Source organism: Marmota flaviventris, chromosome 9 (genome assembly GCF_047511675.1).
Source record: "Marmota flaviventris isolate mMarFla1 chromosome 9, mMarFla1.hap1, whole genome shotgun sequence".
NCBI classification, from domain to species: domain Eukaryota; kingdom Metazoa; phylum Chordata; class Mammalia; order Rodentia; family Sciuridae; genus Marmota; species Marmota flaviventris.
Window position 1 is genome coordinate 128,090,324 of NC_092506.1, and position 144,179 is coordinate 128,234,502.

Sequence of the window (144,179 nt, forward strand, 5' to 3'; positions counted from 1 at the left end):
TTGTAACTATTGAAAAATAGAGTGGGGTGTGGTGGTCTGTACAGATGCTGATACTCAGAAATAATAAAGTTTCCAATGTAGATTAAGCAAGAAATCACAGAATGCATATCATTATGATTTCATAAATGATAATCAATTAAACACTAAAGCCTTTTAATATTTGATTCATTAGTCCTGAAAAGAAAGAAGTGGCCCCATAAGCTAAATTGGTTTTCCTCCCTCTCTCATTGCTATTGGAAAAAAATAATGGGAACACCTAATACATTGTGAAGGGTCTTCTATGTATATATTTCAAGATTATGGTCAATATCAGACAACTAGTAGTATGTATGGCTAAATTTATTGCCTTTTAGAACTTTACATAGTTGCAGATAGAGTGGAGGATGCTGATTTGGTTCTAAATTTTGGAAAATACTGTTTTATATGGTACTGGGGATTGAAACCAGGGGTGCTTTATCATTCATATATATTCACAATTCTTCAATATTTTATTTTGAGAACTGGTCTCTCTTAGTAACCAAGGCTGGTCTTGAAGTTGTGATCCTTCAAGGCCTCAGCCTCTATGATTTTTGAGATTACAGGTATGTACCACCACATCAGGCCTGGACACTACCTATTAATTTTTACATGCATCTAATAATCAAAACTATTTTAAATATTCCTGCCTTTTCTTTTATATAATATATTCAACACTAACTTTCTGACATTGCTGGAGAGCATCTGCCCCTTCCCTCACTCCCACTGTGCTTGGGGCACACACAGAAAGAAACCAGAAAAACTGGTTTCAAAATATACTAAAATCCACTCTACAGCCATTCGTATCTAAACAGAAACAAACAAACAATTATACTGAAGCCAGAGACAGTGGCACAGGCCTGTCATCACCAACAGCTCTGGAGGCTGAGGCAGGAGGACTGCAAATTGGAGGCCAGCCTCAGAAACTCAGCGAGACTCTGTCTCTAAATAAAATATAAAAAAGGCTGGGGATGGGGCTCAGGAGTTAAATGTCCCTGGGTTCCATTCCTGGTACCAAAAAATAAAAATTAAAAAAAAAAATGCAGACTTCTTGTGCTCATGCTGGACATACCTGGAAATGGATGATTACAGCAAAGACAAAGATGGAGGCAATGAGGTTTATGAGGTAGAGGAGACTCTGGCAGGAGAAAACCTCTCTAAGGGCTCTGACTTTGTCTGTGCACGTGGCCCAGAGATGGAACAGTGCAAGATGGCACCCTCCAATTCCATGCCTGTTGGCAGAGGAGGACACAAACGTGAAGGGAAGAACAAAGGGCTGGACTCCGCTGGGTCTTGGGCCTCCTCCTGGCCAAAGCAGAGTCAGGAGAACAGAATCAGCCAGGAGACTCAGCCAGGAGACTCACGGCACCAACAGGAACCCAGGGGCCCTCAGCCACTGGGCCCCACTCCCAGCCTATTTGTATTTCATTCACAGTCAGCATCTCACTGAGTTGCTGAGGCCTTGCTGTTGCTGAGGCTGGCCTCCAAGTTGATATCCTCCTACCTCAGCCTCAACAACAGGCAGAAAGGGGCCTGGCCTGAGGAAAAGGCAACAGACCAGCCAGGGACACTGCAGCACAGGGCACCAAGGTCTGAGCACTTCAGAAATAGCATGAGACTGACTTTAGAACAAGAACACAGTGGGAAAGGCTGTCACCATGGCCCCTGCTGCCCAGGTCGGTGCTTCACTAGACGTGGCATCTGTGGGCAGAGTGGCTAATAGCTGGGGACTCAGATGTCCCAGTCTCTCCCTGGGACTGCATTTTCCTGTCACCCCAGAGTTGGCACAGCAGGACTCGTGTCACCTTCTGGATGGCCACTCAGATGGGCCATCTGTCCTGTAGACCACATGGACAGGATATCTGTGACAGAAACACTGTCCTAGCTTTCCCTGGCCCCCTGGCATCCCCATGGTGGTCTTCTGACAGCCCCTCTCCCTGCCGCCTCTGGCTGTGTAGGACAACCGCTGATGTCCCTGTGGTCAAGAATCTGGAGACATGAAACCTTGAGGATTTTGTAAAGGAGGAAGTTCAGCAATCCCAGGGGGAGAGAGTAGGGACTTGTCCTGGCTCCTCTTGCCACCAATGACCTCTCTGAACTCCCCGCACTTGCTCCGCTGAGCCACAAGTGGACCCTCAAACACACCACTCATCTCTGCCCCAGGGCCTTTGCACCCGCCAGGTTCTCTAGATGGACCTGTAACACTCTTCCCCAGTCACCCCATCTTCCTTCTCTGCTCTATTCTGACCCGGGGCCCTGGGATGACACTGACGCTCACACACCTTACGTTCTATCCCTTTGTATTCTTAGCACCCACAGAAGCGCCTAGTGCTTAACAGCACCTTACTGACAAATGTCTGGAATGAAAGGTGGGTGACATCAATGGCAGGATGAGGGCCTTAGAAGCTTTCTGAATGTTTAACATGGTCATTTCTTGCAAATCACTACCCTCTGATCTCTAGGAACTGGGTTGTTTCATGCACTAGTGTCACAGGGGGCAAGAGCCATGTGACATCTGTACTGTCCACCTCCCTCCCAGCCTGGACTGTCCCCCACCTCAGGGAAGAAGGACCAACTTCACTCTCCACCCTAGGGGCCCTTCCACACCCCACTTTCCAGGTCACAAGCTGAGCCATGGTGGCACTCCTGGTAACAGGAAAGCCTTCCAGCTGAAAGCTACCTGTGCCTGCTCGACCCTCCTCTTGCCCGTCCTGGGGGTGTCCCTGTGGCTCCACCATTTTGGCTCCTTACAGCACCACTCAAAGCCCCCCAGGTAAGATCTCTGCCCCAACCAGGTCCCAGAAGTGGCCAAGGGCAGCCACCTCCATGTCTCAGTTGTCCGTGGCCTTCATCTCTCCCTAAGTCCTAAGGCCCTCACTCTGATGTCACACTGGCTGGCTCAGGCTGGATGGCTGTGCCACCTTGCCAGCCATTTTCTCAGCCTGTCTCCCAGGGACAGCAAATCATTCCTTCAAAAACTGTCCCCTCACTCACCATCCTGCTCCAGAGCAAAGTGATCCTCTGGCTGGCTGCCACAGCCCAAGCCTTCGCTGACTGGTCCCCTGTGTCCACCACTGCTCCCACTCTTTTTGAAGGCAGCCCCCAAAGCCAGGAGGTCTTGGCAGACTCCTTAACTCCTACCCAGATTTCACCCCCACATCCACAGCTAGGGTCCAGCTGCTTTGCACCCCCAGATCCTCAATTCACCTTAGATTTTCTGAAATTCTAGGAAGAGTCTGGTGTCACCTTTGCCTACTCTTCTGTAAGTGTCACCGACCCTCCTTCCTGAGGTCCAGTCTTTCCCATGGGATCTCTCAGGCACCCAGCAGGGACTCATCTGCAGTTTCCTCAATTTGATGACGTGGCACTGGAAGCCAAGAACCAGCTCCACAGTCAATTCCAAGAAAACACGAAAATGCACACAAATATTTTCCATGAGAGACTTCCCAGCAAAAAACCGATTCAGGGATCAGAGGCCAAAAGAAAAAGAAAAGAAAAAAAGTCAATTTCCCTCTCCTAAGAATTTTCACATGTTTTTCAATTTTTATTTTATTAAGATTTGTAAGCCAGGTGTCATGGTGCATGCCTGTAATTCCAGTGGCTCTGAAGGCTAAGGCAGGAGGATTGCAAATTGGAGGCTAACCTCAGCCAAATTGGGGCTCTAAGCATCTCAGCGAGACCCTGTCTCTGAGTAAAATGCAAAAGAGGGTTGGGGACGGGGCTCAGGGGTTAACTGTCCCTGAGTTCAATCCCCAGTGCCTTCCTCCCCAAATTGGCAATACTGCAGGTTGAACCCAGCAACAGTCATTCTACCCATAACTGTTTTGAGACAGGGTCTCACTTATTTGCCAAGGCTGTCCTTGAACTTGTAATCATCGAACTAACTGCTCCTTGACTGAACAAGTGGTTTGGTGTAGAAATGTCATTTTTAGAATCTTATTCGCTAAGAACAACTGCTAAAATATGTGCAGATGATTGCCCAAGGATATTCACTTCGATGCTAACTGTGACTGAGAAAGGACTGAAATGTCCACCAGAAGACAATTGGCTAAAATCAACACTTCTTTATCCTTGCAGTGCAGGTTCCTGCTAAGAAATTTGAGGCAGAATTACTCTGTGGCATGTTAACTGTCCTTGAAATATTCTTATAAGATATGAAAGTTTAGATATCATTTTGATTGTAAGTGTTGTTGTTATTGTTGTTGTTGTTATTATTATTATTATTATTATTATTATTATTATTATTATTATTATTATTATTTGGTACTAGGGATTTACCTCAGGATCACTTAACCTCTGAGCCGTGTCCCCAGCCCTTTTTCTATTTTATTTAGAGACAGGGTCTCACTGAGTTGCTTAGGGCCTCACTAAGTTGCTGAGGCTGGCCTCCAATTTGTGATCCTCCTGCCTCTGCCTCCTGAGCTGCTGGGATGACAGGCTTGAGCCTCTGCACTCAGCTATAATTTTAAACATTTGCACACTGAAAATTCAGAAGAAATGATTATGAAACAGTCATTTTTCCACAGGAGAATACTCTGCATACATGAAAACTTCCTGCAGAGGTACCCAAAGGGAGGCAGGCCCTTACCTTGGTCGGTTTTGATGGTGGTGGGATTGAAGGCCTTCCCCAGGATGGTTTCACAGATGTTGTTTGAGGTGGAGAGGGAAAAGCCAGAGCCCAGGCCGTGCCCTTTATAATGAAGCTCATCCAAAAGGAGGACGATCAAGTCCACCACAAAAAAAAAAAAAAAAAAAAAAAAAAAAACCTGCAGAATTAAAATAAATTAATTAATAAAATTGGACTCTGCGTTACTGGCCCCAGCGCCCTGGTTCTTTCCATCTTCAATGTCAGGGTTCTCTGCTATGAGGGCCAAATAGGAGACCCTTCTCAATCAGCCTCACGGGAATTCAGAAGCCAAAGCCAGGGTCTTTTGATTCTCTATTATTTATTTAAATCTATTTTTTAGTTGGAGGTGGACACAACATCTTTATTTTATTTTTATGGGTTGCTGAGGATGGAGCCCAAGGCCTCGCATATGCCAGGTGAGCCTCTACCCCTGAGCCCCAGCCCCAATATTTTTTTTGTTTCTTAATTGTTTTGGGGTTTGCAGGTGGACAGCATGCCTTTATTGATTTCAATATTTCTCTTTGTAGATGGGCGCAATGTCTTTATTTGATTGTTTTCTTTTTGGGCGGTGACCAGCCTCCAACCCGGGGCCTTACCCTGCTCAGGCCAGTGTTTAGCCTTGAGCCCAGCCCTGATCCTGGCCTGGCCCCAGCTCTGGCTGAGTACTGCTGAGGAGGAAGAGGGACAACAGGGTCACTCAGGAAGCGGGGCGAGAGTGGGGGTTCACCTGAGTGGTGATCAGAAGGCAGATCCCAGAACCCATCTTTGAGGGGTCCCTGTCCATGCCTGTCATCACATCCATAATGGACTGGCCGATGGTGACAATCATGCCAAACACTAGGGTCCTAAGAAAATCTTGAGCAGAGTGTGACAGGAACACAGATGACAAATACTGACACTGCCCACGGGAACCTTGGTGAGAAGTGTCCAACTGTCACACGTCAAAGCGCATGAGAACTCAGAGGCTTTCTAGTGAAAGCACCTTTCATCTTTTTTGTGGCTTTAGGGATTGAACCTAGGGCCTTTCGGACGGTAGGCAAGTGCTTTACTAAACCTCAGACCAGTCATCCTAAATTCTTTTTTTAAAAAATTATCTTGAATTCTTAATATGGAAAAACATTTTTAAAAAATTGTCAAGGGTAAGGAGAAAACTTCTGGGGCTCTAGCTCAGTGGCAGAGGCACTGAGTTCCATTTTCAGGTCTGCAAAAAAAAAATTAAAAACAAAGAGAGAAAGAGAAAAAAACACCCAATTTGGGCTTTAGAAAAATAATGCAAATTTTTTGTTTGTTTGTTTTTATTTTGGTACTGGGGATTGTACTCAGGGGCACTCAACCACAGAACCTCATCCCCAGCCCTATTTTGGTTTTATTTAGAGACAGAGTCTCACCGAGCTGCTTAGGGCCTCGCTGTTGCTGAGGCTGGCTTTGACTCACAATCCTCCAGGATCAGCCTCCCGAACTGCTGGAATTAGAGGCGCGCACCACTGCACTAAGCCAAGTATATTTTAAAATGTCAAAAATAAAAATTAAAAAAAGAAAACCACTTATTAGTGTTTTAGAAGGATAATGCATTAATTTAAGGCATTGAATAATAAATGCATTACTTAATATTTAATAATGCATTACTTAATTCATTAATGATTAATGCATTAATACATAAATATATTCTACAAACTTGATTTGTGTCTGAAACTCACAATTTAAGTTAGATGGATTTCTCACTGAATTATTTAACCTACTAACTTAAGATCTCTAAGACATGCTGTATGGAAGATGGCAGAGTAGAAAATTGTAAATATTGTTTTCTAAATAGCACATTCCAGTTAACAGAGGCTAGGCTTGGCTGACTCTGAGGCTGGTCCCCATTATTGGGGCTGCCTATCATTTGATACAGCCAATACTCTTAACCTAGTTTAACAGCATGTAGAAACTGAGACTCCAGAACTATTATCCAAATTTCTTCCACATCAAAAAAAACTAATCAACAGCAGAGCTGGACTGAGAGGATCACCTTTTTGCTCATTAAATCCTTTTAAATACAGAAGAAAAATAGCACTTGCTAAATAACTACCATGTGTTAGGCACTGTGAGAGTGATTATTTAATTTAATCCTTTTTTTTTTTTTTTTGATACTGAGGACTGAGCAGACGTGCTTCACCCCTGAGTCTCATCCCCAGCCATTTTTTATTTTATTTAGAAACAGGGTCTCATTGAGTTGCTTAGGGCCTCATTAAGTTGCTGAGGTTGGCCTCCATATAGTGATCCTTCTGCCTCAGCCTCCAAAGCTGCTGTAATTAGAGGCATACTCCACAGCATCTGGCTTTCATTGAATTCTTATGACAGCTCTGAAGTAGATGTCACCTCCTTCGTGAGGTACGGAAATCATGGCTGGTGAAGGGGTGACCTCCATGCACTGATCCTTCAAGTGCATCTTCTGGGGCATTCCTGCCCTCCCCTGCCCTGCCTGGCCTTCCCCCATACCCAGCACCTCCCAGAAGTGCTCTCTCACTAACAGGCCATGGAGCACCTACAGGGTCGGCAGGCAAAGCACACAGGCCAAACTGGGCTGTTTTAATGCCCCCAATTTTAGAGCCAATTCAAATTCTCAACTAGACACCAGAAATGTACCCATGATCTTTCTTAAACTTCTGGGCTCCAGTTGAAGAGGGCTTGGTCTTTTGGGGTGTCACCCACTTCAATCATCTTGGCGCAAGCCAAGAGCTGCATGATGAGGCCCAAGGTGACCATTGCAGAGATACCCAGCTCCATGAGTGTGTCTAAGGAAATGGGCAGCCACAAAGCCCCTGTGAGCTCAAGAAAGCAAGACATTATTTAATAAAATGAACCTACAGAATTGAATGTGACCCCTTCTCCACATTGGATGGGCTTCAGGTTGCTGGCAGCAATTATAGCATAACCCCCCAAAAACCAAAGATAAGAACACAACTGAGTCCCTCTGTCGAGCCCACCAGACCCCATGTCATTCTGTTTGGAAAGTCACATACCCCTCAAGAGCCTGCTGCATTCCCACCCCCATGGACAGATCTATTCTGGCTGGACAGAGGACAGAGAGGCCCGTCCTTCATCAGTTCATAAAACTGGAGAACATTCCAATCATTTCCTGAGTCTGCAGATGGGGCTGGCACATTTGGATCTAGTTGGGAATCAACCTTCCCTTTCCATCATGTTCAGATGAGCTCTGATTTTGAGTGACTGGAACCTCTTTGGAACCCCATTTTTAAACCGTGTCCATCAAATGCACCATCAACATACACAAGAAAATCATTTCTAGACCCACAGGTGACTGGTTAGATTCGATCCTCCACTGTCACTCGTGGTTTTGATCCATATATTTCACCTGTAGATATGAAAAAGATGCAGCTGAGAAACCAATAGAGAGTTCTAGAGAGTGTTCCATGTGGACTCACCATCTCATTTCAGGGATTTCAAACACTCTAGTTTTTTTAAGTTTTCAGAAATTCTCAATCAGAGACTTATCTTGCTCTTCCAGGTTTTGTATTGCATTCAAACCCAATTCTAAAGAAGATGGTGTTGCCCAGGCTGAATGCACCATTGATCAGGCTATTTGACATGGCACATGCAGACTTTCCAGGACACAGAGCTGCCCATTCTCTGAGCTCCACAGAAAAGCTGTAATTCAACTAAATGGTGCTGGTCCAGCAGAGAAGAGGCAGAGTGAGTCTGAGCCTCCCTCTGTTGGAGGCCAGAATCCCTCACATCCAGTAGAAAGGGTCCACAGAATCTGAGGCCATAATACCAAACAAAGGATCTGGAAACAAGTAGAAACCAAAGGAGTGGCACATGGTTTCCCCCTCTCCCCCTTGCCCCAACAACAGCACAGGAGACCGGATTGACCTGACTGGAGACTAAGAAGATGAAAAGGGGGATGGCTCTCCACAGCACCTCCTCCTTCAATTGGATCTGCAGAAGAGGTAGAATCAGAGGACATGAAGTTTCCCAGTAAGTCATTAAAAATAGAGTCCCAGAGACACTTTCTCTGATCACCAATAAAGGCCAAGGTGGGCTGGAGACACAGTTCCATGGGGAAGCACTTGCCGAGCATGCATGATGTTCTGGGTTTAGTCTCCAACAGACAACCTCCCCCCAAAAAGAGAAGAAGCCAAACCATGCACCAAGCAGAGTCCTGAAAGGTGAGTCTCATGCTTTCTGTGGACAAAGCCAATGCGAAGATGTCCGTAGGTGTCACGTCTGGGAATGCTCATATTATACAGCATCATGATCTTCCCACTGCTTAAGTGAGTTCAATGGCAAAGCTGTACGCTTAACCATTGATATGAACAGTTTAGATCCTCAAGGAGGGCCAAGAGGAAGGCAAGTTCAAAGGCAGCCTCAGCAAAAGTAAGGCACTGAGCCACTCTATGGGACCCTGTCTCTCAATAAAAAACAAACTAGGTCTGGAGACATCTCTCAGTGAGTGGTTGCTACTGAGTTCAATACTAGGGATAAGTAAGTAAGTAAGTAAGTAAGTAAGTAAGTAAGTAAATAAATAAATAAATAAATAAATAAATAAATAAATAAATAAATTCTTTCTGTTGTTGATATTTTTAAAATAATATTTAATCTTTATTTTATTTACCTCTTCTCTGATGTTTAGTATTTTTTCTTCTACTAGTTTTGGGTCAGGCATGTTCTTGATTTTCTACCTCCTTGAAGTGGAAGTCTTGGTTGTTTTCTTTTTTGATGTAGGTATGTACTGATCTAATCTTCTTAAAATTGCCTCTGCTCTATGATATATGTTTTTTTTATTTTGTGTTTCTATCATCATTTTTCTCAAGAATCTTTAAAAATTTCCATTCTATTTATTCATTGACTCCTGGCTATTTGAGAGCTTGTTGTTACATTTGCAGACATGCAGGATTTATCTGAAGTTCCGCCTGTTGCAGGTTTCCAGTTTTATTACATTGTGTTCAGAAAAATAGTTATTTCAAATGATTTTTAGCTTCTAAAATTTGTTAAGGTTTGTTTTATGACTTAATCTGCTGTCTATTCTGGAGAATGTTGTTGGTACTGTTGTGAAGAATTTGTCTTCTTTTGGTTTTTGTCGGAAAGTTCAGTTAAGCCTATCTGCTCTTCAGTGTACTTTAAATCCTGTGTAAAGAAAGAAGAAGAGACAGAAGCAAGGTGCAGAGGCAGAATGACAGGATGGTAGAAAGTCTCCTTGTCCAAGCTGCCAGCTTTACTTATAGTAGTAGGTTACCTTATGGCACTGGCATCAGTAGTACACTGTTGTTCATTGTGCCATTAGACTACAGATTTAGCAACATTATGCAGCTTCTTAGATAGTTACCTACTAAGGTTGCTATAGGAGACTTGTGTGGCTCTCAAGTAAGTCCATTGTTTAAAGTTACTATTATGTGGACAGCTTCAGGTGCAGCAGAACTTGGCAAAACAATGTGGTTGTCTAAAAAGAGAGTCCCTCCCCAAAAGCTAAGTGCCTAAGGTCAAGGTTGAGGCTGATAAGATTCTAGAAAAGAGCTTCCTCATGCAAGGCATTGCCACAACAGCTAGGTATTGCACATGTATTAGTTATCTTGCTGGTTTCTGCAAGAAACTGCAGAATATTCCAAACATAGGAAACAGGGTGCCTGTTACCTCCTGGGAGTTTGCTCACCAGAGGAATGCTGTCCTTATATTTCTATGGTCAAAACACTTACAATCCTGTGTCTCTTTTTTGATGTTTTTGGATGAAAGTTCCATCCATTTTTCAAACTTAGAAGTCCTCTATTAATATACATTGAAGTCTCTCTCTCCATTTAGATGAAGTAGTGTCTGTCTTATGTCTATGTGTTGTAGTATTATGTGATTTTATATTTATACTTATATTTTTTGCTTAATTGAAACCATTTGTCATTATATAATGACTTTAGTCTATTTTTACTTTTGGTATTAAGGTCTATTTTTTGTGATTTAAGAAACGCTACTTCTAGTTTTTATTTCCATTTTCTTGAGATATCTTTCTTTTATTCTTCACTTTTATCCTATGTGTTCTTTTAGAGGTGAAATGAGATTCTTGTAGGCAAAATATAGATTTTTTTGTTCTATGTATTATAGATCTTTATGTCTTTTTACTGGAGAATTTACCCCATTAAGGTGGTTCTTGACAGGTGAATATTTACTAGTGCCATTTTGGTTAATGTTTACTCCTTGTGCTGTGTGACCATTCTTCCTCTCTTACTGTCTTCTATTTTTGTTATCTTGTAATACATAGATTTGTATCACAACTCTTTGAGAGTTGAAAATTAAATGAATATGTAAATCTAATTGATATAGCATGTGCAAAATCAAATAATTAAAAGGTCTGAAGAGGCTTAGGCTTTTTACCTGTGACAATGTCTACCCTCCTGACAAATACTATTTACTCTTTTATGTTTGCTTTTTTCTTTGCATATTATTATTATATTATTATTATTATTATTATTATTATTATTATTATTATCATTTTACTAATCTTTATACATCTTAATACTATGCTTTAAAGAAATATGCATTTATTTAAAATATGTTATAAGTAAATAACAATGGTTATTTAGGGATCAGAACACTAATCTATAAATCAGTTGAAATAAGAAAAATCTTATTTTAAAGCTTTATATATCAAAACAATAACATTAATATAAGAAGAAATGAACGTTTTGGTTATTGGGGTAACTGGATATGATTGAACAGTTAAAAGAATTTTTCGTAATTTGATTGAATTCCAACTGCATTAAAAACTAAAGTCAGCCAAGTGTGGTGGTTCACACCTGTAATCACAGCACTTCAGCTGGCTAAGGCAGGAGAATTACTTGGTATTAAGGTGTAATTTTTGTGACATAAGAATAGCTACTTCTGTTTAATTTTTGTTTCCATTTGCTTGAGATAACTTTCTCTTATTCTTCACTTTTGTCCTATGTGTTTCTTTTGGAGGTGAATTGAGATTCTTCTAGGCAAAATATAGATGGTTTTTATTCTGTCAAAAATCAGTACCTTGTGGTGGTTGATGCTTTTGGAAGTGCAAGGATCTCACATTAGATTTCTTGGTTCCTCTTAAGTAGAAGGGAATGGGGGACTTGACATCTCTTGGAATCCTAGCATGCAGAGCAGAAGGTCACAGCTACAGGGTGTGATGATCACCCCCAACTCTCTGTCCAGCCAGCTGTCTCTGCACAGTGTTGACTTAGATGAGCCATTTGGAATGGGAGTCATACTGGGGATGCTGGGATTTTGATTTCTCCTTATGTAGCTTAAAATTTTTATAATGAACACCAATCCTTAGAAATAAAAATATTAGACTATTGAGGGGAAATGTCCACTAGGTGTTCATCTAGCTGTTCCATCCAGTGGGACAGAGAACTGCAGGATGGGGACCCATGAAGGGACCTCTTGACAAGCATCTTCAGAGCCTCAGACAGTGGTCCAAGCCCAGGCTTTGGAGTCAATGGCTTGATTTTATATAAGTCTGTCTATATACATGTTTGTGTGTTTGTGATTTTTACAAAATCTTTTCATAAAATAAGTTATAGATGACCGAATCACACAAGATGTTCCTGATAAACAGACTAAACCTCCCCTGTGTTCTTTCACTTTTCAGTTAACCCTTTAATAGAAGGAGAGGAGAAGCTAACACCAAATGGCGGTGAGGAGGGGCAGCTGCACTGGCTAGTTGCAGAGGTGCTGCATGGCCTGGTGAGGACCGGCCGGCAGCTGCCTCCTTCTTCTCAGCTCAGGTGTGAAGTGTAAGCCCACTGGGAGACACAGCCTGATTCATGCCTCATGAACCATGATGTGCTGGCTGTCTTAATCAGCATTGAGTTTTGGTTCCATGGCCAATGGCTAAATATTAACAAAAAGCAACTGGGTTCCTCAAATTGATTGACAGGGTGGCCCTCCCCTGTTTCATTAGTGATTGCTTCCATTTGGATCTGGGTGGTCCCTAGAGGCCAGGTGTTGATGGGGTTCCTAGTCTGGTGTTGATGAGGTGGGGAACCTTTGGGGACTTTGCAGAAGGTTCTAGATCATGGGCCTTGAGGGTGGCTGCAGGAAGCCAGCTCCCTCCTCTTCTTTGTTCAGGGAAAGAGTGAGTGGACATTTTCTCTACCCCCACGCTCCCTGCCACAGGGTGCTAACTCACCACAAGCCCCCAAACCTGACCACAGTCTAAATCCTCAAAAACTATATGCTAACAAACCCCTTCTCTCTGCAAGTTGATGTCTCAAGTGTTTGTTCCAGCAATGGAAGCCAGCGAACTGTCACCATGTTGTCTGGACTACAGCAGCAAAGAAAAACCCAGAAGGGAGCTGAGGATGGATTCCAGATTTCCAAACATGGTCATATTTCCCAGCGCACGTTGCACCAGGGCAACAGCATGGGGAGGGCCTGTCCTCTGCAGAAAGCCTGGGCTTTGCTTCTCCTCTTTCCTGTGGACAACAGAGCCTCCCTCTGCCCCAACCACAGTGCTCAGAAAAGGAGGGCTTTGAACTATGGGTCCTGGTGGCTCACCTCCTGAGGTCTAGGTCCAACAGCCAGACAAGGCAGGGAAACACTTGCCCCCACTGGCCAAAGGCACATGGCTTCCATGCAGAGAGCCATGTCCTCTGTCTTGTTCCCTTGGCTTCAGATTATGTGTTCTGAGCCTTTCCAATTTGCTTCTTTTTACAATCTTTTCTCTTTTGGCAATGCAACCATTTGTCTTCTGGTTTCATCTTTATTACTCACATTCCCTCAGGATGAGTATTCATTACAATATTTTAAATTAAGACCTGCACTGCCCTCCTAGCTGTGTGCATCAGGGCTCCCCACACAACACGTGTAATTCTTATCACAGGATTTCAGGCAGTTTGTACATGATATTCTATTAAAAACTCAGTTCCACTCAAGGTTGTCACAACCCAGGGATCACAGCTTCCTTCCGGATGATGTCCTGAGATACATTCACACATTCCTGTTAGCAGCAAGTTTCCTCCACAGGCCTGTGTTTCACATCTCATTTGATATAAAAATGCAACAGAAGGCATAAAAAGAAGCAGTTATTTATTTACATTATGGAATGGATTCTAGAGGGATACTAGATAAGCATAAATTATCACACCATAGCCACAATCCCTGCCCTTCTTCAGCCCAGAGGAGGAGGGTGAGGCCAGGAGCTGTCAATCACACAGCTGTTTCTCAGTCACTTCTAAGAATTGCAGACTTTGCTCTTAGAAAACAACAGTGACAACCACCTCCAAGAACTTGTGTGGTTCTCTGCATTTGAAACATTACCATTTGACCAAATATTTCAACAAAATTCCCTCTGAATGGAACCTGGACACCATCACCTACCTAGTGTCCCAGGATGCAGGGACAGATGGCACCCACAGCATGCTCTGCGGGTATCAGGACCCCTGACACTGTGGTGACTGTCTGGCTCACTCTCACTCAAGTCCCCATCAGAGTTCATGGCCCCCCAGATCCCCTCCCACATTCCATCCCAGGCCTTCAGCTGAGGTTGATGGGAACCCCTGACTTCAGTGTGGGCTATGGTAGTTGCTTAGGGGATCACATGTCATAGTTATATCCCCAGGGCCAGGGATGACCAGGACTTGTGCTGGGCCTGTCTGGGAAGAAAAGCTTCTATCAGAGTGACCACATCAGCAGATGGATGCAGATGTAGTCAGTTTCCATCCTCTTCCTCCAGGGTGCAGAGCACCTGAGAGGAATACAACCATGGGAAGATGGGGACAGACTCTGAGGAGAAGGTTGGAGCCCCAATCTAACACTCCTTTTGCCTGTCCACGATGAACTCAACCTGCCTGTTAATTAAAACAATCAAAGAAGGCTTGGTGGTTTTCCTAGCCTCAAACATGCCTGGCCTAGGACTGCCCCTCAACAATAAAATTTGTACTGAAAATTAATAATTTCCAACAACATTGTTTTTCTTTTGTTTCTTTTCTTTCTTTCTTTCTTTTTTTGTATATTTTTTTGTGAAGTAGTGCTGGTGTTTTCCTACAAAAATCAAGAAAATCTATTTCTACAATTTTCATGATCTTTTTAGAGAATAGTGAACATAAGCCCTTAGTGAATAAACTAATACGTTATTAAAAAGATGTTTATACATCAATAAAAAATGATTATTTATCACTCTGCTCCATAGGTAGTAATTCTTTGAATACTAAGGAAAATATGTTCTAAACTTATTTTACTACAAATAATCATGAGAAAATTATCTGAGATTTTTTAAAGTCCACCTAACTTCCAATATGCTACCAATAAAATGAGATTACTTTTTTTTCTTACCCAACAAATCACTGGTTGAAATAAATGAAGATAGTCCAAGTAAAGAGGTATACTGATACACATTAAGGGGCAGATAAATTGTGGGTGATATTACTTAGAAACACAGTCCTATTGATCAGATAAATACTAGGCATTTGATGAGACTGAAAATTCCATATTCTTTCTCCATATATTCTTTAATACTTAATCCTTCCCATGTAGATCTTTCATTTCTGAGCTATGGTAGTTACTAACACTATCCTACCAGAAACAGATAACAGGGTCCATGAGTCATTTCTGTCCAGATCAAGTTCCATTATGCTCACAACAATATTTAGTAGAGTTGGGCATGACCAGGGCCAGTCAGGGCCTTCTTTTACATTTCTCAGCCAAGGTTAACAGAAAAGAGGTTCTCATTTTGGTTCCTAGAATGGGAAAGAGAAAATCCTGCATGATTGGCATCTACAGTTCATTTTTTTCACAGTTCTTAAACTACCTGCTCATGGCTAAGCTGAACTGTACAGTAGCTGAAGAAATTATCTTCAAGCACAGATTGGTTCATAATGACAATGTATATCTGCTAAATATTCAATTTGATGAGGTGGAGAGAATCAGAAGATGGACTACAATGGGAAGGGGTAATTGGAAGAAAAGCTGGCTTCCTCAGAAAGAAGGTGCTTTAACCTGTCTTCATTCCCAAATGAGAAAAAAACATTAGTCAAATGTGTTCCTTCCTTTCTCTCTTCTCTATTTTCTTCCTTTCTCATTTTATTGGTTTTTTCCTTCTTATCTCTCACACTCCATCCCTTCATTGATTTCTTTCTAAGAGAAGATGTCTCAGTTTACTCTTCATATTTACTTCTCACAAACTAGTCATTTGGAAAATAAAGCTCTATGGGAGCCATATACATTTATATTATGTATTGTTACTCTGAATTTTTTTTAGTTGAAAAATATATTTTAAGAGTATACACACTCACATAAAACATTAGTGTTTTTTGTTTAATTTAATTTCTTATACAACAAATCATACATGTCCAGGGTCTAGTGAGAAGCCTTACATTGTTTTGCTAGGAATAGAACCAAAAACAAACAAACAAACAAAAATGACAACAGTAATAAAGTCCAAATTATTTTCTATTACATTACTGACTTTTCTGTAATAAGAGCAGTTTATAATAATTTAGAGAAAGTTATTTTATCTTTTCCTGAGAAGTATTCAAACTTTCAAAGGAATTTTCACTGATTTTTTCACCCAAATATCAAAGGATGATTTTGTTCACTGAAAACTTTAAAGAAACAATGCATTTCAAAGACATTTTAAATTCATTCAATGAATAACAACAGACTTTGGATGTTCAGATAAAGTAAGCATTTTCTATAGAATTTTTTTTTTAATTTTAAAAGAAAAAGGTAATTGGATCATCAGAGTACAGCTTTGCTCCAAATATCTGAATCCACACATTGATGTCAGGATGGCCAAAGCTGGGGAAAAATGAAATTTTTCTTGAAGAAACTCAAAGCCCTGGCTACCTATTTCTTTGTATTCATGTGTCTTTCAGGCATTGAGGGATTATTCTGGAAGAGGCAGCAGAGTTAATGAATATTGCAGCATTATTCAAAGAGTAGCCACTTATCTGAAAAGACTTTCTGTTATTACTGAGTTTATTCATGGGAAATAGTCATTTTTCTTCTTGGTCATAGATGTGTCAAAAACAGTTTAACAAGTTGAACTTGACAGTTTTTTTCTACCACAGCCTGGTTTATTAGTTTCGCTTGAAATGAAGCATTTTATTGAATTTATTAAAAATATGTCTGTAAACTATTATGTTCTACTCTGTCCTCAGCAGCAAGAGAACTGATGATCTATTTGCTTAACTTTGTTTCTTTCTACAAAACATCTCTAGGCTTCACATTTGGGTTTCCAGCTAAATTCAGCATGATGTTTATGATAGGGCTCCTTTTATTTCCCTATTTCTTAACACTGTAATAGTATCTTATATTCTCCTACTCTACAAATACCTAAATATCTTAGTGTAGTAATTATCCCAATACACACAAACACACACACACACATGAAAAATGTTGATTCCACCTTTCGTGGAACTTAGCTTTTAATTCAGAAGTATTTCATAATCTTCATCCTGCTCTCATGGGGGCTCTGTCACTTCCCTTGACTGATCCTCTTATGTTTCATTTATTTCAAATGTTTTGACATTTATTTCAGGAGAATTATGTCAAGAGTATGAATGACATTACACTCCATTAGCAATAAATTGGATAATATTGGAGAGTTAGAGTGTTAAAATATTTTATCCCATCATTTCATACTTCCATGTAGAAACTCTGATAGAAATTATAGCTACTTTAAGTGTTGTATGGATCAAAAACTTAAGATGTGGACTAAAAATTTTGAGTAAAATACCCAAATTGAAGTCATGGCTGTGTTATTTAATGAAGTTTTAACAAGTGACCACAAAACACTGGACACACACACACACACACACACATGTTTAAAGAAAGGAATCTTGGAGGTGTCAGTCCTCTTCTGGGGAAAACAAAAAAATGTTTAAAAAATATTGTTATTGAGGACTAACATTTGTCAAAGCAGGCTAATGTTAAGGTAGGCATTTCTCCTCTAAAGTCTTGAGTGTACTACATTAATTCTCTCAAGGAAGCGTTTATCACAAGCCTAACAACTAAGAAAAAAAAAAAAACATTATCAGAAGAATTCTCAGCCCAGTTCTACAAGAAATTGAAAAAAGAATGAACACCAATTCGTCTAAAATTATTTTATGAAATAGAAAATAGCAAAACTTTCTAACCTCATTCTATGAAACTAATATCAACCTGATGCAAAAACCAGACAAAGACACATCAAGGAAAGAACATTTCAGGCCAGTATTCCTGATGAACAGAGATGTAATAATTCTCAATAAAATTATGGCAAACAACATACAAAATCATATTAAAAATATTGTACAACATGATCAGTGGGCTTTGTCCCAGGGATGCAGGGTTGGTTAAACACATGGAAATCAATAAACATTTTTTAAGTAAATAGATGTAAAGACAAGAATCAAAAAAAATTATCTCAACAAATGCAGAAAAAGCATTTGACTAAATACATGGTCAAAACACTAGAAAACTATATATAATAGAAAAATATCTTAACACTACAAAAGCTGTTTATGGTAAACACAAGGGAAATCTTCTTCTTCTTCTCCTCCTTTTTTTTTTTTTTTTTTTTGAGTAAGGAGATTTTACTGAAAACAGAACCAAAACCGGACAAAGGATTACAAACAGGAATGTGGACTCCTCACAAAACAAAAACAAAAACAAAGAACAAAAAGTGTCCGAAGGACAAAAGGGGGTAGCGAGAGTAAGGAAAAGGGTGATTTTTTTTCCTTCCCATTTCTTTTAAAAAAGCCAACACAAAGAAACACACGCACACACAACCCTTTGTTCCCGAGTAGAAACATAAATACGGAAGAATCTAAAACTCTGTTCTTCTTTCTTCCAAAGGCAAAAAAAAAAAAAAAAAAATGTAAAAGAAAAGTCAGGCTGAAGGCTGTGCCGCACAGAGCCCCTTCCGCAGCAGTGTGTAGAAGGGGCGGCTAGGCCCTGGGTTTGTGTGACACCTGGCGGCAGCGCGGGGAACAGAGGCAGTACGAGGGGGTGTCATGCGCTCTCCCTCAACCCCCCAGAAGCAGGGGGTCCAGCTTGTCAAGTCCAAGGCGCCCTCTCCAAGTCCTGGGCACCCTCTTGGAGGGGGTCGCCAGGGCAGCACCATACCAACTCCTGGGAGCTCAATCCCCGCCCCCTGCAAGCCCGCCCCTCAAGAGGAGGCAGGCCGAGGATGCGCCCTGTGCTTGGGCTCAGTACCAGGGCACCTAGTGCTGGGGTAGAAGCTGGCGGCTGCTGTTGACATGGCTGAGGACTTTCTGCTTGAGCTGCGCCACCTGCTTGGGCAGCAGGCTCCTGGTGGACGCCAGTTCCGTGTTCTGGCTCTTGAGCGCTTCTCTTTCTCCTCCAGGTGAGAGATGCTCCAGCTTGCCCTTGGGGCACTTGGAGGCTGCGATATTGTTGAGCAGCTGCTTGGGCTCAGCCTTTATGAGCTCCTGCATGTCCACGTTGATTGGTGACAGCAGGCTCTCTCCGAAGCTTGGCAAGGTGGGCACCATCTGTGGCTTTCCTTGAGCACAGCTAGGCACAGCGGCCCCAGTAAATCACTGGGAGGCAGCGGCTGTGGGAAGGGAACGGACTAGGAGGAGAAGGCGACAGTGGCAGCATCCCCAGCACCCCGGGCGCCATCCTTGTAGTGGCTCAGGTTTAGGAAGACTGGTGCCAGCTGGGAGGGTGGCGCGGATGCCGTGCCAGAGGGTCCTCCTGCGAGGCCGCAGCAGCAGCCGGGCTGCACCCAGCCAAGCTGGTGCTGCTTGTTCAAATCCTCCAGGGCCTTGACAACATCCTCGGTGAACTCCTGCTTCTCCCTGGCCACCATCTTGGGTAGAAGAACTGCGTGCTCCTCAGCGTGGTTGTGACCAGCCCGTTGGTCTGGATGGTTGGTCAGCGTGGTTGGACCAGCCCCAGGTCGGGCTGGAGAGCAGGCTGTCGTGGCGACTGCTGGGGGTGCAGTCTGCGCAGGGGGGCCAGAGGTGGTGCCACCACCACTTGTTTGCTCAGGCTCAGCGTCAGCTGTCATTCTTCACCACTCTGCCTGCGAGGCTGTTTGGGGCGCCCCAGGGACAAGCGGGACAGGCACGCAAAGTTGCTGCTGCTGCCACTGACGCCATTGCCCAGGCTGCTCAGCGCCTCATCACCTTAGAAGGGTGTTTCCAGCCTCCGCATCACCATTGCGCCCTGTGCGGGAGGACTGTCCATGGCCTCCCTGGGGGCTCGCTCCCCTCCCCTGCCCATTCAGCCCTGTGCCCACCCAGGCAGTGGCCGCTGCACCTGGGCCTTCTGTGGCGGCTCCTCTGAAACATTATTCTTAAGGGAGAAAAAATTAAAGCATTTCCTCTAAAATTAAAAAAAAGGCAAAGGATGCCTTTTTTTTTTTTTTTTTGCCACTTCAATTCAACATCATCCTTGAAGCTCTATCCAAAACCTATGTTTCTATTCATTTATCTTTATTAAATAAATGAATAGATAAATGAATAGAAACATAGGAAATCAAACTATCACTATTTACAAATGACATGATTCTATATTTACAAAATCCAAAAAAATTCACTTGAAAACGTTCTTGTCTAATAAATTCAGCAAAATAGCCGAATATAAAATAAACATCCATAAACCAAATAAATTTCTATATTCAAGCAATGAATTCAGTGTAATAAAAATTAGGAAAACCACCCCATTAACAATGGCCTCAAAAAAAGAAAAAGAAAGAATAAAATAAAATACTTCTGAATCAATCTAAAAAAGAGGTAAAAATACCTCTACAATGAGAACCACAGAACACTAAAGATAGAAATTGAAGATCTCCCATGCTCTTGGTAGGAAGAATGATCATAGTCAAAACGGCAATACTAACAAAATACTTATACAGATTCAGTGCAATTCCTTTTAAAAGTCCAATGACACTCTTCATAAAACTAGAAAAAGCAATCGTGAAATTCATTTAAAAAAATAGGAGAGCCACAATAGTCCTTCTCAATAAGCAATTCTCAACAAAATGATTGAATCAATAGACATCATAATACTAGACCTTAAACTATACTACAGAGAAATAATTAAAAAAGAAAGAAAGAAAGAAAAAGGAAACCCCATATCAAAAGGCATATAGACCAATCCATACTAGACAAAGGTGACCAAAACATAAATTGGAGAAAAGATAGCCTCTTCAACAATTGGTGCTGGGAAAACTGGAAATCCATATGTAGAAAGATGAAATATCCTGCTGTACAACACAAGCAGATGAAGTTGCTATTTTTTCAATCTAAAATAGAAAAAAAAGAAAGAAGAGCATAAGTTTGTGAGCAAAATATACAAAGAAAACACAAAAGAAACACTTTACAACATTGCTTTAGGAAACGTTCCTTTGGTTATGACATTAAAAGGACAGGGAAGTGAACCATAAGCAGACAAGTATAATTCCATTAAACCAAAAGCTTCTGCACAGCACAGTAAAGCATGAACAGGGAAAAGATTCAACTGTTGGAATGAGAGAAATTACTTACACATCACCTGAGAAGAGTATAAAATCTGAAACACAAAATAATCTCTATGAAAAATCATTAAGTGAGCTGGGTACAGTGGGACATACCTTGAATACCAGTGGTTTGAGAAGCTGAGGTGGGAGGAACACAAGTTAAAAACCAGCCTCATCAAGTTAGCCAGACGCTAAGCAACTGAATGAGACCATGTGTCTAAATTTATATATATATATATATATATATATATATATATATATATATATATATATATATATATATAGAGAGAGAGAGAGAGAGAGAGAGAGAGAGAGAAGCATGTTGTTTGCAAAGAAATGTAGCTAAGAGAGAGTTGAGTACAATGTGACCATGTCTTATTCACCAGTAAGTAAAAAAAGGGAGCATGATGAAACCCGGGGAGACCACACCTTAATGTTCAACCAGAATTAGATTCAAATATAGAAAGAAGACAGCTTTGTCACCCAAGGTACTTCACTGTGTTAACCCACCTCTCCAGCTGAGAATATGAAGGGAAAGGAAAAGTAGGGTGATCCACAGTCATTTTTCTTCCATTTCTTTCAAACTCATTAACAAACTAGCTGGAGAAATTGTTCACAGTTATCAAGTTGTAGTAAAAACAATTGCATTGGTTCTGTGTAACATTCACTGCTTTGGTATTAATGAACACAACATGGATATGTAAGCTCTCCAATGTGACTTGCTCATAAGTTTCCATATAGAATTGATATGGCATACACAAAGATGAATGTTAGAAGTCTTGATAAAAATTTAAAATTCTGTAATAAGGACAATTAAAAGAAAGACAAAATTTACCATGACATGTGAAGAGATCACAGAAGAAAGATATAGATTTCTGTGACATGATGTCAATTGTAGAGGTCACCTGATTTTATGCAGGGAGTCAAAGTTTTCATTTTGCATTGGGCCTGACAAATTACACAAGTTTCCCTAAAAATACCAGTAAAAATGTGTATATTTCCCTGGATAAAATGATGATTCTAGGATCTGGTAAGATAAATTTAAAAATGAACCTGAATATAGTAGGAGAAAAAGAAGGAAGAGTAAGAGGAGAGTCTCCCAAGATGTCCCACATGTGGATTCCTGACAAATGACATGAGAATTAAAGTAAAAGATCCTGAAAGAGTGAAAGCTGGAAAAATATGAGCAATAAAATAAAAACCATTATCAGTAAATTATAAGTGAAAGCAACAAATGAATATATATTTACTGATAAAACATAATTGACTTCATTGATAATAAGTGATGGGAACAGACAAATATTTCATATAGAAGAGTTCAAAACAATGCAGGAGAATAGCATCCCCTCCTGCATGTGGAGTTTAGTATCCTTGTCTTTTATGGGTGGGCAGATTCAGTGACTTGATTGCAACAAATAGTGAAGGAATAAGGAAAATATTACATTCCCAAAGGATGAAGCTGGCACAAACTACCTTGACAATGGATGGAATGTAGCGCTTCAAATATTTCAGTGACCATCAGATAAGCTCTTTATACTTTGAGAACAAGGCATTTCAAATGCATACTATTCCTTCCAAAATTATTTAATAAGTTCTCTTTATAGGTGACTAACAATAACCATTTTCACAAGCAGGAAACAAAACAAAAGTATACTCTCTCCCTCAGTGTTGAGTGCCTACCTTTCAGTAATCAAATAGAATAATTAGTTTTAATTTATTTTTAATTAACAAACATTTATTGCACATGTTAATGGAATTGAACATAATATTTCCAATGCAAGGCACACAGTTATCATATCTAATTATCCATCTTCTACTTTCATCCCTTGCCCTGCCCCAGCACCCTTCCTACTCTCCAGAAATCACTATGGGGCTTCTATATTACTTCTAAAAAATCAACTCTAGGGTGTAGGTGGAAAACATGGTAATAGAAAAAAAAAATTCTGCAGCCACAAACATTTGCAGAAATAAACTCTTCCTACATCTCAGAGGCCATTAATGTTAACACCTGGCTGAGTCTCCCTTTATCTCATTGTACACAATCAGAAAAATTATCTCCAGCTATTACCTTCACTATGCTGACCTTAATTTTTCCATAAATCTTCCATTTGGCTTCCCACCACCTGAGGACAGGGGCTCCACTGAAATCATCAGAAACCACTATGGCACCAAATCACAAGGTCCCTCCTTTATCACCCTGTAGTTCACTTTTTAGTGGCTTTTAGAACAAAAGGTTCTGCCTTTCTTTTTTAAATCATCTTCTCCAGAAATCCATGTCATTAAATTTCCCTGGTTTTCTATCTCCTTAACTGGATGCCCTCACTCTCTGTCTCCTTCATATAATTTTCTTCACCAATGCTAAATATAGGAGTGTCCCCAGCTCAGAGAAATGCTCCCTCTACTTCTATATCTTCACCCACACCTAGGGTCATGCTCAACCTCATTGCAGTATTTTGCACATTCCCACACCTTCCAAATATTCATTTTCTTCCCAGTCCTCTCCTCTCACATTCAAACATGTTCATGTGGAAATCAAGGAGAAATCACAAACATCAACACAAAAGCCTTCTTTGAGACTAGCCTCATGTGGTTTTTCTGCTCCATACAGGATTGGGTATCAGTAACTACCCTAGAGTGCTCAAGTCAAAAATTCAGCAATTGTCCTTGATCCTTTCACCATTACACTCACACCAATCCATCCCCAAACCTGCTTATACTAAAGACAATATTATAAGCATATATGTGTGAAAGAGTGATACATGTACTCCAAATTATTGCTTTATAAGTATATAATTATATGTACATTAAATGTCTATAAAATATATAATTATAAATAAATAAATCAGTTTAAGCCACTTTTATTCCTGTTACCAAGTCATGCCATCATATCATATAATACATATTCTATGGATAATCATATCCATGGGGACAAGTTCTGCTAAATAGGCACAAATCCTCCCCATATTGAGGGACTTAAAAGATGCTTTTGCCAAAAAACACTGAATATTTACTTAGGCCTAGAGATGCCCAATGGACAACTACAAGTGAGATAACACTTGGCATCTCTGAGATATATTTATTCTATTTAATGGCTTATAATATCCACAGCATAGAAAAGAGAAAAAAATACCTGCAATATTAGTAAGAACTCCTGAAACATCCCAGGAACAACAGGTGTAGAAAGAGGCCATGACTGAATTGAAACTCTTATTCCACTTCTGAATAAATTTTGAAAAAAAAATATATATGTGTGTGTATATATATATATACACACACACACACACACACACACACACACACACTTATATACACACACATACATACACTGGATAGTTAGTGTACTCCCTTTCATAGCTGGATGATTAATTTCATACATACAATTAATGAATATTTGTAAGAAACAAAATTAAAAATCTGATTATAAAACAAATACTGAAGGGCTTTCTAGAATGTTTCTTAACCAAGCCAGCCAATAAGTAGGCAGATACTTTGGTGGACACTAGGGAAAAAAAGTCAAAAGTAGAGTTCTGACGCCGTCTAGTGTCTCATTAGGAGTTAGCACTTCTAACAATGGGAAAGTACACACATTAAGAAGAACAGTAAGTACAAGTAGGGATGAGACAGGAATTCTTGAAACCTCAGAGAGGGGTGGGGAGATGCAACTCGAGAAGCCAGCAAGGGATGGATCCTTAAGGAGGCCTTTATCTCACAGGTAGAAAAGGATTGGGGCAGATAAGTGACATGGTGAGGGGTGTGTTTTAGAATAATTGAGAAGGTAAAACATTGCCATGGATGGTAACATTAGATCAGATGCCTAAAGGGTGTCAGTACTTTATGTCCCTTTAGTGTCTGAATTTTTGCTTCAGACCAGGGTAAATGGTCTGAAGCAAGAATGAGAGCAGAGATTCCCTGCTGTTTTGAACATATCTGTGTCCTCTTTGCCTAGAACAGAGCCTGGTACTATAGTTTTATTTTAAAATGCGAGGGGTTATGTTTCCATATATAAAACTAAATGAAGGCTGTGGTTTTTCATAGATGTAGAGTGTTCCCCTATTACACATAGGCATTGGGTTCAAGCTTAACCATCACATAAAAATAAAATAAATGTATTGTGTCCACCCACAACTAAGAAATAAATGTTTCAAAGAAAAAAAACCTAAATGATAATACTGTCAAAATAGATGCCCTGCCCCATCCACGCCAAACTGCATTTCAGAGAATCATGAAGCTGGACCAGCCTGAGAGGAAGGCATCACATCGTGTTCTACTTTACAGATTTAGGGAGTTTTCCAAAGTCGCCCTGGGAAAGGGTTAAGGCCTTCTCCCCCATCTATGTTTTTTTCACTGCCTAGGTGCTAGAAAACACTTCCTGTGCCTGAGTGAGTGAGTGAAGTGGGCTGTGCTATCAAAACTAAGCTCCAGCAAGTTATGGCTGAATCACAGGCTTACCCTCTCTGGACCTCAAGGTCTCAGTATGTACACAGCAGGCACTAAGAGAAGTCTCTGTGAACATGCCAGTAAAATTATTGTTCCCCAAAAACAAAGTGTCTCAGGTGATATCCCCAGGACCTCTTCCAGAAACCCCATGGAACCCAATCAACCTGAAATATAAAAAAGTGCACAGCATCCCATGAGAGGGAGGAACCAAGAAAGGCTGTGCTGTGGCATCTTCAGCCTCCCTCCATTGCCTCAGTGTGTAAGAGGGAAAACTGAGACCCCCAATGGAACAGACCCTGAGGTCACATTTCTATCTCAGAGCCCAAAGATCCTGCTTCCCCACTGGCTCCACAGTGTCTCCTGACAGAATTTCCAGATGCCTCACCTGACTCCAGTTGCCTCCTGTGGACACACGTACCATGCCCTCTGCTCCTGCACCACTGCGCCTCCTGGTTCCTAGGCTGTGCTCACCTAAGGAGTGCTGGATGGGGGTGCTGCCTCCCACATGCTTCCCCTGTCTCCTCCCCACCCACTGTTGGGTGGGCTCCACTCACTCAGCCTGACTCTGCCTGACCAGCTCTGCCCAACATTCAAGCCCCACTAGGTCCTCTCCACTTTATTTAAATGGGCTCCACCCAACATCTTGCCTCTTACCTGCTCTCTTATGTAGAGCCACATCCACTCCATCCACTTGATCCTCTGCATTCTGTCCACGTGGCTCAGCCTCCACTGACATATTTAACACTCTTGGATTGCAGGGTTTTCCCTTCAGTTCTGGAATATTTGCAGTCTGGCTTGGCCCAATTCCACCAATATCCAATAACAAAAAATGGCTCTGCTCTTCTTCATTAGCCATACATTTCCATCAAGTTCACTCCTACGGCAGCCTCCCTGTGTCACCTGGCCTCTCTACTGCTCCTTGAAAACTCTATCTGAAATGAAAAAACGGGATCTTGCAGAGATGCCCATGGTTGTGACATCACTGAGTCTAAGGGACAATTACCTTTGGGCTCTGGTCACCTTTGAACCCCACATCTTTAATGTTTGACCTTGAACAACTCTGCTAACCTAAGTCAGAGTATCTCCGTTTACAAAATTCAGCTGATGATAATACTTTATTTACATAAACGTGAGCACTTTTCAACACTATCTGTGTATTATGGATGCAGAAGAGGCACTGGCAAGCAACTAGCAAGGTCCATGCCCTATATGTGAAAGAGCCCAGCCAGAATTAAAAAAGCATGTTTGCAAAGGATATGGCCTTCTGCTCTTTAGCTCTGTGGCCTTAAGCACCTTCTCTTACCCTTTCAGCACAGGATGGGCACAGCTACTTGGCAGACAAGAGTCATCTGTGATCTCTTCTCCAGCCAGCTGGGGCATCTCAGATGGGGGAGCATAAGTGTCTGACAATGGCCATCTTTCTCAAGGTTGAGTCTCAGAAGAAAAGCCTCTTTATAATGACTTATGTATAACTATTGTTTACTCTGACAGCCTGACTCAATGCTGTAGAGATAGGGCAGCAGTTGGGGACTTGGGTTTCAAGCTGCAGAAACTAAACTGGGTGCTTTTAAAAAAATGCTCTAGATGACACTGGGGAGGTCAAGGGAACCTGATGGCAAAACTCAATAAAACCAGGAGCTGGGTTTTGCCAGATGATCTCAGTGCCCCAAACCCCTTTATAGTCTTTCCTGGAACCCACAGATATAAAAGCACACTGGAAGCCTTTTTGCTGTTGCTTTGGTGCTGCTCAGATTCTTAGTCTTCAGAGAAGGGGGCTGGTTGGCTTGGTATAGGTATTGGCTGAGAGTATGAATTCTTCACATTAAAGTAGGTATTGAAGGATGAGTTGAAGTATGCTAAAGAACAAATGGAAGGACATTATAGGTAAGAACACCATTTGTGACCTCACAATGAAATTTGTGTCTTTTCAGAATCACACAACCACACCATGCCAGGTGCTTTTCTCATCATGTCATTCAATATCCACAAAACTTTCAAAAATAGTGCCATATTTTGGGAAACTGTTTGCATTGTTCTACAACAATGCTAAAAGCTCCTATAAAGAATTCAAAATATACAGTAGAATACTGAAAAACTGGCCAAAGATTGGGAATCTTGCCAAAACCCAGTGCCCCAAACACCAAAATTAACATTAGGTAGTATCATTTCTCAGGCCTTTTTAGTCACATACATTGGAGGGTAAATAAAAATGCAAGGGTGGGTAGAAAGAATGAAAAGAATTTTATTAAAATGGGGTTAAATGTGGGCTGGGTTTGTGGCTCATTGGGAGAGTGCTTGCCTAGTGCACATGAGGTGCTGGGTTATATCATCAACACCACATAAAAATAAATTAAATAATGGCAAAAATTATAAAAAAAGTTATTAAATATGAAAATAAACCATTTTCACTTGAATTTAAGGAAAAAAATCAGTAAAAGAGAAGTAGTTGCTAACATGACATATTTATTTTGTGACCAAAGTGCTTGTTTGATATAAGAATACACTTATATTGTGTTTAACAATGTGTCTCAAAAGTTAAAAAATAACATTAAAAAAATATGAAGATGAGGCTCAGTGGTATGTGCCCCTAGATTCAAACCCTTGTACAAAAAAAGAAAAAAAAAAATTGTAGTTCCTTTTTATTATGTTCCATATTGCAATTTTAGCATTCATTTTCACCTATAGTGGAGGCTGTGAAAAGTCAGTTTCTCACACATATGTCCATTTCCACACCTGACATTTTGCTGTCAGGCTATTGTTTTATGTCAAGGTCCATACTTTACCTGCCACCTCACTTTAATTGATTGTTTTTCAAATCCTAGGTTTCTCTGGAGGCAGTTTTTATCTTCAGTCCTTGGAACCTGGCTTCTTCCTTCTGTGTTCATTTAGATTCAAGTCTTTTTTGGAGAAGATCCACTTCAAAAAATGGGGACAGTAAGGCTTGCTTAAAATCACTTTCCTAATTGTCGCGACCCCTTGCCCGCAAGGAAGACGCAACACTCGGGAATCTTCTCTCAGCAGTTTATTCAGGTCCCTTGATATTTCTTATTCTTTCTTCTTCTCCTCCCGGATGCCCTTCCCAGCCTTAATAAAGCATCCCAAGCCCCAATGCAAAGCTGCCGCGTGGAGCTTTCTCACAGGGTGGTGAAAATCATGTGCCAACTCTCTCAGATAAGGAGTTGTTTGTCACATACCACAGCGGAGCCAGTGCCATCTCGTAATGGCGACCATAGTCTGCAGAAATGGCAGAAGCGGCTCACCACACCTAATGGCCCATCAGTGCAGGAATTGAGATTGGGACCAGTGTTAGCCTGTTGTGGAACAGTTCTCAGGAGAGCCATGGGAGCCCTGAGATTTTGGACTTGAATGTTGGCATCAAAAGAAAAGATACTCACTCTCTGAGAACATTCTGGGGCAGGTGAGAGATCCTGGAGATGACTCAGGCCTAACTCTGCCCCAAGGGCTCAGATTAGGTAAAGTCAAGGTTTTGTCTTGTACTTTCTTTCCATCCCCAGAGACCTGAATAATAATTGGTGAAAAAGATGGCTGGTTCTCTTGGCATACATTACTCCTGTACCTGTCAAAGAAGCCCAGTGGTTGGTATTCTGGGCTGCTATGGCTATCCAGCTATGCCATCATGCCCCAGAACCCTTTCTGTTTTTCATTTTGCAATCTATTCAATACAGCAATCAGGGGAAAGGGAAGAAGGAAAAAACAAAGATCTAGAGGCCCAGTTGCTTCCACTGATATCTCCTTGGCCAGCACAGAATTATAGAGACCCCTACCTGCAAAGAATATTGGGGAATACAGTTTGTTTTTTACTTTTAGTTTGGGTTTGGTTCTGTTTTTGGTTGTGGGGACTAAACCTGGATTGCTTAAGCACTGAACAACCATCCCCAACCCTTTTTATAGTTTAGAGACAGCATCTCTGTAAGATTTTTAGGGCCTAACTACATTGCTGAAGCTGTCCTTAGACTTGGGAGCCCCCTGCCTCAGCCTCTATAGTCACTGGGATTATAGGCATGTGCCACCAGGCCTGCCTTGCTTTTTTTTTTTTTTACATGCTGGAATTGGATCCTGGGAGGCCATCCTTACATGTGGTTTGAGTTACCTCCCTGCCTGGGTGAGAAGTGCTTAAACACAGCCTGTGTTAAAAAGCCTTCCCCACGATTTCCTAGTCCAAGGGCTTGTCCGTGCTGAGCCGTGCCTGGCCACTGACCTGAAGACCCAATTTCCGGCCCTGAACTTGGGATGCTGCCCCCCTTATCCTTCATTGGATGGGATTTTCCCTTGAATTTTTTGTTCCCCAATAAAAGCTCACTCCCTGGCATGCTCTCACTCTCTCGCTAGTCTCTTCTGTAAACCTCGCCACCACATTAGGTGGCTGGAGGCGGGAACTAGGAGAAGCCGTCTTGGAGCTGTGCTAAAGGTAATGAGAGTCTCTTTAATTTAAAACTCACTAGCAATTTCTTATGCACCAAATCTTCTTTCATGAAGCTCACGCTGGTCACGTGGCAGAGGAACCCAGAGCCAGTCACATGGGAAACACTTGTTTTACTACTGAACTGAACTTTCAGCCCTAAACCTGTCATTTTGAATTATTAGAAACCCATTTTATAAAATATAAGGTCCCAGTGAAATGAATTAGTGATACCTGGACCTGGACCTTAAAAACCAGTTGTGCTCAGGTGGCTTAGTACAGGCTCAGTGCATAGTCACTCGGTGGCATGAAAGAATGGGCATCAAGTGAGGAATGGGTCCTCATGGGCTGTTAAAGGAGAAATGCTGGATAGGTGGCCAGGCTGAGATATTGTTCTTTCATATGTGTTAGGGTGGTCATCCCAGATAGAGAAGGGGTACAGGGTGAGTTCATTTGGGTGGTTACCCACTGAGATACATCACCAGTTTTTAAATATTTTTTCATTGTTGATAGATCTTTATTTTGTTTATTTATATGTGGTTCTGAGAATCAAACCCAGAGCCTCACACATGCCATGCAATTCAATTGTGCTACCACTGAACCACAGGCCCAGCCTCATCCCTAGCACCTTTTATTTATTTATTTGATTTGGCCCTTCTGGGATTGAACTCTTGGATACTCCACCACTGAGCAATATCACCAGCCTCATTTTGTATTTTATTTAGAGTCTCACTAATTTTCTTAGTTCATCACCATTGTTGAGACTGACTATGAACTCTTGCTCCTTCTGCCTCAGCCCCTTGAGCTACTGGGATTACAGATGTGTGCCACTGTGTGTGGGTCCCCTTTTCTTTCTTGTTTTTTTTTTATTATTTTGATAAAGGGTTAAATTATTTCTCAGGAACTCACTAAGTTAATGAGGCTGGCTTTGAACTCTCAATACTCCTGCCTCAGCCTCCACATCCACTGGAATGACAGGCCTGTGCCACTGAGCCAACTCTAATACAATTTTTAAAGTTATTTATTCCATGGTAACATGGATCTATTTAAACTTGCAATCAAAAAACATACATATAATATATTCACTTATTATAAATAAATTTTTAAGAATTAGCATATGCCATTTTTATAAAAATAGATGTCACAAAAATTACTCCCATTGACCAAATGTGACCCATAAAATCTTGAAAACATGGATATTTGATTTATATATTTTTATTCTTTTTACAGATTTATTATTATAGACAAGTTCAAAACACTGAATGAGTGAATGCAAACAATTATGCCAAGTTCCAAAATTACTAATTGAGGATAATATTTTTTTCCTAGTAATGACATTTATTTTCCCACAAATACTGCATCTGGCATTTATGTGTTAAAGCTAAAAAGTTGATTACACAGAAACTGAAACAGAAATGCTTCCAAGATTTATGATAAGAATGAGAAAGAGATTGATTGTGTGTAAGGAGTGCCAAAATCAGTTAAGACCAGAAAGTAACTCTTAGGTTTTATGGCACAATAAGGTGATTACGTTCTATAATAACTTCTTAAACAAATCAAAATAGCCAGAAATTTGCAGATTTCAAACAAAGAATAATAATTTTAATTAGATGAAAATTACCCCGATCTGATAATGTCACACTATATACACATGTTGAGTTACAATAATGGGTCTCATATCCAAGTACAAATAGTAGATTCCAGTTAAAAATTAAAATAAACAGAAATCAACTCTTTGATGTTTTAACCAAATATCTACATCACCTCAGATTTTAAAATGGTATCCTATGTTCATAAATATTTTTTTCTATTTTGTTTTTTCTTACTATCCTGTCTTTTATATCTAAAAGGTCTAAAGAGTCATGGAATGATTTAGCCTCATCCACATGGTTTTCTGATGACTGCTATTTTTTTTCAAAACTTGTTTACACTTTATTTTCTTATTTTATTTTTTATATGGTGTTGAGGATTGAACACAGTTTCTCACATGTGCTAGGCAAACACTATACCACTGAGCCACAGTCTTAGCCCTGATGCCTGGTATTTAATAATATGTGGCTTGAAACAATTTAAAGTACATACCTACTATTTCAGACACTTGACTTAAAACACAACATGCCTTGTATAGAAACTATTCTATCAGATTAACATCAAATTTTCTGTATCAATTTTATGTGTGTTTTTTTTTACTGAAGAAATACATTGCTTCCTACAAGCAGATGAATATTGGTATTTTATGGAAGTTCATCTTTTAGGCTTGGGCCCAATTCTTGTTCTTTAATTAATAACATTACAATGAAATGACTTTGAGTCTATCTGAACTGTGACTTTAAGTACAATCCTTTATTCCAGATGATTGAGGAGAAGACAATAATAATATATTTCTACTGATATTCAATAGCTGGACTTTGGTCACTTAAGATATTTTTTCTGGTCATAATAATAACATATATACAAGGAAGATAGCTACATTGGGGATTCAAAGACAGGCCTAAAATACTGCCAAAGAGCTTTCTACACATATTGCTATAATATTTTAACATTATGAAAACAATTTGAAGCAAAAACATATGTAGCCATTATTAAAAGAAAAAATTTAAATCTATTAAATCACATATATGAGGAATTGCATAATTAAAACATAATGGCCAGCATTTCTACTGAGGACTTTTTATTTCAGAATCCCATCCATATTTGATACTTGTTATTCTTTCATACACAATATCTCTAGAATATATGTAATGTGACTCCTTATATGTCATACACGATGATCAGATTTAGCATCAAGGTAACACTTTAACTCAATAAAAGATTATAAATACAAATTTAAAAAATCACTAGAGGGCATGATTTTCAGTGTCATATTAGATAATTTATTAAAGGCATTAGTTCTTGTAATAAATGTCAAAAGACAGCACTAAAAAATACATCCATGTGCACACCTACTACATTAAGATGCATTTTTGAGAAGGCTGCAATTCTTTACTTTTGTGCAATCCTTCCATTTCAATTCACTGAAAATAATAGAGTTTTCAATATGTTCCTACTGCTTAATCAAGAAGAGAAAGATGAAATCAAAGTAACACACTACCACAGAAAACCTCAAGATGAGATTATATCAAGAACTATTTTGATAATATATGGTAATTCTGAATCTATAAGAAAGCCTATGTACAGTGGGAGCACAACTACCATTACATAATCCAGATATAATTCGGTAATAATATTGGAATGGCACCTGGAGGATATTAGAGGGACTTGATAAACGAAGTGAGAAAATGTGTTTTGGGTGAATCCACATATATCCCTGGTAAGAGGATAGGCTGAGCTTGATGAAGATGACACTATTTGAAACAAAGGCTTCTTCTTCATTTTCTCCTAAGATATATACTATTAATATGGAATATGAAAAAAATGAAAAAGATCAACAAACTATATTATTTATTAATAAAAGAAACATTTTCCTCTGAAGTTTATTTTGAGATTTCAGCTAACACCATAATTTTCTTCTGAAACTTCACATTCCTTTTCTAGCACAAGATCTAGCCCAAGAACTTTACCATTGGTTTCTTGGCCCTAATACATCTAGGTTTGCTAATAATTATGGGGATCATAGTTACAGATGTTTTGTCTCATAATTTTTGAGATGACATCAAATAAAAATTAATAATCTACTTTCACAGTTTTTTGGGGGGTGCTTCTCCATTTGTACCACCTTCCCACTGAGTGTTCTCTATGACATCACCTTCAGCCCCAGAAGCTTCTGCTTGGCAAAGTTCAACCATCAATTCTCACATCAGAGCCTGTGATTCCTTGTTCCTTGTGGGTATTCTACATGTTTTTGAATGCTTGATTCTCATTGTCTTCTACTGCCATCATCAATGTGACCAAACATGATCTTGTATTCACTAGTGTATGCTGAACAATTGTACCAATGTATTACTTTCTAAGGCATTTATTTTCAATATTGGGGGTGTTCCAGGAAGTCTTTTTTCTAAGGCTTATGTCCTCAGGTCTTTCTAAAAGTCAATAAATAGATAAAACTCTAACTAAAAAATAAATAATGTTATCACTATTAATACATGAACATTAAAATAAATAAACAATATTTAAAACTCTCAGCCCATAGGTGTAAGGACTTAGATAACATAGATCAATTTGGTGGAAGACACAAAATACCAAAATGCATTGTATCCTTGGTGATCTTTGTACTGGGAAGAAATTATTGTTTTCAGCATTGGGTAGGACACTGCTGTTTTCTTCTGTAACCATGACATGGTATCAATCATATGGAAAAAGAAAAAAAAAATAACAGAAATAGGAAATGGTTCTCTCAGAAAAAAAAGAAAGTACAAGCACATTGTAATAATGCACAGAATATCCAAAATGTGGCCTCTGTATATGGGGCATCTACAGAAAGCATGAACTTGTATACCTACTGGGAGAAAGAAAAATGTTGCAACCCTCCAGCGAATTGGGCTTTATTGTTTGAAAGTATAAAAAATAGCCATTGATAAAGCAATATTTCTTGCAGGACTGAACATTGAATGTACATTTGCAAGAATATAAAATAGATTCCCAGAGCTATTCAATACAGAAATATTGTTAAGTAATGAAATTCAGAAATAGCCCGAATGTCCATCATTTGTTTAGTTCCAATTTCATCTATCTATTTCATGGAAAGTTAAGATTTTTGCATATGTGGAGTGTTTTCCAGGTTGTTTCATTGAGTGAAAAATAAGGGGCAGAAAGCATATACAGGAACACTCCCTTTGGGGTAAGAAAGAAATTTACATAATAACATATTACTCTTATTACCTCCTACCAAAAAAAAGAAACAGTAAGAATATATACTAGAAACAATTAAATCAGTTGTTCATGAAGGGCAATGTTTAAAGATTAGTGGGGATGGAATATAGGTGAGTCTTCAGTGTATTTTAATATGGGTTTATATTTGAGCCACATAAACAAAAAACATGTTCAAAACAGAATTAAATCAAAAGACAAAAATCAAGCCCAACAGACAGGTAAGAGTCTGACAACACAAACATGAACCATACTATTCTGTGACTAATTAATTTCTTAAGCTTGCATGATTTCCAGGATCTCTTCTCCAATGTGAACAAAATGTTTACCTAAAGTAGCAATGCTTGCTGTGATGTAACATTTACTGATCAGTAATTGGCAATAAAAGATCACAGGATTCATATGCAATGTTTAGTGTCAGCAGAGCAAGGGACAAGATGGGTTTTATGCTTTCTCCATTAGACTGGAGTTTACAAGAGCAGCGGCCACTTCTTATCTAGTGTGAGCAGCCTGGTGAATATATAGATATGACTATTAATATACATTGAAGAATTCTTTGAAAGTTTAATGCCAAGAACACAGAGAGGACTTGACAGTTACTTTCCGGTCCAGGTTTCAGAAGCTTAGCTATACACACTTGGGGGAAAATGACCAGTCCTAGACCCTGTGTGAGTATGTATTTTAATGTTGTGGTAGTTTATCATGAGCCTAGGCAGACAAAGGTGGGGTCCTGCAGGTTATTAAGTCATGGAATAGGATTATTGTCATTTATTAAAAGAAAGTTACAAAGAAACTTCTCAATTTATCCTGTGAGGACAGAGATGGTGTACTTCCTTACTCTCATCAAGCTGCTATAATAATCTATGGTAGACTTGGTGGTTTATAAGCCACAGACACTCATTTTTCACAATGTGTAAGATCAAGGCACAAGGCAATTCAAAGTTTGGAAAGGATATTTCTAATGGGTAGAAGCTTCTGGCTGTGTCATCATTTGGTGGAAGAAGCTATCTAGCCTGTAGCACTGTTCATTATAACATTAATTCTACTGATGAAGTCTTCAGCCTCAGGACCTCAACTCCTCCCCAAAGACTCACCTTCTAATACCATCACCTTAATGGGGAGGAGTTCAACCAAGTTACCCAAGGAGACACAAACCTTCAAATTAGAGCTTTCTATGAAAAAGCAAGTTCTCAATAGTCAACAAACCTGTTAGAGACTTGATCTTGGACATCTGAGCTTTCAGAAGTCCACAAATGAATTTTTTATTTTTTTTGTAAGGTATATGTTTCTAGTACTCCCTTAGAGGAGTCCAAACAGACTAAAATATATTTAAAGTGATAATTCTGTCTTTTCAATTGTTCCTTCAATATGAACTCTTCCCTGAATTTACACAGGTTATCAACTCTCTGGGCATCCCTCCATGTATGTGCCTATGTACATGCACATACAACAGCAAGGAGCTTGGGTCTTTCCACCAAGCCCAATCCTCATATTCTGCATTTCTACATGTCAAATTTGGGAACCACCCACTTGGCCCCATCCCTTCAAGGCAGGCAAAGGCCTCCTGTGGTGTTACTCTCTGAGCTACCTCCTTAAGATAGGAGTGAAGCCTCCTTCTACCCTGCACTCTGAACTCTGCTCTCACCTCCTCACTGGCCCTGCCTATATCCTGGTTAGAGCCAGGCCTTCCATTGCACCTGTACATCATTTTCCTGCTCTATGACCTGATCATTATGTGCCAACACTTTACCATGCTCATCTGTGCATTTTGTCCCTCTGTTCCCACAGCAACAATGAAGCTGCCATTTGCTAGCTGTGTGACCTTAAGCAAGTTAACTCGACACAGCTGAGCATTCCTGTCCTGCAACATGGGTGTAAACATGGCTTCAACTCATGGAGTTCTTATTGCCAGTGAAGAGGTCAGGGATAAAATTCTCAAAAACAATAGTCCAGTACATGGTCATCAATTGCTCCTGATGTCATTAAGTGTCACCATTACTAGCTGTCAATCCCACTTCACAACATGGGAAACATGAATCCTTTAAAAGGAAAAAAAATAAATAAATAAAATAATTAAGTTCATGTGGCCAGTGGGCCCAGGTTTGCTCTGACTCTAGATTCCCTACCCCCAACCAGAGCTCAGGGCAGAATAAATACAAAGGTGCCACATGAGGAGAGGATTAATGTAAAGCAGATAAAGGCAGTTTCATGAATGGACAAAAGGGAAATAATTAAGGGAAGGAAACAAATCCTATATCTGACACTTGGAGAATCAGGAGATTTTACCTTCACATTGACTCCCTCCTCTTGAGAACAAAACTGTAATGAAAACAGACCACTGAGACAGGTTAGTCATCAATGCAGACAATAAAGGACACTCTGGAAGTTACCAGGCTGGTTGGTGCATGTACAAATAGTCAGAGCCATGGATTGGAAGACCTCAAATGGTTCACATGAGACCTTTTGCTTCCTCCATCTTCATTCCCTGGTTCACACAATGGCAGGCTGAGCTTGGACCCTGAAGGTCCTGTGTGCTGGCAGGTGATATTCCCAGAAAATATCATCTACACATATTTTCACAAGTTTACTCATTCTACTCAGCCATAAACAAGAATGGAATTATATCATTTGTGGGAAATGAATGAATCTGGAGAATATAAAATTAAATGAAATAAATCAAATGCAGAAAGTCAATTGTCAAGTCTTCTCTCTCACATGTGAAAGGTAAAAGAAAAATGGAGTTGAAAAAAGAAGTGGATCTCAAAAAAAAAATTGGAGAAAGAATAGTTGAGTTTAGACTGATGGAAGAGAGGATAATAGAGATGATTCAGGCACTGAGAAATGAGACTGGTCAATGATGTTATGCCCATATATGTATAGGTCACAATTGAACATACTAAGAAAATAATTACAATGTCCTAAATTAAATGACATTTTTGGTACCAGTGACTGAAATTCAGCAAGCTTCACCATTGAGCAATATCCCCATCATAAGTCCTATTTTTGTATTTTTTTTAAACAGGGTTTTGCTAAGTTTTTCAAGGCTTTGTCCAAAGACCTAAAGCTGGGTGCCCACAAAGCAAAAATACAAAGGACTGTCATCCCCCTGGCTTATGGAACACTCACTAGGCACTAAGTGCTAACTATCTATGACTTCATTTAATTCTCACTATAGTCTTGGGAAGCAAGTGGCATTATCCCCATCTTAAAGATAAGTAAATAGGAGAGAAATTAAAGATCTAAGGAGAGAAATTAAAGATGTATTCAAGCTAAGTGAGGTGGCACATGTCTGCCATCCCTGCAGATTAGGAGCCTAAGGCAGAAAGATTGTGAGTTCAAAGCCAACCTCAGCAAAACTGAGGTGCTAAGCAACTCAGTGAGACACTGTCTATAAATAAAAATACAAAGTAGGACTGGGGATAAGACTCAATGGTTATGTGCCCCTGAGTTCAATCCCAAGTACCAAAGGAAAAAGAAACTATTCAAGCCTCCATAAATATATAAAAGCCAGAATACATATGTATGATACGTACTCAGGACCTTGGTCCATTAAAATTTATATTATACTAATCATAACATCTAGGAACCTCCCTGCAAGCTTAATAAATCCAATGCTTGAGAGTACTCCACAGAGATTTTTTTTTCTCTGACTGGAGCTAAAGTCCAGGTATCAGGGTGATTGACTCTACTGCTCACAATTAGAGATGCAATCACTTTTATATTAAAAATCAGGGAAACTTAGACAAAATGATTGGATTCACCTACTCAATGTTGTGCATCAAGTCCACAGGAAAACCAGGGTGTGTGTCTGTACTTCTGTAGCTCTCCAAAGAGATCTCTGTGGCTCCAAACAAAAGAAGACTCCACAAAGCTGAGGGGACACAAGCCAACCCCTCTGCCACAACTCACCCCACAATACTCCTAGGGAATAAGTGTACATAGAGGAGAGAATTCCAGGTAGTAACTTGGTGATCAATGGACAATGCCACACAAGGAAATAGGGAATAATCCAATCCAGCAAAGGCAGAGGAGTGGCTGGGCCAGGATGGGGGCTGGCCTATAGGATAAACTTTTCCAAGGCACATGAATCCCAGGGCTTCCTCCTCCACAAATGAGCCTTGCCTTATCACACATAGGCTTGTTCAACTATTTATGCCCTTCTCCTATTTTATTTTTCTTTTGCACATGGCTTTGAAGGTCTCAAGATTTGGCATTTCTTATAAATTTTTTTCTGCAGCTTTCAAACTACTCCAAATTCAACCATGTGGAAAATTACCTGTAGGCCTTACAGTTTTTAATTGATTTTATTATCATTTAATTCAAGTTTCCAAATCTCTCTCAAAATACTTTTTTTTTTTCATTTTTATGATACTTAATACTCTTCACACATTGACAATGGTTGTGATAAAGCAGTATCTTCTGACTCCAACACTGGAATTTCAGTGACCTGCTTGAAATGATTGTACTTTCTTTTGATTCTAAATCACAAGTCTCCATTTTATTTTGTATGCTTTATATAACTTTATATATAGTACAGACAAGACTAAGCTAATATTACATGGTTTGTCTCAGAGAAAGGGCAGGCCTCCCTTCTACCTCCGTTAGTGAATATGATGGCTCATCACAGGTTCCTTAGGGTTGCCTTTCAGCATGGGCTCTGACACAGCTCCATGTTCAATCTTCCTGTGATCTCCTCAGCATGTAGCCTTCTGTTGTTGTTGTTGTTGTTGTAGTTCTCCTTCTTCTTCTTCTTCTTCTTCTTCTTCTTCTTCTTCTTCTTCTTCTTCTTCTTCTTCTTCTTCTTCTTCTTTTGAAATTTCAGATTAATTTATTTAATTAATTATTAACTTTAATTAATTAATTATTAATCATTGATTAATTATTACTTTTAATATTTTACACAGAGCCTGAATCACAAAAAAAAAATCCATTTTAGAAATGGTGGCATGCAGAAACAACACTACCCAGAAACCAGGTGCTTCATGTGAGAAAAAGCTAGGGAAGAGGAGCCTATCACACATGATAGAGAGAGGACCCTCAGAGCCATGGTGTAACCATGGAAGGTGCCAGAAATCCCTCACCCCAAATTGGAGGCATTGTAAATTGTTTAATTTGACTGGACTAATTTGATCTTATGATCAGAGTAATAGCAATTTTGTTTGGACATGATTCCAATTGAGATGCCTTTCCAAATATGTCCAGAAAAAAATTTGGAGACCAGCTATCCCAGGATTGCTGTTATCCACCAAAGAATAAGTAAAATTAAGAGACAGCTTATGTATTACACTTGGAAAGCCTCAGTTCTGTGTTTTCCAGGGAGATTTTTGTCATATTTCTCTATAAAATAATATTATAGGCCTGAAGAGACAGAACTTAAAGATGTCTTTCCTTAAAACATGCAACTCTTTAGGCTATTACCTGCACCACATCATCCTTTGCCTCATCCATCTGGATAAGTGCCTCTTCATTCTTACATTCAGAAGTAGTGTGCAGTTGGGTCATGGAAAGGCTGTGGAATGAGGAAATTTTAGCATACTAGTGAGGTTTCTTGTATATGCAGGAGAGAGACTTCAGCTCCAATAATTTTACTCAATCCAGAGGACTGTGTTCTGTATGGCACATTGAGGATATTTTCTTCTAACAATGTTTGCTTCTTTAATTTTATATCCTCCTAAAATGAGTCATTTTTAATAGGTAATAATGATTAATTTTAGTTTTCCATTTGTTCTAAGTTTAATGAGTTCTATTGATACAACTTACATATGGAATGTCATCTACAGATTTTAAAAATTACTTATTTGTATACATATTATAAAAGAAGACATGAGTTTTAACTTGATATTTTATAAATTTTTATTTTATTTTATTTTCATGTGGTGCTGAGGATAAAACCAAGGACCTCACATATGCTAGGCAAGTGCTCCACCACTGAGCCATATCTCCATCTGTAATTTATCATTTTTTATAAACTTGCTTCTGTAATATTAAAAAAATAAAATAGGACTACTATTGATGTGAATTCTATAATTTGAGTAATTATATATTTTTTTTTAAATTTTAAGAATGAAATGATATTCTATGTTCAAAACTTCATTTCATAGAGGGCAATATAACAATGCCATAAACTAATTATATTTCTCATAAAGTCTTTGGATCCAATTTAACTCAAAAGATTAAAAATTTCCTGATCCTGTACTCTTTCAGTTAGGAAATGACAAATGAGAGAATCATGATAAAAGGGTTTGGAAGCACACTAAATGTTTTTGAAAATCAAATGAATGTACTAGTAATTTCCCATTCCCGATTAAAAATAAACAGGAATATAATTTCCAAGTTTAGAGGAGGAATATTTGTGTTAATTCATTCTTTATGTATTAGTTTCATGTGTGTATATATATGTGACTATATACATACATATATACCCTTTCCCATTTCTGTCACAATGAAAATGTCTGAATCTAATTTTTCTTAAAGGAACATTTAGGTCAGTAGAATCCCATTCTACCCTGATCACTGTACTTAAATTTCTGATTTTTTTACAAACTCGGTTGTTTGTAAGTTCTTTTTTTGCTTGTTTGTTTGTTTGTTTTTTGTCTTTAGCATGAACAAATAAGTGTAAACATATCTCTTTCTCTGGTCACTGAAACACAAAGAACAAAATGACAAAGGAAAGCCAAAGTTTTGGGGAAGTAAAGCAGGACTTGAATTTTACATAACTACATCAATCAGAGAGACAGACTGCACTTTAGGACTCCTTGGGTTTCCCAGTAATGACAGCTTGACATCTGTGAATAAGCACCTGTCTGGCTTCCTATTTCTTTACTTTAAGTTTAAACAGATCTTAACTTTATGATCCATATAAATTTATTGATCTTCGACTATGAGAAAACTCTAAGGCTAGACTCTGGAATGAGGAGTTCTTTAAGCCACTGTGCATTTTCTAGCTTGCATGGTAATTGCTCTCTAATTTAGAAACTGTATGATTACCAAGAGTTTTTTTTTTAATTCTATAAATAGAAAGAGGCATATAACTCATATAAGCATATATTACATTAATACATCTAAATACATGAAGCACGTGAGATCACAAAACAAAAATTTAGAACTAAAACTCCTCACAAAGCTATAAAATGTGCTGCAATTACAAAGCAAAATAACTGTCTTTTAGGTCCAAAGCATGTGTTTTCAAAGTCCTGTAGCGAATAAATGTCTATACCTTCTTTATTCCAAATTTATTGCTGTGCATGCATTATCGTAATTTGTTTGAAGGATCATGTGTTGATATAGTGTTTCATTTCAAAAAACTCTCTTAAAAGAACTAAGAATTTTTCTTGTAACATCATCCATAACTAATTGTATTAGTACCATAGTTATATGGTGAATTTTGAGCCTATTGGAGAAGTTTGCTTAAAATTTAAAAATTCTGTGTCACTGAAAAGGTAGGAGATATATTATATTAAAGCTGACCTTATTGTTTAGGAAAGAGAAATCTGTCAAAGGAAATATATCCAGGTATTTGGTCATTTTTGCGGTACTGATCTGTGTATAATAAGTAAAATTTAATTTTATTTGCAGATTTATGGAACTGTGCTTCAAAATAAATGTGCCTTGAGAAATAATATTAGTGTATTTAACCTCTACATCTATGTCTAGAAAATTTACATAATATCATAAAAATATATGTTTTGTGTAGAAATGCTATTCACTGTATAGTGTTTTGAGGAGATTCATGGATTTGGTATTTTTGCTTCAAATATGTTTTGTCAAAAATAAACAGAACTTGGTTATAAAGCTTTTTGTTTTATATTATATCATCAATTTATGGTGAAATTTTTATTCTCTTTCAAGCACATCTATATATAAAAAATAGTGATTCTTTTTTTTTTTAGTGTTATGTTATCTTCCAAAATTCTTATCCTTTGTGAAAAAAAGATAATTTTGTAGTGCAGAATTACATCCTAATAAAGCCTATTTTATTTCCTCCAATTTTAATCATGGATCTAAATTTATATTTAAATGTATTGAAAATTTTTGATTGTGTATTATAAGCCCATAAACTAACTATTTTACTTAGAGATCTGGATCTTCAAATATACAAGTCTATTTTACTGACAATGAATTAAAGTAACAGTAAAAGAGAAGCATAAAATGAGACAAACCTCCACAATGAAAAGAGGAGGTAATCTTCAGTGACAAAAAGACTTTAAAGAACTTCTGGAAATGTTGTGCATCAAGTCCACAGGAAAACCAGGGTGTGTGTTTTTTATCCAGCCTCTGATGCTGCACAAGATGAATGAGGACTGGGTAAAATAGTGGTTTCCAGTCACCATATTTTATCTATCAATTAAACACCTTCTGGAAAACAGAAAGTCTGGAAGTAGATGAAGGATGCATTTGAGTTCTAATTAGGGCTTTCCAGGAGGTGGATTAAGACCATGACTAGGCACCTTGGAAGTCCATAAGTTAGTGTGCTTCAGATCAGCACAATGGAAATAAAGGGAAGGAAGCACATTTGCGTACACAGACTCTGGGGTTGCAGTCTAATCTCAAAGGAGGCTTCTGCTTACTCAAAGTGAAATTATGGATCTGTCTTGCACTCTTGTATTTTCATACTTGAGACATGGAGTGTGATTTACATGAGTCTCAAACGGTCTTGAGTTTAGGAAACCTTAAATGGTAACAGCCAGAAAAACTATCTTCTACTAATGAAAATATTTTGAAAAGACCACTTTCAGCAATTGTCTGGGAAATGAATCCTTCAGTCCTAATGGTGCCATAAAGCATAGTTCCCTGTAGTAACACCACAAAAACTCACTTTTCAGTCCAAGTTCTGTACTTAGTTTATGGTACTGGTGAGACTCTATTCCTGAAGAAAACTTATAAGAATGGAAAACAGTGCAATTAATTACAGTTTTGACAGCTGTGTAGACTGAATGTCAAATTAATAGTCATCTTATGTCTCTTCCTCTGTTCAGTTTAGACCCACTAAACATACTTCTTTTGGTCTCTATACTCATCCCCAAATCATTTGAGGCTCCTCACTATAATTTTCTCAAGACACAACTACTGCACTGATCCTTTTACAATTCATGTATGGAAAGTGAATACTAAAAAATAGAGAATTGGATCATCTGTTTTCAAATTGAATCATCTGATTTTTATCTTCAAATATACAATAGATTTTTATATTTGGATACAGTGGATACCATGGTCACAGACCAATAGTAATATTTTTATTTTTGTTAAGTGTGGTCTGATTCAATTTTAGGCATGATGTATTGGCACTTTATTAGTGGTACTTGCTTAGCATTGCAACATGGAATCAATGTCCTTCTGGTGAGGAGAGTGAATTGACCTACCTAGGATTGTAATTTCTCCTCTTGCTTTCTGTTTTCTTAGTACATAGAATTTAGAGTCCTCAGGTGCAGTTTAAATTTTAGTTGGAATTTTGTTAAACATCCTGTTGGTAAAGGGTCCTCTTAAATAATTAGGATTTCTAAAAGTGGAGGATGCAGACGCATGATGTAAGAAAATATGATTGCCAAGTGCATTAATAGGAGTGATGGTGAGTTAAGACTCTTAAACTTTGACACTCTGGTTCCTGGATCTATATATTGTGTCTCTTGGTAGCACAACCTGATATAATGATGTGAAATTTAAGAAGTGTTAGCAACACCATCACCTGTTCCAGAATTCTACCAGGCCAGCAGCTTTTTGTTTCTATTTTTTAGATGATAATACAGTGGATACCATGGTCATAGACCAATAGTAATATCTTTATTTTTGTTAAGTGTGACCTGATTCGATTTTAGGCATGATGTATTGACACTTTATTAGTGGTACTTGCTTAGCATTTATTGTCTGTAAAAACAAAATTAAAAAAAAAAAAAATGTTTGGGTTTTTCTGGTTAAAATTATTTCTGGGTTAAAAGACATCCACTTGTTAATTTATTATGAGAAAATGAAGAAAAGAATGATGCTTTAACAGGAACCTAGAGATAGATCTCTCCTCCTAGCTGGCTAGATATTTGGAAGAAGCATTTGATAGATAAAATATGGTGACTGGAAACCACTATTTTACTCAGTCCTCATTCATCCTGTGCGGCATCAGAGGCTGGATAAAAACAACTAGCCAAGTCCAGTTGTCGACTAGGTTGTCTTGTACAATATCCATGATGTATGTGCTTTGGTATGTGATAGCATGAAATCCCATTATATTTACACTTCATTGTCTCTCTCAGAGATCCGTCCTTATTACTGTACCCCCCAAATTTTATAGTCTTCAAAGTTCCTTCTAAATCCTTGACCAAGTCTTGATTTCTTCTTATTATTTTATGTACCTTCTTATGTACCTTCTTACCTGAGGTAACTTATTTTTCCACATGAAATTAAGGATGAAGTGTGCTGCCAAGTATTATGCTCTTTAGAAAGAGTTTTTTTTTTTTTTTTTCATTTTTTATTTTTCAAGGGTAATCCTGAAAGATACTGTACAATGGTGTTATTTTATTTCACTTCACTTCTAAATGAAGATAACTCATATTTATTTCTAGTAATATTTTGATAGAGGTTGGCCAATTTCCTCTTCTATCTGATTCACAAAAGGGACCTTTTCCCAAAGAAAGAAATGAATAGGTGTTGTATCACACCTTTGCTCTGAAATTGATTGGGGTTTTCTCAGAAAGAGTGTAACTTCAGTGACTATCTTCTTGGTTAGTTATTTGCTTAGTTATTGGTCACTATCTACAAATGTGACCTCAGGTGAAATGCCAAGGAAGATAGAGAGTAAAATAAGTAGAAGTTATCAATTGATTATACTTTTGTAACTGAAGTAAGGTTTGTGAAGTACTATATGACTTGCATATTTCTCTGCCTTCCATTTAAAATCTTTATTTTTATGTATCACAAATAAACTTCTAAAAATATAATTTACATCTATTATTTTTCTAATCCTGTTCATGGTTTCTCTAATTTCATGATTATATAAATTTTTATAACTGACACTAACTTGATAATCTGTGTCATTTCCTGGTTTACAAACACTTATTGATTTTTGTCTCTTTTTAGTTATAATTGGCCTCCAGTGACTAAGGGAAGCCTGCTCCTTAGTCAGACTTCCAGTCTGCTCCCCCCCAGCCCTGCTTCAGCCTCTCAGCTTCCCAGACCCTCATGCAGTTGGTTGTAAATTTTTCCAGAAGCTGTTTTACTGTCTACTTTTCAGGACAAAAAATAAAAATCATAACTTAAAAAAAGATACTTTAGGGCTGGGGATATGGCTCAAGTAGTAGCGTGCTTGCCTAGTATGCATGACACACAGGGTTTGATTCTCAGCACCATGTGAAAAAAATAAAGATATTGTGTCCACCTAAAACTAAAATGAATATTTTTTTTAAAAAAAAGATACTTTAAAAAGTAAAATGTAGAGGGAGAAAGTAGCAACATTTTTTTTTTGTAATTAGGCTTTTTATTTATTTATTTATTTTTATTTTTTTTATTATTAGTTGTTCAAAACATTACAAAGCTCTTTACATGTCATATTTCATACATTTGATTCAAGCAGATTAATAGGCTTTTAAAAAAATTTTTAATATTTGTCTGATTTCAATGTGGGTCACCCACTAACACTTCATCAAAATAACAGTTTCTTTTCTGAGTTCAGGTGACCAAGGAATAGCCACACCCTTGGAACAAAACAAAACACACACACACACACCAAAAAAGAGAAAAAAAAACAAACAGAATTATCCTTAACCTAACTTTTTATATGATGTCTCAGATCCCCTTAACTTTGCACATTAGCTTCTTTGTTCAGTTGAATTGTAACTGCTTTTTGTATTTGGAACGATTGTGACTATTGAACTTGAAACATTTTATTCTGGGCATCTTGGTGGTTTCTGGTGAGGTTACGTGGGTGAGAGGGTGAAGGGAAAGTGAGGAATTCTTTCCTATTATAACATGAAGTTCCCCCCACAGTCTGTTCTCAGGTGCCAGACCTCAATTATTTCTTACAGTGGTATACTTTGATTATTTTTACTTCCCTTTACCCATAAGTTTTAACAGCATTTTATCAAACTGTGCTTATTAAGATTCATTTTTTAAAATAAAGTTATAGTTTGCCTAACCAGTCTGCACTTATTGCTTATGGTTTCACTCACCTGCTATGCCTGTTTTTGGTCTGAAAAACAGATATATTATTTTCCATATTTTATCCATTTTCCTACATGTATATACTGAAAAGAAAATTAGGTCTGGAAATATTCCATTTTGATTGAATACAATAATCAAGAAAATAAATTTTAAATATGCTAAATATATCTCCAGATTTTCTCAAGTAGCTATGCTTAAAACAAAGAAAATATCCTGAAATGAAAAACCATGGTCAGCTTCAAGAAAGCAAGAATAAAACCCAAGAATTTATCCTTAATGATGGATTATATATGATAAATACAGAATAAGCACAAGAGTTAAAGGAAAAATAGTATTCAATCTGGTATTCTAAAATGAAGCAGATCGTCCATCAATGATAAATAAAAATAGATTTTCATAAATAATAAAAATCTAAAAAGCTATTTCCCATGCCTCATTTCAAAGAGAGTTACTCAATATAGAAGAAAAAAAATTAAAAAGAGAGCAGAGTTGGTGGACAGAAACAGTGGCTCTAACTGCAGAGCTCAAGAAAGTTATGCTTATTCTGCAGTAGACCTTGAAAATAGTTTTTTAGCATACCTCAGTCCTACCTTTAAAATGATGGTTTAATAGAAATATTAGCTAGTGAGTAGTCAAGTGATTGAATGTAGCAAATGTTAGAAGATTCTAGTGGTCTATTTTTTCTCACCATAAAAAATGAATATTAGAAAATACAGGAAAAACAAATGATGAAAAAAAGAAAGTAAAAACATACTAAACACAAATAATGGAAAGCCAAGTTCTGTATATGAAACACAGTAAAATGTGCACTTTTTGTAAAATTTAATGGGAAAGAAGAAAGTAGTACTGATTGTTCTTGATGGTAAGAACATCCCTCCATGAGCAGCATTCATGTCCTGATATTGGATGTCAGAAAGGCTAATAAATTCGATAAAGAAATCATTCTTAATTTTGGTGTGTGTTTTGTGATGAAAAGTATCTTAAAGTCAAATTTGTGAAAATGCTTATGGGTTTTTAACCTTCATAAATTTTCTGTAGACAAAGAATGCAACACATAATTATTTTTTAAAGAGAATAACTGAGGAAGCATGAACACAGGGACTTGTAACTATTAAAAAATAGAGTGGGTGTGGTGGCCTGTACAGATGCTGATACTCAGAAATAATAAAGTGTCCAATGTAAATTAAGCAAGAAATCCCAGAACACATACCGTAAATGATAATCAGTTAAATGCTAAATCCTTTTAATATTTGATTAATTAGGCCTGAAGAAAAAGAAGTGGCCCCATAAGTTAAATTGGTTTTCCTCCCTCTCTCATTGCAATTATAAAAAAATAATGGGAACACCTAAAACATTGTGTAGGGTCTTCTATTTATATTTCAATATTATGATCAATATAATCAAACAACTCATAGTAGATATGGCTAAATTTAGTTTCCTTTTAAAACTTTACATAGTTGCAGATAGAGTGTAGGCTGCTGATCTGGGTGTAAATTTTGGAAACTACTGTTTTATATGGCACTGGGGATTGAACTCGGGGTGCTTTATCACTCATATATATATATATACAAAATTATTTGATATTTTATTTTGAGACCTGGTCTCACTTAGTTACCAAGGCTGGTCTTGAAGTTGTGATCCTTCTGCCTCAGCCCCTATGATATTTAGGATTACAGGTATGTACCACCACATCAGGCCTGGACACTACTTTTTTTTACATGCATCTAATAATCAAAATTATTTTAAATATTTTTGCATTTTCTTTGATATAAAATACTCAATACTATCTTACTAAATTGGTTTTGACCCTAATATTTTTTTGAAAAGGCAAATATTCATGTTGAGTAGTTATACTTTTTTTTTCTTACCATAACAAGATTTACGCATTAGATTCTATCCTGAGTTAGCAAGTCAATTTCATCCGTGTTTTAGAAAAAACAAATTGCTATAAATTTTTTCCGGTAAGTGTTTTAATCGAAATACCTTCCTCTTAGTCATAATCAAACAACAAAAAAAAAGATAGGAGAAAATTTAGTAAAGTCAAAAGCTAAGATCCAACATTTGGCCAGTTCTTGTTTCAACCAGATGTTTATGATTTGATTGTTTCTCTTTTAAATTTCTTCTTCTGATTTCTCTGATGGCCTTTTCTATGATATTTAATAGTCAGCTTCATTTAAAAGCACTTGCTTATGTGAAAAGTGGAAACTAAGGGAAATAAATATCTGAAACAAATTCATAGTACTCAATATGTTTCTCATGATTATATACAGTTTCCTCCCACCATTCTGTGATTTCAATTTATAGAGCTTTAAATGACTTCCATTCCTCACTATATTTCACTATCAGCACATTCAGAAAGAATTTCTCAACAAATTTATATTAAATAAGTAGCAATTTCTAGAAAACCAGATATAATTTACACCTGTGAAATTAAACAATATATGTGGAAGTTTGCTAAAGAATACTTGGCATATTCAAAGAATAAAATGAAGAAATTTATCAGAATTATTGCTTTCCTTTAAGTGATAGGGCACAGTTTATTGACATGTTGTTTCAAAAAGACATTAACATTTTCCTCAAGAAAAAATAGTTGTGATTCTTTAACATAAATTTTACTTGATTTTTTTTAACTTTTACCCATTTATCTTGCACACTGAGAAGGTTTCTTCTGGGGTAAAACACAGTGAGATACTGATCAATCAATTGTATTTTCAACTAATGTTGTAAAATGCATCTCTGACACATTTGCTTGTTTTCATTTTATATAATAGCATCATGCACAATCAGCATGAGAAGAGTTTGCTCATTAATTTTGGTATCAATAGTGGGTTAGGTACATTGAAAAGATGTTGAGAAAATTACATCTACAATGGTGGAATCTCCCAATTCTTTGTTTTCATCTTTCCTGTGGTGCTTCTGCTCTTGATATTAGTATGTTAACTTTAATTTGCATTGTCCATACAGTTTCTTAAAACATAAGACACTTAGAATTGAGGAAATCACACATAGTAAGTTTATTTCATAAACTGATATAAGACTCAATGAAAGACTTCAGCATTATTAATGTACATTTTATTAAAATTCCATTATATTACAATGGTATATACAATATTAAAATTTTATATAGCTAAAGGTTTTTTTTTTTTTTTTTTTTTTTTTTTTTACAATGAATGACAGGCACGCTAAGCAAGTACATAGTTCAAATTATTCATTTACTGAGCTTCATTCATTCATAATATAATAGTTGACAAAAAACACATCAGAGTGTCTGTTTTTGAAAAAAATTGTTTGGTGAATTACTAACAATGCAGCACGATTTTTAAATTTATTATTGGTTCATTATACCCGCATCTTACTTACATAGTAAGATTGTTATAATATTCAATAAGTTGTAGCGAAAATCATGAAATACCACATACCATATTGTACAGATTATATAAATGCTCTTATTATTTCTTCATTCTTTTTCACAAATATTTGTCAGGCACTTACTATATGCTAATTTGAAATAAGTTCATGATAATTATTTCAGATATTTTTTTTTAAAAAAACTGCAAGACCTCATTTGAAAAGAGCAATATAGATTTCAGAAGTAACTACTGCTTCTCTAGTGAATAATGTGTATAGAAATCTGCTAAGGTCTCGGGGTATGCAAATATATTTGAGATGCATCAGAGAGTACATATGAAAAAACAGTACTATTTATTATGTTATTTAAATAAAGTGAAATATCATACCAAAGGTTAAAAAAAATGAACTTTTGGGAAAACAAAAGCAAAAGGGTGCACTAGTATTTGAAATAAGGTAATAATAATTTTTACTATAATTAGTTGTTTCTGAGTCTCATTTCACTCTTTAATTATCTATCCATTGTGTTAAGAACCCCTAGAGGTGTTAATCTATATAAGGTACATAAATTGTGGTGTGAGGTGTTATTGGAAAATATTAGCATTCAGTGAATAATGCTATCAATTTTCTGTTTTGCAATATTAAAGAACTATTTCAGATTTATTGCAATGGATAGTTTTGTTTAAAGGGAACAGTCATTTTTCAATGTAGAAATTACTAAGAAAAATTTAGGTGTTCTCTAAAAGTCTGTAACAACCATATTTGATGAACTTTGTGTCATAATGTATAAGAAAAGTTGCTTCCCTACCTCAAACCAGACATCATTGGAATAACCTTGTGTAGTATCAGCACATTCAAGTTTAGATGAGGACTTTTGCTTCTTTTCTCCTTTTACTTCCCACCTACAACATGGCTTATATTTCATAAGCATATTTCTATGCTTGTTCAACCTCTCACACATCTCAGAATTCACTAGAAGGGATCGCTGACAATCTAGAAACAAACATATCTGAGATAGTGTATAGATTAATATATGAAGAAGTTCAAGAAAATATTGATGTGGCCATGAGATGGTGTGGTAACTATATAGAAAGCTAAAAATTGAAATTGAAAGAAATATATTACTCCTGAGAATTACTATGAATCATGTAGTATTTGGAAGCAGATATTTTAAGTAGGAAACTCTTGAGACTGATGTCCACTGCATCTTTTATATGAATATTTGCTCTGCTTTTGAGGGCCACCAGATTTTAGCCAGTAAACTTTTGGCTTGATATAGCATAATCAGAAAGCCCAGCATTCTGTTTTTATACTTAGGCATGGTTTACTAAATATTCATTGAGTTTTTGCACAGACTTTTCCCTTATTTTAATATAACTAGCCTATTAGTCTTGTCACATTCAAATTCATTCATTCTTCAAAAAGTAATTTAATTAAATTCCCTATTCTCTTTAAAATAAAAAAAATCAACCTAAAATAATTTCTATACTGTAAAGCATTTTATTGTAGTATCTATAATCTTTATAACTACTAAGAAATGGCATTCTATGTCTCATTTTTACCATTGTCTCTCTAATATTACTTTCATTATAATTTGAGTATGTCCCCCAAAAGCTCATGTGTTTGGAACTTAGTTTCAAGGGGAGAGAGTTGGAAAATAGTGGAATGTTTAAGAAGTGAGATCTAGTAAATTGTGGTTAGATCATTGGGGGAGATGTTCTTGGAGAGGGTTAATGTAACTTTCATGGGGCACAACATAGTTCTTATTAAAGCCGGTTGTTATAAAAGAGCAAGTCTTTTTTCTGAATTTCTCTGACTTCCTGTCTCATTATGTTCTCTCTACCTCTCAGATGAGCCCTCACCATAATGCCACCTCATGTGTAATGCAGGTGAAGGAGCTGTCACAGGAGCTGAGAAGTTTCTAATACAGTGCACTTAAATCTTCAGAACTATGTACTCAAAACTATATTTTTATTTATTTATAAGTTGTAGTTGGACAAAATACCTTTATTTTATTTATTTATTCATTTTTATGTGGTGCAGAGAATTGAACCCAGCTTCTTTCATGTGACAGGTGAGCACTCTACCACTGAGCCACAACCCCAGCCTCTCAGAAAATATTTTTATGCATTTATATCTCTTTTTATACATTGACCTGCTTCTGGTATTTTTCTATAACATTATAAAACAGACTAAAAGAACCTCTGTGTCTTATTTCTAAAGAAGACAGTTGAGACTTTGCAATGTATTATCAAAAAATTTGGTAAAAGCTTTAGAATAAAAACTGTTATACATTCACTAAGTGACTTTAGTGAGTGATTAAATATCTTTGTGTCTAAGGCATCTTACTATGAGAGTGAGTAGAACATCTAAGATTACATTTTAAAAGCTCTGGTGTAGTTTAGATGGTAATGGCTTAGCATTTCTGATTCTTATTTGTTTTTATATTTCAAAGGTGATATCTTGTATTTCTTATATTCCTCATGGTGCTTAGGTTAATGTATTGCCATTTACTTTGTGACTCAAATATGTGGAATTTGTTTTGTTTAGTAAAGCAAAAGCAAGAGTGGTACTTCAGAATATAGCAAAGACTATTTGAGAATGTTTTTATTTTTAATGGGAAGAATTGTCTCATTGCTAATGATTATAGAGGGAATTTACATCTTGATGACACCCATTAATCAGAAATAGTCTGAATTGACTAGATCAAAACCATTAGAAAACCATGAATAAAGAGGCAGATTAAAAAAATAGGTTTGTCCAGCACCATTTTGAGTCTCCTATTAGAGTACAAATTATAGTATTTTTTTTTCTTACCAGTGAAAGGACTTAAACACATGTAGCTGCATTTTACGCCTCCTGTAATCATACAAGTCACCATCAATCATAATACCATTGTAGGAAGAGAAATGTAGATCTTCACAGGCAGAACAATCAAATACAAAAAAGCGAAATTTGCCTTATGCAAAAAAAGACCTCATTATTTATGCCATACTTCTTTTAGCTCCCAGGTTCCATATCTTTGAGCTCAAGATATTCAACCAGAAGAAAGTGGATTTGTTTTTTGCTAGATGAGTTAAGAACTGATATAATTAGATTGTAGAGTAAACATATTTTGATTTGGGATTCAGTTGTTTCAAGTATGATGGCTTGCCCAGGAAAGCAATGCAGGAAATTTTGTCCTCCACTTCACCCAAATTGTATGGAAAAATTACTATTTGTTTAAATTAAAAGTGGAAGCCACAGGCAATCTACAGCAGGTATTGAAATTTCATGATGAGACATCAAACTGTAGTTGTTTTTCTCATGTTTTTGTATCATTGATTGCTGTGGATTTTGAATATTTTAAATATAAAAACTATATTTAAAAATAAACATTAATATTCTTTTGTATTTTAAGGCTCATAGCCTAAGGTCATAATACCCAGTATAATTACCTCATATTTTTCCAATGTAATCCCAAGACAAAGGAGTTGGGATATATTTTTCATGAAGAAAAATTATTTTTACTAACTAAAATTATGTTGTTCCATGTATCATACTTTTCTATGAAGTATATGTTTGGCCTTAAAATTAATAGAAGTAAATGCCTTGATCTGACTACCAAAAGGTTTATATTATCTTGTCCTGGTGAATATTGTGGCAGAATATATAGAGGATGAAACAGAAAATATCTGAAATTGTGTATTTTTGTGGCTGGAAACTGTTGAAAGGTACATCATTGTTATTAATGAAAAAGACTGACTGAAAACAGCAATGTTCTTTAAGCGTACATACGTGAACAAAGTCTTTGTTAAGCAAAAATGCCCTGTGCAGCCAGGGATAGCTGAAATACATTATACTTAGACTCTGGTAATCTCAGTTCTTTTTTTTTTTTAAACTCTAACTAGTAAATTTTTCTAGCTCAATAAATTTCTCTCTATTCCTTTTCTTGCTTTTTAAAACCAGAGGAGGAATACTTGTCTTTTTTAACTTTCTGGATTGTTTCCCCAATTTTACTGCAATAAAATATGCAGAAAACTTTTAGAAAATATTACAAAGCATACAAATGGAAGTGAATTATCTTTGCTTACTTTGTGACTCTTTTTCATTCAAATGCTGTTGTAGCTCAAAGTGGGTAACTTATCATTCTTCAATTACCTTTAACTGATTATATGTCCATTATTGCCCTAGCATTTGGAAACCACACTTCATCCACTATTGGTCTCTTGCTTAAGTCTTTACAAGTTTTTATTTATATATTGTTGTGTGTTGACCCAATTGATTTTACTTCTCATTTAAAGTAGTTTCATGTATAATTAAATTGGCATAAATATGTCTATATTGGAGAGTGCACAATGTCCCCAGATCTTGTTCTTAGGCCTTTGTTGCTGTAAACTCAGTTCTTCATGAATTATATGTAATGTTAATAAAATTGTGAATGATATTCAATATGATTTTTGTATGGATTCTGTGTATAAGAAGCTTTTACCCCATTGTACCTGAAAAGCCAACATTTTATGATAAGAAACTTAATCTTTACATACAACCTTCTCAGTTTACCTCTTACTACTTGGTCCTCAGAAAATGAGACTATAAAACATAGCTCATTGATTATTTTGTCATAAGTATAAGGCCTCACTCAACCTTGACTCCACATCCATTTCTCTAATTTCTGCCCTGAAATAACACAACCTATAGAATAACAAGGACATCAGAATTTACTAATGTACATGAAAACACTGATCATTGACCTCATTCCATGAAAAATGAAATGTCTCCAATGAGGATGAAGTCTAGAAGGCCATTGTGCACAAAAGAAAGATAAAGCTCTTCTTTCATGTAAGAGCTATCTTTAAGTTTGTGGAAATTCAGTCTATTCAAATCACTAGGAAATGTTAAAATGTTAAAAAGTTAAAATTTTAAAATTTATAAATCAAGATATGAAAATCTGGGGCTTATTTTCCTATATCTACATCCTTCTTATAACTCTTAATTTCAACATAAATACAAACAGAAAAAAATAATGATCTGACTTATGCAAATTGTATTCCACATTAAGTTTGATTAAAATGTGTAAAAGTATTAACAGATGCTAGAGTATTATTCACTCAACAGTATGTTTTACTGTTACATAGAACATTTAGTCAAGTGGAACACTATGATGTCTGTCATTTAACAACAGGATGCAATACATGAGTGTTAACACATAAACAAATATTCAGTTTTAAAGACATTTTGCATACATAAGTTAAATATAGGTTAAAAAATGCACTGTAAACCTGGTATGATGGTCCATGCTTGTAATCCAAGCAAATTGGGAAGCTGAGTAATTTCAGAAATTTAAATTCAGCCTCAGCAACTTAGTGTGGTTTCAAGCAACTGAGCAAGACAGTCTCAGAATTTGAAAAAGTGGAGAGAGGGCTTAGGAATGTGGCTCAGTGTATAAAAATACCTAAACTTAAACTGAAATACACACACACACACAAATAAAGTTTAATATTACACTTGAGTGTTAAACATCAAAAATAGATTTCATATAATTCTTTTCTCAGTATTCAAAAGTGAAATAGTAATTTTTGATTTAGAAAAACAATTATATTCTTTCAAAGATGAGGTTTCTTCACTATGCATATATGATATTTCCACAAAATAACTTGATAATGCTTAATAAATTTAAGCAAAATTTAAAGACAACTACTTGTTTTCTAAACTTAAATGAGTTCTGTATTTTACTGATCCTCATATACATCAAGGTGTAATATATAGATAATAACTTTACTATACTCTAACATTTATTATAAATGTCTCATTGTTATATAAGGCATACATTTTGGACAAAATCTGTTCAATGTTCACTACTAGTATGAGTTTTCAGATGTTCTATGATTTAAAATTTAAGTACATTTTGGAAATATTATTTAACTTTTTAGAGTTTCTGGGCATAATGAATTCTCCAAAAATAAGCAGTGTTTAAGAACATGTAGCTACATTTTTTTTCCATTTGTATTTTCTCTAACCAGTATGTATCCACAAGTGCTGAGTATTGGTGAATAAATTTTAGAGGCATTGTCACATTGTCAATTTTCACATTACAAAATTTTCTCTATGCCATGGTTATTGTGTTGAGGATTAAATGCTGTCCCTTTCTTAGAGTAATGGTACAATGGTCTCATTTGCAGAGCTTCTCTCCAGTGTGTTTTCTCTGATGTCTAGTAATATATGATATAAAATGTTTCTACATTCTCTACATTTAGATGTATTCTTTCCAGAATAAGTAGCCTAGTGGTGAAAAGAATTGATTTCTTATTAAAAACTTTGCTGCATTGTTTCAATTTGTAGGGGTTCTTTTCTGTATAAATTCTGTTGTTAATAAGGTGTAATCTTTCTTTTTTTAAGTGTTTACTTTTAAGTTGTAGTTGGACACAATACCTTTATTTCAGTTATTTATTTTTATGTGGTGCTGAGGATCGAACCCAGGGTCTCAAACATGCAAGGCTAGCACTCTACCACGGAACCACAACCCCAGCCCCAAGATAGTCTTTCTTTAAAAGTATTATTACTTTATTCACATTTCACATTCACCAGGATATCTTCTGCTGTGGTGAATAAAGTTTTATTTTTTATTAAATGCTTTTCCACATTATTCACTTTTGTATGGCTATTCTCCAGTGTGAGTTCTGTTGTGGTGAATAAGGCCTGTTTTATTGCTGAAAGCTTTGCCACGTTCCTTATATTTGTAAGGTATCTCTCCAGTGTAAATTCTTCTGTGGCACATAAGGTGTAATATTTGAGTAAAAACTTTGTCACATACTTTGCATTTGTGAGGCTTCTCCCAAGTGTGAGTTCTGTTGTGGCAAATAAGCTGTGATTTTTGACTGAACGCTGTGCCGCATTCTTTACATTTGTAAGGCTTCTCTTTAGTGTGAGTTCGTCTGTGGCAAATAAAGCCTGATTTTTGAGTAAAAGCTTTGCCACATTCTTTACATTTGTAGGGCTTCTCTCCAGTGAGTTCTGCTGTGGTAAAGAAGGTCTATTTTTGACCAAAAGCTTTGCAACATTCTTTACATTTGTAGGGCATCTCGCCACTGTGATTTCTTCTGTGGTGAATAAGGTTTGATGTGTCACCAAAAGCTTTGCCACATTCTGTACATTTGTAGGGCTTCTCTCCAGTGTGAGTTCTGCTGGGGCAAATAAGGTGTGATTTGTGACCAAAATCTTTGCAACATTCTGTACATTTGTAGGGCTTCTCTCCAGTGTGAGTTTTTCTGTGGCAAATAAGGTTTTATTTTTCACCAAAAGCTTTGACACATTCTTTACATTTGTAGGGCTTCTATCCAGTGTGAGTTCTGCTGTGGCGATTAAGGTTTGATTTTTGACGAAAAGCTTTGCCACATTCTTTACATTTGAAAGGCTTTTCTCCAGTGTGAGTTCTGATGTGGCAAGTAAGGTATGATTTTCGACAAAAAGCTTTGCCACATTGTGTACATTTGTAGGGCTTCTCTCCAGTGTGAGTTCTCCTGTGGCAAATAAGGTCTGATTTTTGACCAAAAACTTTGCCACAATCTTTACATTTGTAGGGCTTCTCTCCAGTGTGAGTTCTGATGTGGTAAATAAGGTGTGATTTTCAACCAAAAGCTTTGCCACATTGTGTACATTTGCAGGGCTTCTCTCCAGTGTGAGTTCTTCTGTGGAAAATAAGGTCTGATTTTTGACCAAAAGCTTTGCCACAATCTTTGCATTTGTAGGGCTTCTCTCCAGTGTGAGTTCTGATGTGGCAAATAAGGCTTGATTTTTGACCAAAAGCTTTGCCACAATCTTTACATTTGTAGGGATTCTCTCCCATGTGAGTTCTCCTGCGGCAAATTAGGAGTGATTCTAGACTGAAAGCTTTGCCACATTCTTTACATTTGTAAGGCTTCTCTCCCATGTGAGTTCTGATGTGGCAAGTAAGGTGTGATTTCTGACCGAAAGTCTTGCCACATTCTGTACATTTGGAGGGCTCCTCTCCAGTGTGAGTTCTGCTGTGGTAAATAAGGAGTGATTTTTGACCAAAAGCTTTGCCACAATCTTTACATTTGTAGGGCTTCTCTCCAGTGTGAGTTCTGCTGTGGCGAATAAGGTTTGATTTTTGACCAAAAGCATTTCCACATTCTTTACATTTGTAGGGCTTCTCTCCATTGTGTTTTCCTCTGTGGTAAATAAGACCTTTTTTTTCACTAAAAACTTTGCAACATTCTTTATATTCGTAGAGCTTCTCTCCAGTATAAATTCTCTGGTGATGAACAAGGCCTGATTTTTTATACGATTTCTGTTGTTCACTCTCACTTGTAGTTTTCCATATTTCCCTTTGTGGTAAATAGTCAAGATCACAACTTTCATATTTTGCACTTATCACTTCATGTAATATATGTTTTAGGCCCTTTTCTGGTGAATATTCTTGGATATGATTAGGAGTCATGGCTGAAATAAACAAAAATTAAAAAAATAATACCTATTAGACTGGGATAAATATATTTTGCATACATAACATGAAATTAAGGTAAAATAAGTACATCAGGAGTGTAGCAGATTAGTAAGTCCAAAGTCACCATAAATCCAAAAAATATATTAGTTCAATAAAAATGTACAGAAAAAAAATTACCTTGGGAATATTATCCAAATTCTTGTAGAGACCACAGTATCCAAGAGGAGTACATCATTAAGATGAGTAATATAATAAAGTGTAGAAAAGAATCTTTAACACCCTTTTGTCCTTCATAAGATAGTATTGGGTATTTAGGAAATATCTACCACCTACCTTCACTGTCAGTAGAATAAGAGAAATGTAAAACATATACAAACATTTCCGGGTTTTTCAAAGTGTGTCCAAAAAATGATTTTTGTCTACCATGACATAGAGACATGAAAATAACTAGTAGATTTTGAGTGATAATACCATAAATATTCAACAAGGGCAAAGAGGCAATGGACTCTTAAAAAGAAATATGAGCAAAAAATTTACTGAGAAATATACATATATGTAAATAAAATTTTTTGTAACAACATTTTAAAAGACGATAAAAACCTTGCATAGCCTGTGGCCATAATATTTGGATGAATTCAACACATGAAAATCAAGTATAATAAATTGATTTTTATATTTTTACATTCGTGTGATATGAGAATTTCCTTTATTGACAAATACAACTTTGTTTATTTATAAATATATCATGGTAATTTATACTATATATACAAGGTTAAATGACTAAATAGAATGAATTAACAATCATTATTTCATATAATTATCAATTTTGTTCTTACAATGTATTGTTTTCCTTCTACTAGTATTTATGAAGAACATAATACACTCACTATGTGGTAAAATAAAACTCTTGACCCTATTATGCTCAATAAAATAAAAATATGGAGACTTTTACTATAATATCAACCCTACGCAAAACACAGTGCCTGGTGACAAAATTTTGCTCACTAAATTTCTGACTTCCACGTGTGAATCAAATGCTCCTACAACTTAATAATTCAAAGTCCTTCATATATTTCTTATAACACTTTAAGAGACAAAATGTTTTATAACTAAATAATAATAGTATATGAGTACATATTTTTAAACATTTGACATTGATGGGCACACACATTGAGTCCCTAGCTTTAATACTGAGAAAAATGTTGGCACTAAACACAAAAGCAGGGGTATCTCTTCAATTTTCTGATTTAATTGTTCATGGATACATACTTAGTACTGGCAATTCTGGATCTTTATGTCATCCAACTTTTAATGTTTCATGTGTAATGCTTGAGATTACCCCAAAAATTCTATATCACAAACTACAACACAAGTCTTTTTAAAATTGTTTGAGCCATGCTCTTTCTAAATATCTGTGACTTCTCTCATACAAGACGTACTTTTGCATGACCTCCCAATTAGCAAATATTACAAAGATGCAGCACTGTTCTTGCCTATTTTTATTTATTTAAAAGTTTTTATACTTTTTTTTTCCCAAAAATGGAGTATATAATCTACTGATGGCTCCTTTAATGAACAAATGAAAAATAGTACAGCAAATATAAACATAGAGAAGCATGGCTAAATCCGAGACATAAAAACAAAAATAAAACATTAAGAATTTAACATTAGGATACTGACAGTTATGAATTACTCAAAGAACACTAAATAACTATTTAAAAAAAGTTTAGAGACTGAAATTGAAAAATATTAACATCAATGAGCACAATGTTTATGTGAATAATTCTTTACGAAAAATGAGAGGGGCATTCCTAGTGTGCAAATCTGAAATTCAACAAATATGGTAGAGGCTTATCAAGCAGTAACAAGTTTAAGACAAGTCTAAGCAACTTGTAAAATACTGTAAAAATTAAAAATCTATAGGATATATAAAGAGAAGTGGGATATATATATATATATATATATATATATATATATATATATATATATATATATATATATATATTGTGAAAAGAATCCAAGCATGCCACAATAAAATAACAATGATCCAGAAATTAAATCACAAATCAAAATAAAAAATATTTAAAAATTACAAAGTAGAAGTATAATGATTTATTCACTTCAAAATATTTATGATTACTAATGCATTATTGCAAAACACAAAACAAAAGAAAAAATTTAATAACAGAATTGAATCTACAATAGAAAACGTGAAGTAAGTTCCATCAGAGAGCATGGAAAGAAACCAAGCATGATCTGCTCCTAGAGGCCCTATTTGTTTAAATATGGATAATGCTCCTGCCTTTACATCTCATCCTTTTGCACAATTTTTAATCAGTGAGATATAGTTTTAAATCATGAAATTTCTCATAATTTTTTGGATGAGCTTTTGTTGAGTGCACAAATTGTATCCTAATACTTGCCTTTTAAAACAGAAACAAACAAAGATCTAGCCTCTATTATATTAATATGCATTAAATATTGTATTATTTACAGTTAATGTGCTCAATATACAACATAAAGTTAATACTCAAAATTGGCCATCTGCATTGAATAGACATTTTATTCTCAAACAGCCATTACCAATAAAATTATGTAATATATGAGGTTCCACCTGACCAGCATGACAAGCTCCAATGGTTTTGCTCACATGGGGAAAAGCATAGACTGCTACACTTATGCTAACATGTCCTGTTTGGAATCTAGCTTCATGCTTGAAAAATAGCAATTACAAATGTACATCAGTGACTTCACAAGCTGATTTCTAAGTTTCATTTAACCCTGGAAGATAAGAGTTCATCTTCAAAAGAGGAGAAACATTAAAAGAGGACCCCACAATACTTAAATTCTAGTTACTTGTTGAGATATAAAATCATCAACAGCCTCAGCTCAACAGGTGTTGGCTAAAATGGGGTTAGAATGTACTCTAGATAACTTTGTTACTGCTTTGATTGCTAAACTCACACAAAACTCTGTAAATGCTTTGGTCTTAACAACAATTTTGCTCTGTTTTTGTACACCAGCTCTGGGAAATTCAGTACTGCCAGATCCTGGACTTCAACAACCCATTACAATATCTTGACTCACTTGCATAAAATTGTTATACACCTGCAAAAATATCTCATGGTATTCATTGTTGTCTTAGCAGAATTATGTGTCCTTACCATCCACATAGTATTTAATAGGTCAAAATCCTGTGTAATTTATTCATAAAAGATCTATTCCTTTTGATAAAAACTGTGATGATTCAGTGAAGCTTCTCTCTAAGGCAGAATTTAACGCTTTGACATTCTCCTTGCTGAGTTTACCTGGACTAGCTCTATGGGCTTAAAAAAACTACTATGAAACTCGCCTATGCTATCATAAACAGTACTAGTCATGCCTCCATGGATGTAAATATGCTTAATGAAGAACAAAAACAACATTGTCATGCCATACTTGACAATTATGCTGCAATTGATTGTCTGTTATTGTTACATCATAAAGAATATCAGAAGTTTAATACCATGAGTTCCTTCAATTAAAGTTATAATAGTAATTTTATTTCAAAAAGCTTAGATTACCTTAAAGATATCATTCATAGGGTTCAACAAGATGATGGATTTTGGACTTCTTGGATTGGTTAACTTCATGTTTACTCAATTTCATCTGGGTCAAAAATATTCATAGGTGGATGTTTACTGATGTTGGAACTTGCTGTTGTCTATGTCTGCCCTATTTTTTGCCCCCACCAGCATTAAGGAGATAAGTAATATTATTTATTCAAAAGGCCTTAAAAAAGAGGGAGGTATTAGGTATTCTGATCTTGGAATAGACAGGAAAGTGTGGGGGTGATTGTAACTGGCACCCTGCGTACCACAATTGTAATGCCCAGCAGTTTCTCCCTGAAGATATTAAGACAACTCTACAGGTGTACTATCTAGTTTCTGTGGTAATTTCCTTAGGGAGAAGGGGCTCTATATTTGTATTAATTGTACCTAATCTTGGTTAGCTAGCACATGGGGTTAAAGAAACACTGGGTTAGAATGTAGTCATGGTATCAGAAGCTATGTAATTCTGGGGGATTATATGTGTAGCTGTTAAGAGGGGTGGCCAGTTTTTTTTTTTTTTTCCTTTTCACTGTGTGTGCGTTTCTCTCTTCTGTTTGTTCCTTTAAAGTTTCCTCACAAGAAGATTTTAAACAGATCATGCTGGCCCTCACAACAAAAGCAAAGTTTTGATGGTTAATCTGAATAAACTGGGACATCACTAAAGAAGAAAACAGAGAACAACAAGGAATATGAAAATGTGATAAATATAGGGCAGTATGTGTTCAATGATTACAATCAAAATAAATAAACCTAAGCTTCTGAAAATTTCTTCTGCTGGGTGACTACTCTTTCAACATTTTTTAGTTTGGTTTTCTTCTTGACATTTGAATGACTCAACTGTGCCCGCTGCTATGTGTAGTCTACAATAGTTTACATCACTAAATTATACTAAGTACTACTTATCTAAAGTGAAGGATGTGCAACACACAAAGAAAGAGACAGATTAAAAAGTAAAATTATATATATATATACAGAGAGAGAGAGAGAGAGAGAGAGAGAGAGAGAGAGAGTAAAATATCTGTACTAAAAATGCCCTTTTTTTGAAACACAAATCTGAAACTCATTTTTATAGAGAAGTTCCCAGAATATACTCTGCAACAGAAGTAAATTAAATAATAATTAGTAATTAATAATTTTAAAGGGAAGTTAAACTTACCCAGGAAAGCCAAGTTTCTATAGTTCTCTAGCATCACATCTCTATATAATTTTTTCTGAGCAGGATGAAGGCATTCCCACTCCTCTTCAGTAAAATCAATGGCTATATCCATAAATGTTAACAGTTCCTAAAATAAGAATAGGTAAATAAATAACATATTGACCACAGGAATATTTGCACAGTCTGTAATGTAAATACAGTTGAAATTAGAGTTAGTAGACTATCATGTAGGTAGTTTTTTGGAACACAATTATACTATTATTTACTTCTGCAGAAAAAGTAATTTAAGTTCAAAAAAGTATACATACTCCACATTTATGAAACACAATATAAAACTCAGGCATTATCACAAAAATATATATTTTGTAATTTTTTATTTCTTGATCTAAATTATACATATTTTCAGATGAGAAAATCATGGTAATTAAGAACGGGAATTTTCAAATTTTAATTGTACAACCACTAATCAGAAATTTACTAATGTGTAGAATCTTATATGTTATTTCTCTGATAGAGCTGACTATTCTGAATGTGTAGTGAGATCTCTAGTAAGAGAAATTTTGAAATGCAACAAGGTAGGCAGAGCACTTAATGGAAATATTTAATAGTTTATTTAAGTTCGAATATTTTATGGTTTTTATGTATGTTATTAATATGAAAAATAGCAACAACAATCCTGTTTGAATTTTTCCTTTTTATAATTTTAACATACAAAATTATATATATATATATATATATATATATATATATATATATATATATATATACACAAACTTTGATCGATGTGTATATTGTAAGATATTTATAATAGAATATATATAGAATATATATAGAAACAAATTATATTTGTTTGAAGATATATATATATCTTCAAACAAATATAATTTGTTTGTTTGGTTTTTTTATTGGTTCTTTCTAGTTCTACCTGACAGTAAATTGATTTTTATGGTATTATGCAAGCATGAGATATATCTTATCCTAATTAAAATCCTGTTCTTGTTGGTGGCTACAATGGTAGGATTCACTTACAGATATGTAATATTTCTATCCTTGTCCCTTTTATTTATTTATTTATTTATTTATTTATTTATTTATTTACTTATTTATTTTTGTTTACCATTGTGCAATCTACTGATCTTCTTTTCTTACCCTTCCCCACTTTATAAGATTTAGATTTCACATATCAGCAATAACTTTCAATATTTGGTTTTAAAGAAATGGTTTGTTTTACTTAGCATAAAATCTCCAGATTCATCCATTTCCTGGCAAATGTCATAAAGTCATTCTTCTTTATGGCCGATTCATAGTTTATTGTGTACATAAGCAATATTTTTTATCCTGTCATCATTGAATGGACCCATTCATCATTGAATGGTTGGTTTTATAGCTTAGCTATTGTGAATTGTGCTGCTATAAATGTTAATGTGGCTGTGTCAATGTAGTATGCTGATTTTATGTCCTTTGGGCATATACAGTGCAGTCAAAAACTGGGTAAAATTGTGGTTCCATTTCTTTAACAATATCCATACAGGTTATTATGTTTCACGTAGACCTCTATACAGCTGGAAAAATTGGAATTCATCTATACCTGAGGTGAAAATAAAACATACAAAAAAATTATTAAGCCATAAAATGACTAGAATTTATTATCAAATCATACATCCCAATAAAAAGTAAAATTCAAAAACTAAAAGTAAAGAAAGTCTTAAGCAAAAGAGCAAAATTAGAAGCTATTAAAGATAAACATAACACAGAGTTACCAGTATCAATGTTGGTGCTTTTAAAAAGCAAATGAGCCCAGTCTAGTGATGGACAACTGTAGTTCCAGTGACTGAGGAGGATAAGAAAAAAGGATCATAAATTCTAAGACAATATTATATATAATATTGTCTTATATATATATATTGTACTGAGCAACTTAGGGAGGCACTTAGCAACTCAGTAATACTCTGTCTCTAAATAATATATATATATATATATATATATATAAAACGACTGAGGATGTGGCTTTATTGTTAAGCACCCCTGGGTTCAATCTTCAGTACAAATTTTTTAAAAAGCAAATACAATTAAAAAAGCACTAGCAAATTTGAAAATTCAATGAATAAAAATTATATCAATTATACAGTATATAATTGCAAATATAGGCATATATAATGATTTCTCACTTTATGGAAATACACTCTGGAAAATTTATCCTAAGAATCTTCTGCAATTTTCCAATACTCTGGGTGCAATGATAGAATCTAGATGGTATAGACTAGTACATGGCTAAGATATTTGCTAGATCCATGGTTGTACATAAAGTCTACTGCTGACCAAAATACCATGATGCCACATGATTGATGTTATGAAGTAAAATCAATCAGGGTAAACCTCATAATAAAATAAATGGTGGAACTACAGAAAACACCGACAACAAAACTCTTAAAACACGCCAAGATATTGGGAAAAGAGTGTGATAATAAAATGCTATTTTATCCCTTCACTCATAAAACATAACAACATATTTTGACACATTAAATGCTGAATATAAGTTATTACTAAATAATACTGAAATATATAAGAAAGTACAAAGCTCAAAAGTTTACATACAAAAGGTAGGGTTCATATGATGGTGCACACCTGAAATATCTACTATTCTGGAGTCTAAGGCATGAAGTTCAAAATTTAAGGCCAACTGAAGAAATTGAGCAAACCCCATCTGGAAATAAAATTTAAAACAGAGCTGAGAAAATGCTCAGCATTAAGACACTTTGGTTGAATCCCTAATATCACAAAAGAAAAAAAAATAGTTTTTTTTGTTTTCAAAATTATACAATATAATATAATAGACTTAAACTTATGAATTACAAAATATTAATACAAAAAAATCTATTCATCAAATGATTACATTAAAAGCTGCAAAACTGACAAGTTAAAAATAAACCCTAATTTCCTCACATATAATCAAACACTTATATGAAGAAGAAATACAACAGAATGCATAAGAAAAAAAATTCTTGAAGAGTCACTTTAAAAAGGATATATCTAACTTTTCAATTATCATAAAAACTCAAAATCTTTAGAAATTAGGTAACATTGAATAAAATCACATCATATAGATGAATTAAATAGTATTGATGAATATGTGGAATAAATGCATTCACAAAAAAGGAAAATAATAATTTAACCTTTATTATCCATTTGTAGAAACTGTTTTGTAATCATATGTATATGATACACCCACAGAGGAAACAGAGACTAAAATTACAGCAACTTTTCATGAGAGTACATCCACATTCTTCCAGAGTTGAAACCAAGGGGCATGGCTAAAGAGGAAGAAATAATTATTAAATTTTGTAAAATGTAAATTCTAGGAGCTAGAATTTTTGTTGATGTATTATATCCAGTTTGACAAATACTATAAAATACCTTGTATGTTTTATGCTGATGTCACATGAATGTTGCATTTCATATGCAGTATTTGAGAAAATAAAAATAAAAATACAGAAAATATTCAACATATTTACAAAGGATAGAACTATTATAAAAATGATCATTTTTCCCAAGGTACACTTTAATAATAACTGGTCATAATTTTACCATTCTTTGATTTTTGTGAAAGAAGAAATCAAAGCAAAAACTTCTAAAATTTTCCTGGAAAGATGAATGTATATAAAATTAGACAAGTACTCTCTCACATGTAAGAACAAATGTACTAGTGATCATTACCTGACACTAATACATGTTATAATACTAAAACAGTGTAGTAATTTTAAGATAAAAAAAAAATTACAATACAGAAAACTACATAGGGCAGTTCATATGTATGCAAATATCTTTTTATTGTTCATTATTATAAGTATATAAATCAAAACATATCAATAAAATATTTAATGTTAATGAATGCTACAATCCAACTTCAAGGTAGATGTTAGAATAAAAGGCATAGATTACAAAAGCGATTTGTGTGCAGAATGTGTGTGACACTGGAATTATACACAAGCATCCACCAAAGAGCAGATATAAAGAGAGATAATTTTAAAAAATAAAATAAAAATAAATAAAAGCAGAATATAAGCCTACCTCCATTTATGGTACACCAAATAAATATATACTCCTGTTTTGAGTCCTTCTAAAAACTGTAAAGGAATTAGAGGCACACAAATTGGAAAACTGAAAAAAAAAAAAAATATCGACCAAGATGAGATAAGTAGAATGCACTTGAAGATTTTTCTGATTTGAGCAATATGCAAAATTACTGGAACAAAATGCCCAAATACAGTGTTAATATAAATAAAGGAAGATTGGTTTGCATTTGAAATATATTATTTAACTCTAAATTGCCTGTAGTTTAAATGCTAATTTATCTGTACACACAGAGGAAGGAATAAGATATACATGAGTATTTACTCCAGGGGGAAAAATAAGTGGTTTTCTATGGCCATGCAAGATCTATGGGCTTTATTCCATTAGGCCAGAGTGGAAGAGATGTTAAATCTTAAGGTAATCCCTTAATTCCTTAGAGGGATTTGCCAACATTCTCTAAAAATGCAAATAGCTGTTGCTGACAGTTGAACTATATCTAGAAAGTACCAAAAAATTAACAGGGAAATACAGACCACCACTGAAAGCCAAAGTGGCAGTTCAGCACTTCCTGATGTCTCTCACCCAGCTCACTTTACTAATAACACCAGACCTAACCAATTCTTTCTGTAAGTAATTTGTCCCGATATTAACTTTTTCCATTCAATGGACTACATCTGAAACCTCAAACATTGAAAGCACTGGTAACTGTGGAGGTGCAAATCTACCTAGATCAAAAAGGAGTGTTCTCACATTGGTGTGAAAACATTGCAATGGGCTAAAATCTCGAATATTAGTGCAGAAAAAATGGTTACAATCACAGATCCCTCGTTATTTCTAAAATAGGTGCACATCAATTTTTTTTTTCCAGTGAGCATAAGGCACCCTGGAATCTAAAAAGCTTGCATCAGAATTTTAGTGCACCATCCAACTATAAGATCTTCTGTATGAGCACAGCTGTTAGAATGGCTACTCTCAAAAAGTGGAATAGTAAGTAGTACTTCAATTATATGAATATGGAAGAAAGAAACACTGTGCTAGACTATAAAATTAGTGAAGACATTTTTAAAAAATGGAAGTTGAGAGTTCTCTCAGTTATTTATTTGAGAAACTAAGCTCTCTACATTTATATTGCTCTTGAACAAGAAAAGCCCCAAGTACTGGTCTGGACTTATGAGAGGCATTAGATGTGCCAGCTGAGGGATCCTCATATTACATAGTTCTGAAACACAGTTCCAGGAGAATACCAGAGTAGGGAATGAGAATGCTCTCATATACATTCCACAAAAGGAAATCTGAGCATAAAGACACTCTGACAGGTTGTCTCCCTTTGGAGACACAAAGGAAGAATAGAAACACATGAGTTTTCCAATATCAAGTGATTCTTCTTTACTTTTCAATCATGTAAAATGCTCATAAACAACAACAAAAAAAATTTTGCTTTTGATATTTTTCTATGGTACTGGGGATTTGAAACAGCAGCATGTTAATTCTGGGCTACATACCCAGCCATGTTTTCAAATTTTGAGACAGGTTTTTCTAATTGTCTAATTAGTCTACCTAAGTTCCTGATGTTTACCTGGAAATTGCAATCTTACTGACTTAGCCACTTGAGTCTCTGGAATTAATATGCATGAATCATTGCACCCAGAGAGAAAAAATACTTTAAAATCTCATCCAGTTTTTGGTATAACAATTGAAAATACCATGTTCATTTGAAATGTAATATGGGTAAAGAAACTGATAGTACTGCAAAAAAGTAACTGATAATACTGGGAAAGTGGGAAGTTGTCATTGAACAGGAAGCTAAAATTTTATGTATAAATACAACTCAAAATACTGGAGCATAAATTTAAAATCACACTCAGCAACTGTTTGAAGATAAAAAAAAATTAAAAGTACCAGGTATGTAGCTAAGTGGTACAGTACCTCTGGCTCAATCCACAATACCACAATCTCCAAAAAAAAAAAAAAAAGGAGAATGAATTAAGGAAGAAATAAAAACTGAGATATCTATAGAGTATCTCACCCCACTCCTAGAGGAAAAAATACATGGAGTTGTTATTGGGATGATCTCCTCACTCCAGAATCCACAACACAATCTGAGAAGATTCGGAAATATTGCCACAAATGTTCTCACATAGAATTTAAGGTAGGGGCTGAAGATATTCTATAGGATACTATAGAACTTCCAGTGTCTACTGTTAATATATGGTCCAGTTGACTGGCCAGTGGAAATTCATGGCTGACCTTTCTCAGGAGAAGACACAGGATTGCAGAAACTAAAGATTACACCAGGGATTCTAGCCAACCATAGCCAGTTCCCACCATAGTTAGTGCAGCCAGTTTCAACCAGACTCACCATCCAGTCTCAGGATTTCACTGCACACTCATCATTTACTGTATTTTTAGGAACCACATGTCCTCTCTATAAATCACAAAGTACGTATACAGGAGAAAAAATAAGGTTCACTGAACATAAGTGAGAAAGCCTAGAAATGGATACCCACTCTGGCAGACTTCACACCAGATGGTCACAACTTGCTTCTCTTTACTGAATATGTGTACATTGGTCAATGCTTATATAAGGGGTCCTGATTAGACACAACTTATGTCTTCATATGCTCAATCTGAGCCTAGTGAGTTTTTTTGAGAGTCAGGAGATAACCTCAAATCCAGAAATAAATGATGTCTAATTGTAGGGTCTTGTCTGTACATCTATTTATTTATTTATTTTTCTTTTGAGGCTCTGGGAATTGAAATCCAGATCCTCAGGCTGCAGCGAAATTAAGGCAAGGTATCCTTGGAGAAGTAAAATCCAGCCAACCCAGACAAGCATTTGCATTTAAACTTCCATATGAGGCCTTTTGAATTTGAAGATTATATATGTAAATATATTATTTATTGATGGAAATAATACAGTGAAAATCTTGTAAAATTTCAGTTAACTTCTCTTGTATGGAAACAGAGTGGACATTAAAATTATATGAGGTGGAAAGATAATTATTTTTTAGAATTCATATAAAAATAGTAAAAATTGAATTTTATAGTATAACCCATAATTTCCACTATGTGAAAATTACCATTGTGAATTTAAAATATTACTAATAAAGTATATGTAATTTTGGAACAGCACCCTCAAAACCATGTCAAGACTCCAGAAAATCTCAGTTCACAGAACCATATTTGAGAGTTATGCTTGTCCTGAGTTCAGGAAGATGAAGGACATGATCACTTCTTTTATGCTACAGGTGAAAGATACATTTATTTTTTTTAACCAATATTTCTTTTGACATATAAAAACTAGAGAGAAACTGCCCTGAGTGAGGGCAAGGAGATTTAACCAGAAAGTGTATGGTGTGTGTGTGTATGTGTGTGTGTGTGTGTGTATAATAATAATAATATATATATATATATATATATATATATATATATATATATATATATATATATATATATATATTATATATATATATATTATTATATATATATGTTTTTCCAGAGATCCAAAGTTTTGAGTATATTATTTAAATTGATTAATGGTATATTCCTTATTTTATGTCGTGGCCTTAGACCCAGTGGCCTGTCTATAACATTTTCTTTTTCTTCCTAGGATGAAAGCCCCTTAAGAAAGTGGGCTTGAAATGAAGATGAATCGTGTTGCTATCATAATGTCTTACTGTAATCCCAAGTAGGGGATTTGAAATTTTGCTTCTTTAAGAATAGTACTAAAGCACAAGAAATAGAAACAAGAATCACTAGATGAGATGAATTCAAACTGAAAAGATTTTTCTCAGCAAAGGAAACACTCAGTGAGGCAAAAAGTGATACCAGAGAATAGGAGCAAATTTTTACCACATGCACATCAAATAGAAACCTAATTTCCAGGATATATAAAGAAGTTAAAAAACTTAATAACAGAAAACAAATTTCCCTATCCTTAAATGAAATGGGCTAAGGAACTGAAGAGACACACTTCTTAGAATATAAACAATCAATCAATAAATAAAAAATGTTCAACATCTCTAGCAATTAACGAATTGCAAATCAAAACTACTCCAAAATGTAATCTTATTCCAATCAGAATTGCAATTATTAAAAATACAAGCAAAAATATATGTTGGTGAGGATATGAGGAAAAAGGCCCACTGTTACACTGTTGGTAGGACTCTAAATTGGTGACACCAATCTGGAAAAGAATAAGGAGATTCCCTAGAAAACTTGGAAAGAAACCAAAATTTACCCAGCTATCCCACTCCTCAGTTTAGACCAACGATAGCTAAAAACAGCATAATACAGAGGCATATCCACATCAATGTTCATAGCAAAACAATTCACAAAAGGTAAACTATAGAACCAATCTATATGCTCTTCCCTAGATGAATGGGTAAAAAAATATGGTCTATTTACACAGTGGAATATTACTGAGCATTAAAAGAGAATAAAATTATGGAATTGGGAAGTAAATGCATGGAGTTAGAGAATATCATGTTAAAGCAAGTAATCCAATCCTCGTAAACCAAAGACAATAATGTTTTCTCTGCTAAGTGGATGGTGATCCACAATGAGGGAAGTGGGAGGTAGCATGGAAGAAATGAAGAAACTTTGAATAAGACAAAGGGGAGGGAGGTGATGGGAGATGTTATAGAGGTAGGTAAGATGGTGGAATGAGATGAAAATCTTGTTGTACACAAAGTAGAGTTACATGGGTTTTTTAACTATACATTCTGAACAACAAGAGAAATAAAATCTTGTGTTCCATTTGTGTGCTACAAAGTGAAATGCATTCTGCTCTATTAGCAAGTTAGAACAAATTAATAAATTAATTGATTTTTGAAAATTCAGGAAAGAGACTTGCCTTTCCCTAGATATATATATATATATATATATATATATATATATATATATATATATATATATATATAATGTATATAATTTATGAACATTTTTTTCATATTTCTATCAATTTTTTTAAAGAAATGACAGCAGAAGCATTACAATTCTTATTTCATGTATAGAACACAATTTTTCATATTTCTCGTTGTATATAAAGTATGGCGATACAAATTTGTGTATTTGTGCATGTACTTTTGATGATGGTCTCTATCACATTCCACCATTCTTGATAATCCCCTGCCCCCTTTGTTTTCCTCCCACCCCTCTTCTTTATTGAGAATCCATGGATTTCTCTCATGCTCCCCCTCCCTACCCCATTATGAGTCAGCCTCCTTATATTTGGCATTTTTTGTTTTATTGGAATTGGATAACATCACTTAGCATTATCTTCTCCAATGCTATCCATTTACCTTCAAATGGCAGATATGATTATATACCTAGAAGACTCAAAAAACTCCACCAGAAAACTTCTAGAACTAGTAAATAAATTTAGCAAAGTAGCAAGATATAAAATCAACACCCATAAAGCAAAGGCATTTCTGTATATCAGTGAAAACTCTACTGAGAAAGAAATGAAGAAAACTACCACATTTACAATAACTTCAAAAAAAAAGATATTTTGGAATCAACTCAATGAAAGACGTGAAAGGTCTATACAAGGAAAACTACAGAAACCTAAAGAACAGAATCAAAAAACACCTTAGAAGATGGCTTTCCATCTACTTTCCATCTACTTTGCTCATCAACTATCAAAACTATAATTATTATATATTAGACAAAGGTGTCAAAACATGCACTGGAGAAAAGATAGCCTAACACCTTAGAAGATGGCTTTCCATCTACTTTCCATCTACTTTGCTCATCAACTATCAAAACTATAATTATTATATATTAGACAAAGGTGTCAAAACATGCACTGGAGAAAAGATAGCCTCTTCAACAAAACACTATCTCTCACCATGCACAAAACTCAACTCCAAGTGTATCAAGATCTTGGAATTAAACCAGATACTCTGTGTCCAATGGAATAAAATACAGGCTCTAATCTTCATCATGTGGGATTAGGCCCCAATTTCTTTAATAAGACACTGAAAGCACAAGAATTAAAACAAATAATCAATAAATGGGATAGAATCAAACTAAAAAGTTTATTCTCAGCAAAAGAAACAATCTGTAAGGTGAAGACAGAGCCTACATTTTAGGAGGAATATTTTACCCCGCACATATCAGATAGAGCACCGATCTCTAAGGTACATAAAGAACTCAAAAAAAAAAACTAAACAAATAATAATAATTGTGATGTTTATGATGATGATGATGATAATAATAATAATAATAATAATAATAATAATAATAATAACCCAATCAAGAAATGGGCCAAGGATCTGAACAGAGAGTTCTTAGAAGAGAATATACAATCAATTAACTTATATATATATATATATATATATATATATATATATATATATATATATATATATATATATATATATATATCTGATTGGTTATGGTCCTCCCTTTTCAGGACCAAGAACAGTTCTGGTTCAGTTTCTAAGGAGGGGAAACACGAGCAAGAATCATTCTCAACTCTCCTTTATAAATTATCAAATAAAGGCCAGAACTGAGTGGCGACTTTAAGAAGCCAGCCCTGCCGGCGACCCCAGCAGTGCGGAGTAAGGCTCCGCAAACCCTGAGGAGGTGAAGAAGGAATGGCCCACGGAGCCGCGGGACTCTGACTCTACGGAGCCCGACGTTCCGCCTAGGCGGGACAGCGGAGAGACTAGGAGTGGAGAGACTAGGAGTGTCCAGGAAGAGCAGCTGCGTCCCCCCACCGCGGTTTCCTACCCTGGTGGCCCGGCTCGAGCTCTGCTGTACAGAGAGCCGCCGTGGGGCAGCCCAGCCATGGCCCCCTATAGCCTAGAGACCCTGAAGGGCGGCACCATCCTGGGCACCCGTAGCTTAAAAGGGACAAGTTGCTACCTTTTGGGGAGGCTGTCTAGCTGCGACATGTGCCTGGAGCACCCTTCGGTGTCTCGGTACCACGCGGTGCTCCAACACAGGGCGTCCGACCCGGACGGAGAATGCGACGGCCAAGAGCAGGGCTTCTACCTCTACGACCTGGGAAGTACCCATGGCACGTTCCTCAACAAAACTCGAATCCCTCCCCGCACCTATTGTCGAGTCCATGTCGGGCACGTTTTCCGCTTTGGTGGTAGCACCCGGCTCTTTATCCTGCAGGGACCAGAAGAAGACCGAGAGGCAGAATACGAGTTAACAGTAACACAGTTGAAGGAACTGCGCAAGCAGCAACAGATGTTGTTGGAGAAGAAGATGCTAGGAGAAGATTCAGATGAAGAAGAGGAAATGGATAACACTGAATGGAAGAGGAATACTAGTAACCAAGATGATGATATGGGTTGTACCTGGGGAATGGGAGAAGATGCTGTAGAGGATGATGCAGAAGAGAATCCCATTGTCTTAGAGTTTCAGCAGGAAAGGGAAGCCTTTTATATAAAGGACCCAAAAAAGGCTCTCCAAGGTTTCTTTGACCGAGAAGGAGAAGAACTAGAATATGAATTTTATGAACAGGGACATAGCACTTGGCTCTGCAGGGTGAGATTACCTGTGGATGATTCAACTGGGAAACAGCTGGTGGCTGAGGCCATTCACTCAGGAAAGAAAAAAGAAGCAATGATTCAGTGCTCACTGGAAGCTTGCCGGATCCTTGATACTTTGGGATTGCTGCGGCAGGAAGCAGTATCTCGGAAAAGGAAAGCCAAGAACTGGGAAGATGAATATTTTTATGATAGTGATGATGACACATTCCTTGATCGCACTGGCCTTGTGGAGAAGAAGCATCTTAACCGAATGAAGAAGGCTGGGAAGATTGATGAGAAGCCAGAGACCTTTGAATCACTGGTTGCAAAGTTAAATGATGCTGAAAGGGAACTCTCTGAAATTTCTGAGAGTCTCAAGTCCTCAAGCAAAGCTCTGTCAGAGTCCCCACCTCAGGATTCTTTAGATGCATTCATGTCAGAAATGAAATCAGGGAGTGCATTAGATGGTGTGTCCAGGAAGAAACTTCATCTCAGAACTTTCGAACTGAGGAAAGAACAACAGAGGCTTAAAGGGTTAATAAAAATTGTAAAGCCAGCAGATATTCCAGAACTAAAAAAGACTGAAAGTCAGACTACAGATACAGAAAATAAAGCTAAGAAACTTACACTGCCTCTCTTTGGTGCTATGAAAGGAGGAAGCAAATTCAAGTTAAAAACTGGAACAGTAGGGAAATTTCCCCCCAAGCGTCCAGAACTCCCTCCGGCTCTAATGAGAATGAAGGACGAGCCTGAAGTAGAAGAGGAGGAGGAAGAAGAAGATGAAGAAGAAGAGAAAGAAAAGGGGGAGCACGAAGAGAAAATGGAGGATGGAAACAGCAGGTTGCCACAGGAGATAGAGCCAGAAACTTCAGTGCAGGAAATGAGTTCTCCCACAGATCTCACATGTTCTAAGGAAACAAAAAACCATGAAAACATGTCTCAAATCAGCCACATGGAACAGAAGAAAAATTATCAAGAGATTAATGAAACATCTTCATCCTGCAAAGAACCATCAGCACCAAAGAATGAATATGAGAAAAGCAGAGATGAATTGAAGAAAAAGAAAGCTCCTGGTCCAGGCAAATTTCCCCCCACACTTTCTTCTAAATATCCCGAAGATGACCCAGACTACTGTGTGTGGGTTCCACCTGAAGGCCAAAGTGGAGATGGCAGAACTCATCTTAATGACAAGTATGGCTATTGATTACATCAGAGTCCCAGAGGAAGATCTTGTGGACTATGTGACATAGAGTATTTGGAATAATATGTGAAGTTGAATGGCCAGAGAAGTTCAGATGATCTTATGTAAAATCTGGTGACTGACTTTTTCTTCCATGCTCTTGGCTTCTTGAATTTATCTTGTTATCCAGTTCTCCTGATTTGGGAATTTATGTTTAAAAGTATTTATTTTTGTATATATATATATATATATATATATATATATATATATATATATGTGTGTGTGTGTGTGTGTGTGTGTGTGTGTGTGTGTGTGTGTATGAAGGGAACCCTATATTTTGAGAAATAGTAAAGTGAGAAACAGGGATGCTATTATAAAATGAAAAGTCAAAGTGCCCCTAATACTGATTGCCTGTTTGATTTAAGATTTAGGGACTGTGGGTTAGAGGTGTAGCTTGTCTAGCATGCTTGAGTCCTTGGGTTCCATCCCCAGAAACACAATTTAAAAAAAAAGATGGAGAATTGTGCTTTCCTAAGCATTAGGCTATGTCTGGCAGTTAGGGTGTAGAATTCACTAATATTGCTTCCTCAGATGTGAAATATGAATATTTCATGGATCTGACTCTGGATGTCCTTGTCATTCTTAGAACTAAATTTAGATTGACAGTGAAAGTTTCCTACTGCCTCCAACCCTAATCCTCCCTCTACATTTGAGAATAGACCCTGACTTATCAGGACAAGGTTAACCATAGATAGCACCATCTCATATACTCGGGCCCCAGTCTGATAAAAACTCATCCCATTGAATATCTTGGCTCTGACTAATCAATTAGTCATCCTCCTCTTACAGAAGGGTGCAAATATTGTTATGGAATGAAAAGTTGAATGTGTTCCGCCCAATGTGTGTTTTCTCACCTCTGTGTTTTCCTCTTGGGAACAAAGAAATGTAAAAAGATGTCTTACTCCACCCGTTTTCCCCATAATTAATGCCTCACTTTACTTCCATAGATAGAAAGCGGGAAAGTAAAGGGATGCAGCAAGGTAGAGAGCATTTGGGTTAGGCTTAAGGCAGACATTGGGGAGAAATGCTGTGGCCCAGCCAGAGAGTGAATGAGACTGGTTGCTTTTTTATTATGCATTACGCAGTATATACAACAGTAGGCAGGAAGAAGTAATGAGCCATTCCAGTTACCATGACAGATGGGGGAAGTTCTTGTCTACTAAAAGTAAGTCCTTCATCTTTCAAAAGAGAGTGTTGGTACTCTGAGAAACGTACTTTGGACTTCATTCAGACCAATAGGGAGAACTGATTGATGATATAAGAAGTGTCAGGAATTTGGGGGCAGTGTTCATGACATTTGGATTAAAACAATGGACAGAGGTCTGAGCCACATCAGTGGTCTTTGCATATGAAATTCTATTCAAACACAGTTGTATGTGTGAGCCTAATATTTGAATGGTAAAAATATATCTGCTCTGGGTGAAGTGAAGGTGCAGGGATTGGAGCTACTACACACACACATCCTCTCCTCCAGTGACCCTAAGGAATCCCAGGAGCTATAGGAGGATAGACAGCTTTAGGAGGACAGATTTCTAAGGTTCTGGGAACAGTAGGTATGCTTTCGTGTCTACAGACACTGAAAGCAAGTGGGATTCCACATGCCAAAATAAAATCTAAATATGTAATTTGTGGGCAGTGGACTTGATTTAAATGACCTACACATGTTTCTTAGCTGCCTTTTACTAAATAGAGACTGGGAATAGGACTAAATTCTCTGAGTCTCAATTTTGTTATCTCAAGCAAGTCTAGCAAAGCTTCCTGCTCCTAGAACCTCAAATGTACTTAAGGATTGGATGAGATGATGGAGGTGGATTTAGTACAGGACTTTATAGATGTTAGTAGTTGTTATTTTAAAAAGGGGACACAAGCCAGGCATGATGATGCACACCTGTGTAATCTCAGCAACTGAGGAGAAATTTAAGTTTTTAGTTACAGTACTTGGATCTTAACTGCAGACCAATTGAAGCAGAATCCCTGAGGTGACCCCTTCTACAAGGGGTCTCTGATGTACAACCCAGGGTGACAAACCTCAAGAGTACTTTTTTCCTTCAGCCAATTTTTTTCTATAAGGGCCAGGTATTTTAGGCTTCGTAAGCTGTATGATTTGTTGCATGCAACTACTCAGCTCTGCTTTTGTAGTACACTTGTAAATAGCATTAACAATATATGAGTGAGTGTGACTTCTTTCTAATGTGTTTATTTATAAAAACAAATAGCAGGCTGGTTGGCAGACCCCTGGTCTAGACTGATTCATCTTCAAGGTCTTATTTGGTTCAAAATGTTCCCTTATACCTTTTTTTAAAAAAGCGTGTCCCAGTTCATGCATATTTGGAAGATTTGTATTCAGAATACCAATTATCTCCTCCTGAATATATGGGTTGCAGTTTATGGTTACCAGAAGTTAAAGTAAACCAGTCTCTCTGCCACGCGACCAGCGCGAGCTTCATGAAAGAAGGTTCGGTTCATAAGAAATTGCTAGTGAGTTTTAAATTAAAGAGACAGACTCTCATTACCTTTAACACAGCTCCAAGATGGCTTCTCCTAGCTCCCGCCTCTAGCCACCTAATGCGGTGGTGAGGTTTACAGAAGAGACTAGTGAGAGAGGGAGAGAATGCCAGGGAGTGAGATTTTATTGGAGAACAAAAATTCCAGGGAAAATCCCATCCAATGAAGGTTAAGGGGGGCAGCATCCCAAGGTCAGGGGCGGCGATTGGGTCTTCAGGTCAGTGGCCAGGCACGTCACTGCACAGACAAGCCCTCGGACCTGGGAAAGGGTGGGGAAGGCTTTTAACACCGCTGTGTTTAAGCGCCTCTCACTCTCCCTCTTGCCAGGGAGGTAACTCAGATCACGTGCAAAGATCGCCTCCCACAAGGCTCCTTTTCTCAGAAATAAAAGTAATGTTATTTAGTCATTAGAAAAAAAATACTTGGTCGCAGCAGGAACACAATAGTTAACTGCAACCAGGGTGTCCCTAGTCAGCTGTCCTGGACAGGAATTCTGAACCTTGAATTCTCCACACTCAACCTATAGTGTGGAGAAAGAGTGAAAAAAGGTGAGAAGACTCGGGGACCAATTAGGAGCCAGTGGCAGCAGTCCAGCTGAGAGATTATGATGGCTTGAATTCAGTGGAGATCGAGAAGGAAAGAGACACATGGATCTTAGCAATATTTGTAAAAGTAGAATGACTTAAGTTGAGTGGTGGGGGGGGTTGTGTAGGGTAAACGAAAGGAATCCAGGAAGATTCCTAGGCTGCTAATTTCCACATCTGAGTGGATGATGGGTCATTCATTGAGGGGGGAAATAAGAAGGGCTGGTGTAAAAGTGGAGGGGTCATGAATTCAACACTTTGAGGCACCTAAATAAAATGTCCACCAGGCAGTTGAATACATAGGCCTGGATCTCAGAAGAGAGGGCCTAGGAGCAGTTATGGCTGTCCAACAAATGAACCTCAGCATTGGGATGGGGGGATCCAGTAGGATTCATTAGAATCTAGGTGACCGACAGGAATTATGCAGAGAAACCACTGTCTTGGTCAGCTGATCTTCCTATCTTGGTGCAGGGAACAAATTTTTTTCCTGGTTATAGGTACTCATTTGTTGTAAGAAAAAGATAAAGTGTGGTACCATGTGAACAGTGGAGAAAAAAATGTCAATGCATGTATTTAACATCAAAATAAGTCTCTTGATTCACTATAGGAATTAGGGGCCTAAAACTTACCTAAAAGGTCAAAACTTTTCTTAATTGTTTTTTTATTTAAAATTTCCAAAAGTAGCTAAGATTTATTTAATGTCCCCAGTGTGTCAACACTATGCTAACTGCCTGTATGATTCATTTAATCTTAGATCACTGAAGTAGTTCTATAGTTGAGGAAACTGAGGCCCTGAGAGTTAAGACTTGTCTAAGGCCACTCAGTAGTCTGTGAATTAGACTGAAGCCCAAACAGTCTAATATCTAAGTCCGGCTCTTAACCCTCCAGTACATTGCTTTAACATTTTTAATATACTGTATTTTAATTTTTTTTTTATTTTTTTAAATATTTATTTCTTAGTTTTAGGTGGACACAGTGCCTTTATTTTATTTTTACGTGGTGCTGAGAATCGAACCCAGTGCTTCACACATGCTAGGCAAGCGTGCTATCACTTGAGCCACATCCCCAGCCCAATATACTGTATTTTTTACAGAAGTATTAGATTCACAGCAAAGGTGAACAGAAAGTACAGACTATTTCCATCCATGCCCTGTGCCCCACACATATAGTTGTCCCAGTCCCCACCAGAGCCTGCATTTGTCACACTCAAACCTACACTGATATGTTATCACCGAAACTCCATAGTTTACTTTAGGGTTCTCTCTTGGTGATGCACATTCTGTGAATTTTGATAAATGTAAATGACATGTACCCACTATTACAGTACCAAACAAAATAGTTTCACTGCCCTAAAAGTCCTGCATGATCCACCTGTTCATTTTTCCCTCCCCACCAATCCCTGGCAACCACTGATCTTTTTACTGTCTCCATAGTTTTGCCTTTTCTAAAATGTCATATTTGGGTATTACCTTAATTTTTAAAAATTCCCTAAATAATTAAACAGGCCTCACAGAAAAAAAATATCAAATAAATTATCTATGTCATTTTCTAAACATAGCTGGACATGGGAAATATAGGTTTGGAGCAGAGAACATTTTTATTAGAAACACAGTGTAAAAGAAAGAAAAAAAACATAGTTATTTGTACCACATTGTACCACAAGAGAAACGAAACGTGGAATTCAGAAAAGAAAGATTCAAACTTTTATAATTGGGAATGTGGATGACATGGATGCCTAAAGTGAAAAGGTTATTACAAGCTTTTGAAAGAAAATTCATGTGAGTGGCACAGTGTATTCCAGGGGCTTTGTCAGCTGTGCACTACAGAACATACAGGTATTCATAGCCTCATGAAGAACATTATTCATCTGTTCCCTCTAAAATTATTCCCATAGTACAGATGAAAAAACATGGGTATCTGGATATTAAATGGCAATTCAGCAGCCCACAGAAAACTACCCAGAGACAGAACTGTATGAAATTTCTTCAAAGACCATCAATGTATTGTTAGCTCCTGACACAGGGATGTCAGTCTGAGGAAATATTATTTTCTCTCCATTTTGAAGAGAGTGCATTGAGAATACATTTCGGGGGCAACATAAAGACTTTTTTTTTTCTTTCATGTTAAGAAACTCTTCAGAAACAGAGCTCACAAGACAAGATTTCTTAGAAGGGTAAATGCCTGGAGATTACAGAATTAAAAAAAAAAAAAAAAAAAAAAAAACATCAGTGGCCCTGAGTGACTCAGGAAGGAAATAAACCTAAAAGGCTTATTAGAAACTGAAAAGCAAAAAAAGTAACTATTTCTAAAAATAAATATGTTCATTAGTTGCTATCTCCACAACATGTCATTAAGTAAACAACAATTTATGTATGAATATTTCTAGGATTGGCCAAATTTTATTCCATATGATTTTATATTAAATCCCAAAATCCAGATAATAGAATTCATGATTCTCTGCCAAAAATATTACAGAAAAAAAATTTTTAAGGAGTGGATGTTTAGTAAGTATGTCATTTAACAATTTTATTACCATATGATTTTAAAGAAATTTATTCATTTTCCTGCAGCCATAGTGTAGAGAAATTTCTTATTTATTTTTCCTGTAGTAATTAACAAAGATAAGTCCTAGAATCCACTTTAAATAACCTACCCTTACAATCATACAAGAAACCTAAAATAAATGATGAGTAAAGAAAAAAGTCAATTAAAAATAATTTAAACCTTGTTTTTTTTTTTTTTTTTCAAATCAATCTCTAGCTGCATTTTTGGATCCTTTTCTCATCTTTTAAGCCAAAAATATATAAACGACAAAAGTCTGAACTTCAAATTTATACATGAAATATGTTTATTAACTATAAAAATTCAAAATATTTAGAAATTTAAGAAATATAAAATAAAAACCCATCATGGGAAAAATTAAGTAATATTGATGAACATTTAAAACAAATTAATAATCATTAACTCAAAAGGAGTTTAAATTAGTATCTATTTGTGGAAACTATTTTACTATTGAATATACATGATACTCCCCATCACAGAGACTTACTGAAATTAGAGCATATGTGATCATGAGAACATGTAAGTATGCAATGGTACTCATCCAAACACTTGAACCCCAAGGGCATGGCTCAATACAATATACATCTTGGAAGAGATAAATAATAATCTGTAGGAAAAATGGTCACTGGGGCCAGTCACATTTCATAATATATCCAGTTTAAAAAAGAGCATAAAACACTATGTATAAATTTTACATAGGTGCCTTAGGAAAGTGGTATTTCACATATGTACATTTTTAGAAACAAAATATGTAGAACTTATGAGAAAATAAAAGTCACACAAAGCACATAAAAGACTGAATTATACATCCCATGTAAATAAGAAAACTCATCATTACAAAGGTTATCATTTCCCCCAAATTTACTGACAATAGATCTCACCAAAACTGCTATGCACAAATATGAATATATCACAGTGAAGTCTACTTTTATGTGTATTCTATAAAGCAATAATTTAAAAAACTATAAATAAATATATGATAGAAGAAACTTAGAGAATAGGGAAAGGGGAACTACTGAATATTGAAGGGGAGCAAATTATATTTCATGTTTTATGGTTATGTCAAATAAACTGACTATTAAATACAACAATAATGTAATAATAAAAAAAATCATCAAGCTTTACTTTAAATGAAGTAAGAAACCAAAGCATAAATTTTTAAAATTCATCTACAAAGTTATATGTAACTTTAGCCAAAAATCTTTTCAATTATAAGAGCAAAAAAGGAACTTATCATGGCCTACTATTCATATATATTGTGAAAATATAATATTACAATAATAAAGAATCACAATATAAATAAGATTCCCATATGAATACATATGTATGTAAAAACACTATGGTTTATTGCAATAGCAAATTCTAGATAAATCAAACCATAACAAAAATAATCTCAGCAACTTAGCTAGGACCTTTCTCAAAATAAATTTAAACCTGTTAGAGCTGTTTACTGGTGAAGAGTCCTTGCTTCCCCAATGCTGAAGTATAACATCAGAGAAGTGTGCCAAGGCAAGTTTAGAGTGGAAAGTAGAAGCTTTATTAAAGGACAGTAGAAAGGACTTCTCCCCAGAAGAAAAAAGGGACCCAAGAGGTAGAATCCATGAAAGGGATTTTTTTTAAACTAAGGTCTTTTTAGCTTTTTTATAGCTAAGGTCTTCCTTCAGCTATCCTGCATTCCTGTCACATTGCTGTCCTTTGTTCTGTTTTCTTGCAGTGTTGGAATGTAGGTGGGAAGGCCCAAAGTGTGGAGGACAGGTGGGCTGAAGGAGCAATCTGGGCAGGAAAGTCTATTGGATTAGCATCTCCATGTTTGCGGTGAGCTGCTTCATTAAAATTTTCTTGGGATGGGCTCAGGGCCTTGGGGACATTTTCAATTACCCCTATCCTGGACTCCATCCTCAATATGGTGTTTATTCTTGATTTTACTGGATATTAGACCCAATTTACCTAACTACACTAACTACCTATCTGTAAATCTGGCTCCACTACCAAGGATATGGCTAAGTAGTACAGTATCCCGAGTTCACCTAACTTTAAACAAAATAATAATAATGAAGAAAGTAAAAATAAAAGAATGTCAAAATGAAAATTAGCTAGCTAAAAAGGAATTTAGGTATCCAAAAATGACAGCTCCTTTCCTGCTGGAAAATGGACCTTGGAGATTTGATTTTGATAATTATTCCACCTGTCAATCTCCAACATCTGGTAAGACACTGGGCTGCAGGAACACTCCTGCCACATAATATTTTATGCAGATTCTGAGGATGCCCTTTGAGCATAAGGAAGGCAGCAAAGAGTCTCTGCCACTGACATGTTCCCCACCTGGTTGGCCAGCAGGACTGAGGACATAGTGGCCAAGTGGAGGAGTAAAGCCTGTAGACTCCAGAGACTGCCCAGAGTCCCAATGTGCTAGCTCCTGTTTTCAACACAGCCAGTCTTGTGGTTCCAATAGTCTTCCTCCCCCAGCCTCTCTTGCTAGGCCAATGCACACTCACCATTTCCTGGTTCTCAGGAGTAGGGCTACTTGGGATCCTCAGTTCCTGCACAGAAGAACAACCTGTGACTCTGAAGTATGAGACTACAGATGGCAAAAATGGAGGACTCAGGAGATAAGAAGTGAAAGCCAACCCTCCTCCCCCCTGATGACACATGATTGGACAGTTCCCACAAAATGCTTTTGATTGGAAGGGGCTTCAGATCATGAATCTGAGAGAAGTGAGCCCTTTTTTGAGTGACAGGGAATATTATCCAATCCAGGCATGAATAAGGGCTAGAATCTCAGGTCGTTGAGTGCTGTTTTTTTTTTTTTTTTTTTTTTTTTTTTTTAAACTGAGAAATGTACCCAAGAGTCTCAGGCTGCTATTATTTTGAGGCAAGGTTGTTTTCCCATTAGTGGGAACTAACCCAACCAACAGAACATTTTCATTTAAACTTACATATAAAGTCATTTCAGTTTATGGATTATATATGCTTGTATATTATTAAGGAATTAATATAAAATGACAATAATTATCAAATTTTATTTATTTATTTTTTGATCTCTGTTCTTTTTATGTTACAGATTGAACTTTGAACTGGGAAGAAAACCCCTAAAGTAAAAATGCCCAACAAAAACAACACATAAGGGGCTGGGATTGTGGCTCAGCAGTAGAGTGCTCACCTCCCATGTGCAAGACCCTGGGTTCAATCCTCAGTACCACATAAAAATAAATAAGTGAAATAAAGGTATTGTGTCCAGCTACATCTAAAAAAATATATAAAAAACATAAGGTACAAGGTGAGAAACCATCCTCTACCTCAGAGCAAAGACTGTCCAAGGAAGGGGGCATGACTCTTGTCCTTGGAAAGACACACAGAGCACTCCTAGGCTCATACCCAACCTGCTGAGTTGTTTATCTACAAATAACAGGAGAGATCTGCTGTGCCTGGTGTCCCAGACTCAGTCAGGCTAGGTGGGGATCCATAACAACCCCCTAGCAGCCACCAATCAGCATGAGACAGGGAAAATTCCTGGGATTCCAAATGAAACTTCCAGTAGTTTATGGTGATTGATAAAATTTTGGGAAACCATATAGTTCAGCATATAATCCCCTCATGGCCTAAGCCAATCTGTTCAAATGAATCCCCATCTTGTACTAACCAATCATGCTTACCCAACTTGTTCCCACCAGTGAATGTGCTAATCATGTTTTAGAGTTGTTTATGATTTTCCCAAGGTGTGTGATGATTTGCTAAGAGATGCTATGATGTATGTGGGGTTCCTGCCTTTCCCAAAGAGTTATAAAACTGCTGCAAACCCCAGGCTCAGGGCCTCTAAGCCATCAGTTTCTGTGTGCGTGGAGGACTGAGCTAGCTTGGAATAAACACCTCTTTGGTGCTTACATATTGGTCTCTGGTGGTCTTTTGGTGGTCCCGCATTTGAGCATATCAGTCTCTCCTGAAACCCATGGAAAAAGAATTCAGCACTCCAGTTCTCTAGGACTGTAGTTTTATAGCACAAAAAGTTACAAAAGGGGGGTGACTTGAGAACTTACACGAATAACAGGATTTTCACAAGCATAATACAAAGACACATAGTAGATTAATGGTCTAAATGATTTAGCACTTAGGGAGTAAATTTAGATCAAAACATCAGAATTTATGATAGACCACTAAAGTTTCAGAGTGAGTTTTTATTTGGTCAGGGAAAGCCAGAATTTATGAGTCATCACTAAAGTTTCAGGGAGGGTTGTTTTCTCATCAGGGAAAACCAGACATGGGTGAGTTCAAGGCACTGGTAGGCATTTCAAGCAAATCACAGTAATTTATAATGAAGCAGAAATTAACTTTTCATGCCTTTGTGATGAGATGGCTCCCAATCTTAAAAGGAAATTAGGCTGGATTTTTCACTTGCTATAGCCATGGCTTTTAACGTATATGTTTCATACTTTCACAAGTATGAGAATTAAATTATTAATATTAATTACTACTAATTTTTTAAAAGACTGAATAAAATAGGAAATTAGATATTTGTTATTAAATGCATAAAAATTTTGATTAATATATTGATAATATAAACATGGAAAATTTTGACAATGATAAAAAGACATTTAATATAAGGGATTCAATATTATAAGTCCCTCATGTTCAGTGGGTCAGTCCTTCAATGATATTTTTCATTTTTTTAGGTCATTTTGAATTACACTTCTGCAAATGTTTGTTAAGTATACAAATTTAAGATTTTGTATTTTGTAAAGTAGAAAAATGGCAGATTTGAGCTCCTTTCAGGATTTTAAAACTTATAAGCCATTTGGGGCATCTTAGCACTTTTTTTTTTATATTTGCACACAGTCCAATTCTAGAGAAGAATGAGTTGGAGATATAGTCTACTGTTCTGAGCAAAAGAGAAATTGCATTAGGATATTTCTAAAGCTTTTAACTTTTGTAACTTTTCAGAATTTTTGGTGATTTGAAAAAAAATATTTATTTTAAGAAATGAATTGTTTGAAATTAATTATTTATCTTTCCTGCATTATTTTCAGTTTCATTGATTTTTTTAGAAGAACTAACAGAACAGAATTCCAAAAGAGTTCCATGTAAATTTAAAGGTATGTTTCTGATAATTGAGATAGAAAGCAGAAGCAAAACATCATCTAGTTTGGTGGTTCTGCCTCAAACTAAAGAGTTACTTATTTATTTCTGCTATTATTCACTAGGTTCCTGAGGTTGCAGAAATCACCAACCAACACACATAAAAGTCTTGTTAGTTTGATTCTCACAACCAATTCAAGCTAAAATACACTAGTATCACTGTAGTTTCAGACCAAAGGGTGTTTCTAAATAATAAAAATATGTATACATAATTATATAAATAAATATAAAATAAAATATAATATTAGATAGATTTTTTTTCCTGAATAATCATTTTTACAATATCCCTTTAGACACAGTTCTGGGAACAAAGTGTCACAAATGAGACATAAATCCTACATTGCTACACAGAGTAATTAAGGCACATACTAAGAGCTTGGTATAAAACTTAACAAAGTGACATAAATAACTAGAGAACATCATAGAGATTTATACCTAAGTGCTAAATAGCAAATTCATAGTCTAAGTACATGAAGAGACAAGTGATCATAGCAAATTTTATAACTCAGTTGCTGCTAATATACAGAGATAGAGATATTTATTAAGAGATGGTTTTATGCAGATTTTTGGTTTAAAAAGGGAAAGATCAAATAATGGAGGTGATTTAAACATGAGCAATAATATTTTTCTGCATTCAGTACCTTTTTTGCAGATATATGAATTATAATTAATTTCAACCAGAAAAATGCAGAAATAGTGAAAAGATTATTCACTAGGAGTAAAACTACTTAAAAAGACAACCAAAACTTCCATTCCTGTCCAAATGTTTATTCCTGACAAAAAGACTGCTTCTTTTGAACCATTTCTGTAGATATGTTTTTTGTTTTTTGTAATAAATATTTTGGTGATTTTTTGCATATTACTTAATATATTTATGCTTCACATTTTCTCTTTTGCCCTATTTTACTACCTATATTCTGAAAGAAAAAAAATTTCTAACTCCTAAACTCACTTGATATTTGAGATATCTTTTAATTAATTTTTAAGCTTATATCATTTCTATAATGAATACTGTGCTTTCAGTAAAGAATGACTATTTTTATGCACCTGGCTCATTTACAGGAGTTTTGTTGTGTTCTTTGGTTTTATTTACAGTGACATTTAAAAAAAGGTTAATGTTAAACCAAAACACAAAAGACCACTAACTCAAATTTTAAATCAAATTAAATCAAGATTGTATTGTGTACACAAAAGCTGGCCAGGACTGTCTCTTACAAGATTCCATGCTAGAGATCATCCACCTGATCATCAGGAAAACGTTTTTACAGCACAAAAAGTTACAAAGGAGGTGGGTGTCTAAGGTACTTACAGCTAACAAGATTTTGACAATCATAATACAAAGGCAAATAGCAGGTTAAGGATCTATGTGGCTAACATTTCAAGGTGGAAAATAAATTCAGCTCCAGACATTAGAATTTATAAGTTGCCACTGAAATTTAGAGAGAATTGTTATTTGGTCAGCAGGAGCCAGAATTTATGAGGCACCAGTAAGGTTTTAGAGAGGGTTGTTATCTGGTAAGGGATAGCCAGGCATAGGTGAATTCAAACACAGGTAGAAATTACAAGCAAGTTTAAAACATCAAAATATTGTCAGGCCAAAGAGAAATTTTCGTTTCCTTACACAAAACAGAAATACACTTTTTACCTCTAAAAGCTCTAAGAGAAGACTATATTTATTTTTGTATTTTCTCATATCTAATAGCTTCTGGCATTCCTTTGTTTGTGACTATAAATGCTTCTCTTCTGTGTTTATGGGGCTTCCAAAACAAAAAAAAAATATAGATAAGCCCTTCTCATAGGGAAGATTTTGCAAACATCGCAAGTAACTACCCTTTAACCCACAGGGTCTGACAACCATATTATAGGATATGAAAGACAATCCAATATGCTTGTTCTTCCAACCATTGTTTGCAAAGATTGACAAAAGTCAATTCATTGCACAGAATGAGTGAGGTGAGTCTCTGCTCTGCAGTCCAGAACAGGATGTAAAAGAGCCCCCAAAGTGAGTTTAAGACAGGGCTTTACATGACATAGCTGACAAAATCCTAAAAACAAAAGAAAACATAAATTCAGAGAGAACTATACCCACATAATCTCATTTGACAGAATCAAATTCATAAGAGGAACAGAGGACAGAGGTAAATCTAAAGGGATTTAACTATATTTTCTTTTTTCTAAATTGCTATTAATGTCTCCCAGGATTATAGAGTTCTGGATCTCCTCAGTTACTACTTTATCATTACCTTCAACCTACAATGCATGAGGCACACTGAATTTACCCTCATACTCATGTACTTATCACTTATTTTTTTTCTATAGAAAAACATATATATATTAATATATTTTTCCCACATTGCCAAGATTCTACCCTGAAAATTTCTGTGATATCACTTCCCTGAAATGCATTTTCATTATTTCATGTCAGTTCACCTAAGTATTCTATATCATGTGTTGGAAAAGTTGAGACAATTCAAAGGCACTTCTTATTTGACTATTTATAAACTATAATTAAATGTCAACCTCAGTACCTCCAAAGAACTTAAGTCTCATTCACCTTTCTCATTCATAGTGCTTTATTTTTTAAGTAGGTAGCAGAAATTTTAGTTTGAAGAAGAGTACGTGATTTAAAGCCATTCAGTGTACTTTAGAGGATCCCAAAAACCTATGGTTGTGGTTCTTAAACACCCTTACCACTGAAAGATCTAGATTACACTCCAGGTTGCACACTGATACTGTGCTTCCATGGGAAATGGTTTCTTGGTTGTGAATATTGTCTTTCCCTTTCCCCTATACTCTTGGAAATGTGTGCATTGTGTGAAGTTTTAGAATCACTATTTTCAACACAGTTAGCATGGACCCATTTGTTAATAGAAGGAATCTATATTCTGAAAAAAAAGACCTTCACCAAGGCCTAAAGAAGTGATAAAATAATCCCTGGAAAAAATAACAGTCATCCATTAGATTATTATTTTTTAAATACTAAGAATAAGTTTACTTAGTAATACATTACCATACTAGGAAAAGTGATATAAATGCAATTTTAATTTTTAAAGTTGTTTCTGATTACTACAAAGAGAGTATAAAAAGCTGGGTACATGGGCTGGAGTTGTGTCTCAGTTGTAGACTACTTTGCTAGAATGTGCAAAGCACTGAGTTTGATACTCAGCAATAAACATAAAGATTTTTTTTGTTTTATTTTTTAAATACATGACAATGGAATGCATCACAATTCTTATTACACATATAAAACAATTTTTCATACCTCTGTTTGTATATAAAGTATGTTCCCATCAATTCCTGTCTTCATATATGTACTTAATTTTTTAGAGAGAGAGAGAGAGAAAGAGAGAGAGAGAGAGAGAGAATTTTATTATTTTTATTTTTTAGTGTTCTGCGGACACAACATTTTTGTTTGTATGTGGTGCTGAGGATAGAACCCCAGCTGCACGCATGCCAGGCAAGTGCACTACCACTTCAGCCACATCCCCAGCCCCATATATGTACTTTAGATAGTAGTGTCTATCACATTCCACAATCCTTGCTAATCTTTACACAACACTCCTACACTGGCCACTTCACATAAACTTCCCTCAGGGATTCAATGCATTAATCAAATAGATTTTATTCAGCCTATGCAGTGCTGTTGGAATGGCTATTATAAAAATCTAAAATTGTCATGTGTGGTGGCATATGCCTGAAATTCTAGAAGCTATGGGAAATGACACAGGAGAATTGTTAGTACAAAGACAGCCTCAGTAACATAACAAGGCTACAATCAACTTAATGAGAGTCTGTCTCAAAATATAACATAAAAAAGAATGTGGATGTATCTCAGTGGTATGCAACTCTGGGTTCAATACCCAGCACCAAACCATACAAAACCAAGCAAATATCTCATAATTAATAGGGATTCAAGGGTACAAAAATATGTAAAAATATTGGTGACAATATAAATTTAATAAATATATTTTTTATAAAAGTGTTAAGGTTCTTTAAAAGCCCCAATTAAAAATGCCACATAATCCACTAGGAATAATTTGGGGTAGCAGTGCAAAATCGTACATGCCTGTACTCCCAGTGGCTTAGGAGAATAAGAGGTAGAAAACTAGGGATTTATTTTCAAGTTAAAGACCAGCTTCAAGAACTTGGCAAGGTCCTAAGAAACTCAGTAAAACACTCTCTCAAAAATAAATAAATAAATAAAAGTGTTGGAGACTGGGTATGTAGCACACTGGTAAAGTGCCCTGGGGTTAACCTCCAGTATTTAAATAAATAAAAAATAATAATAATAATTGTCATTAAAAATGCCATACAATCCAGTAATAATAACAACTTTTGTTATGTATGTAAAAAATTTGGAATCCTTTTGCTAAATATATTGCCGCACATCTATTTTTTATTGCACCTTTGTTCACAGTATCTAATAAAAGGAAACAAATAAAGTACCTTTTAGAGAGAAAGTATATCAGAAAATGCCTTCCAGTTGCAAAGCATCCAATTAGTCCATCCCTTCAGAAGCTACACACTTAAAATTCAAAGTGGTCCCTAGAAGACAAGACTCAGAGAGTGGTGTTTTCTAAATACTCCAAAAAATTTGGAATCTCTGGGAACCTTGTTTCAGATACTCTAAAACTCAGAACTAGGTCATAAGGGAGGTCAGAATGAGAACACAAGACATAGTAAATTCTTTAATGGGGAATCTTAACTCAGACACTGACATAACCAAAAGCAGAGTTGCAGATAAAAAATAGATTCTGTTTCACTGATTTCTGGGTTATGGATTCAAATCAAATATATATTAGAAAAAAAGTTAAGGCTACTGGTTAAAATCTACATAAAACAGGTATTAAAAATGTACCAGATGCTGGGTGTTTTAGTGCAAGCCTGTAATCCCAGTTGCTGAAGAGGCTGAGGAAGAATTATCAAAATTTCAAAGGCAGCCTTAGCAGAAGTGAGGTGTTAAGAAACACAGTGAGATCCTGTGTCTAAATAAAGTAAAAAAAAAAAAAAATCCTGGGGATTTGTCTTAGTAGCCGAGTGTTCGTGAGTTCAATCTCCAATATCCTCCATGAAAAATGTACCAGGGGGCTGGGGCTGGGGCTCAGTGGAGCTCACTTCTCTGGCACATGTGAGTCACTGGAATATAAGGTCTATCAACAACAATATATATATATATATATATATATATATATATATATATATATATATAACCAAGATATTGACATGGACTTTGATCTAAATTGCGTGTAATTTAGCCCTTAAGATTGAAGTTGGTTGGGGCTTGGGATGTGGCTCAAGCGGTGGTGGGCTCGCCTGGCATGCGTGCAGCCCGGGTTCGATCCTGAGCACCACATACAAAGATGCTGTGTCCGCCCAAAATTGAAAAATAAATATTAATTAAAAAAAAATCTCTCTCTCTCCCTCCCTCTCTCTCTCTCTCACACACACTCTCTCTTTAAAAAAAATAAAAAAAGATTGAAGTTGGCCAGGCATGGTGGTGCATGCCTGTAATATCAGCTGTTTACAAGACTGAGACATAAGGATCATGAATTCAAAACCAGTCTCATTAATGGTGAGACACCAAGCAACTCAGTGAAACCCTGTCTCTAACTAAAATACAAAATAAGGGTATGGATGTGGCTCAGTGGTAGAGTCCCCCTGACTTCAATCCCCAGTCTCCCCCGCAAAAAAATGGGGCTGAGTAAATAGCTCAGCTTGTAGAGTGCTTGCCTTCTAAGCATGAGGCCCTGGGGTCAATCCCCAGTACAGAGAGAGAGAGAGAGAGAGAGAGAGAGAGATTGAAAGTGAATGTAGTTTAAATTCAACTTAGTCCCACTTTTATTTTTTTCCTGTCACACCAGAATAAAAGAGTTTCCTGAAATATTTGGAATGTTTGTGTGGGTTATTTATTTATTTATTTTTTATTTACTTATTTTTATGTGGTGCTGAGGATCGAACCCAGGACCTTGCACGTGCTAGGTGAGTGCTCTACCACTGATCCACAACCTCAGATTGCCTGACCATAAATAAATAAACAAACAAACAAATTAATAAATAAATAAACCCTCAATTGATGACCCATTACAGTTTTTAAAAATCCTTAATTGGGACACATAAATCTCATTTAGGAGAGATTCATTATTTTTAATGTCACCTACTTTTATTCTGCTTTCTTCTCATATGAAAATCTCAGAATGATAAATTAAAATCTTTTAAAAATGCCCTCCAGTTCTTGAAGAAAAACATTATAAATGATGCATACATTTGAAATAAAACATGGGAAAATGATTAATAATGCTGAAAGTGGAGTTTTGAGATTAACCAAAATTTCTCAGTTTGTAAATTGAATCTGAGTGCTTGTCTCATAAATTTTGAAGAAAAAAAAATCCATTTAAGCAAGAAGAAATAGAACGCCCACCAGGTGGTATGAGGAATGATACCAGGAAAAAAAAAAAAAAAAAAAAACCTCATTTTTGTGTGCCATCTTAGATGATTTTGGGCAGAACAGGAAGCATAATGCATTTAGAATAGGCTTTGGAAAAGGCATCCTGACTACTATATGGGTTCACTTTCATTCTTTCTATGACCCATCTTTTTTTCTTCAAATTCAATCAGGGATCACCCCTGGGACAAAGGACTTTGTTGAAGGTGTTCCCACAAGTGGGCTTCAAGGTCTTTTACATTTGAAATAGGCCTTAATGGTGCTCATTAACATCTTTAGGTTAGCCACCAGGCGTGTTTGAGTGAGGCCCATTATCCACATTACATGGTTATTATACTATCTATTCTATTTTATACTTATTTTCTGTGAACAGAGAACCCTAGTTTTGGATATGGGAACAGAGAGCTAGAAAACTAGGGGTTTATTCTAAGACCTATGGAGAGCTAAACTGAAGTTTTGGATTTCAGATTTTTGTTTTGGATTTGAGATACTGCTTCTGCTACATTTAAAAATCTCAGGACTCATGAAGAGAATGAGTTAAAAGCCAGCATCATCAAACTTGTGAGGCCCTAAGAAATTCAAAGGGACCCTGTCTCTAAATAAAAATATTAAAAAAGGGGTGGGAATGTGAATCTGTGGATGAACAACTCTGGGTTGAATTTATGGTGCCAAAAAGAAAACAACATACACATAATAATAATAATAATAATAATAATAATAATAATAATAAACAAACAAGCAAACAAACCCTCATGAGTAACAAGCCTTAAAATTAACAGCCTCTCTCATGCATGAATACAATAAATGGATTTGTAGTTCTCTCCTGGTAATTATCTCAGTCTTCACTATGAAATCTGGAGACATGCTGGACTCATGGCACATGGAAGCCCACAAAGGGCTTTAGAAAGACGCTGAAAACACCATACAATTATGGAATAAAATGCGCAGGTTTTCAACTGCTGATCTAAGCCTCACTAAACTAGTCAGAGGTGAAGGCTAAGCTACCACAGAGAGACCCTCTGGCCACAAGACTCTGGAGAGGACCACGAGGAGTCCCTAGCCATGACTGCCAGTTTCCACCATTGCCACTCCTGTCAGCTTTAAGCCCCCTTCCTACACAGTCTCAATATAACAAGGCACACTTACCATTTCCTGGCTCTCAGGGTTCTCTGCGTTCTCCCTGTGGTTTGTTTTCAGATTCTGCATAGCACAGACACCTGGGCTCCGGATCCAGAACAGAAGCCTACAAAAAGATTGAAAAAATGGCGGGTTCCAGACACCAAGGAAACAGAAGATTGTGGAAGCCCTCCCCCTCATCACTGGCTGCATGAGGATTGGACAGTTCTCACCTAAGTGACTGATTGGTCAAGGCTTCAGGCACTGCCTCCAATCTGAGCCAAGTGGGCACAGAATCAATGTCTGAATGACAGGCTGCTCCATTGTCATTGTTAACCGACTACAGATCAGGGCTGAGAATATAGCTTAGTCAGTAGAGTGCTTGTTTTGCTTATATAAGGCCATGGATTCAATCCCCTGCACTACACACATACACTCCCACCAAAAAAAAATACATTAAGCAACGGACTTTGGGGACTAGGGTTATGGATCAGTGGTAGAGAACATCCCTAGCATGCATGAGGTACTTGGTTGAACATGAAGCACCGTATTAAAAAGCCACCCAAGAGGGGGATGTGGCTCAAGCTGTAGCACACTCACCTGGCATTCGGGCGGCCCAGGGTCGATCCTCAGCACCACATACAAACAAAGAAGTTGTGTCCGCCAAAAACTAAAACTAAATATTAAAAAAAGCCAATAAAGAAACTACTAATAATACTGTGTCCATCTACAACAAAAAAAATTCAAAAAAAAAAAAATGTATTGGACTTGTGCACCCTCACTACAGAACTCATAAACACTTTTTATAAATAATATATACATATATGTCTTCAGAAAATGTATAAAATTCTCCTGTGATGTCTTTTCAAGTAACTTATATTACAGGTATGCTTCACAACCTGAAATCCTCCCCACCTCACTTATTATTATTATTATTATTATTATTATTATTATTATTATTATTATTATTAAGGCCTGTTAATTGCATTAAATGCCTCTGTATGGGGTTATTTTAAGGCAAAGTTTTCTTCCAATAATAGGACCTCGCCCAGCGAGAAATGTATTGACACTTATAACTGTTTATAAGGTTAAATCCATTTATGAATAAATAGGTGTATATATATTTTTATGAAAATGATATCACAATTACTTTAATATATATTTTTTTTTAATTTTTCTATTCTTTGTCTCATAAAAAAAAACAGTTTTAACTTTAAACTCTTCAACAATGTTCTTATATCCCTTCCCCCAAAAATGTGACTCACAAGTATAATTCAAATTATTGAGACTCATAAATTTTTGATCCTTTATTTTAACTAGTGAAGTCTAAAGATTTTCTTTTTATTTTCACCTTTAAATGAAGCCCATTTTTATAGCTTTCTTGTTGTGTAACTGACATTTAATATTCTGCAATTTTTACCCCCATTCTGATCACTTTGGACTATTGATGTTTTGATGGAGGGGATCTCAAAGTGGTCATGCACAAGGTAGGAAATGGATATAGTAAGATATAAGACTGGTGATTGCTGAGTATGTAGATTTTGCTATACAAAATAAGTATTGGTGGATGATATGGGGGTAGGGAGAAAAAGAGCAATGAAAAAAAGAAGAAAAACTTGAACAATAGAGGGGTTCACATGCTACAAGTCTACAATGATAGCATGAATATAGAGGGTAGTGTCCTTGGAAGCAGCAATAAAATTTGAGGGAAAGAAAAACGTAATTTTTTGCACAGTTCCCAAGTGAGAGAGCCAGGTGAATGGGTTCTGTGTTCAACTCTTCCCACCTAGGAGTGGAATTTATAGTTCATAGGGTATGTCTCAGTAAGTAGTAAAACACCATTTCTATGTACCTTTACATTTTTTCATGGCTACAAGCTGACTTTGACAATTCCAGTCACATTACATCTTTGCACTTGTTAGCTATTCATTAATTAATTCATTCATTACATTATTTATTTGTTTTTTACTAATTCACTTTTTCTTTAGTTGTCATTGTTTTTACATTACTGGTGATTACATAATTGCATAAATATTCTGAAGGTTGACTTTTGGTTAAATATTGTTTTATGTGTTTATTCATACATTTACTTATCATTGAAATGTTTTTCCTTTACCAAGCATGCTTTATATTAGACCTCAATCTTCATTTATGAAGACTAGATAAAATCACATTATTCCAAATAACTCAAGGATTTATCATCTTTGCAGAACCCTAATCACCTGCTAAGTTGACCCAGTCTGGGTCATCTAAAAGCTGTTTCAAAACTCCTTTTTTCTTATATACACTTTAATAAAGAATTTCTCTCTCACTTTTATATTTTGGAGAGTAGACTAACTTCCCAAGCAGTAGTTAATAACCTAGATGAGTTTTCCAACTAGCTCACTATTACGTTTAAATTATTTAATCCTTGACACTAAATGCTGAGAGCCATAGCTAAGTAAGAATGACTCATGGCAATTTCCTTGTCAGCTTACCCCATGTTGCTTAGACAGAGGACTCTCCATTGTGGAAATGGGCTTGCCTTGGACCCAGGTCATTTGCAGTGACATTGCATGTATGTTTGAGTAAGGTGACCCTGCTCAAGGACAAGGATGGATCCGGGTTTAGGGAGGATCCTGCTGGATTAGGGTGGGTCCAGGTTTAGGGTGTATCCTGCTGGGAATAGGGAGTATCCTGCTGCCTCAGGCGCCTGCTCCTTGGGTTTAGGGCGGTTCCAGGTTTAAGGAGGACCCTGCTGGGACTAGGGCGTATCCTGCTGCCTCAGGCCCAGCCCACTCCTTGAGTTCCCTTTGAGTTCTCACGGGATTCAGAGAGTATTTTGGGATGCAGAGCCCAGTGGAAGTGCTTTTTCCCCAGAACGTGCGTGTAGAGTGCTGGTGACAGTTCAGGAATAAAGAATTGCTGTTTGAATCTACAAGGCTGTGGGTGGCTCGTGATTTTGTGCCCAGGCAGACTGCGGCAACTAACAGTGCCACTGATTATTTTTTTTAATTTTTGCAAGATCTCTCTCTCTCTCTCTCTCTCTCTCTCTCTCTCTCTCTCTCTCTCATATGACAAATTGAAATCAGATATGCTTTTTTACTAAGAAACACTCTCAGCCTTTAATAAAATATTCTATAAAAAAAAGGGTTTCACTGATTTTCTTAGAGCCTCACTAAATTGCTGAGGCTGGCTGACTTTAATCTAATGTTATAGAAGTTTGCAATATATATGTATATATATATATATATATATATATATATATATATATATATATATATGAGAGAGAGAGAGAGAGAGAGAGAGAGAGAGAGAGAGAGAGAGAGAGAGAGAGAGTAGTGTTCATTTGACTCTTTCTCTTGGGGACTGTGCCAGAGTTACCTTTTTCTTTCACTTCTACCTTATTTCTGCCTCCAAAGAAACTACCCTTTACCCTCATACTACCATTGTTCCACCATTAGACTTTTTAAATCTGAACTCTTGAGTTGGTCATTCTTTCTCTCTTCCCTTCACAGCACTTTTTTCTCTACCCGTACCTATTCCACCAATACTTTTTCATGAATACTCACTACTACATACTCAGTATCCACCAAGGTCACATCTTGATCCATCCCTGTTCTGTCTTTTCCATGGATCACTTTAAGATCCCCTCCACCCAGATATCAATAGTCCAGAGTAAGGTCAGGTAAGGGTGTTATATATACAGGTTTTTTAAAGTAATTTACATAACAATAAGCCTATTAAAATTGGGATGTATTTTGTCTTAGGTTAAAAAAGAAAATCTACAGACTGCACTGTTATACTGAATTGTTTAAAATTTATTAATCTCAATAATTTAGAAAAAGAAATTCTATAAAAAGGAGAATAAAGGAAAGAACATAATATATAAAATTGACAAATTTGAGGACACACCAAGTGTACATATCAAGGAGTGTCATATATCAGTGCTTTCAAAAGACAAATTAATTTGAAATAAATGTAGTTAATGTGAGATGTAGTAATCATTTTTTAATTATATATAATGGTAGTATACATGTATATGTACAAAATGCATCTCATATAATTATGAGTATACATTGCAAAAAATGAACTCTACAGTATTTATTTAATTTTTCTGACAACAGAATGCATTACAATTCTTATTACACCTATACAGCACAATTTTTCATTTCTCTGGTTTTATACAAATTATATTTACATGAATTCACTTCTTCATACATATACTTTATATAACAATATACATCATATTCCACCATCATTTTTAACCCCATGATCCCTCCCCTCGCCTCCCAACCCCCAAAAGGTCATTTTGATAAACAATGATATATGCTATAAAGTTATAGAAAAGAGTATATACCTTATAATAATATGAAGAGAAAAAGTTTTGTAACTAATACATAGCAAAATAATAATAATAATAATAAACTTGCCATTTAGACATTAATAAATTATACACCTAGCACTATTGACATCTTTTCCCAAAAAATTGACATCTTTTCCAAAAAAAGGGGGGAGTTATTTGTGGGGGAAAATGGTATTCTATGCTTTCTTAATATCAAGAATAAATTATTTTCAGAAGTAATATATATTTCAATATAAAAATAAAATAGAACCAGGTTCCATGGCACACACCTCTAATCCCAATGGATTGTGAGGCTAAGGCAAGATAATCCTGAGTTTAAAGCCAGCCTCAGAATCATAGCAAGGCCCTAAGCAACTATGTGTGACCCAGTCTCTGTGTGCCCCTGATTTAAATTTCCAGTAAGAAACAACAAAAAAAAGAATACAATGTTTTGATGAGGACACAGAACAAATTATCATGAACTAAAGATGGAGTAGAAATTGCTGTTATTTCATCATGAAAACTGTATATATATATATATATATATATATATATATATATATATATATATATATATATTTCTCACCAAGCAGCTTAGACCTGTAGAAATTATAGTATGTGTGTACAACGACAGTGTACAAGTATGTGATAGCATAAGACTAGAGCTATACTTGTCAATACAGTAGAAATGTGCAGCCTAGGAGGAAAGAGGAGGTGATTCAGAAAAATAAAAATAATAAAGTTTGAGAAAAAATGGTTCTGGAGCCCAGAAAGATTTTCGGTTTAATTAGAGTACAAAATATCACATAAGTATTATACTGAAGTTACATCTGTTAAATACATCACATGTATAATGGATTTCAAGGAAAATATGTGGAACTTATCACAAACAAAATAAAAATGTACAAAAGCACATAAAATAACGTGTGTAAATAAAACTAATCATTACAAAGACAATTATTTTAACTCAATTTAATATATAATATTTTCCTATCAAAATTTTAGCATGTTTTTCTTTAAATACAAGGAGAGAGCTGGACCTGTTGGTGCACAATTGTAATCCCAGTACCTTGGGAGGTGTATTGTGAGCTCAAAGCCAGCATCAGCAAAAGTGAGGCCCTAAGCAATTCAGTGAGATACCGTGTCTAAATGTCATACAAAATATGTTTGGGGCTGTGGCTCAATTCCCCTGAGTTTAATTCCAAGTACCAAATAAAAGAAAAGAAAGAAGGGACCAAAAAATTATCTTAGAAATAAAATATATGTAAAATACCCCAAAACCTTTAATAAAAAAAAACAACAAATAATATAGTTATTGTTATGCGACACATTTAATGTATATTATGAAACTATATTGCAATAATACAGACCAATATATCATAATATAAAACAAATCTGAAACCATATGTAGATCAATAGTATTGTTAAGAGCAATAGAAAGGCATATGTAAAACCGACCATATGAAAAATAATATTAGACGTGAATGAATGAATCTATCCAACCTAAAGTTAGAATTGGGACATAGAGGCAAAGTTCACTGTTAGAGTGTGTGTGCAGAATGTGCAAGATAGTCAGCTCCAACCTTAGCAACACTATAAAAAGCAAATATTAACAGGGAATGATGTTGAAAATAAAGCAGAATATTAAATGAGACACTGTCCCTCCATCTATAGATAAATTTAAGGAAAAAAAACTACTGTGAGTATCTCTTTGGCAAAATCATGAATGAGTAGAGAGATTTAGATACACTGGATATTAGTCCGGTCTTAAGTAATGTACCACATTTGGGACAAAATTCCCAATTACCATCATCACCTCTAGTGAACAGAAATGTGAGAGAGGTTCTGAGGATGTTGCTCAGTTTTTAGAGTGTTTGCCTTGTATGGACAAGGCCCTGGGTTCAATCTCTAGCACCACAAAAAAAAAAAAAAAAGAAAAAAGAAAAAAAAGAAGGAAATATGAAAGAAATGATACAAAAAAAATGGTGATATCTAGGAGCCATAAAATTTTTCACAAGTGTTTCATCAGCTGTGACCAAGATACGAAAATACCCAAATATCAAAGCTGTCAATTTATCTAAAAAAAAAAAATCTGCAAGCATATTTTCCCAATTGCTGTTGCTGACAGATGAAGTTCACTCCAGCTTGTATTATAGGTGAAATAGGGAGGAATCCAGTAAACTACTCTAAGCCTGACTGAGATTTTAGCACTTCCTGAATCCTGCCCAACCCTGATACACTAGTAATAAGGCCAGAACTACCAATTCCTCCTAGAAAAAGTTTTTTTTTTTTTTTTTTTTTTTTTTGTGGGTGTGTGTATGTGTGTATTGAATGTTTCACATTTAACATATTTTGTTTATGTTACTATGTCCTGGATACACTAGTAATAATGCCAGAACTACCAATTGCTCCTAGAAAGTTTTTTTTTTTTTGTGTGTGTGTGTGTGTGGATGTGTGTGTCAATGTGTGTACTGAATATCTCAACTTTAACATATTTTATTTACCTTACTATGTCCTGAAGTTCCAAACTCTAGAACAAAAGGTGACTGAGCTAATGTAAATCTCTGTAGATTTCAAACAAATGAATTTACATCCTTTTCCTAGCACTTTTATGAACTATGATACCAAACAGCTGTTCAGAAAGGAGCTTTAAAAACAATGATCCCTGTTTATTCCAACAAATCTTTACAGAATAGTCCTACAATGGATACTTCATATGAACTTTCCTCAGGGATAAAATGCATCAGTCAAAGAGATTTTCTGTAGCCTGGGCAGTGTTGTTGAAAAGGTTATTATAATAATGTAAAAGAGCTAGGTGTGGTGGCAAATATACTAGAGGCTGGAGAGGCAAGTCAGGAGGATTGTGATTTGAAAGCCAGCCTTAACAAAATAGAAAGGCTATAAGCAACTTATTGAGATATTAGTGATATATCAAGGTCTCAAAAAAAAAAAAAGGACTGGAGACATAACTCAGTGGTAAGCACCCACGGAGTTCAATTCCTAGCACCAAACCACACCAAACAAAACAAATATCTGAAAGATAGTAGGGACTCCAGAGTATAGGTGTATATGCATAGATAAAAATTGTGGTTACAATATAAAGTTAATAAAGATACTTTTGAAAAAAAAATTCATGGTTCTTTTTTTAAAGAGGAGAGAGAGAGAGAGAGAGAGAGAGAGAGAGAGAGAGAGAGAGAATTTTAATATTTATTTATTCATTTTAGTTTTTGGCAGACACAACATCTTTATTTGTACGTGGTGCTGAGGATAAAACCCAGTGCCACACGAATGCCAGGCAAGTGCACTACCGCTTGAGCCACATTCCCAGCCCCTATAATTGTTCTTAAGATCTCAAAATAAAAATGCCATATAATCCACTAATAATAATTTTTTTTGAAGCAGGGTATCATTGTGAATGTCTGTACTCTCAGTGGCTTGGGAGGATGAAACAGGAGGAACTTAAATGCAAGACCAGCTTCAGAAACTTGGCAATGGCCTAAGTGACTCAGTGATATCCTGTCTTATTAAAAAAAAAAAAATAGGGATGTAACACAGTGGTAAAGTGCCTAAATAAGTAAAAATAAATAACAATAACAATTCTTGGTTTAAAAAATGCCCTATAACCCAGTAATTATAATTCTGGATAAATATCTAAAGAAATTGGAACACTTTTGTTAAAGATATTACTTCACTTCCATTTTTATTGTAGGTTTATTCACAGTATCTAATAAAAGGAATCAAATTAAGTGCCTTTTAGATGCAAGGTATTGATCCAAAATTAAGGAATAGGTAAATTTTGGAGTTTGGAATGTGGACAACATACAGTAAATTCTTCAAGGGAGAATCTTAATTCAGACACTGTGATAAGGTGTCTGGTCTGGGGAAGAAAGAGGAAGTAAAATCAGAGTTTGAGATAAAACTAGACTTTGCTTCACTGATTTCTAGGTTATTGATTTAATCCAAACAGATATTGGAAAAGGGTTAAAGCTACTAATTAAAATTTATGTAAAACAGGTATTTAAAAAGTACCAGGAAAGAGCTGAAGGTGTGGCTCAGTGGTACAGTGCTTGCCTAGCATATATGAGGCTGTGAGCTTAATTCTCAGTGCCCCATATAAAAAAATTAAATATAAATAAATATTTAAAAAAATACCAGGTAAGGATTTAGGGTTGTTGCTCAGTAGTAGAGTACTTGGATAGTATGCATGAGGCAGTCTGTTTGATACTGGACCCACATTAATAACAATAATAATAATAATAATAATAATAATAATAATAATAATATATTTTGTTCATCCACAACTAAGAAAAAAATTATTTTAAACAAGTACAACAGTGCTATAGCCTGTTGAAAGACCCGCCGATTCCCTGTCCAAGAAAGACGCACGAGGCACTGGCTGCAAAAGCAAGAGGCGATTTATTGATACACAGGCGCCTGCGGGTGCTCAGTGAAACCTCAGCCGGAGCTTCGGTGAACTGGCACACCGGGCTTTGGGGCACAGATCTTTTATAGGGAATAAGTGGGTTAGTTCTTAGCATAGTACAGCGACAGTCTTCCTGTTGGACCTTCTGAATCCGGTCAGTGGGTCACCTAGGGGGTAAACTTGTTTTTCAACTCATTGTTCTCGGGAAAACCATAGAAGGGTATCCTGTCTCCTTTTTTAATTCCTATTTTAAACCTGCATCCTATTCTTTTAGTTCCTGTTTTTAAACCTGCATCCTATCCTTTTAGTTCCTGTTTTTAACGCTGCATCCTCAAGTTTGACCGTTAGGGTTATCTATATGGAACATCTTGTGGTAGCATTGTGCAGGACTTGAAATGCTACGTGCTGCTGGAAGGGTCTTGGCATGGGGGTTGTATAAGGGAGCATCTTGCAGCTTCAGGGCCCAGGGGTTAGATTTCCTAATGTTGGGCCTGGGGCCTTGAGGTCCTTCACTGTAACCTTCTAATTATCTGTGTTCTAATTAAGCCCTTGCAATTCAACTTTCTTGTTATTTAAATTAAAGTCCAGTTCCACTTTTATTTCCTGCCATACCAGGTCTAAGGAGTTTGCTTGAATATTAGGAATGCTTCTAAATGTCACTTTAATAAAGTCATTTTACATATTTAAAAACTCAGTTGAAAGCAAACTTGGTGGCACAGGCCATAACCCCTGTGGCACAGAAGAATTATACATGGGTATCATGAGTTCAAAGCTACCATCAGCAAAAACAAGGCACTAAGCAACTGAGACCCTCTCTCTAAATAAATACAAAAAAAGGACTGGGGATGTATCTCAGTGCCCCTGAGTTAAATACCTGGTACAAAAAAAAAAGAAGAAAAATGAAAAAATTCACTTGAGGACAAATACATTAAAGAAACAAACAAACAAAAAAGCACATTAATTTTGGACAAATTAACTACACTATTGTGAGGATGGCCTTAGGCCTGGCCTAAAAAAAACTCCATTTTAAAAACTTCAGTTTGAAACATGCAGTCCCACCAGGCATGCCTAAAGAAGCCCTGAAGTATTGCCTTCAGACATAAACAAATCACTTCCCCTCACCATAAACAGAGTGAGGCCTCTGGCAGGTTGTCCTCACCTAATAAGAGGGAAGGGTGGGAAGACCAAGGTGCAGACCACCAGACCAGATGTTTCTGGCCCTAGAGTAAATGATGTCATGGAAAAATCTGGTGGTAACTAACAAGGATTGAAAAAAGGGTAAAAAAGCTGCAAAATTTAGTATAAAGAGTAGAGCAAATGAACAGATGTTCAGCCAGCTCAATAAAAAATGCACTTGAGCTGGGGAGGCTGATGAGGTCTTGGAATGACATCTCATCACTTCTCACCATTTGTATTTTCCTCGCCACTCTTAAACTCTACAGCCACACCTTAGTGAGAGGGGGAAAGGTAAAAGACTATAAGATGTTCTTCTCATGTGATGAAAACTCAATTTCAGTGGGGAGAAACCCAATGGGGAAAATAAAACCAAGAGGCAAGATCTCCCACACACCCAAAATATATACTTTTATGAATAAAAATTTTATCAAAATTACTTTAAAATTTCATTTAACTTTTGTGCTGTCTGGTCTTATGAGAAAGCAAATTTTATTTTAAACTTCTAAGCAATGTCCTAAGGCATTAATATTTTCCCAGAGGGAAAAACAATATAATGCATTAGTATAATTTAAAAATTTCTAGTATTCATAATAAAAATTAAGAAGGACAGCTTAAATCAATTTAATAACTTAAACCACTATATCCAAAATATTATTATTTTTGAAAATATAAATTGACTAATAAATAAATGTATTTTTCAAGCTTCATCCTAAAATTCACTCTTGATGTCTCAGGGATATCTATGTTCACCACAGCTATATTATATGTTTGAGATTCATAAATACCCTGACCTCAGCAAGGTGAAAAAAATGGACAACTCAGTTCTGTGTCATAGGTTTTGGAATAAACATACCAAACAACATTCTCTCAGGGCCAAAGAACAGGAGAGACTCTGCACTTTGAGAGAGAAGCCATCTACAACTCAGAAGTGTACAAAAGTGGAAACTGTTTCTCACAGGATTCTGGGCATGGGTCCATTTTCATTTTAGAGAGCATACTTTAACCAAAAGAGGTTGATATCACTGGAGAGAAGACTCTAGGTAATCAGATCATCAGTAACCCAGAAACTAGAGTCTAAACATTTAAAAAAATTTATTTTGCAGTTTTGTCTTTAGCCTAATGCAGGGTTGTTATTTCAATTTTCTTCTTTAGGATGGGGTACTCTGAGAATATCATCAAACATTAAAGGCATAGAAGTCTATACATATTTCCATATAATTCAATAAAGCCTGTCAAGAGATTAAAGTTTAAATTTAAATTAATAAAAATTTAACCAGAACCTATAAGGCACATTATGTTTTTCACATAACTTCTGTTCCACATGTGATTGAATCCTGGCATTCAGCCCATGTTTAGTGAATTAGATATCTATCACTGAATAAGAAGAAACCATATAAAATTATTGTCTCAAGTGTGGGCTTATCATCAATTAAGCCTGGGTTCATATGGGATCTTTTTACTGCATTAGGTGATAGTTGGTAAGGTTACTATACTTCAGAGGGAGATATGGTTGCCAAAAAAAGCATCCTTCTTCTCAGAATCAAATAAATTAAGGTGGGCTCATTCTCATGGAGGTGACAGTGTTATGAAAGTAAAAACAAAGTATTCAAAGTGTTTCCTGACTAATACATTTTCATAGTCACATATTTACATAAGCCATTCACAAAAAATAAGAGCTCAGATTCAAAATTTGTGAAATATACTCTGCACTTTGGCTACAAGAGGAGTAAAAACACATTGTCAACTTTATGTATACAGATAGGGCTAAAGAATTGCTAATATGTTGACACTCGGTATCATTCTGCTTTTTGTAATGGATGAGGTTTACATAGCTGTTCAGTGTGAAAGAATATTTGAAAGGTCTCCTGAATATTAACTTTACTGGAATTCAGGATCAATTCTCTGTGACTCCAAAGCCACAACTCACATTCTCTAGACTACATGAATTATAAATCTTTCATTATTGTCTTAGAAGTTAGATAGTGGCACAATAAATCAGAATATTTTTTTTGTACCAAGGACTGGACTCAGAACACTTTATCATAAATCACATCTCCAGCCCATTTGTTTTTAAAGACAAGCCAAGTTCTTACTAAGATGCTTAAGGCCCCACTGAGTTGCTGAGTCTAGCCTTGAACTTAAAATCCTTCTTCCTCATCCTCTTAAGTCACTGAAATTGCAGACATACATTACAATATTGGCTCTTGTTTCCTGGTTTATGAATAGGCAAAATTGAAATGATAAGCAGAGAAGCAGCTGTTATAATCACCCCTTTATTCTGGCTTAATTCCTAAGGTTTAAATATTGAAACCCATATTTCAATGTATACTGAAGGTAACATTATCTATTATAGTCAACAGTCTGTTGATCTCCATCTTATCCAGACAATTATTTACTGCCTAAACTTGATTTAATTTGAAAATGTTACTCAATATGTTTGAACTTCTGGTTTTTCTTCTGGCATTATTAGTATACTAGGTTCAAACCATACAGCCTATAGAAAATTATGGTGTGCTTATAGCTAAAGAGAAGACTATATGATAAATAAAATTTTAAACTCATGAGGATGAGTTATTTTCTTTAGTTTTATGTAACCTTGGTGAATAAGATACAGAGTACACAACCAAACCTTAAATCTTTTAAAGCAGGCTCTAACTCTAGTTAATAAAGAAAAATATCTAATACAAAAAGTTGTGTTGCAAAATCACATAGCAGTTGGTTTGTTATCAGAAGCACAGGAATGGGTTTCTGCCATATAATAATATCAGTATGACTTCAATACATATGATATCTTTAGATGCAGCCACGCAGCAGTTGATCAATGATAAGTTGCAAGAATGATGAGCTTGTTTAGATACCATCTGGAGATGGGTTTTAGTAATCCTAGACAGGGGGATTGTGTTCTAGTCATTTCACAATACAGCATATTTTTTGAAGCCTGTGGATGCAGAGCTCTTACCTCCTTTCTAATAGATCATTGCAGAAGACTTCAGGTGTGTAGATTTTTTGATGATGAAACCTATAAGAGTGGATCATTGGAAAGGCCAAACATGGCTATAGCTACTCTGTTGTTGATGCTTCCAAAAGGTTATTGTTATGATGATGATGATGATGATGATGATTATAAGTATTATTATCATTTATTTAAGTAACAAATACCTTGATTAAGTGTATACATTTATTGTCATAAACATTTTTCTGAGCATGTCTTCACTATGTAAAATATTGATCATGCACCTTTGTTTTCTGGCCTATATATGAAAGGGCCTATGGAATGATGCAGGATTCTGAGGGCTGAATGCTCTGGGCTACCTGGAGCTATTGTTACCTCTGCATAAGCATGAGTACACTGGCAACTCTTCCTCACATCTCTCAATTGCTAGAGACCAAAATTTTACATCCTGGGTCACAACACCCACACAGCAACTCGCATAGTCTTTAGGATATTTGCAGGTGAGAGATATCTCAGTACTGATAGATTAATGGAGATTTTTAGGGGAGTAGTGGCAACTACGGACACGAAGAAGCATACAACACTTTGTTGCCTCAGTCCAATTACAGTGAACTCCTGTGGAGAGCTGTTACATAGTGGGATTAGTTCCTTGTAAACAGAAATAAGGATTCTGACTGCACTGTGTGCAAACACAAACCTTGGAAGTTGAACTATCAATGAACTGCTGAAGCCCAGGCCTCAGCCCCTGGCCAAAGAAAAAAGTGGCAGCAGTGGCATAGATGATTTGGAGAAGTAGTCAATTGAGTCATGTGCAGCTGCTGTGGCCATGGGATGAATGGTTTCTATAGATCTGACAGCAAAAACTGATGCAAGTGTAGGAGAGACTACCAGAATGAGAAATTGCAAAATAATCAAGAAGTATAGGAATCCAAAGTATATCCAGTAGAGTAAGATCTCTGTATTTTGAAAATACCCATCAACCTTTTCCATTGTGATGATTGAGTCTGGGGAGAAGAAGAAGGATAAAGGCCTTCAAGTCCAGTCAACGGATGATGCATAAAATGAAACAACAGCAGCCTATGGCTCCAGTGAACAACTGGCATGGCCAGCCCAGGTATCCAAGTTTACCCCATTTTACCTGTTAAGCAGAACTGGTGGACTTTTAAAAATAATTTACCCAGGTGGCAAGAGAGCAAGATTATTATTTTTTGTCTGTAAGAATTAGAGATAAACAGCGTTCTGTGTTGCACCTTAAGAATGGAGAGGTTAGCATTGCTCCTTACAGTTGAAGTTGTAAAATGCTCAATGCCATGAGGCATTTAAGGACAAAAAAAGACCAAGTATGTTAGTACCTGGCCAGGCTTCCAGAGGGCTGTATTTTTAGCAAGTAACCAAGGTCATAAACACTCATATTCAATCTATGTACTCAAGGTCAAAAACATTTGTTTGTGAGCATGCTCTTACATCAGTAAAATGTTGTTGATATGCCTTCTTTGTCTGACCTGCATAAAAAAAAGTTCTATTTAATAATTTGGGGGGCTGAGGGATAGAAGCTAGAGTTTGGTTATGGGCTATTGCTGCCTTCAAAAGTAGCATGCCTACCATCCCAAAAGTTCCTCATATCTTCATTCAACTGCTTGAGCCCCAAACCTTGCTTTTTTGATATAAGCTCCTGCACAACAGCCACAGATGTGAAATCATTTTAAATTTGAGACTATCACAAATCCTCTGCTTTATGCAAGGGGTATTGTGTTGTTTTGTAGACATACTCTCAGATAAAATTCATATAGTGGATATTTAGTATATTATTTATTTTAGATTACACATATGGCCTTAATGTTGTCTCACCCTCACTTTTTTAATGTAGTGTTTCATATTGTCCATTTACAAAACTTTTGTGATACAGATACAGTTCTTTTGTTGCAGTTTCCATAGCATCCTGCATTTTCATCATGACTGAAATGAAATATGCCTGTGTTCAAAGTTCTCCTGATAAGAAATTTTAAAAATATTGCTTGTTCTTGATTTTTCAATTCAATTTTCAGCAATTTCCCAAGTTTATTTTAAATCCTTGCTATTAGCTTTAGATGTTTTTCTCAAACATATTATCCCCATTGAATAAAAAGTTCATCAGATGTAAAAATTTTGGTTTTCTTTTTTTTTTATTCTTTCTTTTCTTTTTTTTAAGGGGAGAGGAATGAATACTTAACCCAGGGTAGTTCTCCTAAACCCCTATATCATCAGGCTTTTTAAATTGTATTTTATTTTATTTTTAGTTTTCACACAAATTCTTGCTTAGTTTCTTAGGGCCCTCTCATATTATTTAGGCTGAATTTGATATTGTGATTCTTCTGCTTAAGTCTCCCAAATTATTAAGATTGCTGACATGAGCCACATATGTGTGTAACCCCCCTCCCCTTTTTTAATAAATGTCACTACTTAAAAATGTCACTACTTAAAAATAATGATGAATCATGGCTTCTTAGAGGAAGTAAGTTTTGCCTTTGGGTCAGGCATATTTGATCTTGATATGTACTGAAAAATTGTGGGCACACAACAAAGCATCTTTGTAAGATCCTGTTTCAAAATAAAAAAAAAGAAAAGAAAAAAATTGAGGATATAGCTCAGGAATATTAATTCTCTCAGTTTAACCACCAGCACTACACTCATATAAACACACACACTCACACACACACACACACAGTACTTGTGGGATTTTGAAAATATTTTTAACACTGAACAGCTGTATTAACCTCATCTATTACAAAAGGCAGAATTAGTGACATAATATCATGGGTCCTTTAGCCTTATCTGTGTACAGAATTTTGGTAATGTGATTTTACTCCTACTCTAGCCAAATGCAGAATGCATTCTACAAACTTTGGGTCAGGGCTCTTCTTCTTTTTTTATGGCTTTTATAAAGTTGTGGCTATGAAAGAGTACTAGTCAGGTACCTAGTCAGGAAATATTTTTTAATGTTTTTGCTTTTGCTTTTAGAATACTGTCTCCTCAATGAGAACAATCTCACCTTAATTTATTAGATTCTGAGATATCATGTGAAGAAGATTCAGGGTGCTTTTTTTTGGCAGCCAGATCACCCTCTGAAGTTCAGTAATCTTAACAGCTAAACATATGCAGCAAAAATATTGCAGATGAATGCAGTTCAATCCAAATGTGAACTAGTAAGTTTTAGAGTGACTTCTTATACAGTTATAGACAACAATATACCCACTTCTGCCCCTTTCAATGCTTTATTCATTCAATTACTCAACATAATTTCACTCTATAGGTTCTTAATCAAGAAAACAACAATTCTTAATGCTAGGTACCGCAATAGACATAATCCACTCACAGCTAACAATTATAAATTAATTCTAAGCACTGTAAAGCACACTTAATAATGACAGGCTAATTACAGACATTCCCTCTGCATGCTAAGTTCAAAAGTCTCAAGCCTTAGGCTTTACGTCCAGCATATGCACACTCACTCAGACCAGGGTGATCAGGACAAAAAACAAGGCAGGGCTTTCCTGGTGTGGAGCAGATGACTGATTGAGGAGAGGATGATAGGGAGAAGTTGCAGCTCTCACCAGGGTCCAGACAAGGGCATAGAGTTGGAGAGTGGTGAGTATTATGCAGAGGATCAGGAAATGAAGACAACTAATGTGATGTCAGGTCCTCATCAGGCTGTCCATCTCAAGTGCATCTTTGTTTTGGCTGGCTGAATCCCTGTTCATTAGCTGTATTATTTACATAAAATTTTGGGCTTTTTGACCCCCCTTGCAATCTTCTTCAGCTACTACCACGCTTATCATTTTCATTTACCCTGGGGTCAGAAACATCTTGTCTGGTGGTCTCCACCCTGATATTTTTTGCCTTTCTCTCTTATCAGGCTAGGAGATCCTGCCAGGGGCTTCATTCTATTTATCAGGTTGAGGGGAAATAATTTGTTTGAGGCCATACTGGAGTGCTCTGTATGTGTGTGCCTGGTGAGACTGCAGGTTTGAAACTAGAATTTTTAAAATAGAGTTGTGTAGGCTCAGGCCTGAGGCCATCTTCACAGGACTCCTCAGTGGGTCTCTGTGGCAGATCAACCTCCACCCCCCCCCCTTACTAGTCTAGTGAAGCTTAGATCAGCAGTTAAAAACCTGGGCATTTTGTTCCATAATTGTATGGTGTTTTCAGCTTGTCTCTAAAGCCCTTTGTGGGCATCCATGTGCCATGAGTCCAGCATGTTCCCACATTGTGTGGTGAAGACTGGAATAATTATCTGAAGAGAACCCCAACTTCATTTGTTGTTTCCATGCACAAGAGAGATTGTACTTTTAGAGCTTGTTATGGACGGTTTTTTTTTTTTTTTTTTTTTTTTTTTTTTTTTAATGTGTGTGTGTGTTTTGTTTTCTTTTTGGTACCAGGAATAATTCAACCCAGGGGTGTTCCGCCACTGAATCACATTCCCCAGCCCTTTTAAAATATTTTTATATGGAGACAGGGTCCCTTTGAGTTTCTTAGGGCCTCATTAAGTTGCTGATGCTGGATTTTAACTCAATGCTCCTCATGACTCAAGAGCTTTTTTAATGTAGGGGAAGCAGTATCACAAATTCAGAACAACAATATAAATTCCAGAACTTCAGCTTAGCTCTTCCTAGGTCTGAGAATTAACCTCTAGTTTTCTAGCTCTCTGTTCACATATTCAAATCTAGGGTTCTTTTTTCATAGTGAATTAGTATAAAATAGAAGGGATAGTAAAATTACAGTGTAATCAGGATTATGAACCTCATTCTAACACAGCTGGAGGCTAACTGGGAGATATGTTAATGAGCACCATTAAGGCCTATTTCAAATGTAAAAAACCTTAATGCCCACTTTTGGGAATACCTTCAACAAAGTCCTTTGTCCCGTGGTGAAGTTGCAAGAGGAAAGATGGGTCATGGAAAAGATGAAAATGAACCCATATGGTAGTCAGGATGCCTTTTCTAAAACCTATTTTAAATATTTTTTTCCATGTCTGCTGAAAAACATCTGTAAACTTTTAAGATGGCACACAAAAATGAGTTTATCTGGTATCATTCCCCATCCCACATGGTGGGAGTTCTATTTCGACTTGCTTAAATAAATAGATTTTATTCTTCAAAATTTGTGAGACAAGCACCCAGATGCAATTGGCAAAGTGAGAAATTTTGTTTCATCTCAAAACTCCACTTTCAACATTATCAATGACTATTTTCCCATATTTCGTTTCATTTTTCTTCAAGAACTAGAGAGCATTTTCAAAAGATTTGATTTATCATCTGTGTAGGAATGGTGGAAAAGCTCCATAAACTCAACAAGCAGAACTGTAGAGGCCTGTCACAGAAGAGAAGGGGGAAGGGGGAAGAAGAGAGAGAGAAGGGGGAAGAGAGGGGGAGGGGGATGGGGTAGAGGGAGAGGGAGAGGGTGTTGATATTTATGAGCTCAACGGGGATGAGGAGGAGCAGGGGGGAGTGGGCTCTTACTTCTTTATTGGCTGAGAGTTCACGCCACTTTGGGGATTTGGAGGTGTGCCATTGTGCCATTAAAAGTTCACGCTATTCAGTGTCATGGACCTGAGCTCCTGGAAGAGAAATGCTCCAGGCACCATCTTTTTTTTGAAGAGAGAGAGAGAGAGAAGAGAGAGAGAGAGAGAGAGAGAGAGAGAGAGAGAGAGAGAGAGAGAGAGAAAGAGAAAGAGAGAGAGAGAGAAGAGAGAGAGAGAGAAAGAATTCTTTTATTTTTATTTTATTTTATTTTTTTAGTTTTCAGCGGACACAACATCTTGTTTGTAGGTGGTGTTGAGGGTGGAACCTGGGCCGCATGCATGCCAGGTGAGTGCTCTACCACTTGAGCCACATTCCCAGCCCCTCCAGGCACCATCTTTACCAACAATCCAAGCTTTTTAAATATGAATAAAGCAGAATAAAATTAGGTGACATTAAAAAGAATCTCTTCTAAATGAGGTAGTGTAGTTTATGTGTCCCAATAAAGGTCCTCAATTCATTTTGTTTTCATATGTAAGACCTTTTAATTAAAATGGCCCTGAACCATAGAAACATTCCAAACATTTTAGTAAGCACCTTTCTCTGGTGTGGCAGGAAAATAAAAGTGGGACTATCTTGAATTCAAACGACATGAAAGATCAATCTCTCTCTTTCTTTCCTTTTTGTTTTTTGTTTTTTGTTGTACTGGAAATTAAACCCAGGGCCTCATGCTTAGAAGGCAAGCACTCTACCAGCTGAGCTATATCCCCAGTCCCATATTTTGGGAGTCAAAACCAGGGATTGAAGTCATGGGCGCTCTACCACTGAGCCACATGGCTACCCTTATTTTTTTAATTTTTACTTAGAGAAAGGGTTTCACTGAGTTGCTTAGCTTCTCACCATTGCTGAGACTGACTTCAAATTCAGGATCCTCCTATCTCAGCCTCTGAAGCAGCTGAGATTACAGGCATGCACCACCATGCATGGCCAACTTCCATCTCAAAAACTAAAGTGCACAGCAAATTAGGTCACAGGCTGTCAACAAATAGGTACACTATGAAAAAAACTATTTTTTAGTTGTTGATAGACCTTTATTTTATTTACTTATATGTAGTGCTGAGAATTAAGCCAAGTGCCAGACAAGTTAGCTACTGTTAGACCAGGACGCAAGAAAAGAACACCGACTCCAATTAAAATCAAATTAAAGCAAGCTTATTATTTCGACCGGCTGGGCTGCCTCTCCCTCCCAAAATGGCGGGAACAAGACACCACCCCAGCTTTCCTGAAGCCCAGCTTTATAGCCCAGAAAGTTACACAAAGGGGGGTCACAGATAACAGAACTCTGACAAGCATCACACTAATGGTAGTTTACATTTTTTTGCTGGCCCCAACATCAGAATTTATGAGGACCATTAGAGCCTCAGAGAGGGTCTTTGTCTGGCCAGGGAAGGCCAATATTTATGAGGTGTCACTAAGTTTCTGAGAGAGCTGCTATCTGGTCAGAGAGCCAGGCATGGGTGAGTTCAAGGCACGGGCAGGCATTTTAAGCAGGTTCAGAATTTGCAGTAATTTATAGTAAAGCTGAAATTATCTTTTCATGGTTTTGTGGCGAGATGCCCAATTTTAAGAAAAGATCAGGTTGGGTCTATCACTACCACTGAGCTCCAGCCCCAGCCCCCTGGTACATATTTTTTTTTTTTTTTTTATGGTGGATACTAGATATTGAATTTAGGAACACTGGACTACTGAGACTCAGTCTCAGGGTTATTTTTTACTTCATTTAGAGATGAGGTTTCACTGAATCATTTAGCACCTCACTTTTGCTAAGGCTGTTTTGAATTTTGATCGTTTTGCCTCAGCCTCTCCAGCAACTGGGATTACAGGCCTGCACCAACACAGCCAGCCTTTGGTATATTTTCAATACCTATTATAAATAGATTTTAACCAGTAGCCTTAAGTCTTTTCTAATATATGTTTGGATTGAATCCATAACCCAGAAATCAGTGAAAGAGGGAATCTAGTTTTATCTCCAAAACTGTTTCTTCTATTAGAGTGTCTGAGTTAAGATTACCCATTGAAGAATTTACTGTATATTGTGGTTTCATCCTGACCTCCCATATGTACCTCGTTCTGAGTTTTAGAACAGTCTGAAAAAAGGTGCCCACAGATACCAAATATCTTGGAGTACTTAAAAAACACCAGTATCTGAGTCTTGCCTTCTAGGGACCAGTTTTAATTTTAAGTGTGTAGTTTCTAAAGGCATTAGTTGAATAATCTGCAGCTGGAAGGCATTTTCTGATAATACCTTTTATCTAAAAGGCAGTTAATTTGTTTCCTTTTATTAGATACTGTGAATGAAGCTACAATAAAAATAGAAGTGCAGCAATATCTTCAGCAAAAGGATTTCAATTGCATTACATATATACCCATATTTTTTAAAATTTATTTTGAATTTAAATTACATGCAAGTTCAATCTATCTCTTTCTCTCTTTTATTTTATTTATTTGCTTATTTGTGGTACTGAGGATTGAACCCAGGGATTAACCCATGGGCATTTTACCAATGTGCTACTGTAAGGGTAAAAGAAATTGAAGTTAAGCGTAAAAGTTAAAGGGTAAAAGACCGGGTGTTGTAAAGTTTCTAAGCTGCAAGGTCTGAGTTAAAATGTAAAGGATTAGGTATTGTTAGGTTTCTATGCTACCTGCAAAACCTGAAATTTCTGTAGCTGTTAAGACAATGCTTGGAACTGCCCAGTAAATATTTCCCCTGACTATTTGGATTGTTTAATAAGGGCTCTGTGTGGTCGCACATAGGCTTTGCAGGGCCTGGACCAATCAGTTTAAATGTAACCCCCTCCTTAGGAATGACCTATCACTCCAGCCTGACCTGTTCCCGCCAATGAATGAACCAATCATGTTTAGGAGTTGTTGTTCAATTTTCCCGCGCCTCATGATGATTTGTTCTGATGTATACAAAGCCCTCCACCCTCCCCAATAAGTGTACTTAAGCAGTGCTCAGCCCCTGCTCTGGGCTCTGGGCTGCTTTCCCTTCTTGAGTGGGCACGGAGCCCCAGCATGCTGGTTCAATAAATCCCCCTTCTGCCAATTGCATGAGTGGTCACTTGGTGGTCTCTTTCTCCGACGTTTCGCAGGACCCTTACACTACATACCCAGTCTCCACCACTTTTATTTGTTTATTTATTATTGAGACAGGGTTTACTGATATGCTTAGGACTTTGCCAAGTTTTTGAGTCTGGTCTCTAACTTGAGATCCTCCTGTCTCACCCTTCTAAGCCACAGAGAGTACAGGCATGTACAACCTTGTAGTAGTACCCCAAATTATTACTAGTGTATTATGTAGCATTTTTATTTTGGGCTTTTAAAGAACCTTAACACTTTTATCAAAAATATATTTATTAAATGTATGCTGTTGCCAACATTTTTTACATGTTTTTGTACCCTGAATCCTTATGTTTATTATTATTTTTTTAATTTTTGGTTTGGTGCTGAGTATTGAACCCAGGAGTGCTTTCCACTGATACACATCCACTGTCTTTTTTATGTTATATTTTGAGACAGGCTCTCACTAAGTTTCTTGGAGCCTTGTTAAGTGAATGAGGCTGTCTTCAAACTACCAATTCTCCTGCCTCATTTTCCTGAACTTCTAGGATTCCAGGCATGTTTCACCACTCATGACAATTTTACATTATTATAGTAGCCATTCCAACAGCACTGTACAGGCTGCAGGAAATTCATTTGATTCATGAATTAAATCCCTGAGGCAAGTTTATGTGAAGTAGCCAGTGTAAAAGTGTTGTGTAAAGATTCCTTGGGAATAAACAGGGATTTTTTTTCTAACCTCTTTTGTGAATGACTGTTGGAAACCATAGTCCATAAAAGTCCTAGAAAAAAGAATGTATATTTATTTGTTTGCAGTTTACAGATATTTGCACATGCCCAGTCGCCTTTGCATCTAAAACTTTAAACTTCAGAACATAGTAACTCGAACAAAATTTGTTAAAGTTGAAACAGTGCACAAACAAAAATTTTAGGAGCAATTGGTAGTTGTGGAGTTATTACTGTGGTCAGCAGAGTTGGGCCAGGGCTCTGGAAGGTCTCACTCAGGGTATTGGTGATTTACTTTATTCTACATTATTACACCCACAATACAATACTCCCAGCAATAGTAATTGAGAAAATATGCTAATAATGTCTTGAGCTAAACTGGCACCTTTGATATTTGCCTACTTCCCTGCACTGATCCCAGCTGAGTAATTAACATGCAACCAGAATGTGAATAGGGTATATCCTGGGCCTATTGTTTTGGGGTCAGCTGCTCCATTAGTGTGTGGGGGGGTCTGAAACCAGGCTGGTGCAAGTATTTTTTTATATGTTCCTTTGCTCTGGCTGAGATCTATCATTTTAAATGACAAAAGATTTAGAGTAATGTGCTCGGACATATTTTTCATACACTTCATAGTTTACATCAAGAAGAAATGCTGCAGTCTGTCTGGGCACAAAGCCTTGTAGGTTCAAACAGCAACACTTTATTTCAACTCTCACCAGCATTGCACACGTGCTTTTTGGCCAACACCACTCACATGGCCCTTCCAGCAACCCCCCACACTGCAAATCCCTCCTCTGGCACTTCCCCAAGCAATGGGCACTCTCCGGGAATCCCCAGGAGAACTCCAAAGTAGAGCAAGAACTTCAAAGTAGCGGGCGCCCAAAGCAGCAAGAGCCACAACATTGCCTGACAGTAAAGGTCAAATATACAATGCAATCAATCCAGCACCATAGCAATTGGATATAGCTTAACTCAAATCATCATCTCAATGGTTCCCTGGCATAACCTTTCAAACATTCCCTGTCACCTTTCAAACATTCCCTCTGGCAAATGCCAGGCATCATTCTGACTGGCTGTGGCTCTCAACAAAGAAACAACAGCTAGAATTTATCTCAACACCCCTTTACATACAAAATATAGGTTGTCATTGAATATGTTGGAAGTTTAATCAAGGTTTATTAATTAGAGAACAGGCTGATCTAGAGAGAATGTAAAGTACCACCAAGTGCTATGTTTTCAAAACAAAAAGAAATGTGAGATATATAGACATGCAGAATAATTTTTTTTAATTTTTTCTTTGTTTATTTTATTTCATTTTTAAATAGAAAGCAAATAGAGGAAAAAGGAGACCAAGGTGGGAAATATAATTACCGGCAGGACTATGAAACATTAAAAAATAGAATCTAGATTTCAGAAAAGAAAGATTTGACATATTGTATTTGGAGATGTGGATGGCATGAGTGTCCATGATAAGAATGTTGTAAGCTTCTGAAAGAAAATTGATATGGTGAAAGAAGCTTCTGTAACCCAGATCCCTACTTAAGCCATTTTCTGCCCCCCAAATAAGCCATGCTAAGTAAACCACTGCTTGACTCTACTGCTGAATACTGAATAAAGAAAAGATTGCCAATGAGAGGTTTGCTTCATACCTTCCACCTTTGTCATGTTTGTGTCATTTATGCAATTGTTAATCAATCCAAAATTATACAAACAGTAATGACATTTCAGCCCCTTTGAAATTTGTCAGTGAATTCCTGACCACTTTGATGGAGGCTCACAGCAGGCCTATCAGGTGCCCTGGAGAAGACTAGGACCTGAATGGCAGCATTAGAACCTTATTTTCCTCCTTCTGAAATTAATCAATATTTTGAGATGACTTTCTGGCTGGAGGCAGAAAACAGGAATCATTTCAGAAGAATTGAGTCAGCTCAGAAATGAGTCAAACCTAGCTGGGCACTGGGCTCAGTAGTTGACTGGTCACAAATATCTGCAGTGGCCTCATGATTGGCAGCCTTGCACAAAGAAAGATCAACCTTGGTGCTTTCCCAGTTTCCAGGTAAGTCACATGGATCCCAGGCATTGGGCACTCATCTGCCTTCCTAAAAAACCTGCAAAGCCACTATCCAGTTGTTCATTCTTAATAGTTGCTGAACACTCTGTGCTTTTCAAGGCGAATAAATGAATAAACAACAGCATCATGACTGCTCACCCCAGCCTGCTTGTTTTTATGCAAACAGAGTTGATCTGTTTCAAAACAAGCTAAGTGGGGCTGGGATCCTGGCTCAGTGGTAGAGCACTTACCTAGCATGTGTGAGGTCCTGGTTTCGATCCTCAGCATCATATTAGATAAATAAGTAAATGTATTGTGTTCATCCACAACTAAAAATTATTTTTAAAAAAGAGGCTAAGTGTTCTGTCTTGCTCCCCAAGTGGTGCAAAAAGTAACATAATCATTAAGAGAGACTCAAGGAAGACGCAGGCATGGGGAGCCAGCAGGAAGAAGTCCACAGCTGAGGAGGGTCTGACTCCTGGTGCTCAGGAATTTCTAGAGGGAAGAAAAGGAACCCAGCGCCTCTCTGTGAACCATGCCCCGGGCGGCGGCGGCTGGGTCCCCTGTCAGCCGAACTGGATGCGTTTATAGAGGGTTTCTCGAGGTCCCCAGTCCTGGGAAGGCAGTGTCCCCCTCTTGGTCTTTCTTCTTCTTTTAGTTCACTTGGGTCTAGGATGGGCACCAGGCGAGCAAGTTGCCTCCAGAGTCGGAGCTCGCCCACACCAGGGCGGGAGGACAGGCCCGAGGGCAGCAGAGCCTGGCAGCAGGGGAAGCTAGAGCTCCCAGTCCCCTCTGTGGAGATGGCAGGAGGCCTGTATTGACTGCAGGCTGTGCTCTGGGCTCCATGCACCAGGCCTCGTCCCTGGATCGCTGGGCTCTGCAGGTTCCAGGGCTTGGTGGTGTCTCTGGCACTCTGTTCTAGGGCTCTTACTTGTCGCTCTCCATCACTGTGAAGGGACCAGCGTTGGAACCCGCTTTCCTGAGGCTGTGGGTGCCGCCTGCTGTGTGCCCTGGAGACCAGGCTGCCCAGATTTTGGAAAGGACAAGAGTTCAGCATCTGCTCCATGACCCTGAAATTGCCTCATTGGGGAAACCGACTCCAGTATGGAGCTCCTGGTCCTGAAGGGATCTCAGGGGACATTTGAGTTGGGGCATGGCTTGCAGAATGTGGGTCTTGGGAGGAGTTGGCAGACCTTAGCCAGACGACAGCAAAGAAGCCCCCCAGTTTACTCTCTGGGCTGGTTGCCAGGCACTGTCAGGTAGGGCCACCTGGGGCCACCTGTGGGAGATCAAAAGAATGAAAACAACACCTCCAGTCCCGGGATGGCAGAGTCTAACAGAGGGGCATTTTCTAAAAGATGAAGAGATGGAAAATGATCAAAACTAGTATATTTTAAAGTTGAAATGAAAGCTTGCAAAATTTTGGGACCATATTTTTGTGTACTTTGTGCCTAAAGAAATATTAGGTCATTGACTCCCTTCTACTTTTTTAGTTTTTGTTTTTATTTTATTTTAGCAAGGAATCAGTTTTGCCAGCATTTTCCTCAGGAGCTGAGCATTACCCACAGCAGGGAAGACAAACTTATAATTCTCAGGTTGATTTTGACTTCAAGTCTGGGATCTAGCACTTCTAAATGTAGAGGAAAATCATTTCTTGCTGTATTTTCCATGTGTGATTCCTTCCCTTATCCTCAAGGACCCAGTGATATTTGTTTATTGGTTTCATAAGCATCTATTTAAATGTAGTTTTTGTATGAAATACTCCCAGTTGCCACAGGGTGTAGTTTTTCAGAGAAAGCTACTAGTGGCTTCACTTTCCAAGAATGTAAGTCATTTCCTTTCTTTGATTTCAGGGAGTTGATATTACACAGCATCTGAACTTTGTGGGGACAATTTTCCATAGTACATCTGTCATTAAAAAGGCTTTTGGGTTTCCTTCCTAAGAGCAGTGCATAAATTTAAGCCAAGCAATATTAAAGGTTAAGAAGTTTTTCAGCATCTAGAGTATTATAAGACTACTGTAGAAATAAATTTTAACAACCAAGACCTACTAAAAGCCACCTCCAGATGGTACCCAGACAAGCTTATCATTCATGCAAATGATCATTGGTCAGTTGCTTTGTAGCTGCAACTTCAGAAAGCATATGTACTGAAGCCATACTAATATTATTTTAATCATCTAGAATACATATGCAACTAAATCTGTTACAGACTCATCATTGTGCTGCTGTTAACAAACAAAATGTGATTATGCAACTCAATATTATATATCTGATATTTTTTTTTTCATTCACTAGAAATAGATGCTTCATTCTATGACTTAAGGCTTGTGTTGTATGCTCTCTCAAAGCAATTATCTGCATCTTAGTCACCATGGATGAATTTAAAAAAAGAAAAAAAAAAGTACCTCATCCTTGGGAGTAGTTTAAAAAAAGAAAAGAAAAGTACCTCATCCTTGGGAGTAGAGTTACAGGAATGCACCATTAGGTGAGTTTGTATACTCAACTTTAAGAACGTTACCAAATAGCCATGTACATGGTCATGCACTTCAATACCGGTGATACAGGATTCTGATGTTTGAGGATCAAAAGTTTGAGATTAGCCTTGACAACTGAGAAAAGCCCTGTCAAAAAACAAAGAAGAAAAAGATCTTGGAGTATAACTCAGTGATAGAGGAGTTATGAGTTCAATTCTTCATATTGCTAAGTTAGAAATATGAAATAAAAATATGATTAAAATTAATACTATTAATATTTTATTATATAGACTTATCTCTAGCTGTAAAAATTTTGCACAGGCATTAAAACCAGTGTTCTAACAGAAAGAAGAGAAAGCACAGAAATTTTACAGGATGAATTATATTTTCAAATTAAATCAAGTTTTGAACTGTAACAAATTGTATAGATGAAATGAGAATCAACAGACTCCCGATTAAAATAATATTTCCTCATTATGTGTCAAAACAAGTCCAATGTTTAAATATTAGGAAATAAGACACCATTTAAGATGGGGTGATTTTAACAGCTCTCTTTCTGTTTGACGTCCCAATTCTGCCTTTGTGTGAACTGAAAAGAACCGGTATGGTGATGTGTTTCTGTAATTTCAGTGACTCAGGAGATTTAGGCAGGGAGATATCACATTCAAGGACAGCTTCAGCAACTGAGTAAATACTAAATCAAACAAAAGAAAAAAACAAAACAAAACAAAAAAAACCATGACTGTGTTGGGCAAGGTGCACACAACCATAATCCCAGAAGGATGGTAAAATGAGGCAAGAAAATGGTAAATTCAAAGTCACCCTCAGCCAAAGTGAGACCCTAGAAAACTCAGTGAGACTCTGTCTCTAAGTTTAATACAAAATAGGGCTGGGGATGTGGCCCAGGGTTAAGTGCCCCTGGCTTCAATCCCTGTTACAAAAAATAAACTAAAATAAAATGGGGCTGGAGGTGTGACTTTGTGCTTAAATGCCCCTGGGTAAGATCTCTGGTACAAAAGAAACAAAAATTCTGCTCTTTTGAATAAGTGTCACTATCTAACATCCAAGAGAATATGAAAATATTGATAACTCATCTAACCTAGAGGAGGTGAGTTTTGGCTTTGAGATAAGGTAAATTTTAACCTGAATTCCAGTAAAGTTACTTAGCAAATATTCTTGTGAGACTTAGAAAATATTCTTTCACACTGAACACCTATGTGAACCTCATGGATTATAAAAGGTACAATAATCATAAATGCCAACATGTAACAATTCTTCAGCTTCATTTATATACAGAAAGTAGATGATATGTTTTCCTCCTACTCTAGAAAAATGTAGAATGTGTTTCCAAAACGTTGAATATGGTCTCTTATTATTTTTTTTATGAATTATGTAATGCTGTTTGCTATGAAAGAGCAGTCAGGTGTCTGGTCAAGAAACATTTGAATGTTTTGGTTTTTGCTTTCATAACACTGTTACCTCCAGGAGAACAAGCCCACAATACTTTTTTAATCATGAGTTATTTTGGGAAAAAACATCAGGGTGTTTTATTGGCAGCCAGATTATACTCTAAAGTTCAGTGTATTTACCAACCATCAGCTAATCATATGCAGCAAAGATTCCAGGTGAACTGAGCCTAAATTGATGACCATCCCAAATATGAGCTAATAAGTTTTATTTTTTTTTATTTTTTATTTTTATTTTTTTTTAGCTAATAAGTTTTAGAATGAGTTAATTAGTGACAGATAATTACTTAATTTATTCACTATAGGTTGGATGCCAGGTTTCAATCACGTGATGTGCAGTGGTTGTATGAAAAACAGCAGTCATCTTTTAGACAGTGATTTATTTTTTCTTCATTAAAATTTTGTTGACTCTCTTAATAATCTCTATTGAACTATAGAAAAATATTTATAGACATATATGCCTTTAATTGTGAAAATATTCTCCCACTACCTTATAAATTTGGTATGAATATTAGCACAATTATAAAAGCCAAATATCTCAATTCTGCCTCTAGGGTCAAGATAAAATTGCAAATAAGTTTCCCTTTAATGTATTTATATCGTAGAGTCTGGGCTGCTGAAATATCTGAAGACCTGGCACCATCCACCTCCTGTGACACCAATTCTTTATGTTTACCATGTGGGATCTGAAATGGGAATGAATCAGTTCTTAGAATCTAGTGAGAAATAATGCCCACATTTGTACAGTTCTGGGTTGGAGCTGCCAGCTGTCTCAATGTGCACTGTCTCTCCTGTTCTTTGTCCCTGTTCAGAATATGTCCAGGAAGTGTATTCCATCACCTAGGACATAAAAATGAGTGGTTCAGGCCTTTCATCTTGCTGATGTCAATGAATCCATAGCTCTCAATGTGAAATTTGGATTCAGTAAACTGAGATAATGCCTGATGCTTCAGGTAAATAGTGAATATTAAGATGGTTTTCCAAAAGTGCATGTATGTATTAATAAATTCATAGTGTCAAGCAATGATAATATATTGAATATAGAGTTTTTAGTTACAATTTGTTTAAGCTCTTATTTTCTTCTTCTCCTTCTCCTCCTTTTCCTCCTCCTCCTCCTCCTCCTCCTCCTCCTCCTCCTCCTCCTCCTTCTTTTTCATTTAAGGATAGGATCTTACTGAGTTTCTTAGTGCCTTACTTTTTGCTGAAGGTAACATTGTACTCACAGTTCTCCTGCAACCACCTCCTGAGCCACTTGGATTACAGGTGTATGTCACTGTGCCTGACTTTTGTTTTTCATTTTTAATTTGAATAGAAAAAACTTTAAAATTATACTTGTGAGTCTCTTTTTAGTGGTGAGAGATATGGGGACATTGATGCTTACGGAAATTGCTAATGAGTTTAAACCTCAAGCTGTTTTTCATGAGATCAGTGAACAGAAAAGAAAAAAAAAACTAACTGTGATATCATTTCCATAAATAAAAATATATACATATTTATTCACAAATTGCTTTAACCTTATATACAGTGATAAGTGTCAATGCACTTCTGTCTGGGTTAGGTCCTACTATTGGAAGGAAATTCTCCCTCAAAGTAAATCAACTCAAGGCATTTAATGCAATTCACAGCCACTCAAAATAATAATAAGAAGGGTAGGGGGATTCCAGAATTGTGATGCACACCTGTAATATAAGTTACTTGAAAAAGCATCACAGGAAAAATTTATACTCTCTCTCTCTCTCTCTCTCTATATATATATATATATATATATATATATATATATATATATATATATACAAGTATTGAGGGTACACAAGTCTAATACACAGTCCTTTTTTTCTTAAATTTTTATTTGTTGCTGTAGATGGATATAATATCATTATTAGTTTTTTTTTTTTTTTTTTAATGTGGTGCTGAGTGTTCAACCCAGTACCTCACACATACTAGAAAAGCACTATACCAGAAGATTCTGACCTCTTTTTTCTTTGATTTTGAGGGCCTGCTATCCTCTCATGTTTTTAATTGCTGGACTCAGAAGTTTTAGATGTGCTTCTTTTCACATTTTGACACCATTGTCAGCAGATCCAAGATCTTAAATTAGATAGTCCCTAATACAAAGTTTCTCATTTTGAATTCTTAATTAAATATTAGTTTCCAAGCATAGGTAGATGCAAACTATTATTGAATTAAATAGTTTTTATTTGAGTTTCTTTACAAAAGTCTTTTTTTTTTTTCTTTTCTTAGGTCACTATGTTCTCAGTTTAGAGTATTAACAGGAGATGCTTTCAGTTCATGGGAAATATAATTTTTTTTAAATAACAAAAAAGAATTTGTTGAATGAATACTAATGATTTTAATGGAGGAAAAAATGATTTGTTGAGACTCATAAGGAAAATTGACAATATTAAAATCATGTTTAGGATAGAATAGAAATAAATCATAATTAATAAAAGAATAAGTGCAAATCATCCAGAAAGATTTTTAAAAATTTGAAAATGCCTTTCCCCCATAAGCCTGCAGAACCATCATTGGATGATGATAGCAGCATAAAATATTTTAGGTTCTAAGGTGGAGACTAAAGAAAAAGAAAAATGTTGATGGCTTCAGAAGTTCTTTTTCTCCTTATGAGTTTTTTTTTTTTTTTAATTTTTTATTGTGGGTTGTTCAAAACATTACAAATTTCTTGACATATCATATTCCACACTTTGATTCAAGTGGGTTATGAACTCCCACCTTCACCCCATACACAGATTGCAGAATCACATCAGTTACACATCCATTGATTTACAAATTGCCATACTAGTGTCTGTTGTGCTCCGCTGCCTTTCCCATCCTCCACCATCCCCCCTCCCCACCTCTCCCCTCCCCTCCCCTCCTCTCTCTCTACCTCCTCCACTCTATAACCCTGAGGGTCTCCTTCCATTACCATGCAATTTCCCTTCTCTCTCCCTTTTCCTCCCACCTCTCATCCCTGTTTAATGTTAATCTTCTTCTCCTGCTCTTCGTCCCTACTCTGATTTTAGTTACTCTCCTTATATCAAAGAAGACATTTGGCATTTGTTTTTTAGGGATTGGCTAGCTTCACTTAGCATAATCTGCTCTAATGCCATCCATTTCCCTGTAAATTCTATGATTTTGTTATTTTTTAATGCAGAGTAATACTCCATTGTGTATAAATGCCACATTTTTTTTTATCCATTCGTCTATTGAAGGGCATCTAGGTTGGTTCCACAGTCTTGCTATTGTGAACTGTGCTGCTATGAACATCCGATGTAGCAGTGTCCCTGTAGCGTGGAGGAGGAGGGGAGACCCGCCCCGCAGGCTGCCGCCCTTGTCCGTGCCAGGGGCGGGGACAAGGGGCGCCACACAACAGGGCCTGACAGGAAGGAGCTGCAGCGGGCAGGGCGGCGGAGGCTCTGGCAGAGCAGGCCAGTCTGCGGATGGGAGCCTGGCCAGCAGCGGTGGGGGCTGGAGCCTGGGGCGGGGAGCCAGAGCCGGGGGTGGGGAGCCAGAGCCAGGGCCTCAGAGGCGCCAATCTCGCTCCCCCATGACTTAACTTTCTGGGTGGACATGTGTGCCAGAGGTGCGCTGGGGCCAGCCAGGGCAGGAGGAGCCCACCCATATTTCAGCTCAAAATTGTATTCATGGAGTTCTTGATGTCTAAAAAATTTTGCTTTATGAAAAGAACCAACTACTCTCAACTTTTATTCATTGTAATTAAATTATTCCTTTGTACATGGAATAAAAAAAGAAATTATTAAATTTATTTGAAGACATCCGAATAACATTTGGTTATGCAGTCTGCCTATTTTAATATGACTTGCAAAATTGAAAACTGCAGAGGAATTCAAAGTCAATAGAAAAATCTCTAAACTTTTTTAAGGACATTCATCTCAAAATGTGGTTTAAAATTAGGCACTTCACCATCTGACACAGGAAGAGAAAGATAAGAAACCAAATAAAATACTAGCAAAATCTGACAGAAACTCTCTTTCCAAAATTAGACTTATTAATCTTCACATGAGAGACTCCATTTTCTACAGAGGGCTTATTTTTTAATATACAAGACCCCCTCTCCTCCCCACTAAACTTAGAAAATTACACTGGTTTCTTGGGGCTTCTGCCAAAGTTTCTTCCTTATGAACCACTGACATTTCTGCAAACCTCCTCTAAATATTGTGAGAGATAGAAGTGGCTTTTTATTTGGAAAAGTAGTTGTCATTTAGGATTATCAGTGAAACCCCTTGGGGCTTATTGAATCATGTCAACAGCTGTCAGTAATAATATGTACTTTGCTGGCCACAACATAATTTGTTGATATGTATAAAACAATGTTATAAACTGGAAAAAAATATGGTTTTTTTTATAATTTATATGCAGTCTTATGAATAATACAGAGTTCTTTGTGAGCATTATGGTGCTGTAGATAATAAATGTACCCTGTTCTCTGGCCTGCCAAGAGAGTTGTAAAGCAGAATATATTGGTTCACCTTTGTGATAATAAGCAATTTTAGTATGTCAGTAGGTTCTAGCTACATTTACTTCTGAGGTCTTAAAGAATAGTGTGCTCTAAATGGTTCTTGGAGTGTTTATACTGGCTCTGGCTCTCCTGGGTAATGTTTCAGTAAGTGATACGATCAGATAACAAGTGGCACTATTTCTCAAATATTGATATTGTGATATCTCCTGTAGATTTATTGCCTGGAGTAGCTGATTTTTTCTTAACTGGATCTGTAGTTCTTTGTATGTATTTTTAATATGATTTTTTAAAAGTGGTTTATAGACTTGTGTACATTTTCTAAGTGATATCACCCTTCTTTCTCAGTTATTTTTCCATGGATCAGGAATCAATAAGTCCTTACTGTTCTTGTTTTACCTTCTTGACAAAATACAGACACCCTTATAGGAAATGTTTCTCTTGAAACTGAAATATCGATCAATTCATCACCTCTTCATGTGTTCCAAGTGGTAACAAGACATATGCATTGGTAGCAAATCATAATTGATTATATAAATTTAATTTAGAGTAACATGTTTACATAAACTTTGTGAGAATAGCCAAGCTTTCTGTGTTTATTAATTTCTCCTACAATAACAGTAAGGGTGGTGATTTTTGCATAGGAGGAAAAACTCTGATATTCAATCATTCTTTTGGCTGATAACATACAACTGAATTTTTAACATGTTGTAATTTCCTCACAGGATAACAAAGAAGAAATAAATTTATAAGCAGCACTTTATTGAAGGTAATAGCTTTTCTACAAGGGGTGAAACATTTCATTTTGTCCTTATTTTCTTAAAATGGCATTGACTAATTCTGAGAAAGTACTTAAGCACTTTATTTATTTATATACATTTTTGGATGTTGATGGGTCTTTATTTTGTTTATTTTGTTTATATGCAGTGCTTAGATGAAACCCTGTGCCTCAAACATGCTAAGCAAGTGTTCTACCATTGAGTCACAATCCCAGCTCCAGGCACAAACACAGGTCTTTCAGGTCTTTCTTGATGTGTAGAATTTCTCACCCATGCCTCTGCTGTCTTGATCTAAGTATCCATACATTTACTTCACACTGATACAGTGATTTGATGCACATACACAATACCATTTACTGCCACAAAACAGCATGGTTTATAACTTAAATCAATTTTAAGCATTCAAGCTAATTAGAGTCATAAAGCTATAAGAATAGGGCCTTTTAATCCACTGGTATATTAACCTATTTAAGATGGTTGGGCTTTTTATACAAAAAATCCTGAAGTAGTCCTGAAGAATATTTGGATTGAAACAGGTGAAAAAAAATGGTTGAGGCCCACTGCTCTTTTGTGTTTCACTAGTATTAATGCAGAGACCATTAGGAGCAGCACACTAGCTGAACTGCCAATTTCAAAGAAAATCAGAATTTATATAATACAGGACCTTTTAGATCACATCAGGTTGACTCTTTTGGAAAGCAACTGTGTAAGCTATCCAGCTCACAAGACATGACATGGCTCATCCACATTCCGCATGGCTTGTGAGGCCTCTGTTTGGCAGCAGAAGACCCTCAACACTGGCTCCCACAAAAGAGGATCCTGCAGTCCAATATTGGGATTAGAAAATTGTAGTAAACTATGGTGAAAGCAATTTTGAAGACAGATGCCTTCTGTTTGTTTCCAGAAAAAAGACAAGAAGGAAAATATGAGTGAAAAAGTCCTTTTCCATGAACTCCTATTTGTTTTGCTTTATGAGCATACCCTATAGAAGAAAATAGAATTCTGACTGTGAGGGGAAATCTGGACCTCCAGTGATTGTTATAGAAGAATAGGAAATGTTGACACCAAGGGTATGCTATCAGATACTTAGCATAGGACTGCCTACTTCTTTGAGAGAAGGCTCTGTGGTAAATAGAAAGTGCTGGTAAAATCTTTTCTTTTGGTTTCATGAAGCCTAGAGTTTTATTTGATGTTTGAGATCCATTGTGCTTTGAAATATAATCTTCTTAGCATCCCTGCCATAGGTTTATATGAAAGATGATTTAGCGTACTGTGGTGGGCTAACATCCATTGCTTCTTTTTATGGGAAACATTTTCTACTAAAAAAAAAAAAAAATGGCCAATACTCTTTAATAGGGAATTTTATTCATCATTGAGTGGAGGCTTTCTTAAAATGCTTTTATTCAAACACATCTTTTTTTAGAGAGAGAAAGAGAGAGAGAGAGATTTTTAATATTTATTTTTTTAGTTTTTGGCGGATACAACATCTTTATTTGTACGTGGTGCTGAGGATCAAACCCAGGGCCGTGCGCATGCCAGGTGAGCACGCTACTGCTTGAGCCACATCCCCAGCCCCCTCAAACACACCTTTTATTTAAAATATAGAAATGACTGGCTTTACAAAGCCAGTTATGTAAAAAAAAAAATTCAAACACTTTAAAATAAACAGATCACTCACATTATATTTTCTACAAAAATATTTTATTTACCATTATATTTAGAAAAATATAAAAGAATCAAATTATTTCACATACATATAAAAGTTAACCTTAGGGCTGGGATGTGGCTCAAGCGGTAGCATGCTTGCCTGGCATGCGAGCCGCCCAGGTTCGATCCTCAGCACCACATACAAAGATGTTGTGTCCGCCGATAACTAAAAAATAAATATTAAAATTCTTTCTCTCTCTCTCCCTCTCTCACTCTCTCTTTAAAAAAAAAAGTTAACCTTAGATAAAACATATATACATTTATACATAGTGTTCTAGAGTGCACATGCACATACATATTCTAAAACATATAAAAGATTTCATCGACTTGGAGAAAAATTCCAGGAAGTACCTAGTATTGATATTATTTAATAAACTTTCATGAATAAGTAATTACAAAATCGTGTCTAAACTTGTGAGAAGTAGTTTCATATGTTATCTTTATCGCAAGAAAATAAGTTTTCAGAGATTTATCAGAGGATACATAATCTGTCATTCCTCACAGTCTTATCATGCATTCACTACTTTTTTTTTATTTTTAGCATGGATTCTCTAGTACTTAAGACTTCTTTCTTCATTTGTATATTTAGTTTTCCACTTCTACCTATTTTGTTTTACTTTCTTAATCACTCTTTGTATTCTGTTTTTCTCTCTCTCATTCAAAGAATAGATTTAAATGAGACAATATATTACTTTTTTAATAAATGCATATATTTTAGTTGCTTCAAAAGTATTTGCTTTTTTCATAGTATGTTACAGTTATTCTTGAGTATTACAAACTCCACAATGGAATATATAAAACATTTCAACATATATAAACATGCTTTTTTTAATTTTTGTATTTAAATATTTTATTTCCTCTGAATTTGCTCACAATCTTTTATAACATAATTTTTAGATTTTATTCTAATTTGGTATAAAAGACAGTAGAATGCATTGTAATTCATATTACACAAATAGAGTACAATTTTTCATATCTCTTGTACACAACAGAGTCACACCATTCATGTCTTCATACATGTACTTAGGGTAGTGACATCCATCTCATTCCACCACTTTCCTATCCCCATGCTCCCTTTCTTTCCCTTCCTCCCCACTGCCTTATCTATAGTTTGTCTATTCCTCCCATGCTTCTCCCTCCTTTCCATTACATATCAGCAAGTTTATGTCAGAGAAAACATTCAGCATTTGGTTTGGGGGGATTGGCTTACTTCACTTAGCATAATATTCTTCAGCTCCATCCATTTACCTGCATATGCCATGATTTCATTCTCTTTAATGATGACCATTATCCCATTTTGTACAAAAAGAACATTTTCTTTATCAATTCATATACTGAAGGGCATCACAGCATACTACAAGAATGCAGCTACAACAATGTTTATAGTAGCACAATTTAAAAAATGATTTTAACTATCAGATTATAAATGCTTTTTCTAAAAATCTGATATAAAGGTATAAAAACTCTACATGGTTTCTATTGAACATTGTGGATGTTGAAGGTGTTGAATATTTTCTTATATATTTATCATCAGAAATACTATTATTTCTACTAATAAAATGTTTCTAAAATGAAAATATTAAATGGAGAAACCAATAAAGTAATAGCCTTGCCTCATAATGTATTAGGTGTAAGACTTTGTGAATAATTTAGTATTTTTTAGGTGTAAAACCTTAGCTATATTTCATTTGAATCTTAGATTTTCTCACTTAGTAACTTTATAAACTATGATATATCACTTAACTCTGGGAATCTCAGTTTGATTATCTGTCAATCATTAATAATTGCTCTCAGATTTTTCTGGAAAATTTGAACATGCCCAATATTGTTTTCTTTTTCTTTTTTAAAAATATTTATTTATTTATTTATTTTTTAGAGAGAGAGAGAGAGAGAGAATTTTATTTTTTATTATTTTTTTTTTAGTTTTTGGCGGACACAACATCTTTGTTTGTATGTGGTGCTGAGGATCGAACCCGGGCCGCATGCACGCCAGGCAAGCACACTACTGCTTGAGCCACATCCCCAGCCCTGTTTTCTTTACTTATGTGTTATAAAAGAATTTTTCAGAGTTCTCTAAAGTAAAGTAGCCCTGAAAAAAAGCAAGTGCTCTATAGAATGTAGACATGTAGTGGTCATAACTTTTGAGATCAGAACTACATGAAGCTTGGTTTGTATACTCCATCAATTCAAGTTTTGTAAACAAGGGATAAGACAATGTTTTTATACCATGAAGAAGACCTCATAGCAAGACAGGTAGACACTGCAGTCACTTATCTGCAATAAGTGAAGTCCCAATATCACATCCACTTATCACATCCACCACATTTGCAAAAAGACATCTCATTACATCAAAACTGGTGTATGAGATGTAACCTCACCAAAAGTCTCACCAAGCACAAAAAATTTGAGCACCATACATGGGAGTGAGGAAGCCAGGACCAGATCAAACAGAAACTGCTTGCATTAAGACCTGTAACCACCTTGGTGATGTAGCTGAACACAAAGAAAAATCAAAGCATGAGTATTGGGGTTTAGAGATAAGTGTGCAAAAGGCTTAATTGTTCTAAGGCAAGGAAGCAATGTAAACCATAATTGTAACTATGCAGTTATAAATCACAATTTTAAACAAAAGGACAGAAAAACAGGCAGAAGTACCGAATTAAAGAACAGGATAGAGTTTTTAACTCATAATAGAAGACTTGACAATCCTTACCAAAGGGGTGAAGATGTCCAGAAATTTTTCTTTATGAAGATAATTTGTGGAAAGAGGGAGTTTTTTGTTTCTGAAGAAAATTTTGGCAGAAAGTATAGAATAAGAGGAGGAATAGCAAAATCACAAAAGTCACAGAAGGAAACTAGAGTCTAGTAAGATGTTCAGTTATAGGGTTGGGGATATAACTCAGTTGATAGAGTGCTGGCCTCACATGCACAAGGCCCTGGGTTTAATCCCCAGTACCACCAAAAAAAGGTTCAGTTACAAATTTTTATTGTGTTTACATGATGTCATTTAGAATTATTATTAGTATTATTATTTAAATCAGGAATTGAACCCACAGGTGCTTAACTAATGAGCCAAACCCCAGCTCTTGCTTTTCTTTTTCTTTTTTTTTTTGTTTGTTTTTTGAGACTGAATCTTGCAGAATTTCTGAGACTGGCTTTGAGCTTGCAATTCTCATGCCTTAATCTCTAGAGCCAACCAAGATTACAGGCATTCACCACCATGCCCAGCTTGGAATTTTTTTTAAGTTATTTTATTTTTATATATCAGGACTTCATCTGACAATGATTGTATTTTCTTTTGCTAATGTTTTGAATAGAATCTGTACCTTATACCACAAATAACCTAAAAACTCACTCTTTATGTAAATATGATATCATCTTGCCATGAGTGGAATGACTGTACAGTTTTTGAAGGGACTCCCTAAGTATGGTCAAGCATAATGTCAAATCTTTGATATTGTTCCATAAGAAATTTGGAAAAGAATGTGGCACATTAAATGTATATTCTAATAAAATTAAAAAGCCTTGAAAAATATGTCCCAGATACTTGTGCTTTAATCCATTAGGAGTAATGTTTTAGACTGTATAGTTGAGAAAATAAATGTTGTTTAGAACCTCACATCTCAGTGATTTATTTAATCAATGTTTATTTCCCACTCTAAAAGGTCTAAAGTGAACAAAATCTAATGGTCAGGCAGGTCTACTGGGTGGCTTACATCTGAGATAGTTCTCAGAACTCTGGGGTTCCTGCATTTCATGGGTTTTATGAATCATTTTTCCTCTACAATTTGTTAGTATCACAAGAGTACGTGTTTCCATCAAAAATATCCACCTTAGTCTCCCAGACTTTAGAAATTTTCACTTTGTGATGGTGTGCTGTGGGAGAGGCATTAGCTTTCAGAATCAGTTTCAGCCTTCAGCACACTTGCTTGTGCTACTTGCCATCTTGAAGGATTTGTCCAGCATAAAGTATGCTTAGATAGTTATTTTGTGTATGGAGAAAAACTTAAATTTTTATTTAACTTGCCTCTTGGCTGACTCATGTCTCTTAACCAGTGATGAATTTATATTAATAATTTTACATGAATAATAAAGGAAAAGGCATATTTAATAGGATAAAATTATAAGTAAAAAATAGAATGAGCCATTATGCCTTCATTAAGATTGCCAAATGAGAAAGAAAATTAATGTATTTTAAATATTTGTAATTTAAAATTATTGTACTTAAAATATTATAGCAAATACGGTAACTTTAAAACTGTTTCTTTATCTTAATATATATGATAGAAACTTTATAACTTAAAGATTATTTTTTCAAACCTGAACCCAATGAATCACACCTCACCAGGTGCAAAACTCAAAAATGAAGGCAGAGAATTTGTATATTAAGAACAAGATTATTTTTTTTAAAAAAATAGATGACTATTATAAAACCTGGAAGATAATGTTGAAAAGATCCTTCAGAATGAAAACAGAAGATTGGACAAGGAGATTAAGTTTTCCTAACATGATTCTAAAATGAGAGAAATGAGATATGGAAAAGGGGAGATAGAACATGAAAAAATAAAATTCCTTACTGCTGAGTGGGAATGTGAATCTTCAAAGAGTTTAAAGTCTTTCCACAAAGTAAAAAGTGATCATGAATAAAGGTGCCAAACCCACAGTTGTCCCTGAGTTACCACCAGTCTCCCTGTCTAAAGACACAGGAGAAGTTCTTTCAAGTTTTTTTGAGATAAGGTTTAAAACTAAACATCCAAGCCACTCAACCTTTCTTTAAACTAGGAGCTAAACATAAAGACCATGGTGTCTACACAGACTTTATATCCTGTGATATGACTGTGTCTGTGTTTTAAACAATTTCATCTGTTGCTTTATGAATTTTTAAAAATGACTGTATTCTGTAATGGAGTCCTTTGTAAATTACCTGATAAATTTTGAATAAGAAAAAGTTATCTACCATAGCTAGAACATGGTGAAAGGCATTAAAATTAATTAATCTAGAGAACTAGAAGTAAAAGTGTCCCAGAAATGAATGTAAATTTGCTAGTTTACATTTAACTTCTGGATTCTTACCATGTATCCATTAAAATATAAGATTTGAAGAAAAATATTTTCTAAGACAGTGTATACTAGTCTGTCCTTTGCATTGGCTAAGGGAGGTCAGACCTCTTAAGACCAACTCCATTCCTCTTTGATATAGCCCTAAATGCTGTGTGGTCCTGCACTGGCTTTGTCCTTGTTTTTCAGTTCCTACACTTCTGTAGCACTTTTTGTTCTGACATTATTTAAATAGTGCTCTCATTCTGGGTGGTTCTACACATTCTGTAGCATGAGCAACAAGCACAGGGTAATCATTAATTATTGAAAAAATACGAAGGCAAATTACTTCTAAAAATAGATAAAGAGAGCTAATTATTTTTTTTAACTTTTTAAAGACCTAAATATAATTACTCAAAAACTTGTTCTTCATTTTTTTTTTTTTTTTTGATGTCACATTGGAAAGACGTGAGAGAGACACATGGACAGACACAGGGGATGTATAAAATTTTCTGAGGTTAAACCTTGTTGTGCACACCCATTTCTCAAGTATTTGCTTAAAATTCTGACTTATTTTCTCTAATATATAAAATCATTAAGATTTGGTAAATTAGAATGCTTATAGTTTTGACTTTACATCAAAATTGATTCTGATATTTTCTTGCCAAGAATTTATTTATTTCATGATCCTCAGATTTTTGAGGCTTACTTAATATTCTTATCATCTTTCTCTTATGCTTGCATTACTCAGAGACAGAATTGCTGTACTCTTTCATATGTATTTCTTAAGAGTAAAAACTTCACAGTATTTTTTCGGGTATCAAAAGTATTTTAAATTAATCTCATGGTAAAACAACTCTAAATACTCCTTTCTATGTTTTTACATTTTCAAATTGAGGTTTTCTTCAGAGCATATTTTACTGAATATTTGTGTTTCACAATAACAGACTCAGCAATTTCAGTCACTAAAAGCCATTTATTTACTGATATATGTACAATTTGTATTTTTAATTTTGTGCAGCTACAATAATATTTGATAATAATATTTATGATGCTTTCATGAACAAAAGTATATTACAAAAATAGATGTATTTCACTATACCTTAATAAAAATGGACATGTACATGTATCATTATTTAAATGTTTATTTTCACCTCTGGGTATATTTTTCCAATATTATTATAAAATAAATCATTTAACATTTATTAATTTATGTTGATTTTTTTGTACCATATTTATTTATTATGTTATTGTTGTATACATATTGCTGGTTAGTACATTCTTTTTTTTAAGAGAGAGAGAGAGAGAGAGAGAGAGAGAGAGGGAATTTTAATATTTATTTTTTAGTTTTCGGCGCACACAACATCTTTGTTTGTATGTGGTGCTGAGGATTGAACCCGGGCTGCAAGCATGCCAGGCAAGTGTGCTACTGCTTGAGCCACATCCCCAGCCCCAGGTTAATACATTCTTAAAAAGAAAATGCTATTTAATAACCATAGCAATGGTATATTAAAGAGCTTTTTAAACTACTCTTTTAATACATATTTTCTTTTATCTTTCTAAAACCTTCTAGAATGTGTAAATTTATAAATATACACATTGAGAAACAAGAGATCCTATGGCAATAAGTAATATACCAAAGTGTCAAAACCTGATAAATTCAGTGCTAGAATTAACAGTTTTTCTGAATTGCAGGTCAATGATGTCTCTAATGCAGATAGTAAGCAAAACATTAAAATAACTAAATAACTGTAATTGAAATGATTCAGCAAACTATTTGGCATGACCATATATATCCTCAATTTTAGTCAAATATATATTAGATTTATTTGTAATATATAGGTTAATTTATTCCTTTATGATCATTATCTCTTTTTTGAGAAATGACCTCTAGTAAACAGCCTCATTTGGCCTCAGGATGTGTGTACAGTAAGAAAAAAGTCTCAAGATTTCTCTCTATTATATTCATGATATATTCACATATCCCCAAGGCCTTTCACATACTGGTCAGTCACACACAGCAAGCAATTTGAAAGTTCATGAAGTTTTGCAATATAACATTGTTATCCTTTCAAGCTATTTCTAAGAATTCTGTGTGCTTTATTGAAAACATCAAGGAAAATGAATATGTCTTTTTAAACCCAGAACTTGAAATGACACTGGACTCAAGAGATCAAGTTTATGAAGACAGGAGTTATGTGTTATAGCTTCTGTTTATCTGCAGAAGAGCTGTCAAGGTGAAAGGGGTTGTGTGAGAATGGCCTTAGGCCTGAGACTAAGCAACTCCTGTAATGCCAGATTCATGGGACCACAATAGGCCTCCAGGAGCTGAATCTGATGCAATCACACAAGAGTGTTTATTGTAAGCTCAAGCCTGGACTCACAACCATTTCAGATACAGTGGTCCCAAAGAGTGAGTCTTGACCCTTAATTCAGTGAGGATTAATAGATTTTTGGGGATACTGTGTGCTTCACAATATCACACAGCCAATCATTTCACATCACAGAAAAGTCAAACAACAACTCTTAACATTGATTAGCACATCCATTGGCAGGAGCAAGTTGTGTAAGGGTGATTGGTTAGTTCAAGTTGTGGATACATTTGAACTGATTGGTTTAGGCCATGAGATGTTGCAAGAGTGTATATGATAAACTTGCCTAATCATTTTACCAATCAACAAAACAACTGGGAAGGTCACCTGGTGTTTCAGGTATTTTCTGTGTCTCATGCTTTTTGTGGTAGCTAGGGGGTTGCTATGGGTCCTAACCTAGTGTAACTGAGTCAGGATCACTTGGCATGGAAGATCTCTCCAGTTATTCACAGACAAACAACTCAGCAGGGTGGTTATATGCCTAGGAGCACTCTGAGTTTTTCCATGGACAAGGGTAACTCCCTGCTTTGGACAGGCTTTGCTCTGACGTAGAGGCTGGTTTCTCAAAAATGGAGTCACATCAGTTTCTCACTCCATTTAAAAAACTCCATTTTGAAACCTGAGGTCATTATTAGAGGTCATTTATCACCAGGCACACCCACAGAGCCCTCTAATATGGCCTCAGACAAATTACTTCCCCTCACCCTGATAAACTGAATAAAGCCTCTGGCAGGCTTTCCTTTCCTGATAAGAGTCAAAGGTGGGAATATCAGGATGGAGACCACCAGAGCAGATATTTCTGACCTCAGGGTAAATGAGAAATCTGGTAGCACCTGATGATTACAAGGTGTGGTAAAAAAAAAAAAAGTATAAAAATAGAGTGAATAAACAGGGATTCAGCCAGCCTAAACAAGTATGTACTCCAGCTGGAGAGCCTGATGAGGACCTACGCTGACATCCCATCACTTGCCATCATTTTCCTATTCTCTGTGTGATCCTCACTGCTCTCAAACTCTACCGCCTTGTCTGGACCTTTGTGAGAGCTGCAACTTCTCCCTGTGACCCTCTCCTCAACTGGTCATCCACTACCCACCAGAAAAAGCCTGTTTTGGTTTGGAACCTAATCACTGCTGTCTGAGTGAGTGTGCATCTGCAGGACATAAAGCCTAAGGCTTGAGTGTTTTGAACTTAGCATTCAGAGGAAATGTCTGTCACTAGCCTGTCATGATTAAATCTGTTTTGCAATGTTTAGAATTAATCTAAAATTGTTTTCTGCGAATTAATTAATCTAGAATTGCTTGGTGTTATTTGATTATCTCCACTGCAGTGCCTATCATTAAGGATTGTTGTTTTCTTCATTAGGAACCTATAGAGTAAAGTTGTATTAAGAATTTGAGTGAATAAAGAATTGAAAGGGGCAGAAACGCATGGACATTCTTTATTTCTCCCCTTGACTGCATATGTCACAATTTTGCTCCCTGGCAACCTGTTGCTATTATTTTTAAAGTATTAAATTAAGGAATTTGTATCACTAAAGATTATTATTATCTTCAATTCTAAATGTTGACTTTACTTTTGGCATTATCTCTGTCCTCTGACTGTTATTGTTACTGCTGTTTACTGGTAATGAGGCTTTGCTTTCCCAATGCTGAAGTATAACACCAGAGAAGCATGTCAAGGCAAGTTTAGAGAGCAAAGTTGAAGCTTTATTAAAGGACAGCAGAAAAGACTTCTCCCTGGAGGAAGAGGGGGACCCAATGAAGTGGTACCCCCTTTCTCCACAGAAAAGTCCGCTTCACCATTGCTAATTTGGGGACTGTCAGCCAAAGAGTCTCTGCAAAATAGTTCAATGTAGATAAACTTTCTATTTTTGTGTTGCCCTGTTTACTTGGCCACTGGCCAGGAAGATACCAGCACTCCGGGTGCTGGACACACCCTTACTATTTTCACAAATATATCCAGTATAGTACTTTGAAGAAATGTGCAAACAAGGCCTCTGGCCTTGAGCTGGGCTTCACAGAGATGTCCACATTTTAAAGATAAGTTACAAATGGGCTCCAAGGTAACAGCTGGCAGAGGGAGGAAGAAAGGGAAGAAGAAGTTCTCCTCTTCTCAAGTGTTGTCCTTGAAGGGTTAACTTGCCCAGAACAGTGAAAGAGAAAGCTGCTTTTATGTGAACTTCTGCAGACCATGAACTTCTGAGCCCCTCTACTTACATGCTGGGTATAAAACTCTGAAATGCCCTGAACTTGGAGGCATTGATTAATAACAGCAAAAGCTGTGCTCTCTGAACCTGGCTGCAGCCAAATAAAACTGTGTCCTGCTATCTTCAGTGCCTTGCTTCATTTGTCCCTACAACAAACTGGGACACAGCACTGGAGGGAGTTCTGTCACATGTGGTGAGTCAGGTTTTGCAAGAGAAAACACCAACTGGGCTGCTATCCCATACAACTTTCCCACTTTGAGTAGCAATCTGATTCTGATTATCACCCCAAAGCCTCTCCCCACAACAAGAGGCCTTTACATATAAGGGTCTGCTGACTGCCCCATGTCAGTCACATGTCATTTGGAAGCCAATGACAGATCCACATGGCTCCACCATAGATCTTTTATCATACACCCACACTCTACTGCTCCAGGCCCAGTTCCCAGCAGGCTCCAACTCAATGGCATCTCTGTTCTACACCATTTTCATGAATTCTAGTCAAAAAAAGCACTATCTGGTTCAGTCATGATGAACAACAGGAGATCTGATGGATCTCCAGTGCTTCCTGGTCATGACAATTTCAAATATTACACTGTATTGGTCTAGACATCATTCAAGGATGAATTAGGTGGCACTGTGGGTCTTGATTCTTTCAGGAACCATTAAGGGGTGAGAAAACTCCTTTCAATGAATTATATATATATATATATATATATATATATATATATATATATATATATATATATGAGAGAGAGAGAGAGAGAGAGAAATATATACATTAAATACATGTAAAAGTAGCAATAGATATTCAAATCCAAATTCTTAATGGAACATATATCATTCAAAGATCACAAAAATATTCATTTGACTCTACATGGGGTTATGTATAAACTTGTTCAACTATGGAGCTCACCATTGGTTGAACTTTCAGTTGCCCTGGGGTTTGGGGGGAGTGATCTGTTCATGGAATTTGTATTTGCCAAAGTCAGAGTACTCACATGAATGTACCTATGATAGCAGGAAGGGCAATATATATGTATATAACAATACATGTTCTGACCCAGCCTACAGAGAAAGGGAATCCATAAGTTATATATTTGTTAAATTTGACAATCCATGGAGAAGTATTAGAATGAAAATGTGACTAGTGTTATAACACATACCCTTGATAAAGCAAAAGGAAAATCAAAGTATACACAATTCCTCCTATGAACTGCCTGCATTTCTTTATTTTAGGTTTGCTTTTATGCATATGTTAGGATTAGTACTCAGAGTCTAGTAGGGTATGGGTTAGGGTCAGAGATTCAATACTTCAAAGGGAAAATATTAAAATCAATCCAATGTGTATATGAACATGTGCTACACAAGATCACTTCCCACTGTCATCCAGAACAATGCCTTGACATTACCATCACCCCAAGTTATACACAATTAGAGGGAGAAGAAGAAGAATATCTGTGAATACATACTGGAATGGAAAATGCTCAGCAGTTCACAACCTTGTAGGTGGCAGAGGAGATTACAGTGACTGAGCCTTTAATCTCTCCTACTCTTGGCTGTGCCCTTCCAAAACCTGATCTCAGGTAGTTTTTATTGAGTCTCTGGAAACAAAGAATTGAGAAACAGAATGCATTAGTGGAAAGCTTTCCAGCACACATCCTGGTGAATATATGAATAGACTGCTGCTTGCTTTGCAGATGGGCAACACCTACTATGTTCCTAAGTTCCTGAATTTTTCCTGAATTTTGGCCACTCTCCAGAAGGGGCTCATGATTTTGTGTCCAAGATATGTGCCAGCTCCAATCTCTGTGAAATGGCCATTTCCTGGATTGTTGAAAGGAATGCCAAGCATCTCAGAAAACTCAGAAATCAGTGTGACCGGTAAGGGTCTCAGTGGAGAAACCCTGCTTGGCTAGATAGCAACCTAAGTAGCATGATCAGGAGCTGTCAATGCCCTAGTGTTCATCTTGTGGAAAAGTCTGTCCCCGGGCTGTTTTCTTACCTATTGTTCAATTCCCCTTCATGATAGGAAGGTCTTCACCTCAGACCATCCCTTTGTGAAGCCTCAAGAAAACAGTTTCAAAATGGAAATGAAGGGGCCTCACCTGTGGCTCTTTGGTAAAGTGCTTTGTGAAGGGATGTGTCTGAATCAACCTCTTGGCACTGGGTGAGGCTGTGGTTTAGATTCTCAGCACCGCATGAAACTAAATAAAGATCCCATATGTCCATCCAAAACTAAAATTACAGAAAAGAACAGTAATTTTGGATTAAGTCTCTCACCTATTTCTGGTAAGGCTCCTGACCTCCATTTAGTTCGAAGGGATTCTTTGGTCAAATGAGGTGTTCCAAGCCCTGCAGTAGCTAGAATATAAGTGGTTGTGTTTTCTGCCTTGGACTTTGAATAGCTGGGATAACAGGTATACACCATATCATAACACATAAAGAATCTACCCCCAACAGTCAGTAGGCTTCTAATTTGAGAAGTAGGGCAGTATTAAAAAAATTCTTCTACTTAATCTCATCCAAAATTAGTCAAGTTCCCAATGAAGCTACAGAAACAAAATTTCTATCAATATTCTCTATTGATAGAAATTTTTATTTGCCAAACTCAGTTGTAGTCATATCCTATGGAGTGATAGTCATATCCTATCACTAACTTTAGCATCCCAGATCTGGTCTCTTTATTTGTCAAAGCCAGCTTCCCAGTTCCTTCTCTGCCTCAAGGCCTCCCATTCCCATGGGTGAACCCACTGCCCCTTAGGCAGTGTACTCTCACTTCAGTAACTCCTCATGCTCTGTCTAGTGAGTGTCTCCTTCAATTATCTGTTCACAAAAAGAACCTTGAACTACAAACCTTGTCATTGCATCCATCTTGCAAGAAAATCTTTCATGATTAGAAGTTGAAAACAACTAGAAATAGAAGAAAGAAAAACAGCTGGATGATATGGTGTATACCTGTAATCCCAACTATTCAAAGTCCAAGGCAGAAAACACATAAGTTCTAAACCACCCTGAACCCCTTGACCAGATTCTGTCTCAACATTTTTAAGAGGGTCAGGATTTAGTTCTGTTGTTGGGAGAATGCATGTCTAGCATATGTGAGACCATGAATGCAATTCTTGATATTGAAAAAAAATGAAAAATGCAAACAACAACAAAATAAAGATCACACATGAGAAATTACCTTCTAATACATTAAATAATCAAAAAATAAAATATTTTCTTCCCAAAATGGAAAGAAGGCAAATTTACATGCTTTCACTTGTTCTTTTTAACATATTAGAAAACCTGGCCAGATCAATCTAAGAAGTACAGGCAGAGGGCATGCCAAATGGAAAGGTAGAATTATAAAAACCTCTGTTTATCAGTGAGATAAAGTTATATCTGGAGAATCTCAAGATTCCAAGAAAATAATCACCACAATGAATAAATTCAGCAAAGGTGCCAATACAAAACCCCACACACACAAAGTGTGTTTCTATACACTAATAATAAAAAAATATATATGGAAAGAAAATCAAGAAAACAATTTCATCTGACAAGTAAAATAAAATGTAATACTAGACCCAATGTAATACTACCCAATCAAATAGATCAAACGTGAAGACTTTAAAACAAGCAATGAAACTTAGAATAACACCAAATAGTGAAAGATATCAATTGATCATGGGCAGGAACACTTAAACTTGTTAACATATCAACACTATCCAAAGAAATCTACAGTTTCTGTTCCATCCCTAAAAAAAATTCCTAACTTCTTTTTTTCATGAATACCATTTTTATTTCATATTTTTATTTACTCATATTCATTTTACATGATAGTAGAGAATATTTTAATTTATTAATAAAATCATGGAATACATCTTATTCTAATTAAGATCCCAGTCTTGTTGTACATGATGCAGAGATTATTCATTGCAAAAATTTAAAATTCCAACCTAAAGTGATAGGGAATGTGAAAACAACCAACTTCAGAAACATTTTGAACAAGAACAAAATTGGTGGTCTAACCTGTCATAATTTCAAAACTCCATGCTATAAAGTTACCAGTCATACAAACACAAAAGATAGAAATGTTGATTAATAAAACAGGGTAAGAAATTCAGAAATAAAAAAAAAATAAGTTCTCAAGTGATTTCTGACAACAGCATTCCATGGAAATGGACAGTGTTTTCCACAAATACTGTTGAGAAAACTGAATAGATAGCAACACATGAAACAAGGAAGCTGGGCCCTTATCTGACACCATGGACTAAAATTAACTCAACATAAATAGAGGACCTAAGTGTAAGATCTGAAATATAAAACTAATAACACACAATAGAAAAAGCCCATGACAAGGGATTTTGACCGGGACTTTTTGAACAGCACATCAAAAGCACAGGCACCAAAAGGAAGAAACAAACTGAACTACATCAACCCCAAAACTTTGATTCATCAATGGACACAGTCATTAGTGAAAAGATGACTCACTAAATGTAAAAAAGCATTTGAAAATTATATTTGTGATTAGAATTTAAGATCTATGATATAAAGAGTCCTTATATCTCAATAAGAAGAAAACAACAAATCAATATTAAAATGGGCAAAGGACTTGCACAGATATTTCTCCAAAGAAGATATGCAAATAGCTGAGAAGCACATGGGAAGATGTTCAATATCAATAATAAGTGGAGAAATCAAAATCAAAATCACAATGAGATCCAGCTTCAAACACATGATGAAACAGAAAGAAACAGAAAACAGAAAAATCCCTGATCGGCTCCCATTCTCCAGTCCAGGAACAAAGAGGCACATCCACCCACCACCACAACTAAAACAGAAAACACCAGT

General features: G+C 36.2%; 1 protein-coding gene and 1 pseudogene across 1 annotated transcript; one reads left to right on the forward strand and one right to left on the reverse strand.

Annotated features, from left to right (window-relative positions):
• Positions 1 to 18,795: 18,795 nt before the first annotated feature.
• Positions 18,796 to 40,239, reverse strand: LOC139707025 (transcription factor JunD-like; annotated as a pseudogene).
• Positions 40,240 to 43,357: 3,118 nt separating this feature from the next.
• On the forward strand, positions 43,358 to 76,311 carry LOC139707026 (kanadaptin-like). The gene is given in 3 exon segments (XM_071617009.1): positions 43,358 to 43,413; positions 74,000 to 74,067; positions 74,070 to 76,311. Coding segments are annotated over 3 exon segments (2,241 nt in total). The 3' UTR covers positions 76,187 to 76,311.
• The last annotated feature ends 67,868 nt before the right edge of the window (positions 76,312 to 144,179 follow it).